The sequence below is a fragment of the Amphiura filiformis genome, chromosome 14, assembly GCF_039555335.1.
Source record: "Amphiura filiformis chromosome 14, Afil_fr2py, whole genome shotgun sequence".
NCBI classification, from domain to species: domain Eukaryota; kingdom Metazoa; phylum Echinodermata; class Ophiuroidea; order Amphilepidida; family Amphiuridae; genus Amphiura; species Amphiura filiformis.
In genome coordinates this window covers 66,061,156-66,205,334 of record NC_092641.1, presented here as the reverse complement: position 1 = coordinate 66,205,334, position 144,179 = coordinate 66,061,156, and the positions used below count along the sequence as shown (strand labels likewise).

Below are 144,179 nucleotides of genomic sequence, written 5' to 3'. Positions count from 1 at the left end.
TAACAGGCTTGCGTAGACTACGGCTACAGAAGACTGATTTCGAGAAATGCAAATTTTACTGAAGCCTGGGCCTAATCCTACAAGCCTGGCCCACGGGCTAAACGAAGCCTCGAGGCTATGTTAGCCGTGCTTCGGGAAATACGTTTTCAGTTAAGCCTGGTCTTACGACCTCTTAAGCCTTGAGGCTAGACAAGCCAATTGCTAAGCCACCCGTCGAGAAATTCGCCCTTTGAGTATTTACTAACTGCCCATGATGTGTCTAGCAAAAAACAATGTGTGTGGTGTTTTCAACACCACACACATATTTTACCCTCGAAACTTACGGCAAAATGAGTATCAACCAAGCTAATCACCTGGATTAGGAGCTACCTGACAGATCGTTCCATCAAAGTTGTCAAATCTGGCCAGTCATCAAGTACTTCCTCCATCAATGCATCAGTTCCCTAGGGTTCAATATTGGACCCACTTGTTCTCTGTCTTCATTGATGACATGGGTGATGGGTGTGAAAACCAACTTTACCTCTACGCAGATGATTCCACCTTGTTTTGTGAGATTAGATCTAGAGACAACCTTGAAGCTGTTACTGCTAGCTTGAAAGGAGACTTCTGGGCAGACAGACGGAGGGTGACCTTCGAGCAATCGAAATGTAAGGCAATGACATTATCAATAAAGAGGAATCCAACCAAGCTAGATCTTCTGTTTAGTACCACCAAACTGGAGCCAAAACTCTAGGATTCCTAGACTCTATCAAGAGGAAGGCCCTTCGATTCTTAGGCGTGAGCGGACAGGAAGCAAGTACAGAGCTGAACATCACATCTCTCCATCAAAGACGTCAAGTGGCTGCAGCCACAGTCCTCTACAAAATGCACACCAGTTTTTGCCCACCAGAGCTGAATGCACTGTATCCAATGCCATTTGTAGTCAGGAGAGCTACCCGCTCTAGCCTGTCCCTGCCTTGCCATTCTCTCACAGTACTAGTTTCTAGAACCATGTCTGCTGGCAGGACCTTCATCCACACTGCAGTTCACGTGTGGAATAGCCTACCAGATGGAGTAGTCTGAGATATATCTGACAACGGCGCTCCGTCCTTCAAGAGCAAAGTGCATATTATACACTGCATAAGCATCTTATTTCACACGCCTCATGCTTTACTTCCCCTTCACTCTTGTTGTTCCTAAGCTGCTGTGAACTACTGATTGGCCCACGTGGTTGTATTTTATAGTGCCTTAGGTGCCTATATAAGTTCTTGATCTGCGTCACTCATCATGGGCTATAATTTGTTCACTCTGGCATTTTATCAAAAATGGTACTACAATTAACCAAGGTATATGTTGCATTTTAGATCCGCAATACATGATACTAGAATATATGATAAATGGCAATCTCAAGACTCTGCTCCGGGAAAGTAGAACTATTGGAGATGGCACCTATGGCAACCTCTTTGCTGGTAGTAAATCTTTTACACCAACACAACTGATAGGCTTCGCGCACCAGGTCGCTAACGGGATGGCTTTTCTAGCACGGCAAAAGGTGAATGTTGTTTAAAATGAATTTCAAACTTTGAAATTTCAAAGTTGGTTCAATCTTTTAGCAGAACAGAATTTGTCACTGCGGGCTTACGAACTCGTACCTTCATGTACCATTGGGCTATTCCATTAAAATTCACACTACCCCTATGAAAGATTTGGCTAAAGTCTGCCACAGAGGGAGTATGAATTTTCAATAGAATAGACAGTTGGGTAACTTCTATTTGAAATGCTCACTCTAGTTGTGAAAGATGTAAGTACAGCCATATTATATTACACAGAAGGTATGGCTTTCAAAATAATTAACCCTGACCAAATACATTTGAAAAACAAAATTCTCCCCCTGTGGAAGATATTTCCAAAATTGTCCACAGGGGTAGTGTGGAATTCAACTGGAATAGCCCATTTTATAGCCAACTGCACATATTGATGTTGTTAAACAAAAAGAGAAAAGGCGGGATGGGAATAAGATCATGATTGATTACTTCAAAACCGACAACGTATAAATGTGTGTATTTGTTTTTATTGATCAGTGCATCCACCGAGATCTCGCAGCTCGTAATGTTCTTTTGAATGAGACATTTGAATGCAAAGTGTCTGACTTTGGTTTGGCTGAAGACGTCAAGAATGTTGAAGTGTTTCATCGGCAAAATGAGGTGAATCTTTTGGTATATTTTATAAAGTTTACCAACTTTGGTTTTATACGCAATTTCTTAAAAGGGAAACAAGACACAACCCTATGTCAAAAGAGACAGTCGTGTCAAACATGTCAAAAAGACATAATTACAACTACAGCGAATAGCTTAACAGATGCAAATTGCACAAACTGCCTGCAATGTTTTAACATTCAAAATAATAACTAAAAACCCACTTCAATTCTAATGATGCTGTTGAAAAAAGGGTATTGTTTCAGTTGAATGATAAAAGAAGTGGCATTTGGGACTATAGGAAAACATGTCAGGGAAGCGTTATCCGCTTACCAGTTGCCACTGTATCACATGTATGAAATAAATATATGCAATTGGTAGGTCTGGGAGTGGTTTGCACTTGTACAGTGCATAGGGGACCATGACAGGCCCTCTCCGACATTACAAAATCCACCAATCCCTCGGCGGAAGCGCCTCGTTGGCCGCTTCGTGGCCGTGTGCACCCCCCCCCTCAAAGAACTAGAACTAGAACTAGATCTAGGAGTGATAAAATTAAAAGCAGTTTGATGGATGAGTCTTTAGTTTAACCGAGTTTTTGTGACAAATATCCCGGGCAAATATCAACGGGTGAACCCCGGGGGTGAACAAGTGTGTGATTGAACAATTTGAAACGAAATAAACCGCTTATCAGCAAGTGGATTCAAATTGATATTCTTAAGTAAAACGGATGTGCAGATCCAATTTTGTGCTGGCTATGATGGGCAATAATTTGATTAAATTTCGTTCATGTTATATTTCGCAAAACTTAAATTATTCTAGTGTCGTCTTCCATTACGTTGGATGGCAATCGAGTCCATCCTTGGTGATGTGCACACTACAGAGAGTGACGTGTGGTCTTTTGGTGTTTTGCTGTGGGAGATTGTTACTCTTGGTAAAAGAACTTTTGTATTATTGAAAAGTAATAGCTTTAAATTAACTTTTTGACGAATTGACTTACCAATAACAAAATACATGGTAAAGAGAGAGAGAGAGAGAGAATGCTTTCTTTCGACACAAATTCTACAAGTTCCAGGTAACGTCTTTTAAACTTAAAAAGGGTCAAGGGACTGATCGTGTACGTTATTCCCATAACTGTATTTCACAAAACCGTTTATCCCTTACTTCTCAAGGATCAAGACCATATCCAAAGTTGAAAGGCGATGCCATTCGCAAACTTCTGAAGAATGGACAGAGAATGCCGCAGCCTAAACACTGCAGTGAACAATTGTACGTATTTTACCTTTTGCCTGTAAAAGTAACAATATAACACCAAGAAAAAAATTGAACAGGCATAACACATTAATTATCTACTGTAGCATTATATTCTATGTATTTTTGCCTTACTGCTACAAGCTCGGTAATTTTGTTCTCTCAAAGCGATGTGCCGCAAAAATAGGGTATCATAATTCCCACTTGTATCCCGACCCTCTTCCGAAGGGTATAGATATAGATAACGCATAATTGCTGGTTCTATAATTGCGTTCACAATTACCAATTCATATGTAATATCACGTCACCTCTAACCATGCTAACTAATTTATAAAAGAATTGCCATAACTTTTAAAATGTCAAACAATAAACGCAGTGATTTATAGTGCGCTACGCACAGGCACAAGACATTGATCCGCAAGCCTCATCACACTTTACAGGTAGCTAAAATTGGGTTATTTGTTTGAATGTGACAGATTTTTATTCCACAAATTGACCTAGAACATGCAGAAAGAGTAGGACATGACGAAAGAAACTTTAAACAATAATAATAACATCGGGTCTACAAGGGGATCACATAATTATTCAAGTTCGAAATGTGGCTAACAGTGGCTTAATGTATACCGAAATGAATGATTAGTTGGAACCCGATTTTTGCAGGACTCCTCCATCGCCGCTATATAATTAGGGTGCACCACTCAGTCCGGAGTAGCGACGTGTCGGACTGGTGCAGTGCATGCCAGATTCGGACTAGCGGCGTGTCGGACTAGCGGAGTGTCGGAATAGCGCCCTGTACCCATTTAATTATAGTAATGTTGTGCAAGTGTAAAAGAGTTTTTTACTTATATTGGCTGAGGTTTTTATTCAAGAAGAGTCTAACCCCCTTCTCATGGAAATCTCTTATCTTTGTGCTCCAGATACAACATCATGTTAGTATCCTGGGAAAAGGAGCCCTCTAAGCGACCATCATTTGAACAGCTGATGAAACTTCTCGAGGAAGTTTTAAAAGGAGAAAATGTAAGAAGTAACAAAATATACAGTGAATGTGCATGCAATATGTATGCTTAGTTGCCATATTTTTGCGAAAGGCTTCAAAAACTCTCCTTTGAGTTATGCATTATACGTGGCGCAATAATTTAGGCATGAGTCATGCCCTTGAACATGCCAGGATATTGCCAAGAACATGCCAAGAACATGCCCTATTTTCGTTAGCAACGGGCATGAATTTTCGCGAATTTGGGAATTTTCGATGGGTTGTTCATGCTCATACATGAATATTCATGCCACTGCATGCTTTTCTTTGTCATGCGTTTAGTCAGAGCCTTGACATGTTCAGGGCATGTTCATGGGTAACTCATGGGCATGAATCGCGATCAATGTCAAATTCTCTCTACTTCCATGCCCATAAATTCCTTATTCTTGGGTAACTCATGGCATGAATCATGGTCAATGTCAAATTTTCTCTACTTCCATGCCCATTAATTCTTTATTCAAGGGTGTAAATTACAATTTTAATGGGTTCAAAATTAACCACCCATGAATCCTTGATAGTAGAATAAAAGAATCAGCATTTCTTGCCATGTTCATGGCATGAACATGCCATGTTCATGGCATGATTTGCATAGCAACCAGTAGCGAATTTTGGGAATATCTGTGAATTTTACCAGAAAATGTACCCAACAACCTTATTTACATTATCAAATGAGCTCAATAGCTCAAAGATGTGGCTTTTACATAATTATGTTAGCACTGAATGATTGGTACAAACACTTTTTATAATATCACAACATTCGTTTATGTAAATCGCTTTTTATAGGACACCCTGTACAAAGAGTAAAGATTTGTTGTATACAGGTACTTTCAAATTTCAAAAATAATATATAAACCATAATTCCTATTCTGTACAATGACTTATTTTCCCAGGGCTACCTGTCATTTGCTAACTTTGAGACCAAGTTGTACGAGGACGTATCTTTACCAGCTCCTAACGAAAAGGTGTAAAAGAGTCGACAGGAACGGGCTAAACGGTCACAAAGAGATAGCGACGTGCAAACGTCTTACCTTAATTATATATTATAGATATAATCATGATAATTGGATAATCTTTGTTAGTCACACTGACTCGAGGTTTTATTGACTCATTTAACTGGGTCAATTTAGACATAGCTTGACGCACCATTATGTGAGTCCAGGCTGGACTCATCTTTGTTAGTGTCACTGACTCTATGTCTAAAATGACCCAGTTAAGTGAGTCAATAAAACATTTTACTGATTCACTTAACTGGGTCATTTTAGACATAGGGCTGGACTCGTGTTTATGAGTCACTGTGACTCGTAATTGGTTTTCAGTGCAACAATCAATTAAAATTAAATCGTAGCATTCTATAGTCTTAACTAGACTGAATTAAAGTAATATGTAATACAGGTTGTAACAAAAAAAATATAATATATATACAATTGCAGAAAATATAGTATAGTATTAGGCAAACATGTCATTTATCAATTGTATTGAATTTTACTATCAATATATATAATTGTTGGTCGATAAGCGAAGAAATGACCAAATGTATAAATAAAGTAATCACAAAACAGCTTGGGCCACTTTCGTGCTTTTATTAAGTTCAATCATGAACTATATCTAGTCGGTGCTGGGAGGGGGGGTGGGGCAACGTGCCCCGGGCGCTACTACTAGGGGCGCCAAATAAACTCACTTAAAATTATGCCGATGCCCTTCCCACACCCCAGCGTCTAAGATATTCTCGGGTGGCGGAGGGGGTAGGGGATTTTGTTTCTTGCCCCGGGCGCTATCAACCCTAGTTACGCCACTGTCTGTGCCGAAATCTTTGACGATAAGCATAAGGCGACGAAAAAAGAAAACCCTGTTCTGCGGGCCCGACCGACCCAGATATTGAACAAATTGGGAGCAAAAAAATCCTGTACAAATGAGTAGGCCTACCGACCCAAATTTCGACAATTTCAGGAACAAATTTTTTTTTACAGATTTTGGTGATTTTTTGGGTCATTTCCAAAAAAAAAAAAAAAAAAAAAAGCCCGACCGACCGACCCGACTTGAAAGGTCCGTCCGCCCGTAGAACAGGTTTTCTTTTTTCGGCGAAATTGGCAACAAGTGGCCCAACTCGGGCGATTAAGTAAAATGGCAGCTAGATAGGGTACAGCGTTTGAACCTGAACTAAAGACACTAAGTAAAGTTTTTCTGCTAGCCAAGATATTACTGATTATACTACATATGACATTTACGCCATGACTCTTTATATTTTTTTCTGAAAATCAAAACTGCAATTGCTAATCTTGAAAGTCGATTTTACGCAATGCAAGCTTGATATGCAAGAAGATGTCAAAAGTGGCCCAAGTAGTTTTTTGGACGATTTAGTTAATTGAACATAGCGTTTTAGCCCGCACTAGTAAAGAAACAAAGAACAGTTTTTCTGTTAGCCATGATGTTACCGTACTTTGCATAACATTGTTGCCAAGATCTCTTCCATTTTTTTTCTGAGAAGTATAATTTTTATTATTACAGTCTGTAGAAACATCATTCTCGATTTCTCTTTCTCTGTTTTTATATTTCCCTTCCCCCTCTCTCTAGCTCTCATGTCCTCACCCCCCCCCTCTATCGCATGCTTGACAACTCTCGACCCTCTCTGTAAACCTCTTTGCTGTGCTCTGTCGGTCTATATTTCACTCGCCATAATCTCAAGAAGGTCCACTCACACATGTAAATAGATAAGTCTGTTGACTGCGATTATTTACCTCAGTATTCTCACAATAATTATGCTATATCGTCACAATTTAATCATCTTGTCCAGCACCCTTTGACAATATTTTTCATTCAGTCGTAAAATTCCGCCCTCTAAAAAAGTATTACCGTTGGTGGTTGGTGTCTTTTCTCGGTCAAGAACAGGCATGGGCGAATCGTTAGCTCTCCTAGTTGACCGAGGTGCTTGTGCAGATCCTGCCCGCCCCACACCACAGATATTGGAGCACACAAATTACATAATAATTATGTTGAATTCTCAAGGGGTTCTTCAAGTTTTCTTTGTGCGGAGATGTGAGCCGGATTATGGCTTTCTTTATAGGGCCTATAGGCCTACCTCATGAAAAATAAATATGTTGCTGTCATCTGACACCAATAATGGTGTAAAATGGATCATTAGACGGCACAAACAGACATCATTAAATGAAAATGTTGGTGTCATGTATAATTTCAGAACTAGGGGTGTCGTTCTGAGTATACTAGTATAATAATAATCCCTTGGGAGGATAAAATTGAGGGGCAATAACGTTTTGTGTCATAGATATTTATATCTAGTTTTCAAAAACTAATAAAATAAATGCTGAATATTTATTCTGTTAGGCCTCAGTCCCCACCACCCCCAAAATGGACATAAAACGTTGTTTTTGTTTATTTTCACCAAAACTCGCTTACCTAAATCCCGGAATATCGGCGCGCTCAAGAGCTCTCAAGCTCTGCCTAAATCCCGGCACAGCAATACCTATACTAGACCATTTTCAGCTTTACAAGTTGGGAAACCAAAAATTCAGAATGTGCAAAGGCCGACAAATCTTTTTGTGCATTCCGAGAAGGGGGGGGGGGGTGAATCAATGGGCTCGTAATTATTGCACAGCCCCTGGGTAAGACCATTCATTTGCTTCCAGCACTGCTTTCTATATGCCTATCTTATGTGACACTCCAAATGATTACCGTTAGCTAACCGGCGTGTTTAGATAGCAAACACCAACCTGTAGTCTTATAGAAGGTTCATGTTTGATATCTAAACATGATAATGAAAACACAAGCTAAACATGCATGGTGTTTAGGATTGGGTGTAGGCCTAAGTGTTTAGGATGTGTTTAGATACAAATGCAATCGTGATAAACCAAAAGGACGGTGTTGATAAGAGAATAGGTTTTAAAATACGAAACCTGAAAAGGTACATAGATCATAATAATATAAACAATTTGGCTAAAAGTCTAGCGTGTTTAAAAATTGTTATACAAGTACGTTTCTGCTCTGATATGGCAATGTCGCCCTCTTGTGACATAAAAGAGTTATTATTATGATACAAATCAAGTGCAACGACAATACCCGGGGTTGCATGTGTATTGCAAATGGGAGTTTAAGTGAATGTCGATGGATGTGTCGCCACATTGCCACCCCACGCCCCCCCCCCAGCATTCGAAATAGGGCCGGTCAGCCGGCCATTGGCCTGTAACTTTTTGGCCTGACCGGTAACTTTTCTGACTGGCATCTAGTTGCCGGTAACTTTTTGAGGTCAAGCCCGGCTGGCCTGTAACCTTTTGAGGCATATTTCGAACACTACCCCCCCCATACACACCCCCCCACACACACACACACACCGTCGCAGCATTTGCATGTAAATTCATAGTCACTTGGGCCAAATCGTTATAAATATTGCCCTTATATAATAATATTGTCACTTTGTGGTTGAACACCTAATAGGCTGCGTAGGCCTACTATGCATACTTTTGTTGTTGTCTATATCCCGGGCCGGGTGCTTGTCTTCACGTTCATATAGCCCTTTAATAGAAGAGTCCCAATGTTTCACCAAAGAATGATAGTCCCAAATGTTTCACCGAATGACCACTCGTCGGCCGAGCCCTTAGTTTTAAACCCGGTTTTATATTGCTATTCGAGTACACCCCCACTGCAACAACTGTGAAGGTATAGGGGTGTTAATTTATAAACACTTAAACACGTAAAAGGGTTAAAAAGGTTAAAGATGAACACAAGATAGTGTTTAAAAAAAGTGTGCTTTTTAACACTATATGTTATGTTAAAAACGTAAACACCTTGCGTATCTTAGGTTTAATTTGATAAATTAACACCCGTATACCTTCATTGTACAAACCTTTAGCCATTTAACTGTTCAAGTCAAGTGTTTATTAAGTGATGCTCTGCTGTGTGCAGTGTTTGCCTATTATGCTGGGTGTCCCTCCCCCGGGATACAATAAGGAAATAGTGTTCCACATTTTGTCACGTATATATTAATCTAGGGTAGTGTGTACAATCTAACCTAAACCATTACTTTTAATGTCCTGGTTTTCATGAGATATGATCCAATTTTATCAATATTATTGTCACAAGTTTCATATACGACATAAAAGGATATAAAACGGCTTTATTTATCATTGAAACCAGTATCAATCTTTCTATATATATGTTGCTGTGTTATTATTTAAGATCGTGTTCCCTTTTGTCTGGGCTTCTCTGTATGGTTTACGTTCGGAAATACATGTATAATATTAAAATATCATTGTATATAAACTTTTGAATAAATTAGTTTGAATAAAAGTTTCTATCGCTGTTTAAACGGATGTCAAATGAACAATATACCCTTTGATCCTGCCATATGCATGATATAGTTTTACACGTAAACATCATGTTGTAACATTAAACGGTAAATCCCCTAATAATCACAGGCCCATTTCCCACGCAAAATAGAAGGAAATAAAATTTTGTTTTTGTATTTTTAGTTTAAATACACAATTATGATATTGACACAACTAAATGGAATGAGCCACCCTCGAATATCTTATCAATAATCATGATAAAATGTACAATAGGCTTACATAGTTTTGTTATTTTACATATGACTTCCCGGTTCATAAAGTATCAAGTTCAGAGTCCAATGATTATATTCTTTATTAATGTTTGACATGATATTTAACACCAGACAGTCTTTGGGTTGCCAGATATTTTCAGTGTATTTTGCGGCGCGACACTTGAAATTTCGCACAAATCGCTAAAATTCCGCCCAAATTCAAACTTAATATCTAAATTAATTACAGAGGGTGTATATCGATTCCATATTTTGATTTTTTGACAGTTGCTCCGGAGCCGGAGAGCCGGGAGGAGGGGCTGGAAAGGGTGGGTGTTGCTATAACCATGGAAAGGTGTAAATTGACACCACCCCATACCACCCCTCCTTTATATAAAATATTTCAGAACCGATGATTCAGATTATATGAATTATATGCAAACACATAGTTTTCAAACACTTCGGCCTATTATTGTTTTGGTACCAAAATGCACTATAAGGTCAAGCATTCAGCGTTTTCGGAAGTTGTCCAAACAGTAGGTAAAGCCTGAAAGTGGCGAAATGACGATCCCGGATGACGATACATGGTCATTTGGAAGTCGTGGGACGTCGAACGGTTATTAAAAGCCGCCCAATTGGGTTGGGCTACTAATTCACAGGTTACAATTGAACTCCGAACCTCTTTTATTATAGCCCTGCCTTAAACTGCCTGACGTTTTTCCTTATACCCTTGTGTGCAGACTACAATTGTCACCGTGCACAAAATATCAGGTATTTTAAATCTTCTACAAAAATCCTCTTTAATTAACCATAATATAACTCCCAAGAATGCCTGTTTCAATACCAAACTTGGTAGTACTGATTGCAACATAATTTAAATGCTGATTTAAAAAATCATAATCAAACTTAAGAATTGTGACATTTTGTATAACTTTTTTGTGCAAATTTATAGCCAATTTGAATGGAGGGTTAAAATCCGGTTGGTTGGTTCTCTATTGCCTATGACAACAATGACAGATTGGTAACAAAAGAGCAACAAGTTCAATGCTATGAGTCAGTTATCTATACACGCTAATAATAGAAACGTTAAAGGCATATTCAGTGATTTGCTTATTTTGAGGATCGTAAATATCATCAAAATTCAGATTATCATTTGGGCAGCTTAAGTGTTATAGATATGCTAACATAGTTTGCAAGTGGTTAAGCCGAACGCCATGTAGGCCTATTAAAGACAAAATGAGAAATTTACATGAATCTGCAATTTTTCTACTGAAGAAGAAAAATAGCAACATATATATTTTTAATGGGGCTTCAACTTGATCAACGTTGATGTTTTCCTCATTTTGTGCCAAATCTTTCATTTCAAAATTTCAACAACAAAAAAAATGACAATTTTAATGATTTGTCCTCCACTTTTAGGCACCTTGTTACATAACTTTTTACACTTTCATTTGGATCACTGAATGGGCCTTTAAGTTCCTTGTTGCGATTGAGGTGATAGACAAAATAACGGAGAGGCTTGGGTTATCGAAATAAAGTTAGGCAGATATAGCAGTCCTATATTATGTGAAAACTTTTGCACCAGTGGTGTTGGACCGTTCTGTGCATGCTTAAGCTATTTAGCTCAAACACACACACAAAATATACCTATGGTTGTTTGAAGGTATAAGCACGATTTTTTAAACGAAAAACTTCAGCAAAATCTGAATGTTTTACTTTTTAGGCAGAGGGCTTAGAGGTATACATGCCCGGGGTATTTTAAATGGTATAAGGGACAGTGTCCTTAGCGTCTGTGGTACTTCAACAGCTGCAGGTTACGGGAGGGGCGAGACAACTGGAATGCTGAGCTAAGCTGACAACACTTTTACAGATAGGAGATCGAGTCCCCCTCCCCACACCGCCCCCTCCTCCTGTGATCCCGCCTCTCCTAAATTCTGACACCCATTGTCTACACTAACATGCCACAGAAATTAATTAAATGGTTGTGCCATTAGAGACTCACGATGACTACTCTGGTCATATTGTTAGGCATAAATAGCATAACAATTAAAGTTTACCTAAGAATTTAACATTCTTCATACATGAAGTAATATATTTATGTCTACTCTATAAATGAAATTTCCACTCCTGTTTTGATGAGAATGATGCTAATTTGAGATCCTTTTAAAATGTTAAAAAATGTGAGAAAATTGCAATGCCTATATCATATGGAAACAGACTCATGGAATCAAGTTCATTTGGTATATCGAGTAGTATATTATTTATTTACTACAAACACAACACATTTTGTACACAGGTCCATGTAAAAGTTTTCCCACACGTTTTATGGGTCAATGGGCATTATGGTGTGTGTATTTTGTGAATTGCTTGGTGTAAATGCAAATAAGTAACGTGCAATAATCAGTGTAACCTGTGTTTGTGCACCCCGTCACGCTACTGTGCATCCTTATGAGTGTAAGGAATATACCGTAAATATTCGCTTTTGTGCCGCTTGTGTTCTTATGGGTAACGTGCATTATACATCGGGTTTGTGCATTATGCTTGGAACACTTGATGACTTGTAAAGTTTAATTACTAATACTTGTTGTAACTTCAGACGTTCAGATTAAAACAAGTAGCTAAATTTTAATCAAATTAACTCGTTTGAAAAGCATTCATTACTTTTGCTCATTAAAATGAACTTGAAATCGACGTGAACAAATGAGCAACTGCAAATTGACGTTCTTTCTTTCTTTCTTTCTTTCTTTCTTTCTTTCTTTCTTTCTTTCTTTCTTTCTTTCTTTCTTTCTGTCTTTCTTTCTTTCTTTCTTTCTTTCTTTACTCTTCTCATCTCCTCTCCTTCTCATCTCTCCTTCTCTCCTCTCCTCTCATCACTGCTATAGGGGGCAAGACAACTCTCAACTTGGTGAAAATTCGACAAAATTGGTTAAGAGCACAAAGGGGAGGGGCTTCTCTTCTCGCTTTTCTTCTCTTCCCTTTCCTTTACTTTCCTTTCCTTTTTCCTTCCTTTCATTTCCTTCTCTTCTCCTCTCCTCTCCTCTTCTCGTGTTTTCTCTTTCTTTTCTTTTCCTTTTCTTTCTTCCCTTCCTTTCCTTTCCTTTCCTTCCCTTTCCGTTCCTTTCCTTTTCCCTTCCTTTCCTTTTGTTCTCTTCTCCTCTCTTACATCTTCTCAGTCTCCTCTCTCGTGTTTTATCTTTCCTTTCCTTTCCATTGCTTTCTTTCCTTTCTTTTCCTTCCCTTTCCTTTCCCCTTTCCTTCCTTTCCTTCTCCTCTCCTATCTTCTCTCATCCTTTTCCTTTCCTTTCCTTTCCTTTCCTTTCCTTTCCTTTCCTTTCCTTTCCCTTTTCCCTCTGTTTCCTTTCCTTTCTTTTCCGTTCCTTTCCTTTCCTTCTCTTCTCCTCTCCTATTTTCTCTCCTCTTCTCGTGTTTTCTCTTTCCTTTCATTCGGTTTGCTTTCTTTTCCCTTTCTCTCGTTTCCTTTCTTTCCTTTCCTTTCCTCCCCTTTCCTTTCCTTTCTTTTCTTTTCCTTTCCTTTATTTTTTCTTCTTATGTATTTCTTTCTTTTCTCACAACACATTTTCTTAGAAAATAATGCTTTCAAAAATGTTTCATGCACAACGTGCCAATCCGTTTTCGACAGATTATAACTCTTGAATAAACGTTAATAATGTTGCAATACATATACATCACTATTCATATTTCCTGAAGGTATAGGAAATCATCACGGTCATTGACATCATACATTCCACCAAAGTTCACCAACTACGCTTCACAATCCATACTCACAAAGTTAGGCAGATTTTACCAGTTTGCCACTTCTTTGTATAAGGAAGTACTTCGCTATATTAAATTTTGGGTACCGAGCAAATATGTCACACCATATTTCTGTGCTTTCCGACTATTTACCTATTGTTTCCTTGTGTATTTCTATGCAATGATCCGTGATCAGTGTCAAGGTAATACGAGACCCGATACCAGACTCTATCTTATCTGAACTTGCAAGCACCAGACTATGAAATACATGTACGCAATTGGGGAAATTTTAAAGGAAGACATTACACATGATACATGTTTCGGTTTTGAAATTTGGTAATGTCTTATGATTAAAGCTATTGAAAATGTGTCTTTATTGCGAAAGAAAACGTATTATATTCTACTTTAGAAACTTAGAATTCCGGGTAAATTTGATATAATAATTGATAAATTTTAAATACAGTGAAACCATTTTGACCACACTCTATAAAATACGGATAACACCTTTTTTTAACACTTCAACACATTTATATCTGTGCATTTCACGTATTTAGAAGTTGTTACTTACGATTAACACTATATAACACGTTTATCGGGTATTTTGAAGTTAAACGAAAATATTAACACCGTAATAATGTGCATATCAGCAATATAAATTAACATATTTAAGCGTTAATAATTAGTGTTAAAATACCACGTGCTTTAGCCTCGTAAGTAACGCTTCATATTCTTTAACGGGTAAAGTACTGACATATACACGTTGAAGTGTTAAAAAAGTGTTCCCGGTATTATTAATACTTGAGTTTAAGGTGTAATTAGAATACTGCTGTCAGTTATTCTGTTCACGTTACCCCCCGGCGTTACCCTGAATGTCGACTGGTGTAGTTTTGCATAAGCAAAACAACAACAGCAAGCACTGAGTACAAAACAAAGACAACAACAACAAAAGCTCAATAAATACTTTAAATGATTTTCAATATTATTATCATTTATATCATCATGATCAGAATAACTATAATTGTTGATAATTATTATTATTGTTAATCATTATTAGTATTGTTGTTATTGTTTGTGTTGACGTTGTCCAAAGCTTTTAATTAACCAATAAATAATTTTTTATTAATATAAGCACTGAATTTGAAATTAAACATCAAAATGTATGTAAAAATATAAATAATGGTCCCTTTAAAAAAAACTGTTTACGATCTCTCAACCACCCACGCTGTTTAAGGAAGTCAACATTATATTAATCTTTGAATGTAAATCTCGTGCTTGATTAATGAAGTAAACCGTCCAGGGTTCAAACTTTACTTGAATAATAAGACTATTATCAAGAGTTTTATTTATTCTTTCTCCCGGGTTCAAGTCTATACTTTGTGTAAACTTGACAATGGTGGAAGTAATAGGGATTTCCCCTGTACAAGTTTTGTTTCATTCAATAAATACACAAGGAAATACCAATACCAACCAGGGATCGTATGCCATGTTTAAATTTGCAATATTTTTTTTGATAGTTCGTTTGAACTTGTTAAAGTTCGTGCCGGTTCGACAGGTTTGAAGGAAATTCCTTAAAGGGGCCTTCTGAAAAGAGTCTGATGCAAAAACAAGTTATGAACTGGCTTTGTAGTACAGCTGTTAACCTGAAGCATTGTGCATTTTGTGATAAAACTGCAAGAGTTTCCACACGGGAAGTACATACTGCAGTTACTGTCTGTTTTCCTGTACACAATACACAATGCTCTTACCATTGACGCGTAACCTCTTAATATGTTAGAAATATGGGTAATTGCCTAGTTAACGTCGCTGTGTGAAAAATAACCAGCCAATATTAAAAGTACTCTTCTAAAATTCTAGAAAACATAGTTTTGTAACATGTCCTAAATTTTTAGCTTATTTAGATGTTTGGAAATATTCGCACTTTGGTGTTTTAGTGTATGTTATAGGTAATAGTACATTGCCTAGTTAACGTCGCTGTGTGAAAAATAACCGGCCAATATTCAAAGTACTCTTCTGAAATTCTAGAAAATATAGTTTTGTAACATGTCTTAAATTTTTAGCTAATTTAGGTGTTTGGAAATATTCGCACTTTGGTGTTTTAGGAAGGATATGTAAACGACAGATAACACCAAAAAATATGACGAAATTAAACTGAGCTCAAAAAGAAACTTATAATTTTTTACAACTTGTGAATCACAAGGTTATATCTTAAAATACTGCCAATCAAAATGAACCAAAATTACACACAGGATTACCTTACTATTCTACTCAAAACACATGTCAGTAACCAAGCAGTTGTCCAACTGACACAACAGCAAAATGCACTGTCATGGGACAGCTTCCTGGACTTCCTTCACTTTCACAGCCCAACAAAAATCTGTGAGAATGCACACAAGATCCTTGCACAGATGATAAAACGGTGCTGCTTTCTGCTTTTTATACACTTTTTTCATGAAACAGGGCTGGGCTGTGAATGTGGTCCAGGAAGCTGTCCCATGTCAGTGCATTTACTGTTGTGTCAGTTGGATAACTGCTTGGTTACTGACATGTGTTAAGAGTAGAGGACTGAAGTAAATATCTGTGCGTAATTTTGGTTCAATTTGATGTACAGGATTTCAAGATATGACCTTGTGAAAAATTATAAGTTTCTTTTTGAGCTCAGTTTATTTCCAAACCGTGTTACGGCCCACAGCCATTATGTTTCTCATTTTCAAGAATGTGGTTAACAATATGCACAGTATTGTCTCATTTCGTGAACAAAGGCCACACAGTTATTGTTACCTTGCGTTTGCTTTATAATCGTTCACCCAACTGAAACTATAATACCAGCTCATTGCTCATAACAGACACATATGTGTGTGGATTTAACCAGAGAAGATCTGATGTAACATAGTTGAGCTGTTTTCAATGAGTGTTATCTTGGTTTAATAGCCTTTAATGGGGCCTTTTATGGTGCAGTCAGAGGATGTTTAAAGACATTCCCATAACCCAATGGGGTTTCTGGCTTTTGTACACATGTGGTACAGTTGACCATACCTTGCACTGGGATTCATGTGTGCAAATATCTGGTGTTTTCATCCTTTTATTTAACATTCAAAGCATTGAGAATTAATGCAGTAGGACAATATGAATGTTTCCTGTAAGAAAGTTATAAGTCTCAATTACTAGCTCGTTGGCTGCGGTTTTAAAATTAATGGGGACTTTGCCTTTAAAATGAGGTTATATTGATCAAATTTCCCAATCATAGTGCATTGTAGGAATGCATTTAAGCCTCCTCTGTGGAGCAGTGGCGTAGCCAGTTGGAGCCGGTCGGGGTGTAGGGGGTGTGTGTGTGTGGAGAGAAGTAGTTGCCCAGAGAAATTTAAATATTCAGGGATAAAACGGGGACGGCAAAAAATAAAGTGTCTTTAAAATGACTGAAAATGGGGTAATAAATTGATAAATAATGGGAACGCCAATTTGGCTTTGCCCGACAGTAAAAGGCTGGCTACGCCCCTGACGTGGAGCACATACAAGTTAATGCTTGATATCTAACACATACCTAATCCCCCCCAATATTTTGCCGGACGCCTGTATATGGGTTTCTGATCACGCGCACATTTGTACCATAAACTTGTTATGTCGCCAAAAGTTGCTGAATTCACTACAAAAAAATGTATACTTCAAGACATTTTTGCACAAATGAAACAAAAGAGCCCATGAAGCTATACTATACGTTATACGTGTACGCCAGAACAGGTCTAGGCTAAATGGAAATGAGCACGTGGAGCAGTGGCGTAGCCAGTTGGAGCCGGTCGGTGGGGGTGGGGTGTGTGGGGGGTGGGTGTGTGTGTGTGTGGGGGGTGTGGAGAGAAGTAGTTGCTCAGAGAAATTTAAATATTCAGGGATAAAACGGGGACGGCAAAAAATAAAGTGTCTTTAAAATGACTGAAAATGGGGTAAAAAATTGACAAATAATGGGAACGCCAATTTGGCTTTGAGCACATACACGTTAAAGCTTGATATCTAACACAGACCTAATCCCCCAATATTTTACACCCCCCAATGTTGACGCCTGTATATGGGTTTCTGATCACGCGCACATTTGTACCATAAACTTATTATGTCGTTAAAGTTGCTGAATTCACTACAAAAATGTATACTTCAAGACATTTTTTCCAACCCCCTCCCCCCAATCTCCCCAATATCAACAAAAAATCTACGCCACTGAGCGTTGTAGGCCTATGTATAATAGTTGGACAAATGGGACAACCATAATGTGTTAGTTGTGTGAACAAACAAAAATCAGACATAAAAAACAATCAAAATAACACAATTCTTTTTTGTATTTTAGTTTTTAATTCACATACATGGATTACTACATCTTTTCAAAAAAATCTTAAATCTAGTCACAATCTATCTTTTTTTTATAATCATAGTCAACAGGCCTAGTTAGTTAGTACTTAATTATGGCAATACTATATATGTAAGTTACATGGTACTATTTACCCAGATAACATGGCGATATTAATCCGATGGTGGCCCGATATATGTTTAATAATGGCACAATATTATTTGTTCATGAGCCCAAGATTGGTCCAAGATTGGGCTTGGGCCCAATATTGGGCCTATATTGGACCGATTTAGGCTGCCACTGTGATGCCAATATGAAGATTACCGATGGTCAGCCAAGATTGGCCCAATATGGGCGGCAAAATAATGCCGATGCCAAGATTGGTGTTCGAAAACCAATGTTGGGCCAATATATGCATGTTATCTGGATAATTTACTAAAAATTGCCTTAAAACGATTTCTGTTATATATTTATATTTACATTCCTTTCCAGCCAATTTATACGGCATTCTTTTCTATACTGGTCATTGATTTAAATATCTTACAAGAACTGCCTATTTTTTAATGCAATATATATTCTACATGTTACGCCGGTTAATGGCCTCTAAATTACCTATATGGTTAATTTCTTATATTCTAAACTTAAAGGCCCATTCATTGATTTGCTCATCCGGACGATCGTAAAAATTATTAAAATTCAGATTTTGGTACCTTTATCACTGTCATAGATGTGCTAAACAAAAAGACATTTTACATGAATCTGTTATACTGACAGTACTAGCTACATGTATGAATGGGGCTTCGACTTCACCAATACTACAGTTTTCTTTTTCAAATTTTTCATTTATGCAATTTTAATGACTTATTCGTCATTTTTAAGCAATTTATAAACAATTTTGATTTGTTTGTACTTGCGTTGGGATCACTAAATGGGTATTTTAGTTTCAAATGGTGCACAAATGAAACAAAAGAGCCCATGAAGCCCAGAACAGGTCTAGGGTAAATGGAAATGAGAGCGTTTTCGACAAGAACTCGTTTTGCTCAAAGCCAGTTTATTGTTGTTAAATTATCTACAATTCAATAGTACCAAAAACTTTTGGTAAACATAAATCTTGACATATTCGTATAAAAAGCGCATGTTCTTTTTACATCGCATAGGGCCTATATTGACAGCTGATACCGACGCTTATTTCAAATCCTGCTGAAGTAATACTTTGCAATTTAACTATAATATTGGATTTAACTTATCTAATATCTACTCATTTCATTGAACGTTTTGATAGAGCGTTTGTATATACATGTAAATCTAATCTGAAAACCTAATCTGAAAACCAAACCTATTTGTTTTTTATTTTTAATTAAGTTGTACATTTTATTGTAGCCTAAGATGTAGTATAAGTTGTACTTTTAAGATCATTCATTGTAAAACGCTTTGTTCATACTTATATAAATTCCGTTTATTGTATTGTATTGTATTGTATTGTATTGTATTGTATTGTATTGTATTGTATTGTATTGTATTGTATTGTATTGTCGTTTTATAGCCGGCTCCAGTCGACTCTTCTACACTTTTTCGTTCGGAGCTGGTAAGGAGACGTCCTCGTATAACTTGGTCTCAAAGTTAGCCAACGACAGATAACCCTGCATGGGAAAACAGACCATCGATCAGTATTGGGAATCATGATTTATGCTTTTTTTATATCATTTAGAAAGTAAAGTTTGTTTTCGAACTATCTCGCATCCAATGTATCTCTTTTATTTCACTTATCAGTACTACTTAATTGAAATTGAAAGTATATCTCAAACAGGTCTATTGTATGTACATTGTGTATATCGAAGTCATAGTTAATTATGCGTAATATGATTTGCATGTGAGCTTTTAAATGAATGTTAAGAAATGTATCTGCATTTATTTATTAAAGAGATTGTGGACTATCAAGAAATGCATTAATTAAAAGTGATGTAACTTCTTAAATATCCATTAAATATATAAAAGCACATATTGTTGAAAAGTCCCCGAGAATTAGTCAAGGAATCTAAATATAAACGTAGATTTGGTGTAAACACCCAGAGAAAATCACACACACAAACCGCAATTTTGCCTTGTTTTTTATAAACACACTATAAAGGAAAAAAAAATCTCAAATTTGATTTTTAATGTGTTTTTTGTAACCTAGACGCTACATTCCAGGAAGCTTTTAAATCTTTTTGGATATTGAATTTTATTGTTTTAATTATTTACCAAATAAGGCCAAAAGTTGTTACAATTTTTAGTCCCAAATTGGCCTTATTTGGTCAATAATTTTAAAAAGCCAATATCCTAAAAGATGTTGATCCTTACATTCTGTCCCTCTAAGATTTCGTCGAGAAGTTTCATCAGATGTTCAAATGATGGTCGCTTAGAGGGCTCCTTTTCCCAACACGCCAACATGATGTTATATCTGGAGTAAGAAAAAGAATTAAGAGTACATTCTTGGGTTATTGTGGATTAGGTTACACAATCCACAATACATTGTATATTTTTTTCTGATGACAACTATTTTTAGAGGTTCTCATTACGTCATGTACGTCTACCAATCAAGATTTCGATGTATCCCATCAATCCTGGTCTGATTTTGATAGATGAAACATTCGCAAAAGGTTAACAGAAATGTTTAAATGTCAGGTTATATAAATGATATAAAACATTTTGCAAAATTTGATGCAAAGATTTTCAATACTGTTGTTACTATATATAAAAAAAACACTAGTACACTACGTACAATTGTTCACTGCAGTGTTTAGGCTGTGGCATTCTCTGTCCATTCTTCAGAAGTTTGCGAATGGCATCGCCTTTCAGCTTTGGATATGGTCTTGATCCTTAAGAAATACATGTGTGTAAAGTTGTGGATATAATGTTACAACAAAATCATTTAACCCTCTCTTAATTGGAAAATAAGTTAACTACCACCATGACCACTCAATATTGAATGGATGGGGGTGTTTTTGTGTTTTATTCTGAATTACAGTTATTTCGGATATTAAACAAATGAGCTAAGTAAAGCAAGTAGAACACTCTTTATACGCATATTTATACGATATATATCTGGTCAATTTGTACGAAATGGTTCTAAAGTTACAGGACCAAGAGTCGCGGAGCAAAGTCAGTAAAGTTGAATCAACGTTGAACTTTTCAAGAATTCGTGTAAACAGTGGGAACCTATTTATATGTCAGCGATAATAATTAATATTAGCCAAAAAAAAACCCAGACATATCAATCTTTACCAAGCGTAACAATCTCCCACAGCAATACACCAAAAGACCACACGTCACTTTCTGTAGTGTGCACATCACCAAGGATGGACTCGATTGCCATCCAACGTAATGGAAGACGACACTGAAATGAGATCACGAAACGAATACCAATGCAAAAGCAGATTAAAAATGGCATTTTAAATCAAATTATTATCTTTAAGTTGAAAACTGAAAGTAAGTCTATAGAACACAAAATAGTCAATATACCGTAAAACCCCGTCTACAAGCATATATAGTGTTTTTTGTAAAAGCTTAATTCGAAGCAAGCGTTATTATACTAATATAATTGATCGGTCTTAAAATAATACTTGTTTGTATATGCTTGGATTTTAATTTATTTGCTCAAACTCCATAATGGCGACTGGATTAACGGAGCTTTCATCAGAAGCACACTATATGCTTGTAGACGGGGTTTTACGGTACCAAATTATTAATATACCAAATAAGATTCACCTCATTTTGTCTACGATACACATCGCCATTCATGACGTCTTCAGCCAGACCAAAGTCAGATATTTTGCATTCGAATGATTCATTCAAGAGAACATTACGAGCTGCGAGATCTCGGTGAATGCACTGGAAGATGATAATGCAAATGTTATGTCATCGGGTGTCATCGGTTGCAAAGTAATGAAAACAAAAATCTTATTCACATATTCCTTTTTAAAAATCATAAATTATGAATAATTAAGTCCAAACAAAATCCATTTTTAATGTGGAAAAGGAAGAGATAAATCATTTTTTCCATTGGCATAAAATGCGTTGACGCTTGAGAAATGTTTTGAAAAATAACTATTAAATTTGCATCAAAGAGGTATCAAAATGAGCAGAAATAAATTCTGCTTTCAACGCATTTTACAGATTTGTAATAAAATAGCCCCTTTTGAAAAATGGCCATTATTTAAGAGGGGTTAGTTACTTTTTTTGAGATGTTTATTTAATTTCCATTATGATATTTCTTAAACTGTACATTTTAATTATTATTAAACTTTTACCTTTTGCCGTGCTAGAAAAGCCATCCCGTTAGCGACCTGGTGCGCAAAGCCTATCAATTGTGTTGGTGTAAAGGATTTACTACCAGCAAAGAGGTTGCCATAGGTGCCATCTCCAATAGTTCTACTTTCACGAAGCAGAGTCTTGAGGTTGCCATTTTTCATATATTCTAATATCATGTATAGTGGATCTAAATGTGCAGGAGACATAATTGATAATAACGACATTATGATAGCACTCATTATGATTGTTAGGAAATGATTAGGTTTGAGTTCAAGTAAGTACATCCAGAATCTGTTATTCAACACATATACTATAATAGCAAAGACACAGTGAAAGCAAAATATAAAAATTGATCTAGGTATGTAATTAATTTATTGGAAAACTTCTAGATGGAAACACGAGGATTTAAACGGGCAAAAAGTATAAATGAAGAGAAAGAATGAAAACAATATAGGAAATTCATACCTTCATCCATGCATCCACCAAGCAGTTGGATAACATTTCGGTTCTTTTGATTTACGAGAGCTGGCATAAGTGATTTCATCAAATTGAATTCCTTCACTAACTGCTGTTTGGCTTCATCATTAGCATTATCTTTATTAGGATAGAAAGTATCTATTGATATTAATGCAAATGTCAAATACTGACTTCATCACTGTAATTAGCACATTACACCGTTAGATTTATTGATCTTTATATCGTGTCAATAAAATACTCACCTTTCAGTGTCTTAACAGCAACCTTGGTCTCCCTTTCTCTCGACACTATTCCCGTAGCCATACCTAACAGAACTTGCCCAAATTCTCCATGACCAAGTTCGTTTTGAATGTGCAAATTTTCTCGCGGAAATACAAATTCGTTTAATAAATAATTGACATATGGTTCCTCTACCTGTTTATTCAAATCAGTCTCTGAAAATAATTGATGAATAATTATGATCTTATTAGACGCTACGTAAAACGAGTACGAAAAAAAGATGACGATTAAAGTATAAATATAGAGGCGCAATATGTGTTGCGATAGAAAACTTCGCTTCTCACCCTGCGAATGAGCAAACATAAATAAATAAATAAACATATTTTGAATTTATATAGGGACTTTTTCCAGATATTAGAGATTTTTTTAAAAGCGCTTTAAAAAGCGCTGTAATGTCGCTGTCATCGTGAATCATCACAATCAGATCGCATCAACTAGGCCCATTGCAGCCGATCCCGGTGCAAACCTATCTGTACAGCTCCCCAAATTTCATTAAGGAAGTTTTGATAACCAAACAACTAATCACCGATTTTTTAAAAACAAGGCAAGGGATCAACCGCTGCACCAACTGGCTCTCCCTTATAAGAACACAAAAAGTATAAGAGCAGAAAGACTATACCACTTGATTATTGCTGTTAACGATACTTTTCTTTCCGACATGTTTACCAAAGACGGACACAAAGAGAGAAACATATATTTCTGCTGGATATGATTATTAAACCCACCGCGCTTTTTACCTACCTATAAATGCAGAATTATCTGTACCTCCATGGTGTCTTGTTTCCTTTAATGAAGCCAATTCGGTATCTGTAATGCGCATTCTTACAAAAAGAAGAAAATTGTAGATGTTTATGTTGTTTTGTTGAGTTGAAATTGAACGTTGAATTAACACATGTTTTGAACAGCAATTTACAGATTTAGAAACTATTAATTAAGTAACTCACTTTCTTGATCCAGTAGCCTGGTCATGGTCTGTAGAGGGTAATAAATCATAACAAGTATAAAGGTAATAATAATAATAATAATAATGTTAATAATAATAATAATAATAGTAATAATAATAATAATAATAATAATAATAATAATAATAATAATAATAATAATAATAGTTATTGTTGTAAAATTTTATTCATACCTCTAGACCTCTCACTGCGTTGCTTGCGTAAGAGCAAAACAAGCACGACGATTATAACAAGAAGTATAACAATAATTACACCTGTCGTACTACCAATAATAACTCCGAGGTTACTTGAGTGTGGTATTGGCAAACCTAAAATGGATGAAATAAAAATAGTAATAATAAAAAAATAAAACTTCTCACCATGAATAGGTTTGTAGGATCTACATTGGCTTTGAATGGCAAAAAACTGTAAATGTATAAAATGACTATGATTGCTTAGGGAACAAACCAAAAGATCGATGACGTCCTATAAACGAAACTAGTTTCGTGTGGGAAGGAGGGGGTAAAAATACCCGATTACGTATGTACAAAAACATCGGTCAGAAGAATGTTTCATTATTATTATTTATGTCCGAATTTTCAACATTTCATTATTACGTTTCTGGCAGGGAGGGAGGGGGTCGGCTGAGAAACGAAACTAGCTAAAGTCTGCACAAAAAGTAACTCAGCTGTTATAAATACGCCTATAGATTCAGAACTAATAATTGTTTTCACAATATTTCAACATAAAAAGAAGGATGATTTATTTACGCACATTTTGATACCCCATTTGTCCAATTTTGTTCAATATTAAAAATACAGTCTTGTTTTGAAAGAAAAATACCCCAATTTAAAAGTTGCGGTTATTTGTATTGAATTGAAGTAAGCGCGAAGATAATGGCGGGCTTTACGTGTTTACAGTACTGGCATTATAACCATTGATCGCTGTAAACTCCAACTTTTAAATTCGGGTATTTTTCTGTAAAAGCACTACTGTGTTGTTAATATTGAACGACAATTGACGAATGGGGTATCAAACTGTGTGTAAATAAATCATCCTTCTCGCTCTATAGGCGTATTTATAACAGCTGAGTTACTTTTTGTGCAGACTTTAGTTTACAGGACGTCATCGATCTTTTGGTTTGTTCCTTTACCATCTGTTGTTTTTTGTGTTGTTGCTCCTTCTTTGTTTATTCCGTATTTGTTCTCGCTGAGAATCAAAATTTCATATTTCGTGTTTGAAGTCAATCCTGTCAAAATATGCTGAGTTATTCCTTCGGTCACTTTGATTGGGTCATCTGTAAATTCTCCCTGTGGGTATGTCCGATAATCAATAAGAAACCACTGTGCGACCCTGCCAGGATCTCCCGCTTCCCATTGGACTGATAGCGATGTGGTTGTTACATCTGTGATGACAACAGATGTTGGTGGATTTGGAACGTCTGATGAAGAAATTGGAACAGATAACAATATTCAGAATTCAGAAGTTAGGCACGTTTATTTTGATTGGCATTCAGAGATATTCTACGTTGCTTTAGATGATCTAAATGACCGTTTGAAAAACAATCTACCGTGCAGGTTTTTGTAAGAATGACTATTCTTGATGATTTATTGGCTTTATTTTTTTGCTTCTTTAAGCATTTTTGAGGAAAAATAAAGGCTATAAGAATGAATGGGATATGGCAGTTTGGCACTGCAGAAACGTGGAAAACAAATGTAGAGCATAATAAATATATAATTCTTACAACCAGTAATTCCTTGAACAAGTTCTCCATCAATGCTCTTGCCAATGTCATTCACACTAAACACTCGTATGTCATACAGTGTGTCCTCACTTAATCCAGTAACTTCATATTGCGTAACTACATTCTTTACTTCGGTTTCTCCTTCCCAATTTCCCGGCTGATTATTATTGTACATACGAAAATCTACGATGAACCATTGGTAAAGGTCTTCTCCACCAGAATAGCCAGCGTTCCAATTGATCGACAACGAAGTCAGTGTAGATGCGGTTATGGTCAAATTTGTTACCGAACCAGGCACAGCTATGATTAGTATGAATTAATGGAGTATAAATTAAAAGCAGATGTAGATTATAAACATCAATGGTTTTTATATTGCGTTGTAAATGAATGCAAAGACGTTTTCATGAAGAGGTGCTATATTTAACCTGCGTTGGAACTAATACATGTCTGACGTTGGACTATGGAACAACGTTACAGAATAGGCCAGGTGGACCCAGCCCATATGACCCACATTGCATCTGAATGATATGAGAGTATTATCAAGGGGTCAACAATACAAGAGCCACAATGTAAGGGGGAATATCCCCGTAGAATATCATGTTCTCTCATTTTAGATGAGATGCCAAAGAAAAAATTTCCGCATCAAATGGACTCAGCATATCACCAACGATCCATAACAACGTAACAGAAGCACCACTATCATTGGAAAGCGCCGCTTAAAGTGGTTTGGCCATCTGCTGAGAATGCATGAGTGTCGCATCGCAGGAACACTCATGGAAAGAGGAGACCTGGTCACCCTAGGAAAACTTGAAAAAAAAATATTAAAAGGACTTGGATTTACTTGGCACCAGGTAGTCTGGGGAAGATACATACGTTGCTACCAAGGACGGGCCATATGGAAGTTTCTCCTACGTCAAGCAGCGGGTGCAAACATGCATGATGCTGTCTGGTAGGTAGGTAGGAAAAGTGGCAGGCAGCGAAATGGCTAAAATGTCTTTACTGCAGCGCAAAAGAGTCGATAACATCGCAAAATAACATCTTTTGTTATTATGAAGCAAAAGTACAGGTTTATAGTTAATATTTTTGATTCACAAGTTTTTGGGATAGCAATATGAACGGAATCTTACTTGGGCCAGTCAGGTAAATAATAAATATATCCGGCCCACCAATAGAGTTGATAGATTCACAGCTGTAATTCCCATAATCACTTTCCGCTACATTTTCAATCAGAAGTTGACTGAGAAAGAGTGTTCCATGAACTCCGTCGTCTTCTTTGATTGTTTCATAAATAGTCATTTTATCGGTGTCATTTGAAATTGCCTCTCCTTTTGATTTTTCCATGAAACTTGAGGATTTGGAAGACCATTTGTTAAACAATCCATCATTATATTTCCCCCAGGATTAACACCACGTTGGTTATTTTTCTTATCAATGACTGGCGAATCTGTAAAACAATAATGTAGAATAAGATATGATTATAGTGTAAATCGCTGGGTCAGTGGATAGCCGTGTCATGGTCAACCATTTTGAACATTTCGCCGGAGGTTTCTCGTGTTTTAATTTTATTTGTTTGTGGTTTTTAAACTTTTTAAATTAGTCAGTAACAATTTAATGTATTGCTTCCAAGCTTGTAAACTAGCTGAAAATGTGTGCATCTACTTATATTAATAAATCCGTTAATTACTCAATTTTGCACACGTCTATAATTGTTAATATTGATGAACTTTAATGATATTGACACATACGTACGGTTTTTGTGGAGGAGTTAGGCAAAATGTTGTGTACACAAAATCTTTAATTGTCCTTTTTTTTTCAAAAATTGGAGTATTAATTGTTGTAGCTTGTATGCAGTTGCTTTGTAATACTTACAATGTACAGGAATGGGAAGACCTTCTTCTGTTGTACCATCAGGTGATATTCCGTTACTTGCTTTGCAATCATAGAAACCCGCATCGTCTCTTGAAATTGGATTAAACTGTAGGACGTTAGTTCCATCACCAATGTCGTTAGGTAAGTCATCTTTAAACCACTCGAATTGATTAGGATCAGGATTACCATCGGCGCCACATGACAATGTTAGTGATGTGCCTTCTAGAATAGGATCCGCAGACGATTTGGTGATGACTACCATTTCTGGAGGATCTATTTAAGGACACATTATTTCTTTGATCATAATACAAAAATAGTTATAACTTGAAAGTGAACTCTAACATTTTACTGTTCAAGATTTGAAATCATGGTACATTCATGGGAACATATTTGACGGTACATGAAATATTGTCATGTTATATTTCTGAAACAGATCAACACTTGGTATAGTATGGAGGCCAATATCAATCGAAAATATTCTGTAGTAGAGTCTAAGTCACTTATGTAGTTCATTCAAGTTATTATAGTATGATTGTCATTGGTATGTGATTTAGGCTTTATAATTATATTAAACACAAGTTTCTTTTGGAATATCAATAACACTACCACCATCAGCATCATCAACAACAACAACAACAACAACAACAACAACAACAACAACAACAACAACAACAGAAAACACATTGGGTTCCCAACCCCAATTTGAAAACCTGGCTCTGAGGATTAAAAAAGCATATAATTATAGGTTAATGAACGCGTATTACTTGTTGGGAGAGAAATTGGACAAAATAATGCAATACACGCGCCCCAAACACTGCGAGTAGTACGCGGAGTGCATTATACAAAATCAATGAACTCCGCGTACTTTTCTAACCGCTTTTTTTTTGATTGGCTGCTTTGATATAAAAGTGCATGAAAATAACAACAACATTGTGGCTCTTACGAGCTGAGCTAATTATATCATAAAATTCTGACGGACTCCATTATATTGAAGTTTTCGTCAAAAGATACAAATCAAACGGAATTACTCTAAAAACTAGCCTTAAATACACGAACCCCTTGTGCCGTGGCTAATATGTAAATGAGATTTAAAAAAAATTCGAATGAAACTTACAGAGCACATTAAGAGAACACACATCACTACATGTATCAGTACAACGTGTTAAGTTTTCACTGCAACATTTGAAGACCAAATTCCCATAATCTTCTCTCTTGATTACACGTGTCGTATAATCAAGGGTGCTGCTGGTACCATAGTAATCGGATGTAGTGTTGGCCTGTTGGTGAGTGCTGTCTTTCTTGGTATTGCCTTCATACCATACAAGAGTCGTTGCCGGGTTGCTACTACTTGAGGTACAGCTAAGGGTTGTTTGCTGTCCGACTTCAACTGGTAGACATTGCGTAATATTAACTCTTTGGGGACAAACTGCCAGGAAAATCAATAAGGCAATAAATAAATGAATCAACAAATGAATTAGTAGTTCATTCATTCAACTGCTTAAACAGTTAATACAATACAATTAAAATCCGTATTAATGTGTACATACACTTAACATCAATAGTAGTTTCATCGGCTGGATATGATGGTCCTGCAAGTGTCCCGTGTTGTACTTCACATCTGATTGTATTCCTATTATCACTCCTTGTTGGTGTCAGCAATAATGAATCACGTATGTCATAACGGTCTCCGTTTGGAATATTATCTCCTTCACCACTTTCTATCACGACGTCATTTTTATACCAAGTGATGGATCCATCGTCTGAAAAAGCCTCTGCAGCATTGCATGATATGTCACTAGACGCCATATTTTCAGTAAGATCGGAGCCTCCCGTAATTGAAGGTGTATCTGGCGGACCTGTATCAAGGAAGAACACATCACATATTATTGAAATAATTGTGTGCAATACACATGGTATATACAAAATAAAATCTTGAAAAAACAATGGAAGTGATACACAAAAGTGGACTGTGCATAATGACAGCCTAACAGTGTAGAGACCCGGACAAAGAGGCCACATAGTAATGTTTAGTGTTCCATGCAATATTATGACAAAGGTTCAAATGGTGTTAATGGTAATCTACACACTCTGTTTTAAACTGTACGCGACTGCCAATTAAAGTGAAGTGATCGAAGATGATAGTGGAAATTGAAGTTGTATAATTTTTGTTATAGTCTGAAGATGTATGTGTTTTGCTTTCAATCTACTACTGAATAAACTTCATATTATGCCACACGACAATTCAAATTCCACGAATAAAATGAGACGTTGCATCGTGCTATCTTGTAGGTGAAATGCATCATTATATATCAACATTAAGGAAAAAAGAGCTGTTTCAAAAATAACGTTACCGTATACGTCCAAAGTAAGTTGTTTTGTTATTGTGACAGCTCCTGACACATCAATACTGGCTTCGCATTGTAATGTTTGTTTATGGTCTCCTCGGATTGGTGTAAATTTAAGGCTTCCAAATGTGTTAGTCAATTCTCCGTCTGCTTCACGTCGTATCGTTCCAGATGGCGCTTCATTTCCTCGTTGCCAAGTTATTTCTGACTCTGGTCTCGTTCCCATTACATCACAATGGAATGTGTGTTCTACACCTTCTCTCACAGCACCACTTGGCAAGGCATTGTATGGGTTAGAGTCGTACAGGTTGACGCTTGCGTCCATGGGAGGTACTGTTAAATAGAAAGCGGGCTCCAACGAATGTGGTATTTTTAATGTGTTTCCAGCGATCATTCAATGTATACATAATGTGAAAGCCTTTCACCTATAATTTGCTTAAAATCAGATTTCTTTTGAAAAAAAAGTTACGAATATAAAAATGTTTGCTGCATCAATTTTGCAATTCTCGTTTTTGTATATAAGTGATATATGCATGGCATAGGATTTGTTTCTGAGAATCGGTTCTCCTTTCAAAATTTGAAAAAAATGATTGGCCAAAATATAGAAAAATTGCACTTGTTTAGCTTTTCACCTATAACTCAAAAACCATGAACATGGTAAAACTTAGGGCCTACTTAATTTTAATTTAAGAAGAAGAAAAGAGAAAAAGAAAAAAGATCTTTTTTTTATAGAAAAAATAGACACATTGAACCACAAACGGACGAACGTAAATCTCCATTATGCAAGTTTAATCAACCAGTACGGTGCGAAAGTCTACCGAAAATTGCAGAATTTATCCTACTACCATGTTTACATCCGAGATCACATCTTTTTGTTTTCTTAATGTGATTTTCTGCAAATGATAAGTAAAAGATGTAGCTGTAGCTTTCACTTATGTAATTACTGAGTGGTAGTTGAAAACACATTTTAAAATATCACCACCTCTCTTGAAACTTTTTATGGGACACCCTGTATGTATAATATTAGCAGTCATGTTAAGATGATATTTGTAATTTGATAATGGAGGCACAAGTTTAACAAGATTGTAAAATATCTATCCACCAAGGGCAGTTACGTAGTGCGGTCAAAATTACCAAGGGGCATACTGCAGTTACTGTCCGTTTTCCTATACACAATACACAGTGCTCTTTCCATTGACGCGTGACCTCTACAAATAGTCCCACGTTAAAACTATGGGGATATGACTAGTTAACGTCGCTGTGTGAAAAATAACCGGCCAATATTAAAAGTACTCTTCTAAAGTTCTAGAAAATATAGTTTTTAACATGTCCTAAATTTTTAGCTAATTTAGATGTTTGGAAATATTAGTACTTTGGTGTTTTAGTTAATGTTATAGGTAATAGTACATTGCCTAGTTAACGTCGCTGTGTGAAAAATAACCGGCCAATATTAAAAGTACTCTTCTAAAATTCTAGACAATATAGTTTTGTAACATGTCCTAAATTTTTAGCTAATTTAGGTGTTTGGAGAGGGTCGTACTTTTGTATTTTAGGAAGGATATGTAAACGACAGATAACACCAAAAATATGAAGAAATTATTTCAAACCGTGTTAAGTCAACAATCATTATGTTGCTCATTTTCAAGAATGCTGGTTTACAAAAAGCACGCCATCCTTCCTCATTTCGTGAACAAAAGTACACATACCATTGTTTCCTTTCGTTTCCTTTATAATCGGTTACCCAACTGAAGCTCAATACAAACTTTATTGCGATATCGCACATGAAAACAGTCACATGTGCACAGCCAGAGAAGATCCGATTTAATCAGTTGAGCTGTTTCAATGAGTGTTATCTTGGTTTAATAGCTTTTAATTTTTGTTAAGTCCTGCAAAGGTCGAGATGAATTCTACTGTAGACATGACTGCATCATGGAGCATAATTATACGTGAATGCAAAATTATAATTTCCCCCGCCCAACTTTCACAATGACTCCACCGCGACAAATGCGGGCGAAGCGCATAATTGGGAATTTTATGCTGAGATTGGCCAAAAAGGTTTTAGAAAAAAATGCTTTTATTTTTAGTTCTTTATCTTTTTTGTTAATGTTACCTTTAACATCGAGAGTAATGTATGTATTGATGCCGGTTGGTAAAGCATGGTTGGTTGCGTTACATGTGATACTCGCTTGATGATGATCCCATAATGCTTCATAATCGTAGATGCTGGTACTGTCAAAGAGTCTGTTGTCGCCACTATTCGGGTCGTTTGTAATAGGAGGCGTGGGATCTATCAGCGTGTCTCCTACCGTCCATTTCATATCAGCACCAGGTTTGCTACCTTTCGATACACATGTAAACGGGTTCTGCGTTCCAGCAATGACGCCAACTACTTCTCCTTCAGAAAATTCTTCATTAACTCGATTGATCTTTATTTCCTTCGGCGACACTTGGAAAGAAAGTAATGAAAAGAAAATATGATTTAGTAATGTAGGGGGAGAGGAACATTTCCGAATGGTCTCCAAATTTTCTCGATTAATTCTTGCCACAAAACATCCATTTTAACGTTTCAAAAATTATTGCCTTTGTTACATTATGGGTCTCGATTGTTCATTGTGTCCTTTTTTCTTTGCTGATCAACCAAATAAGCACATCTTGCCTGCCAACATTAGATGAATAATATGCATCTATAATACTTTCACACTTTTACTGGATATACAACAGTTTCAATCGTCTTTTGACCTTTTAAAGTCATATAAACATATCAAAAAAAGTAACTAACCCCCTTAAATAATGGCCATTATTCAAAAACGGGATATTGTATTACAAATCTGTACAATGCGTTGGAAGCAGAATTTATTTCTGCGCATTTTGACATCTCATTTGATACGATAGCCTAGAAAACAATAAAACACCGGTCAGTTTAATGTAGTGAGGTCCAGATTTGAAAGTTGCACTTACAACAACACAAAAACACTTAGATATCATTACACACATTGTCATTTTCAGTTTTAAACTCATGTGATTTAATGATTTTTACAAATGTCTCTTGTAACTGTTGTTGTAATGGTCACTTTCATATCAGTTAATATCGGGTGTGGCTTCCTTCTGCCAAGCACCTCCGCCTCATACTGTTTACAAGACGTCTGATGCGTCCCTGGTCTATTGCTGCCCATTCCCGTCTCAGAATTTGATCAAGTCCAATGAAAGTTGTTGTTGGCTTGATCCTCTTGTCTTCCCGGTACTTTAAATATCCCCACAAATGCTCCAAGGGGTTCAGGTCTGGAGATTTGGCAGGCCATAACATCCGATCGATGCCTTCTTGCCGAAACTGGTTGGTTATCCTAACCCTATGTGGAGTTGCATTATCGTCCATCAAGATGAAGTCGCTTGTAACCTTGGCATGTTCAAAAGGTGAGATGTTACGAAGATGATCAGCCTAACCTGATCTAACTTAACCGTTTAAATGGACAACTTGGTGGGGCATTTAAAAATGTGTTAACTCTTCATGTTTCAACTAGGGATTAAGTGAATATTAACCAACGATAAGAATAATGACAATTGATATTGATTTTCCCGACAATTTGACCCCCAAATGCACGAAACAAAACGAACATTCCCATGAGAGCCGAGCAGATTTCCTTCCATTATATACTGAATACATATCAATAGAATTTACTGCAACTTTCAAATCTTGGGTTACATTGATTTAAATGTACGCTGCGGCGACAATATTTAGACAATTGCTACAAATGAGGTGTTAAAATACGCAGAAATAATTCTGCTTCCAATGCATTTTACAGATTTGTAATACAATTGCCCGATGTTGAATTATGACCATTATTTAAGGGGGGGTCAGTTACTTATTTTGATATGTTTATATCAATGAACATCAAATATAACCCTTTCAGTGTTAGTTAGTATTAACGTTTAGTTAATGGCACCCCTTTATTTTGGGCATTTATTTCCATATAACAAGTATTTATATTGTGACACGGTGACCTGAGATATAAAATAAGTCCCAAAAGTTGTGTTATCTATGATAATTATGTAAAACAATATAAAAATAATTTGTTTATTTGGTCACCACTTTTTTGAAATTTTGAGCATAGAGTAGGCATTTTAGATTTCACCAGCTATCTAAATGACTTGGTCAATACATTATACAAACATATGCCTAGACACCAATATCGCTACCATTGGCATGATTATATCTGATTTTACTCAAATTCACTACTTTGGCCTCCATTTTGAGATCGGGACCATAGGGCAGCTACTTAATATTTTTTAAACTAGCAAAATAACCACCATCGGCCCTAGAATACCGTGCAAGTAGTTTAGACTACTATTAGTCATTTTGGCCGCCATTTTGAAAATCTGGGTATAGGACAGCCATTTTGGCCTTTTATAAACTATGTCAACAAACACATAACTACAGTACCAATGGCCCGTGAACGCAGTTCAAATAACTTCAAAATAAAATGTTGGCGGCCATTTCAAATTTATCCAACTAAGTCATGATTTGATGTCCACAAACATAGACCTAGACATTCAAAACATGGCCATCGGCCTGAGAAAGCCGTTAAAATTAGTTTGCCTAAAATTCACCATTTTGGCGGCCCTTTTGAATTGTGGAACATAACCTAGCTATCTAAACGACTTTGTCATATCCACAAACATATAAATACGAGGGTAATTCAAAAAGTTCTACCTCCATCCTCATATCTCAGCTTCTGCATAGAGTCGCCCTTCCATATTTTTATATTTTTATGATTGTAACCTATCTAGCCTGTTCTTATATCTTTTTCCATTTTATCTATGCGAAGTAAAAAATTAAACCAGGGTTCGGCGTCACGGAAATGGAGAAAATCTACATAGAAGACATAAGTAGATCAAATTGAAGTGACTAAAATGAGCTCAATGAACGGATCTACGATTTGCTTTGGTCATTTGGGCGTAAACACGTACGTTTTTTTTATGACGGATAAAAAATCTGGAGTGGGTGGTACCCTCTTCGTAGTTCTTAAATGTTAAAGGCAACACTTTGAAGTGAGTTCTAAAGTATAGATGCTAGGACACCCATCTTTAGTCAACTTATGTTATATACATGCGCGTATGGGGGGGGCTTTGGTGGTGCTCTTTAAAAAAAAAGGTCAAAACTTACTATCTCTTCAAGACTTTTTAGATATGTGTCCCAACAACATACATGCAAAATTTGGTAGGAATCATTATGGTTGCTGAGAAAATCACATTGATATATGCTAATTAGGTAGCAATTTTGTATTTTGAATATTAAAAAACACGTTTATTCAACACCAACATTTAAACTGGTTATTAGCACTATTTATATGCAATAAATATATTAAACTACTCAGAAATGAATTTTTATCCAATATTCCTAAAATATCGCCCATTGAAAACAATACCATGAAAAACATTACCATAAATAATCACTCAATAATCACAGTGCTCAATACCAATTATAACTAGGTGAAGCCAATTTAATCAATTGTTTTCGCAAATAGCACCTTACTTCATATTTTTGAGTGTTGCCCCTCCCCTTAAAGAAGCTAGCAATTACAAAACTAAAGTTATAAGAGCGAATTTTATTGAACGACCCCCGTAGCCACCAAAATCACCACCATCGGCCTTAAAATACATTTTTAGTAAATTTGACCATCATTGTAGGAGCACCCCAGAAAAAGCACATCGGACAAATTTTATTAAAAATTGGTCGGCGTGAACGTATTCTACCCTAATTTTAAGCCTGACTATGAAACTCAGCAAATCTTGGCTTGAAGCTACATGTGCTGTAGGAGACCAAGTTGGACATTGTAATGTTCACGGAAGGTCGTGCGATGCATCGTGTGCTTGTTATATGTAGCAAGAACACGATGTAGTGTCCAGGTTTCTTTACAATCGCAAATTTCCAATTTGCGAGTGTTCTGTTTTTGGTCAGTTCTTCTTTCTTTCTTTCTTTCTTTCTTCTGTCAAACTTTTAACGAGCCATCGTAGCCATATGCCTTCGGCCAATGTGGCCATATTTGGTCACAAGGACCATTGGGTGGGGGCACAAATGTTACATGACCAACTCGGGGTCAAAGGTCATCCAAAGGTCATTATGGCCAAAATGAGATTTTCACTAAAAATGCTTCTTCTTCCACAAATTACATAACACAATGTCGTCACTTGCATACCTGTATTGCCTTTAGCCAGTGTCTAAAAGTTGTACAAAGAATTGGGGTCAAAGGTCATTAAGGGGGTAAAATCTTACAATTGCAATATCTCAACATCCGTAAGGGGTATGGGTCTCAAACTCGGTGACAACAAATCTCATGACCAGAGGAACATTTTACAGGGGTCAGGTCAAAGGTCATGCAGAGGTCAAATTTTAGAAATGCATTTTCTGTACATCTGTAAGGGGTGCGGGACTCAAACTCTGTGACAACAAACTTAATGACCAGGGGAATATTTTGGAACACTTTGCAGGGGTCAGGTCAAAGGTTATCTAAGGTCAAATCTTATAATTTCCTTTTCTGGATATCTGTAAGGGGTATGGGGCTCAAACTCAGTGACAACAAATCTCATGACCAGGGGAACATTTTGCAGGGGTCAGGTCAAAGGTCATGCAGAGGCCAAAGTTTAGAAATGCATTTTTTGGACATCTGTAAGGGGTACGAGGCCCAAACTCGGTGACAACAAACTTAATGATCAGGGGGAATATGTTGGAACACTTTGCAGGGGTCAGGTCAAATGTTACCTGGGGTCAAATCTTATACCATAATTTCACTTTCTGTAAGGGGTATGGGGCTCAATTTCGGTGACAACAAACCTCTGGAAACATTAAGGTCAAAGGTCAGGTCAAAAGGTCATTAAAGGGTTTAATACATGCCTTGCGATTGTCTGCGCTCTGTGAGCGCAAATTGTCTCTAGTTATTATTTGATTTTTAAAGAACTTGACTTATCTGCAGCTACAAAGATATGGAAGAAGTTAATAATACAGTTATTCAAATCAGATATATTATGATTAAATTATTCTCCATGTTGGAGAAATAGGGTCACTTTCCTTTCCAAGGACGTGTTTCAAGGCAGCGATTTCACAATCAAAATCTTAAATCAAGAACATGTTAACCTACAGTTATAGCTGTATGTAGTGTATTCTTTTTATAATTACGAAGTAGACTTACCCGTCACCGTAACGGAAAAATTTCGCGCTGGACTTCCACCAGGTGGTGTTGGTACATAGCTGCCATAGCACCAATATTGCGATTCATCATCGAGAGAAATGCTCTTTATAATGAGATCACTTTCTACAGTTGCTCGATCAAAAGTCATTTCATATTCCTCGATAGGAAAATCAGGCATGTTAACAGGTCCATTAGTAGTTGTAGTATCCCAGTAAGCAATTATGGGTCCCCACCAATCACCTCTGCGCCAAGTGAACGAAACTAAATTAGACCCTTCAACTGGAAGAATACACGATAAAGTCACTCTGCTGCCTTCAATCGCCGAAAGTTTGGTCATGTCACCTTAAAAATAATGATAATAAAGTTTTCCAATGGTGCACTAATACTATAGAACTCTTTGCCATTGTACATTAGAAACTCTCAAAAAACACATATTTATATACGATTATATGCCCCCGCCTCGGAGGGGTTCTTGGATTCTGGCTGGGTAACCATTCATTCATTCATTCATTCATCATTTATTTCCATATCAAATAAATACATAATTACTTACATCAAAATCAGATATTATTAAATTATAAAAATACATCTATATTAGAAACAATAACTTAATTACAACAATTAACAAGACAAGTCCAATTGGCTGACGATACTACTTTACTTGTCAGAAATGAAACATCAGTTGTGAAAGCATTGGAAGCAATTGAAAAATTTAGTGATTCTGCGGGAATTAGGCTTAACAAAAACAAAACAGAAGGTATTTGGTTGGGAGACAGTCCCCTAACATTCCTCAAACAACTATCTCGTGGTCAACACAACCTATTAAAAGTCTAGGTATGTATTTTGGAAAAGATATTGAGAAATGTCATAAATTGATATGGTCTGAAAAATTAAAGAAAATGGAACTTGATTTGAACGGATGGAAAGCCAGAAAACTATCATATTATGGTAAAATATCAGTTGTCAAGACTTTTGGTGTTTCACAACTACTATATTGTGCATATTCGATACATGTACCAGATTATGTGATAAAAGAAGCAAACAAAATGCTCTTTCAATTTATTTGGGGTTCAAAGAGGGAAAAAGTCAAAAGAACAACGATAACGGGATACATGGAATATGGTGGCTTGAAAATGATAGACCTGTAAAGCCAAATAAGAGCTCTAAAAATTAAATGGATTTCAAGATTACTTTGCGAAAATGATCATGGTATTTGGATAAAAATAGCAAAATTTTGGTTTAATCAAATAGGAGGCCTAGATGTTGTACTTAATTTGGAATGTAAGTCCTCTAATGTATCGGAAGTAACAAAAGAAAACATTCCCAAGTTCTACACAGAGGTACTAAAATCTTATGTTGAAAAAAAAGAATGCTGATGCCTCTTTACACGAAGCAAGAGTACTTCATGATCAAATAATCTGGTACAATAATGACATAAAATTTAGAAATAAGTTGCTTATGTTTAAGAAGTGGAAAGATGCTGGTATAATGTACTTAATGTGATATTGTAATCAATAATCGTTTTATAACTCTTTTTGAGCTAAGACAAATAGTTCGGTGTCCAAATGATGTTTTTAACTTGCATACATTACTGACAGCAATACCAAAAGAATGGAAAACGTTAATTTTAAATAATCATGTAGATTTCAACAAAACAAAGGGCAATGATCGATTATTTCAAGTTGGGAAAACCAAACTACACATTTCAAAGCTATCCACAAAACAAATATATAAACTTTTAATGCCATCAGAATGCGACCCAATTTGCGTTAAATATTGGCAAGATCACTTCAATTGTAATACAAGTAAATCATCTTGGAGAGAAATCTTCACTTTTAAAATAAAAAATAGAATTCGAAACAAATTTGGACACTTTCAATATAACCTTTTATATAACCTAATACCGTGTAAGAAAAACCTATTGAAATGGAAGATTAGTAATTCGGACGAATGCTGTTTCTGCAATTGTCGTGAGGACTATGAACACTTTTTCATATCATGCAGGAAAAATACATCATTTTGGATTTTCTTTAAAGAATGCGTGTTAATTACAACACACACACATTTGAACGTGTCTCTAGAACATATTATTTATGGTTGGAACAAGAAAGACTCACATTTTGATTTTGTAAACCTGCTCTTAATTATAGCATCGTTTTCAGTTTACAAGGCCAAAATAAGATATAGTGAAACCAATATATTTACTCCTATACCAATGCTCTTTATTAATGAAGTAGGAAGATTGAATGAAATAACAACAAATGCAGAAAATGTGCCAACAATTATAAAAGAAAATCAAAATGTCTGGGATGAACTTAAGGTTCATTTGAATATACTGTAATAAGTTATACATAATGTTTTGATAATGTTAATTTACATGTCGTGGCTTTCGAGCCGCAATATTGTGGAATAGCAAGTTTTTGAGCTTGATATATAAACTAAATAAAATAAAGGCGTTTCGCCAACCTCACTGAGGTATAAAGAAGAAAAAAACAAGACATGTTATGGAGGAGAAGGCTGGAAGGCCAAATAGGCCTGTAAAATGCCTTCCCCTATAGGGGATCCTCGATCCGTTTTTTAATAGCTAGACTAGCCCCTAGTATCGAGAATCTCACTAGGGGTATCAAATTTAAAAAAAAGTCTGTTTAGGGATATCATATTCCAAAAGTCCCCTCTAGTCCCGCTCGGGATATCAAATTCACCTCTTCTAGTCTCGAAAGGGTTTTGCAGTCAATTTTCAGTCAACTTTAATATTAGACATTTTTGGATAAAATGGGGTGGGAGTGGGGGAGTCACAAAACACCAAATTTTCAACCAACATATCTCAGTCACTTCACTTTTCAGCTGGGTTAAACAGATAAAAGAGACTCTAGCAATTACTGCTAACCTGGCTGTCAAAATATACAACATACCAAAATAAGAAAAACATTCTACACTACAAGTCATCAGCAAGTTTAGGAGCACAAATGACAAAAGAACTGTCGCCAAATAAGTTGCTAGATCATGGTTCCTCAAGAACATGAAGATCGGCTGATCCAGTGCGCCCAGGTATATAAATGTGCAGAAGATCGGCGATATATGACGGTGCAAGTCCGTTTTGTGATTTGAAAACAAAAGTGAGGATCTTAAATTCAAAGCGTTGTTCAACAGGCAGCCAGTGCAAGTCAATTAGAATTGGAGTGATGTGTGAACGTTTCTTTGTGAGAGTGATGAGGCGAGCGGCAGTATTTTGAACCAATTGCAGACGACGAAGTTGTGATTGTGGAAGACCGTACAAAAGAGAATTACATGTTTCCAAGCGAGATATTACAAGAAAATGAACAATGAGTTGAGTTGCTTCTGTTGTGAGATATTTGCGTATCTTGCCAATGTTACGAATTTGATGGTAGGCGGCTTTGAGAGTGGACGCAACTTGCAGTTTATGAGACATGGCAGAGTCAACAGTAGACTTCGGTTGTATATATAAATGCGCATATATAAATGCGCACGTGACCAGATGACCAGCGCCATATTTGCATTACATCACTGCCAATCACTGAAATGGCGATCATTGAAGGAGTGGCTACAGTTGTGACCTTGTTTCGTGGCTAGCACTGGCAAGGAACATTGGCTGGAGGTTCGATGCTATAAATTTGCAAGGATAAATCATGGATATCAAAGGATCATGATTATTGCACAGCACCCCCATGTGACAAACATAACTAATGTTTATTTATTTATTTTATTTATTTATTTATTTATTTATTTATTTATTCGACGAAAACGAAAACCCTGTTCTATTTTGAACAAATTGGGAAACAAATTTTTCCTGTACAAATGAATGCCGACCCCAAATTTCGGAAATTTCAGGACAATTGTTTTTTTTTGTATTTTCTCAAATTGAAATTTATTTACAGATTTTTGTGATTTTTTGGGTTATTTAAATTTTTTTTTTAAATACCATACCGCCCGACCGCCCCTACTTGAAAGGTCCGTTCGCCCGTAGAACAGGGTTTCTCTCTTTCTCGCCTTACTTATAATTTTTACAACGTATAAGTGACGGAAGGTGGGGCATAACGGAACACTTAACTTTGAGGATGCTCTGTGACGTCACCATAAGTAATATGACTGTAAAAAGTATATGTTCAGTTGAAGATTGTATTTACCTTTAATATACCAGTAACCAATATAACTTGAATCTTACAATTTTTTATAAAAATGAAGAAATATTAAAAAAAAAAAAATCCGTTTTGCCCCACTATCGGGGCAAAACGGAACCCCCCTATGGGGCAAAACGGCACCCTGGGTGCAAACTTATATCAGTTGTTCCATCAGTAGGCCCTAGGCCTAGTTATATGTAGGCCTATATTCAGTTACAATATTAAGTGGGCCTACCATCTCTGTGGAGTGAGTGGTTAACTTCTTATAGGCCTTGTAGGCCTATAATATGTATGACCAATATTTGATTAGAAAGAAATATTCAGTAGGCCTACCATCTCTGTGGAGTAAGTGGTTAACTTTTAATCATTAATTCTATCTGTAGGTCTAGTTATATGTCTATGTTTCAGCGAAGTGTTTACCATGTTCGAGTAGGCCCCTAGATAACGCCTACATTTCCTTGAGTGAAGACAACTTATGTCCAATTGGGGCAAAACGGAATCCATCTGTGGGACAAAACGCCCGGGGCAAAACGGAACCCTGTTCCGTTATGCCCCACACCTAGGGTTCCGTTTTGCCCCATACCCGATTTTTTAGAAATAGGTTGCATACATAATACATCGTAGCATATAGGCCATGCACTTAATACAGCTCATGGCTAGTACCTTCGTGTTTACAATATACACAATTATTTGGGAATCTGATATTAATGAAGTAAAATTTCAGCGCATTAAACATCTACATATCTTACACCAGACGGGTAGTAATTTTTTGACTCGATCTTGCTCGAATGTCAGTGGATTGTTTCAGATAAAATTTTTGTTATAAATCCTCGTAACCATACTTGTGTTCCTCAATATAATTTGCATAGGCGGCAGTATTGCCAAGGCCTATTTTTCCAGGTGGTTCCGTTTTGCCCCGGGGGTCCGTTATGCCCCACCTTCCCCTATATTTCATTGCTTAAGCATTGGAGAAATAGGTAACCTTGAAAATAGGGACTCAAATTTTATGATTTTTCTTATAACTTTAATACTGTTAGGTGTACGACCCCCATGTTTGTTTTATTGTATTTGAGCCCGATCGGACAAAGTTTGAAATTTGAACCCTCTGTGATGACCTTTGACCTCGGTTGACCTCAATTTTATTTCAGGCATGTATTCCCCTCGTATCAAGGATTCCACCTACCAAGTTTGGGACTGATCGGACACAGTTTGAAATTTGACCCCTCCATACTGACCTTTGACCACGGTTGACCTCAATTGTATCTCGGGTATATATTCCCCTCGTATCAAGGATTCCACCCACCAAGTTTGAGCCCGATCGGAAAATGTTTGAAATTTGACCTCTCCGTAATGACCTTTGACCTCGCTTGACCTCAATTTTATTTCGGGCATATATTCACCTCGTATCAAGGATTCCACCCACCAAATTTGAGCCCGATCGGACAAAGTTTGAAATTTGACCCCTCCGTAATGACCTTTGACCTTGGCTGACCTCGATTTTATTTCGGGCATGTAATCCCCTCGTATCAAGGATTCCACCCACCAAGTTTGAGCCCGATCGGACAAAGTTTGAAATTTGACCTCTCCGTAATAACCTTTGACCTCGCTTGACCTCAATTTTATTTCGGGCATATATTCCCCTCGTATCATGGATTCCACCCACCAAATTTGAGCCCGATCGGACAAAGTTTGAAATTTGACCCCTCCGTAATGACCTTTGACCTTGGTTGACCTCGATTTTATTTCGGGCATGTAATCCCCTCGTATCAAGGATTCCACCCACCAAGTTTGAGCCCGATCGGACAAAGTTTGAAATTTGACCCCTCCGTAATGACCTTTGACCTTGGTTGACCTCGATTTTATTTCGGGCATGTAATCCCCTCGTATCAAGGATTCCACCCACCAAGTTTGAGCCCGATCGGACAAAGTTTGACATTTGACCCCTCCGTAATGACCTTTGACCTTGGTTGACTTCGATTTTATTTCGGGCATGTAATCCCCTCGTATCAAGGATTCCACCCACCAAGTTTGAGCCCGATCGGACAAAGTTTGAAATTTGACCCTTCCGTAATGACCTTTGACCTCGCTTGACCTCAATTTTATTTCGGGCATATATTCCCCTCGTATCAAGGATTCCACTCACCAAATTTGAGCCCGATCGGACAAAGTTTTGAATTTGACCTCTCCGTAATGACCTTTGACGTCGCTTGACCTCAATTTTATTTCGGGCATATATTCCCCTCGTATCAAGGATTCCACCCACCAAATTTGAGCCCGATCGGACAAAGTTTGAAATTTGACCCCTCCGTAATGACTTTTGACCTCGCTTGACCTCAATTTTATTTCGGGCATATATTCCCCTCAAGGATTCCACTCACCAAATTTGAGCCCGATCGGACAAAGTTTTGAATTTGACCTCTCCGTAATGACCTTTGACCACGCTTGACCTCAATTTTGTTTCGGGCATATATTCCCCTCGTATCAAGGATTCCACCCACCAAATTTGAGCCCGATCGGACAAAGTTTGAAATTTGACCCTCCGTAATGACTTTTGACCTCGCTTGACCTCAATTTTATTTCTTGCATATATTCCCCTCGTATCAAGGATTCCACCCACCAAATTTGAGCCCGATCGGACAAAGTTAGTGACGTATTATGTTGCTTAAGCTTTCCAGGAAGCTTTCCCTTTAAGCTTTCCAGGAAGCTTTCCCTTTAAAGGGAATTTTATCAAACACCCCAACAGAAAGAATTTCTTGCCAATTTATCACCACGCATGCTCAATACGACAACCTGGTTGTTTATTAATTGTATTGAGCATGTCCCTTATGGTACACCGTAGTAACCTCAAACACCCTTATCGAAGAAAAATGTCGATATCAATTTGCCCATGACTATCACTGACGTGTCACTGGCCTCAATGGTCATGTGCAATTCAGCCTCTACACAGCAAACAAAAGTCATAGAACGTCTAAAATATACAAAAACTCTGAAAATACTAAAATTTCACGTTTATTATATTACACATTATCATCGTTTGAATATTTGTTTTGACGTACGTTTCATAAATATTTAAATGAAGGTAAATGTAATTTACTATATTCAGGCTTTCCCCATGTCCCCACGTTCGATTCAGAAGTAAACACTAATAGCTCGCGCCTACCGGCGCGAGCAATAAATATTATTTGTCCCCCCCCCCTTCCCCCAAAACCACCCTCCCCCTTTTACACTAATAAATTAATTGTTTTTGCTAACTTTCCCCTTCCGTGTAAAGTAAAACTTTATAAGCCGGTTGAATCAAACTGAACAAAATTGACGTATACAATTACAATATAATACCATGACAATAATGTGTATGACGGATCTAACTTACTAGCTGAATAAACCTCAAAGCATGGATCACATACGTGATTGTACGTCAAATTGTCATATGTGACTGGACGCGGCGTATGAGCGTGATGTACAGTATACGAGTCTTCCAGCCGGGATGATTAGATCATGTACAGTCATCTACGTGTTTATACTCTAAATTGTACGTCAAAGGTTGACAAAGGGTGTACAGATTACCGATTTAGCATGGGGACACAAAAGGTGTTTAAAACACATTTTGAATTTGTTTTCTTGTCCATTTGCGAGCGAATGAGTAAGTTAGAGTTGAGAAGGTCGGGCGGGGAAATCTAGCCTATTAGTTTGAGAGGGTCATTATGCCGAAAAGGGCTAAAGTTATAGTTTCCTCAATTTACGTTATAATTAGAGTTAAAATTAGGGTCAGAGTTATGTTCATTGGCGGCACTACAGGGGGGATACTTATCTGGACTCCCAAATAAATAAATCCATGACCCCTTCCTTCCGAAGAAAATGACAGCCCCTAAGTTCCCTACGTGCAAACATTATCAAATAACATCATCGGCAGCTACCCAGTTCTGACCTTAATGCCAGTAAGAATCACATTTCGTCATCAATATGGCCAATTGCCACGCCCATTTAGCACGGAAATAATGAAATATAACTTTTTAAATCAGCTATATCTAGCTTTTCCGTCATAATTTTTTTTTTCCGTAATGGAAAATCCAAATAAAGAGTTTATGTTTCGGGTCAAATTATTTTGCCCTTTGCAATCAATGCCACTATTTTGCAAAGCCAATTTTCCTTGTAACCTGTCATTTTCGCCTATACTTTTGCGTGTGGAATTTGTGCACATCCGGGTACCTTACATCGTTCAACACGGTATGGCGACTTGTAGATGTCACGTGCGCATTTATATATGCGCATTTATATATATACCCGAAGTCCACTGGTCAAAGATGACACCCAGATTCCGTGCATCACAAGATGGTGTAATTTGCGATTCTCCGATGACAATGTTACTAATCTTATGCTAATGATGGATTTAGATTTCTGATGTTTTGAGCCGATGATGAGAAATTCGGTTTTGGTATAATTGAGTTTAAGAAAGTTTACACGCATCCACATTCTAATTTCCTCGATGCAAACTTCAATGCGAGCAATACTTTGAGAAGATTCAGATGGTTTAAAAGCAAAATAAATCTGGGTGTCATCTGCGTAAAGATGGAATTGCAGATTGTGCCTTCTGACTATGTCACCAATTGGACGAGTGTAAATTGTAAACCACTGCGGCCCCAACACCGATCCCTGCGGTAAGCCGAATTCCAGTGTGCATGGCTCCGACATGGAGTTGCCGATGACAACACGCTGAGAACGGTTGCTGAGGTATGATTTAGCCCAGGATCACGCAGTGCCACTCAAGCCAATATAATCATCCAGCCTTTTCAAAAGAATTTCTGAGTCAACAGTGTCAAATGCTGCAGATAAGAGCACTAGATATCCCCACTGTTCATTGCACTCAAAATATCACTCTGGACGCGTAACAAAGCAGTCTCAACACTATGACGTTTCTTGTAAGCAGATTGATAGCATTCTTGGAGCTGGTTTCTTTCCTGAAAATCGGATAATTTTGCTGAGACAACTCTTTCAATGAGTTTGGAAATCCAAGGCAAATTAGACACGGGCCGATAATTTTTCAGATCATCTTGATAGAGACCCGACTTTTTAAGGAGAGGTCTAATCAGCTGTTCTTGATTTTTCACGCCCTACTTATCTATTGTAGTTGACAATTACAATAGATTCTGTTTATGTTATTTGTTCTTCATGTTGTGTTTTTACTGTTATAAATGTCTTAGGGGAATACATATCTTACTTGTGCTATCTGTAAACAATCAATCCGCACTCACTGTTCTAGTCTCAGTCAAAAATGATCTTTCCAACCATCTGACTAAAAATAACTGGCACTGTAAAACTTGCATGGGATCAGCTCTCCCATTCAATCACATAATTGACAATGACGAATTTATCTACGAACTAAATAATTTTTATCAGACCCAGCCAATTAACTTTACTAAACTCCAGTCGCTAAAAACAAACCCATTTGACTTAAATGATGATATTAAAGACGCTAATGAACTCAATAAAAATTATGATTTTCCTAAAACTAACGATAAATGTCACTATCACTTAAGCGATTCCTTTAACGAACTCACGAAAAATATTAATTCAGAACTAAGTATAATTCATTTTAATTCACGTAGCTTAAATACAAACCTAGACTCCATAACTGATTACCTAAAAACACTAAATCATACGTTTTCAATTAGCTTTCAGCGAATCTTGGCTTTCTGATAACAATACTGCGCCTGCCCTTATCAACATCGAAGGTTACACCATTATTCATGATGACATAAGTGATAGACGGGGAGGCGGGGTTGCGTTATACGTCCTAAAAACGAAACGATCTAAACATACCCTCCAGTTCAGATTACGAATCAATATTCATCGAAGTTGAAACTAAAACTAAAAAGAACATTGTTGGTGTAATTTATAGGGCCCCTGAGAGTAATCTATACCCATTCATTGACAACCTACCTAGATGTATTGATCTCGTCTCTAAAGAACGCAAACCATCTTATATATGTGGCGATTTTAATCTTGATTTACTAAAATTAGCATCCCACAGTCCAACTAGAGAGTTTCTTAATTCGTTTTACGTTGGCTCGTTTTACCCATTAATTGATAAACCAACCCGTGTAACAACTAAATCAGCAACCCTAATTGATAACATTTTTACTAATGTCCTTGATAGTAAAATCACTCCTGGCATCCTATACAATGATATCACTGATCATTTCCCAGTCTTTCAAATACTAAATAATAATAATAATAAACATAATCAAGCTACAAAAGCCAATGCTAGTTATCGTACTACACGTAAAATGCACAAAGCTAATATCTCATCTCTAGGCTCCGAACTAAACCAAACTAAATGGGACGATGTATTAAATTGCAACTCTGCTAATGATTCCTATAACCAATTCATTACAAAATTCTCTAATTTATATGATAAACACCTACCCAAAGTAAATAAAAAGATAAATAAACGAAAAGAGACTAAACCATGGATCACTGCTAGTCCATACAGGACCAACGCAATATTTAGTACTAATAATCAACGCCGTCAGGCGTTGGTCCTTATAGATTGGAGCTCTACCCCCAGCAGCGCAATCGAATTACCATAAGCAGTGATCTGAACCAACCCAGTTAATGACAACGTAATAACTCCAAATATGGTTGGTAACCCCGCCCATCATTTAACCGCATCTGTTATGTAACTGGGATGAGTACGCTAGTCATCTCAATCGATTGATTTTGAGATTGCATGGATCAAAACACTTCACACTTTTAAAGTAGCTTGGTTTACCAGTGTAGGCCTAAATCGTGATATCATATTGATTTATTTTGTAAAATCAGTGCAGTCATTTATATATTAGTCTGGTTCTATTTTGGAAATGTGCTTATATAAGCATCAAGCGGCAAGTTGGAACTCCGTGACCCTCACAAAAGACCCAAAAGACCCTCAAACACCCTACATACTCATAGTCATATATAGGAGGCAAAAATTAAACATGCTCCATATTCACTTAAAACATGTCAAATTATTTGTCTGGGTCTAAGGATCACAGTGTAACATATTTGCACTCAGGACACAGTTGCCAAGTTTTGAGGCTCGACAGGTCCAAGGTCAATTTGCATGCTAGGGATGAAAAATTAAAAGTTACTCCGATTTTCGACAAATGGTTGCAAACTGACATTCTTCAAGTTCAAGGGATTCTTAGATTAATCACTCAATCGTTGCATCATTCAACCAACCAATAAAGTATTCAACAAACAATCAAGAAAACAATCAGAATTATTTAATGAATTGATTGATTAATCATTTAATTGATATGGTCATCCTATCAATCAATATAATATAATAATAGAATCACAATAACTTATTAGATTGATATGAATTAATAGTCAGTCAAGCATTAAACTACTCAACAAGCATCAATTGATAATCATTCGTTTGATCAATCGATCAATTATGATTATTAACAAATTACATTGTAGTCTCGTAATTAATGTACCGTATCTTGGTGTTAAAATATCAATCAATTAAGTAATCGAGTCAAGCAACCACTCAATTTATAATCAGTCTCTCAATTGGTAGGTCTTCATGTCTTACACTAGGATCCACAACATGCTCATCTAATGAGGGCACAATTCTTTACCCCAATACATTTGTATATTCATTGAATGACCTTTGAAAATTTGGGTACAAAAACTCATACTCTGCAACTTGAGGTCAAATTTGCACTATTGAGTATTTAATTGAGGTTATTGAACTTTGTCATTGGGATGAAAATCATGGTATTATACCCCTTAAAGTAAATAAATAGGTGAAACCCAAAGTTTTTATGAAGCGTGTGTCCTCCAATTTTATATTTTCTTAAACATGTTAAACGAATTCAGTATCGAAGTTACGTAATGTTACTATGTCAACGGGATCACGCGCTAGAGTAATGAACCACGATCGAAATGATCACCACATAAAGTATATGGCACTCGAAGGCATACTAAAGTAGCGTGATCCGGTAACCAAGAGAATTACGTAACCACTTCGATGCTGAATAGGCCAACTATCACAATTAATAGAGGTTGTGCATATGACGTATCATACCGTAAATATGGTGGACTCCTCAAATCCATTCAACAAAAGCATGATTGCAATCTACCGAAACAGTTCGTCTCACGCACATAACAAATGCACTACGAACAAATAGGTTGAATGACAACATTTGATCGAATGGACTGCACTGCACTGCCCAATTATTACGGTGAAGAACATCGGTTCAAATCCTTTGTTTGTAGCCAATCAATAATTTCAAGCACAACCTCTACAAAAATAGTAACGAATCGTGGTTAACCAGGACAATATTAAATGTAGTGATGACAAAAGGAACTGATTGTGTGCTACCTACAGGTCAGTGAACTGAGGGTAAAACCGAGTATTATAATAGCATTAACACATATGCAACTGAAGAGGTTTAATAATCAATTTTGTTACGCAATACTGGTGTCAATCCCAAGCTAGAAGCTAGTGTTCTGGTAGTAGGTAGGCAAGCCACACCTACTGACAGCTATTGATGATATTCAGTCGATCGGATTGGCTGAATATCATTAGTAGCTGTCAGTAGGCGTGGTTAATCAGTTTGACATTTCCCCCGACTTTCCGGGAAGGATTTGTCGAATGTAGAAGGACCCACGCCTGACGGCGTGGACTATCGTACTAAATGGAGCGTGGTCCTCCTTGAAGGACTAATCACTGCCGGTATCATAAAATCAATAAAAACCAGAAATAAACTTTATAAAACCTTTCTAAATGACCCAAGTGAAAAAAATAAAATAAATTATGTCTCCTATAGAAATAAATTAACTCACATAATTAGGATCTCATGCAAAAGCCACTACTCAACCAAATTTAACATGTATGAAAATAATATTAAAAGCACTTGGCAAACCATTAATGATATTCTAGGTAAATCCAAAAAGGTGGCAGGCCCTACTTATTTCACTGACAACACCACTAAAATAACTGACCCTAAAATTATAGCTTCTAAATTCAATAAGTGTTTTGCTGAAATTGGCCCAAAGCTTGCGAGCGAAATCCATTCTCCTTGCAGCTTTTCTGATTTTTTAAAAGTACCTTTTGACAAATCTATTTTCTTTAACCCAACATCTCCAAAGGAAATCCTTGACATCATTGACAAATTTAGGAATGGTAAGAGCTCGGGTTTTGATGATATCAGCCCCTCTGTTGTTAAACAAATTGCTCCCTTCATCTCTAAACCACTTGCCCATATCTTTAACCTCTCCCTGTCCACGGGTATTTTCCCCTCTGCCTTGAAAACTGCCAAAGTTATTCCTTCAAAATAGATGACCCTCATACTTTTTCCAATTACCGCCCCATCTCGCTCCTCCCTTGCTTCTCAAAAATCCTTGAACGCCTTATCTACAATAGGCTTGATAATTTTCTCTCACATCATAATATTCTTCGTTCCAATCAATATGGCTTCAGGAAACATCACTCCACTGATCTGGCTCTCCTTGACATTTATAACAAAATTTCCTCTGCCCTTTCCAATGGCCACCACACTATCGGGATGTTCCTTGATCTATCCAAGGCATTCGACACCATCAATCATGACATTCTTCTCACTAAACTTTATCACTATGGTATCCGCGGAACCCCCTTTGCGCTACTCTCCAACTATCTGAGTGACATGCAACAGTTTACTTCCTTTAATTCTCATTCTTCTGATCTACTCCCAGTGTCTTGCGGCGTCCCTCAAGGCTCAATACTCGGCCCTCTGCTCTTTCTATTATATGTTAATGACATCCCACATTCCTCAGACCAACTCTCCTTTGTCCTCTTTGCCGACGATACCAATATTTTTCTATCCCACCCTCACCTAGGTACTCTAACAAACACTTTCAATAAAGAGATCAGATCACCCATGTTTCCAACTGGTTCAAAGCAAATAAACTTTCCCTAAACGTCAGTAAAACCAATTATATCCATTTTTCAAAACGAAGAAAGAAAACCAGATCATCCACCTTAAATATCAAAATTGACGGCACAACCATCAACCCTACTGATAGTACCAAATTCCTTGGAGTCATAATTGACAAGAATCTTAATTGGAAAAATCACATCATCAAGATCACCAATCAGATTTCAAGAAGTATTGGTATTCTCAAAAGACTCTGTCACTCACTTCCATCAGATATCCTTTTCACACTTTATAATACCCTGATTCTCCCCTATATATCATATAGCAATATTGCCTGGGCTATCACGACCCATACTTTTGATTATAATCACTGCCCTTGGACCTCAAATAATTCAATCAAACTAGATAAGTTATTTAAATTACAAAAAAGAGCCCTTCGTATTTGCACTAATTCAGAATTTTCCTTCCACACTAAAAATATTTTTCATAATCTAAATACCCTAAACATTTTTGACATCAAACGCTTCAAACAGCAATCTTCATGCATCGCTTCCTCAATAATAACCTCCCCAATTCATTTGCCAATTTCTTTTATAAAAATAAAGACTTCCATAAATATAATACTAAACTGAGCTCAAAAAGAAACTTATAATTTTTCACAAGGTCATGTCTTGAAATCCTGTCCATCAAATTGAACCAAAATTACACACAGATTTACTTCAATACTCTACTCTTAACACATGTCAGTAACCAAGCAGTTATCCAACTGACACAGCAGCAAAATGCACTGACATGGAACAGCTTCCTGGAACACATTTACAGCCCAGCCCTGTTTCATGAAAAAAATGTATGAAAAGCAGAAAGCAGCACCGTTTTATCATCTTTGCAAGGATCTTGTGTGCATTCTCACAGATTTTTTGTCCTGGGTGCCAAATGTTGGGCTGTGAAAGTGAAGGAAGTCCAGGAAGCTGTCCCATGACAGTGCATTAGAGAGCTACCCATGCTTTGTTTACAGGGCCTACGTGCATTCACATCATGCATGTAGGCCTGTGGATTGCACGTGCATTCTACCGACCTGCTTTACTAATAGCACTTCCTACGTCTTCCATCAAATGTATTCCTCCCTTTGACTTTGTTTATACCAGTACTTACTCACCCCATCCCCGCCCCCGCCCACCCATGTATCGTTTGTATTGTCCTGTCCTGTCCTGTCCTCATCAGTCAAAATAAATTTTCATATCTAACCTATGGTGGGGCTAATCTAAAAGCTCCTCGGAGTTTATTTAGCCTCTCCTTCACATATACCCCTTCACTTTACAATTCGTGTTGCTCAAATTGATATTTAATTGTTTTTACTTAAATTAACCAGCTTGTCAAATCAGATGTTGTTATAGCTTGTTAAGGATACGATACATGATTTACCGACAAGTGACTCATTTCGGAATGCGATCATGAATTTTGAAGAAAAAAAAAGTTTCCACAGGCTTCGTTGGGACTCGAACCATCGATTCTAAACTTCCTTCGATTACGCGTCTAGCGCTTTACCGCTCGGCCACCGTGGCAGTTGAGCGATGGAGTGTAATGATAAAAGATAAATCTTATAATGCCATCTTTAGCCTTTTGTTTACTAAAAAAAGACGCGTTTTGTAAAGATAGATTAGCCGTTTTATGCATAAATAGCACCAACGTTTGGGAAAGGTTTCAAACAAATAATAAAGACACTGATGTGATGATGAAATTGCGTAAGTCGGGAATTATCTGCGTCGCAATGTTTTGTTTTGGTTTTAGGAATTTGACCTTACAATTTACGACTTCATGACATTATCATTCGAAATCAACAAAAGATATTTCAACACTATATATCCTCATTCTTTCTCTAGAATGTTTTGTACATGTATGTGAAATAGCTTCAACAATGGCTCGCTGCATAATGGTAAAAATAGCCTTGACTCAAAAAAGGTCGAGAGGTACCATATTTACGGATTCAGGCTAAATTTAAAATTGATATAAAACGTTAGTTTTTTGATCGATTACAAAAATTAATTTTTGTCGTATAAAGAAATTGTATCTGGCGTGAATTACGCTACATTTTGTATTCCTGGGGCTCTTTGACTCCTTCAAATAATTTTTTTAATGATAGAGTGAATCCCCTGGCCCTCTATAATTACGCACAAAAGATCGACCCCCTTAAATCAGATGTGTTATTATTTGAAGAGCTTGAATCCAGGCCGTGATGGGTCCACAATCCGTGTTTCTCGTTGACCGTGTGAAACAGTCGATATTGTTTTGTCTAGTTTGACATTACATGTAGCAATATTGTGTTGCTCCATCAACATGCCGTATTTTCCACATCAATACTGCCTTTGTTCTCATTTGATAACCTGTGTCCTCACACAGTATTCACCATGGAGCTATTATAAAGTGTTGTTGTTGTTCATCCATCCACTGTTTACTTTGTGCTTTGCTGCTTGTGGTTTCACGACCCACTTACCGCACGAGTAATTCAGAGTCACGTGTTTGTGGATTTGGCATGGTCTGGAACCAGGCTCTTTATCTAATCAGTTGTTGATATTATTAATTTATTGTGATACTCACATCTGTAACTAGTATTTCTTAATATTTAAGTGATACTCATATGACTTGTGTATTATATTATTATTGTTAATATCAATGTAAACACCATGATTGGTATTTCTACACTTAGTATTTCTACAACCCCCATTGTCATTTCCATTATATCAGTATTTATTATATTTAATGTATTATTTTTTCACTTGTATCATTTTTTCATTATTATTATTGTGTTATTATTACTATTATAAATAGTTTTGACAATGAGGGAGTCTGTGTTGATTTAAAAACATATATAATGTGCAATACATGTAACATTTATATCATTTAATTATGTATGTGAAGATTTAATATGTGAAAATAAAATAATCTGAATCTGAATCTGAATCTAACATGCGCCTCCTTCAAAACAGCAGGGACAGAGCCAGACTGCAGTGAAGTGTTAATCAAGTGGGTGAGAGCTGGAAGGAAGATGTCAATACCTCCTCTTTAACAATCCATATCGGGACAGCGTCCAATGAACAAGACTTGCTTGGAGAGTTCATAATTAGTTTCCTTACTTTGTCCTCTGTCGTCAAGGTAAAATGATCCAAACATATATTCGTTGATACATCTATGCAGGTAGAGGTAACAGTTGGAGGAAACAAATCGCGAATGGTTTTGATTTTCTTTATGAAATAGTCCGAGAACCTGTTTGCAAGAGCTTCATCAGAAGACGATTTTGGAAGAGGTGGGTCTTTGCTTCGATGAAGAAGTTTATCAAATGTCTTGAACATCTGCTTTTGATCGTTGGCAGATTCATTTATCAGCGCGGAGTAAAAGTTGATCTTGGCATTACGCATGAGACCGATGACAAACTGCTGCTGTTCAGAATACAGTTGCCTATCAATCTCCAGCTTCGAACGACGCCATTTCTTCTCCAGCTGTCGCCTCTTGTGCTTTGCCTCGCGTATCTTGTCATAATACCACGGGGAGAAAGGTCTAATTATGACAGTGCGAGTTTTAGCAGGCGCATGCATATTGAACGATGTCAGTGAGAGATTTGTTGTATTGATCAACCAGATGAGACATATCAGTGATCTCGGACAGGTTGGTTGAAAAAGCCGAGCTGCAGAAGTCAGAACAGAAGTCAGTGATGTTGATAGCCTTCAAGTGGCGGGTGGTGATAATCTTTTTCAGTGTAGGAAGGCGATTCATGTTCAATTTACAAGCAAGCACAAAGTGATCAGAAAATCTTTCTTTAACATTGGTATGAGCAAGAATAGATTCACCCTCTCTTGAGATCACTAGGTCCAACATGTGGCTCAGATAGTGAGTTGGTTCAGTAACATGCTGCAACAATTCATAAGAGGAAAGAACATCAACAAATTGAATTGTTTCAGGATCGTCAGGCACATCCATGTGGATATTGAAATCGCCTGTGATGATGAGGCTTGATTTATGAAGAACATACACATCCATTCAAGTATGGAAATCATTGATGAAGTCATTAAGGTTACGCTAAATTTCTATGGTTCTCGTCCTAATTTGGGCTGTACGTAGCCACCTAAACCAATTTTTTCTCCAGAAAATAAACATCGTAGACCTAAAATCATAGGTCATCTCGGAGCTAACATTCTAAGCATTATTATTAATTATGATTTATTAATCTAGCTCATACACAAATGTACTTTGTCAGTGTTTCAATTTTGTTCACGTCACGTGAGCATGAAGATTTTTGTGACAGAGGCCATAATTTAGTGATGCATGCCCCGATTTTGCTTTTAATTTGGCTACAGATAATAAACAGTTCAATAAAATAATGGCACTATTCAGCCTGTATAAAGCTTATTGTTGATTTTATTTTATAAGCTTAAGCATTGACAAAATTTGCATGGAATCTGGTACCACTTGTGGTCATTTTTTGTAACAATAATATTGTTTTTGTGTATGATATTATCGCCAGAATTTTTAGCTACATTATTTCTATGATACCTTACCATAACATATGTGGTATGCTAGTGTTACTAGGATTCACCAAAAATGAAATATCTGGGCGTTTAGGCACACTCCGCTGTCATTTTGTGACGGTTTTCAATTAGCGAGTTACGGCCACTCCATAAAATACACACAAAAAAAATCGCTCTTTCATCAACATCTTTCATTCTGTTGATGTCAAAATGGACATGACGATTAATGAATAGCGTTACATGCTAATCAGTAACTTACTTCTTACCAATTTGGTCCAAAGATGTCAAAATTTCAAATTATTTATCCTCCGGACACTTGATTTGAATTCAGCATTTCAGCGTGTTGATTTCTGAAGAGGTCACAAGGTCACTCACGTTGTGTGCCCTGTGACAACTCGTATCTAGTACCAACTCGGCCTTATTTCAATTTGACCCGCTATCGGCGCTATGTCAAACAACTGTGTCCAATTTTCTTTGCCATTTTCTTCCTCTCCCGCACTCTCCTTCAGTCCCTCTTGCTTTCCCTCTCTATTTCTCTCTCTCTCTTTCTCTCAGAAAATATATAATTAATCCATAGGGCCTACAATATGAAATCTAATAGGGCTAAATAGTATACGTAAATAAAAAATAAATAGGCCTAAAACCAATCTTTAAAAAAATATTAAGGGGCTGGCATTTTCTTCGGGGGGGGGGTCCCAAATATACGGGGGGGGGTCGTAAATTTTTGGAAAGAAAAATAGGGGGGTCATAAAATTTTTAATGACCAAATGTAGAGAATCTGAGTCACAAGATGATTACAGATAGTGTGTTTATTTAATTTAAAAGGACCGATTTCAATGCAATTTTAGCCTGTTAAGGGGTAAGGTGTATCGGTGATGGCCGGGAAGGGGGGGGGGGCGCAATTTTATTGGCGCTGACTTTTTGTAAATTTGGGACCCCCTTCCAAAGAAAACTTCACAGCCCCCTAAATACATGAAAGTAATGCATGAAAAAAAAACCCATGAAAACTAGGCCTAATAGGCCTATACCTAATGGGTTGTGAAATAGGCCTAATATGGAGAAAAATTTTAATGGCCTTTGCACATTGCAAAAAATACCCCCCCCCCCCCGCATGGCAAAAAAACCATGCAATTTTTAGTAGGCCGAGAGGGCAGTGGCGCGGGATTCAGGAATAGCGCGACCATCGGGAGGGTGTCTGAGGGGGGATGTGAGCCTCGAAAACAGGGGGGGGGGGTACCAGTGCAGGGCCTCAAATTGCAAAACCTGTGTCTTGATGACCTACTATCAAAATGATTTTGCTGGAACAAATTCGCACGAATGGAGCAAAAAGTTTTAATGATATTAAAAATGGACCTAAATACTCGGCGCTTATATAGGCCTACTGGCTTGTCAATCCCAGTCCAACAATTAAGGGGGTGAGACCCCTCAACTTTTTGGATTGTTACAAAATTCAGAGATGCACAGACAGACCCCAAAAAATCCTGAACTTGCAAATCGTAGCGAGCGTAGCGAGTGGAGCTATCGCCCAGTACGGCCGGGGGGGGTTCGGGGCCCGCTCAAGGGCCCTGGTGGGGGTAAGCCAGATGGTTTCTGCACATTTCGCACCACAGGAAAGGACATTTCAGAGGCTATTAAAAAAGAACATTTCAAGGCTCCTGGCTTGTTCATACACTTTTAATAACAAGTGCTTATATACTTCTTCCAGAAAACATGCTTTAAAGTTACGAGTTTCCTATACTTTTATGCACAAGAGACACTCTTAAAAAATTGTTTTTGGTTTTATTACATGACCAATATGGCTGATGTTGAAGCAGAAAAATAAGGCAATAATTAAACATTTTTTGTGCTTGGTATCCACTGCTTCCCCACCCCACCACACCTACCGGCACCCCATCCTGGGCTTTCACGTTCAGTAAACATTTTAGCAGATTTAGCACCCCAAAAGAGACCATTTTTGACATAAAAACCGGAGTGTTTTAGACTTTTTTGAAAAGTTTTTTTGACCTAATATAATATTAAACATGGCCTACATGACTGAAATTGATAGTATAGGCCTATAATGCGCAATATAAAAACAATGATTGTCCCCCCAATCGGGATGTGGGAGGGGCCCACATGGGGTACTTATGCATGAAGAATACATGGTATGATATATAAGAGTAATTTGTAAAATTCGGTATGTTAAACATACAGCGTGTCGCTACAAATTGGGATTTGAATAGTACGCCTATATCCCAAGGGAAATACATACACACACTCACTCACCCCCACCCAACCTACCCCACCCCGACGGCCACACAAAGCGAAATTATACAGCTAAAAGGTCCACATCAAACCTTTGACCCAAGTTTGCTTCCATTTAGACTTAAACATGACTTGATCTTAGAGTATACATGGTATACATAGGCCTATACGACATCAGTCCATGCAGCAGCATCTCAAACGTCATCGTTCATTAATACACATTGCATACTTCTTACTAGGGTAATATTCATTGAGGAAAAAGAGATGAGTTTTTGAACGCAAAACCCGACAGCAATCAGTGGCATGCTGGTCCGATAATGGACTAAAATTCATCAATTTTGGCATGAAAATGTGTTCTCAATAATATAAAACTTTGATTTGGCCACAATGCCAAAAAAATGAGTACCATTATCTAGCCGAGGCATCCAGTCAGGGTTCTAAGGAAGTTTCATTTTAAAATTCGAGATTTTCTCAGATCCGGAAATTTGATATATATAATGCGCAATATAAAACAATAATTCATCATTATTTGACCCTCCTCTTCGGGTATGTGGGAGGAGGCCCACACCGGGGGGGGGGGGTAATAATGTACATGCAGAATACACTGTATGATAAGAGTAATTTGTTGGGAAAATGACACCAAAAATTGCTCCCCCCGCCCGCCAAAAAATCGCTTGCCCCCCTCTCGGCCCGCCAAAAATCATTGCCCCCCCCATTGCACATGCCAAATTTTTGGGATGTCAATTTACCAACTTTAAATGGTCTTTATACATGTTGCGAGCGCAGCGTGAAGGAAAATTTGCATTAAGCTTTTCCGTACGGTTTTCCTAAGCATTGTTTTATGTGCCAAAATTCACTTGCCCCTCCTCTCGGCCTGCCAAAAATTGCTTCCCATCCCTTTCGGCTCGCCAAAATTTCTTGTCCCCCACCCCTAATTTTACCCTCCCCCAGGGCTCATAATTATTGCACAGCCTTTAGATGTCCCCATTTTCTCTGCTAAAACAAACAAAATAAACATGAAACACCCACCCCAACGAACTAACTAAACAGAGCGCTACAAACAAATACATCTTGAAACGCAAGCCCGTCGGCCGTTCGTGCTATATAAAACATGAATGTGATAGGCCTACCGAAACGATTCTGTCAATCAAACTCCAGCACAGCCCGTTATTGGCCAGGATTTTAGTGTGAGGAATAGGCCGAAAAGACAAATTTTATCCCAATTTGTAAATTTCTTATCTCATTTTTAGTCATTTTAAGGCCCGGTTTTAAGGACTCTTTGCTGTTCCCATGTATTCCTTAAAATTATCTGTGGGGATGATCCCCACCGACTCCCCTGGGTGCCCCACTCCCACCCAACCAATCACAGGCCTCAAAAAATATTGACCGGGCCGGTCGGTTTTTTTCTGGCTGCATTACAATAGGGCAGTGTCTTTTAGGCCGAATGCGTCTTGGGTCGAGCTTGCAACTGATGATCAGTATAATTGCATGAGGCTGACATCTTTATAGTATGTTTTATAGAGATAATTGTGTTGCGCATGACAGGTGACAAGCTATTGCCTGTCAATCAAATTTGTTACCAAGCATCGGTAAACAAATTTAACAATAGCAGCTGACTGAAGGTGACAAAATAAGCTAAAATGGTCATTTTTACACTTTTTTTAATTTTTTTTTTAATTTCACATGATTGATATGCATGTTTTCTTACGTGTAAGATGATAATATGTTTTTTGAGTTGACAAAGCCATAACAGATTTTGTTTAACCTTAAATGAACAGCCTGTGCTTTTCTTCTGTGGCCGATAAATAATAACAAGGCGCAGCGATTGTGAGATATCTGAAATTCACAGTGAATTGATTCAAAAGATTTAAATTGGTCAAATTTGTGAATAGCGATGTTCATGTTTGATCTAAACAGAAGACCCACTCCCCCACCACGTTTGGACACGCGGGGAATATGGGTGAATGTGTAACCATCAGGAGTGAAATCCGCAGTGGAATCATCAGGTTTTAGCCAAGTTTCTGTAATGGCAACCAAGTCAAATTTGTGATCTAATATGGAGTCCACTAAAACAGACGATTTGCTTCCAACCGACTGCGCATTTATAACACCGAGATTCACAGATGGCATGGTCCAGGGTTAGGGTTAACTTCCCCTGAAATGAGTAGTTGCAGCTGAAATGTAGCTGTACAGTTTTGGTAAAAGTGAATGTGGGAACCAAGATATTTATTATGAACAAAGTTGCCATTTCCACTATAGTATTTCACTTGATGTATAACAGCTCCATGTTGATGTTCAGTGATGCATGGGCATAGTATGACTAAAGTCAATAAAGTACTCAACTTTAGTGGATCCAACATTGTGCAATCAATAGAAATCAAGTTACAAACAAGAAGATTTGGTATTGATCCAATATGAAGTAGAAGATTAAGAATTGATCCCCAACATAAAGTAGTCAGCAGTGACTGTAGTAAAAATGTCCACACTGTAGTGTAGTTAAATACAGGTGACCTAGATGAAATTTGATTTTCTGTAATATATTTGATGATAATTATGCAATAGCAGTTCATGATGTCCAATGTGGCCAGTGATGTTAACAATTCTGTCTGTTAAAGATTTGCTCCAAAACTCGACCTAGAAAAGGTCTAAAAGTTCAAGTAAAGTGGGAGCCCATCTAAGCGGCAGCCTGTTAAGGCGCACAACATAAGAGGCCCTTTGTTCAAAACTATTGTACGGGACCCTATGTAGCCACTATGTGGCCTCTCTACTATGTATATTATATTAAAATAGATATCCACGAAAAAAGCCTGTTCCCAAAATTTCAGCTGATCATCCGATTTTGCGTTTGTGAGTTTTGTATGAATATGTGTATTATACTGTGTTGTAATTTCGTTCTGTTAACCAGAACGTAACCCAATTTTGACGAAATTTTTGCTAAGCGATTTAATCTAAACTAGAGGGCCTTATATTTCTACACAAATACGGCTATACCCGCATGTTATCGGTGTACCCAAACTTACAGTCCTTATTTGCTGAGGACTTAAAATAAAGAAATTTAAAAAAGTCGCCAATTGGGCGGAAAATGTATAAAAAGTGAAAGTCCAAGTCACAAGCTTTAATTTAATGTAGGTTAGCACTTAAAATAAAGAAATTGTAAAACGTCCCTTCCCAGGGGATTCGTATTTCTTACTCTCCATAATTATGTTGCTGTTGTCAGTCTCTCTTATTCACAGTGAGGTTATGCAATATGATTAGGGAAAACTATTCAGAGGGAGTATGTAAATTAAATGGAACAGCCATTTCAGAGGGAGTATGTAAATTAAACGGAACAGCCTATTTTGGGGCCATTTCAGAGGGAGTATGTAAATTAAATGGAACAGCCAATGGGTATGTACTTTAACTGGAACAGCCTTAACGCTTCACGCTGGTATTTTCAATTATTTTATATTATATTATAATACGGATCTGTCTAGTCTGTTTAGTCTTACGTGTGGGGAAGGGTGGGTGTGTAGGTGTTAGTAACAATATAATTCTCAGGTGCTATCTGTGTACCAATTCTGAGCCCGGAAGCTGCTTTATTAGATGAGAAATGGCCGGCCCTTTGTTGTAATATTTGGGGCCCTGGGGCCCATAACATTTGGCTTATGAGGCCCATATACATATGTTGAAGTATAAATCTCAAGTGCTATCAGTAGACTCAAGCTGGGCACTGTAGCTGCTTTATTTACTGAGTAACGACCGGCCCTATGTTTTAGCGTTTGGGGCCCTGGGGCCCATTTTATGTGATATATGGGGCTCATATGTACATATAACAATGTAATTATCAGATGCAATCTATGTACAAACTGTAAGCCCTAAAGCTGCTTTATATGATGAGAAACGGCCGGCCCTTTGTTTTAACATCTGGGGCCCTGGGGCCCATAATATTTGACTTATGAGGCTCGTGTACATATGTTGAAGTACAATTTTGTAGTTCTATCAGTAGACTTAAGCTGGGCATTGTAGCTGCTTTATTTACTGAGTAACGGCCGACCCTATGTTAGGCCCATATTGTGTGACTCATGGGGTTCATATATACATATAACAATATAATGCTGAAGACTATTATAGTGTACCAAGTCTGAACCATGTAGCTGCTTTATTTGCTGAGAAACAGCCGGCCCTTTGTTTTAACATTTTGGCCTCTGGGGGCCCTAGCCTTGAACAACTAGGGCCAAAATGGGCAAAAAGGCACATCCACAATTTAGGGCTCATACACGTGCCACATATGAGCCCTAGTGTCCTTGTAGCTTTAGAGCTAGCCTTGTCAATCTGTTGCCCCTTATTTTAATATTAGGGGCCCTGGGGACCATAATATATAACATATGGGGCTCATTTCTACTTGTATTTATAAAGTACCCATAAGGCTCTCCGTGTACCAACTCAGGGCCCTCAGGCCGCTTCATCTGATGAGAAACAGCATGGTTTGATTTTTTACATTTGGGCCCCTGGGGCCCGTGACCTTTGACCTCTGGGGTCGAGATGGGCAAAATGCACATCTACGGCGTAGGGCTAATAAGTGTACCACATATGGGTCCTGGGGCCCTCGTAGTTTTAGCGCTAGCCTTGACAGAATGATGTGTTTGATAGAAGAAGGAGGAGGAGGAGGAGAAGGAGAAGGAGAAGGAGAAGAAACCACAGGATGGGAAGATACCCTGCATGTACGTAAATATTAAATAGCCAGAGGTTTCCAGTGGTATAAAAATCGCTACTTTTTATGAGAAAAGTGCGGGGGGAGGTGAGGCTTTGGATCACGAAATGCTCCTCTAAAACATCACTTTTGCAACAATGCAAGAATTGCAGGCATACTGCACATAAAGCACATTAGAGTATTTAGTGCCCCGGGTTTCTGTGCTTATAGTCCAATAAATTCCCGTAACAATCGTGCAAATCATTTTAAATTTGCCGTATTTGGCAGAGATACAGTACTTATACCGCCTATCATTATAGGATATGGAGGTATTTCAACAGCACCCTTATTTGGTGGGAAAAGGTCGTTGAACCTATACACAGAGGGCAAATTAAAAAAAGTATAGTTTGACCTATCTACGATAGACCGGTTGTGGAGTTATGAGCAAAAATGTAACGTTGTGACGTCATAGGTCTAATTTTGGCACCACATGGAAAAAAATTGAAAAATGCCCCGATTTTGTTGAAAATGGTCCTAAATTATTGTTATTTCCATGATAAATAAAAAAAATAATAGTTTGTTCTATATATGTGGGATGTTTCGTTACCTTACTAACACATCAAAATCGACAATACCTATTGAGTCGCATTAGTTCTATATTGAATAAAAAGCACCCAAGATACACTCCTCAAAAGAATTAAAGGATCTGTTGAATATAATCAACTTTTTGAAAACATTGGATATGATGATGATATTATTGATAATGTGCTTGATATTTCATTATATCACTAGCTGTAGACAAAATTCACTCATTACAAATGTCCTCCATCACCCACATCGTGAGGGGGAGGGTGGAAAATGGAGGCCAAATTTTCGATTTTGAAGCCATTTTTCAAACGTCACTACGGTCAAGGTCAAATCACATATTGGGGTGGGGTGTATATGTGACGTGTGCGTGTGGATCTATACGTTACATTAGTGGGTATAATATGCCCTCAATGTATCCCTGGGGGTGGGGGAAGTCATTAATGTAACCGTACAAAAGATGAACACCAGGCCCTCTTCGTTTCTCTGAGAGTAGGGGCCTTTTAAATTGTACAGAAAGACAGAACATATAGAAAATTTATTTAGGCATTACGTTGAACTATTAAAGGAGCTCAATTATGATCCCTATACTCAGATATGTGAAGACGGGGCCGGGAGAATATCTTTTATGAGGTTGCATTAATGACTTTCCCCACCCCCGGGGATACATCGAGGGCAAGGTACACCCACCAATGTGACAAAGCACATACACAAACCCATCGCAATATATGGCTTGACCTTGACCGTGGTGACGTTTTGAAAATGGCTTCAAAATCGAAATTTTAGCCTCCATTTTCCCCCTCCCCTCAAGATGTGGGTAATAGTGGGTATTTTGTGAGACACAGATTACTCTTCACGGTAATAAAGGTCAAAACTTAATATCTCTTCAAGACTTTTTAGATATGTGTCCCAACAACATACATGCAAAATTTGGTAGGAATCATTATGGTTGCTGAGAAAATCGCATTGATATATGCTAATTAGGTAGCAATTTTGCATTTTGAATATTAAAAAACATGATTATTCAATAACAACATTTAAACTGGTTATTAGCACTATTTATATGCAATAAATATATTAAACTACTCATAAATGAATTTTTATCCAATATTCCTAAAATATCGCCCATTGAAAACAATACCATGAAAAACATTACCATGAATAATCACTCAATAATCACAGTGCTCAATAGTGTTGCCCCTCCCCTTAAAGAAGCTAGCAATTACAAAACTAAAGTTATAAGAGCGAATTTTATTGAACGACCCCCGTAGCCACCAAAATCACCACCATCGGCCTTAAAATACATTTTTAGTAAATTTGACCATCATTGTAGGAGCACCCCAGAAAAAGCACATCGGACATATTTTATTAAAAATTGGTCGGCGGGAACGTGTTCTACGCAAAATTTCATTTTTTAGAAACTGTTCCAAACATAAGTGAATAATATTTTCCAACCGCGAGCGAAAGAGAGCTCAGCAAATGGAACTCAGCAAATCCTGGCTTAAAGCCACATGTACTGTGGGAGACAACGTTGAACATTGTAATGTTCACGGAAGGTCGTGCGATGCCATTGACTCAACAGTGTATTCTTGCTAATAGCAAGAATACGATGTAGTGTCAATTTTCTTTATTAATCTTTTTTTTTAAAGAACTTGACTTATCTGCAGCTACGAAGAGATGGAAGAAGTTAATATTAAAGTTATTCAAATCAGATATATTATGATGAAATTGTTCTCCCTGTTGGAGAAACGTGGTCACTTTCCTTTCCAACCGCGCCTAAGACGTGTTTCAAGGCAGCGATTCCGGAATAAAAATCTTAAATCAAGAACATGTTAACCTACAATTATAGCTGTATGTAGTGTATTCGTTTTATAATTACGGAGTAGACTTACCCGTCACCGTAACGGAAAAATTTCGCGCTGGACTTCCACCAGGTGGCAATGGTATATAGTTGGTTATACACAAATATTGCGATTCATCATCGAGAGAAATGCTCTTTATAATGAGATCACTTTCTACAGTTGCTCGATCAAAAGTCATTTCATATTCCTCGATAGGAAAATCAGGCATGTTAACAGGTCCATTAGTAGTTGTAGTATCCCAGTAAGCAATTATGGGTCCCCACCAATCACCTCTGCGCCAAGTGAACGAAACTAAGGTAGACCCCTCAACTGGAAGAGTACACGACAAAGTCACTCTGGTGCCTTCAACTCTTTGCCATTGTACATTAGAAACTCTCAAAAAATACATATTTATATAAAATTATATGACCCCGCCTCGGAGGGGTTCTTGGATTCTGGCTGGGTAACCATGCTCGATCTGTTTTTCAATAGCTAGACCTGCCCTAGTATCGAGAATCTCACTAGGGGTATCAAAATAAAAATAAAACCCTCGCTTTAGGGATATCATATTCCAAAAGTCCCTTCTAGTCCCGCTCGGGATATCAAATTCACCTCTTCTAGTCTCCAAATGAGGTTTCAAAATTTCTGATTAAGGTTGCAGTCATTTTTCAGTCAACTTTAATATTTGACATTTGTGGCTAAAATGGGGGTGGGGAGTCACAAAACACCAAATTTTCAACCAACATATCTCAGTCACTTCACTTTCAGCCGGGTTAAACAGATAAAAGAGACTCTAGCAATTACTGCTAAGCTGGCTGTCACCTTTGTTCAAAACTGTTGCACCGGACCCTATGTAGCCACTATGTGGCCTATCTACTATATGTTACATGTATTAAAATAGATATCCAAGAAAAAAGCTTGTTCCAAAAATTTCAGCTGATTCCGATTTTGCGTTTGTGAGTTTTGTATGATTATATGTATTACACTGTGTTGTAATTTCGTTCTGTTAACCAGAACGTAAGCCAAGGGTGAGGCTGTGGATCACGAAATGGTCCTCTAAAGCATCACCTTTTCAAATAATACAAGAATTGGAGGCAAACGGGCATACAACTGCACAAAAAGCACATTAGAGTATTGAGTGCCCCGGGCTTCTGTGCTTATAGTCCAATAAAGTCCCGTAACACTCGGGGAAATCATTATACATTTGCCGCATTTGGCTTATCATTATAGGATATGGAGGTATTTCAACAGCACCCTTATTTGGTGGGAAAAGGTCGTTGAACCTATACACAGAGGTCAAGTTCAAAAAAGTATAGTTTGACCTATCTACGATGTACGGTTGTGGAGTTATGAGGAAATATGTAACGTTGTGACGTCATGTTTAGTTTAGGCACCACATGTAGCAAAATTGAAAAATGCCCCCATTTTGTGTAAAATGGTCCTAAATTATTGTTATTTCCATGATAAATAATAGTTTGTCCTATGTCCAAAATCGACAATACCTATTGAGTCGCATGAGTTCTATATTGAATCAATATGACCTTAACAAATTGTTGTGTTACCTGGATAAAAAAAGCACCCAAGATGGTTAAAACTCTCCTTTTTCCGATTTTATTTTCGCCCCCAGCAGGGACAAAATTGGTCACAATGTTACTCTTTTACCCATAACTCCATAGCCGTACATCATAGATAGGTCAAAGTATACTTTTTCTGAATTCTTATTACCAGTGGATCACGATCGTGTAAGTTTTGAACAGGTAGTTCTGAACTTGACCCTCTGCGCCAATTTCAATGACCTTTTTCTACTTGAACGAGGGTACTGTTAAATTGCCTCCATAGCCTAGATTAATTAGCGCCATAAGTACTATTTATCTGCCAAATATGGCAACTTTAACTTGATTTGCACGATTGTAGTACATGTAAACTGAAATCAATTGCACTATTATAACATATAAGTCCTTTGATGGATTTTGAACACGGGGTAAGTAGGGCCAGTGTACAAATAGAATACGTTTGTTGCCGCGCAAATAGTGTCATTTCGTTGTTTTCAGCGAGCCAAATTGGTAGGCAAAAGATTCGATACAATTACCGAATAGATAGGGTGCAACTTTCTAGACTTGAGTCCAGGTCTTGTTTACGGCGTTTAGGGTTAGGGTTTAGGGTTAGGGTAGGGCAGTCTTGTAATAAGACTAGTAAAGTTGCACCCTATTTGGTAATCGCTGCATGTATGGCCAGAGGCGGGGACGACTACGAGGCAGACAGTGACGGCTCTTTTAGCGGGCTTAAATAACCGGACTGGTTATCCACCAACTCTCATACGCCCGAATAGCAACACGGATGCAGTTGAGCGTTATATTTATTTCGAACATCAAGAATTATATACTTACCTAGACTGTAATGAAGCAGTGCAATTTGTATCAGAAGCTTCGTCAGTGCCATTTTATTATACTTGTTCCGACTCGGTCGTCTGCTTAAACATTTTAATTTTCATGCATATAAGCCTAAAGATGTGCAGACACTATTCATGGTAATTATGACAACCTACACATATTTCGTAAGAGCTGATTAGAAATAAATGCAGATTAATCAAAACTAGAGCGGTTCTCGGCTTTCGCGGTTTTCGACATACGCGGTTTGTGAGTAAGTTTGTTTGGGTGATGGGAAGGTATATGGGTGAAAACTACATGTGGTCGTGTTTATTATCATGTTCTGATCAAAAATCTGTGTTGGCCACGGCCGTTTTTAGCGTCCACTTTTATCGAAAACAACGAAAACTGAGGGGGTAAACTATTAGTCTCGTATATACGTTTGTGGAGTGTCAGACGCCTACACAGCGAATGCCCACAGTTACTGATGAGTACGTTGAAGATATGGACACGTAATACATATTACGCTTTAAGCTTACTGAAAGTTAAGTTTTTAAGCTTCCTTACAATCCCATTAGATCAAGTTTATATAATAGTTAAAGTGTCCAATACCTTCAATTTAACAATAATTTTGACTCTAAGCTAAAGCAATTAATGTAAGTTTAATTGAATCTATTCATGAAGACCCGGTCAGTGGCCACCCGTCTGTTGGACGGGCAGTTTAGAACGTAGACGGGTGGAAAAATTCGGTCTTTTTTTCACCAAAACATAAACTGTGACGGTGAATCTGAACATACCGGTACGCTATTTTAGCCTATTTAACATCGTAAAGAAGTACGACACAGCAAAATGTAGAATTTACTCCAGATTTTAGGCCCCGTAAAAATAAGTTACGTAGCTGGTTAAAATAGGCTAAAACTTATCGCGTATTGTTGCGTACATAATTGGTCTTTCGTAGGAGCTTAATGATGAAATCGGAACATACAGGTATGTTATTTCAGTATCGTAAAGTACTACGGAACCCAGTACAGAACAAGACATTAGACAGTGGAGAATTTTGGCCCGTAGAGCATTTTAGTTACATTTGTCACACGGACCAAATTGGTTCTCCGGAAGGGTGCGACGATGATATCGGAACCATACCGATACACTTTTTCAGCATCGCAAAGAACTACGGGCAAAATGGAAAATCTAAAATTTATCGAGATTTTAGGCCTCGCAGAAAATTGTGTAATGTAGCTGGTAAAAACAAGCGAAAACTCTTTGCGTATTGTTACGTAACTTACGCATGTGACAAAACCAATATTAGTCTTTCGTAAGAACTTGATGTTGAAATTGGAATATAACGGTATGTTATTTTAGCATTGTTAAGTACTACGGAACCCGGTACGTAAAATTATATGTAATGTAGAATTTTATCGGAAATTTGGGCCCGTACAGCATTTAGTTACGTAGCTGGTTGAAAAAAGCTTCGGAAGAGTGCGACGATGATATCGGAACATACCGATACACTATTTCAGCATCGTAAAGAACTACGGAAGGACAAAATGTAAATATTGGGTTTCGTAAAACATTTTCGTAAAAAATGTAGATGTATAGTTTACATGTACATGTACTACTGTAGTACAGTATAGTGCGTGTATTATCCCTACATGTCATATCATTTCTGCAAAGCATATGGACTGTGACACTGTTATGCTCGCACAAATTATTATCATTAGCATCTGTTTTACTTGTAAATAAAGCGAGGATGATTATTAACTGTTTTTATGTTCCAATATTCTGACTAAAATACGCTATACCGTATGGTATGATTCGCATTTTGTGCAGTGAAGTAGTGATGGTGTACGGACATAAGTTGTCTATTATTAAGCTTAAGGAGTGTGAACGGTAATTCTTGGATAGCATTTTTATCTAAAGCTTCAGGTTTACTTGAAAAAATTAATAAAAGATAATTGGGAGTGTTTTTGTGGGTCTATCCTAGTGATCAAAATGGGTTATTTTAACCTTCGAAAGGATATTTCGTCGCCATTATCGGCGACCGATTACATTCGGTAACTATGTAGGGTTGGGCGGTATGAGAATTTTGAGTCAACAGTACCGCTATACTTTTGTGTGCTAATTGGTATCGGTAGTTTACCATTATAACTCTTTGTATCGCCCTACACCACTTAAACGAAATAAGACTCCTTAAGTCAAAACTGAGGGCGCTCTAGATAAAAGTGGACATCACGCATAGGCGGCGAACGGCCGTGTGGCGCAGTTTGGACGATCACTGGGGAAATGGGTGGGGGGAGGGTAATGAAGGAAAATGAACAAAAATGGACAGGAAAAGGAGACAGAGCCCCATGTACTAAAAATACTTTTATTTGTTTGTTTTTTTAAATGTGTCACAACTGCAGCAATTTTTGGTTGAACAGGGTGTCCCAGAAAAAAAATACCGGTTGAATAAATTTGGTCGAGAATAAGGCATCAGAATCCGAAAATTTAATAATCAGCGTGAATCCCATTTTATTATGCATCTTATATGCTAATTTTAAATGATTCGATTGACTGACTGCGAAAAATTAGCGATTACATAACATACCTTAATTCACTTCATTCCAAGTTTGAAAGAAGATCATTCAACGCAATGCGCACTAGTGGTTAACTCAGTTAACTGTCAATGGGCTTCATATTTTGTTCGGTGAAATCCTCTTCGTTCTTTTTTAAACAATCTGCTTCTTGCAAAACATTTAATGAGGTTTTGTTCAAATTAAAAAACAAACAAACAAACAAACAAACAAAAAACCTGCACGATATTGAAAATGAAAGCTTGCGTGTAAGATGATGCTCGGTACGTTAATGTTGATATAATTATTGCATAAAAGGTTATTGCATAAAGAATTCCAGCTGGCTAAAAATTATCTCTCACACACGTTAATGTTTTTGGAATATTTCCGAGAAATTTTAATGCAAAGTTTAAACCTTTGAAAACCTCAACATGGTATCAATATTCATAGGTAAAGCTGTAAACACTTGATTAATGTCATTGTAGGCTCAAATGTTCTTTTGAAAGTTAAAATATAACATATTCTCACAGCATAAAGAATTAAAGCTGAGAAGCTTCCAATTGCAAAAAAACAAAGTTTTCTCGGACAAACTGTTGTTCATCTTCAGTGAAAGCATGAATAACATAACACCATCGGTTTATAAAATAGATAATGAATATTAAATTTAATGAGATACGCAAACTTTGCCTGTCGTTTCTCAGAAAATAGAGCAGCTACTGTGCTCTGAGTTGGTATACTGTTAGCATTGCTACCTAAATTATTAGCATTGTCCTTATAATAACGGGGGACCGCCTTGATAAGTAAATGATAGCAAACCAGTGAAAAATACCCCAAAAATCAGTCAGTGGAGCTCCGTCCGTACATGTCAATAGCGTCATTATCGATTGGATTAGTCGACGGTAGCGGGCAATTCGATCGCCCATTGGGTTAATACTATCACGTGGTAAGAAATTTGCATTGGACAATCGATTACTATAATGGTTTAGTACTGGATATTTCGGTTTAATCTTCACTAAGCGGGTTTATGGCTGAAAAGGTCACGGTGAATTTGCCGTGTACAAAACTGCACTATGAGGTCTTAGGTCAAATATTATAGGCCCAGGGCCCAAATGATTAAACAAAGGGACGACCGTTTCTCAGCAAACAGGGATTATAAGTTTGTGTATACCTGATAACATGCAGTATAACGTGTTCAAATATAAGGCCCTGTAGTACTCTTTATGCTTCAAGTCAATATCCTGGTCAAATGTGACATCAGAATTGTCATCTTTACTTTTGATTGCAGTGGCGAGTTTGTGTACATCGGTATGTTTGCTACATTGTCAGCATGTTTTACTGTACACACTGGTTTTGAAATGTCACTGTCACTTCTTTCAACATACTCTTTGAGCATATTTATGTGAGAAAGAATGAGCAGTTTACCAACCCAAAGTGTTACAATTAAACATGACAACAAATATCCCGACCGGCACACAACCCAACTTGAAAAGAAAACAAGGGAATGTGCCGGCATGGGAATCGAACCCACGACCTTCCGATCTCTAGTCGGACGCCTTATCCATTAGGCTACCAGCTCCCACTGATAAACGGTGGTTAAAGCTGGGTCTAACGCATCAGTAATGATCTCCTTCACTTTTGTACTTGCGTAATATTTGTGTGTATAGTGCAGGATTAATTATGCAAATTGACTGGCTCACAGGTACCTTTCTTTTAAGGCACATAAACTTTAAAACCAATATCTAAATTCCCAGCCATGATTTTACATTACATTATGCAATACAATGGTCACATTATGTAGATTAGATATGATTGAACGGGATTCCCCCAGGTTTTTATACACAAACTCTTACATGAATACTTGAAACGGGGTTCCAATCTCTCATATATCCCATGAAAATTGTTTCAAATTATAAACACTCAAATTCAATTACTCAGGGCACATCACAATTGCGAGAAGTGCTCAGTTCTTGAGGTCTTTATCCTCACTAAGCCTTACTCGGAGTACATGAAGAGTGAGATTGATAGGAATACTGGTAAATAGTGCCTCCTCCACATCGTGCGAATTAAGTATCTGATCTTCTGCAAGGGCTATGCATTTTAGGGGGGTCTGACATCATGCAGGGGAAATACAAATGCTTGGTTTTCTGACAGATAATTAATTCATTTTGAGCATCAACACAGCCTTAAAATTGCATGAAAACGTCACCATTGGTCCATGAAAATGGGAAAATATTCGGGTCTGTCATTGACCCCCTCTGAAACTGAAACAAAATGCAAATGTCCTTATGTTTTTGCTTCTACTCATTTATGACTAGTTAGTTATTAACACTATGTAAAAGTAGTGTCATAGCTTGTTTAGTTGCTGTATATATAAGTGACCTTTATTACTAATCTAGCTCAACATGCAATGAGGTCGCGAAATTTTTGGCAAAAAAGGAATTTGAATTTGTTTATTGCGACCTTGGGAAGCACGAAAGGTTTCCATGACCAATGGTAGAACAATATCCAAGAGGTTGAGGATATACCCAGTCTGTTTTAACTTAGCATGAAATTTGGCTGCCATCTTGGACCACGGTTGTTTAATGGCATGTAAAACGGGGCCACTTTTAAGAAAAGTTGAACAATGATGGCGCTATTTATCTTAAATTTTGTTTGCATCTTTACAAGGGGTAAACACTTGTATAATGGTATTACAGCATCAGCAAAAAGACTAACATTTGGCAAGGAAACTCTTTTTATTGCTCATATCTTCGGAACTGGTTGTTCAATTTCAATGGGGGTTTCTGGAAAATCCAGCTTTGTAAATGCTTTTTACTATCCTATAAGAAACTGAAAATTTAATATATATTACCGTGTTCCGACTGATTTTGCTTGATCGCATCACATATAATGTTTTATTAGAAAATTAAATAAAGCATCACATCAAACAACCGTGGGACTCAATACTCAAGTACATCTTTTACAGTGGCCCTTAGATCTATTTTGATGATCATGTTTCAATACACATACAAGCACCTAAGAAGTTTTAGAAGTATACTATGACATATGGACTCATTGTGTCATTTCATCTTCATTGTTTCAAAGGTAGTCATATGGAGTTGGGTCATGTTGGTTCACATGGTTAGCCGGTTTGATGCATTACCTATTTTTTTGTTGTGCACATTATGTTAAGGGCTGGGGTATGAACGTTTGGACAGTATTTATTGTGGGACATGAGAGCACATCAGACATATCGAATTGCATTCTGAATACGAAGAATGTCATTCTGATATCAAATAATTTTGATTTTTGAAATTCGCAATTTAATACACATTTTATGGCAAATCATTAAAATTGATATTTTTGATATTTAACAGTACTTGAAGTAAACTTTATAAATCTGATGATTTATGCTTAAAGTTTATGTAGGTGGGATGAAAAGCCGACGATCAATTGAAAATTTTGATTTAATCGACAGTTTTATTCAAGACATAAATCCAACTTTTGAGAAAATTGCAAATGAGAATAAAACATGCTATGTGATGGGAGATTTTAATATAGATTTATTGAAAGAAGACACTTGTAGGCCTACACGTGATTATATCAATATGTGTTTTCCTATTCATTCATCCCTACAATTTTTAAGCCAACCAGAATAACAAATGAAACCGCAACAATAATTGACAATATCTTAACTAACAATCAAGATGTGGTCAATTCAGCTATTCTTATAACGGACATAAGTGACCATTTCCCCACTGTTTTAGTTTCGAAATTCAATCAAAAAACTAATCACAAGAAACAGTCAAGTACAACTTATAAGAGAATATTCAGTGACGGAAATATTAGATTGTTTAAACATAAACTGTCTCAAGTGAAATGGCATGAAGAATTTGACGGTATTGATGTAAATGATGATTATGACAAATGTATTAATATTTTTAAAAACTTATATGATGAGTGTCTTCCTCTTATGAAATACACTCCAAATAGGAGGAAGGATCCATTGTCCCCATGGATAACAAAAGGATTATTAAAGAGTATAAATGTTAAAAACAAACTGTATAAAGAATACAAGAGGTGTCCTAATGAGAGAAAGTTCACCAAATTTAAAGAATACAGAAATAAATTGCATACCTTGGTAAGGAAATCTAAGAGAAATTATTATGATGATAAGTTTCTGAAGGCGAAAGACAATATTAAAAAAACTTGGACAACTATTAATAGTATACTAGGTCGAAAAAAAGGTCTCTAAAGTTCAGTCATGCTTCAAAAACTGCTCAAACGATATAACGACTGACCCCAAAACCATAGCTAATAAATTTAATGATTTTTTTGTTAATATTGGACCAGAACTTGCGTCTGATATAAAACATGATGGTAACCATTTCTATGAATATCTAGAGAATCCAAAACAAAACAGCGTATACTTACCTCCTGTACTAGAGGAAGAAATTATCAAAATCATCAACCAATTTGATCAATCAAAAAGTCCTGGCTATGATGACATTGGAAATTTTATTATAAAGAAGGTTGCAAAGGAAGTTAGTATACCTCTTGCTATGATTATGAACTTATCAATAACGACTGGTATAGTCCCTGATCATTTAAATATTGCAAAGGTAATACCCATTTATAAAAAAGAAGACCCAGAATTATATTCAAATTATCGACCTGTGTTAATTCTTCCGTGTTTTTCCAAAATTTTGGAAAGAGTTATTTTTAATAGATGTGTCAATTATATGGATAAAAACAATATACTTAATGACAAACAATTTGGTTTTAGAAAAAAACATTCAACTGGTATGGCTATTACTGAACTTGTTGACAAAATAAACAGCGCAGTAGAAAGCTCCATCCAAAACTACAGTTGGTATTTATCTAGATTTGTCAAAAGCATTTGACACGATAGACCATCATATATTACTTTATAAGCTGGAACATTATGGCTTCAGAGGAATTGTACTTGATTGGTTTAGAAGCTATTTGTCAAATAGGAAACAATTTGTTAATTACAACGCTCATAGCTCCGAACTCAAACAAGTAAGGTGCGGTGTTCCTCAAGGGTCAATATTGGGGCCATTGTTATTTATCTTGTACATCAATGATATTATTTATACTTCATCAATTTTGGATTTCGTACTTTTTGCGGACGACACTACTATCCTTTTTTCACATAAAAATATTAACTCCAAAGTAAATCTGATCAATTCCGAATTAAGGGAAGTTACAAATTGGTTTCGAGCTAATAAGCTCTCGCTGAATGCGAGCAAAACAAACTATATGGTACTTGGAACTCAACACCAAACAAATAGACTATTTGAAGCACTAAATATTGAACTGGATGGAACAAGCTTAACAAGAGTAAATAAAACCAAATTTCTGAAATTGATGAAAACTTAACATGGAAGGACCAAATAGGGGGAGTTTCAATGACAATATCCAGAAATATTGGAATTATTAATAAACTGAAACATTTTGTACCAAGACATGTATTGTATACCCTTTATTGTAAACTATGGCATTATAGCGTGGTCGTCCTGTTTTAGCCTGATCGGTTTTTGAAAAGGCAAAAACGCAAAAATGGTTTTTTTGAGGAAAATTGTGTGTTATTTTGTAAAATGAAGAAATGAAAGTGACGGTTATCAATGAGGTTAATAACTTTGTATCTGTAATATGTCTAGCATTGTGAAAAATCTAAACATTTTGCTTTGGACCTCGGAATATCCCTCGGGGCTGCATCCCTCGTTTCCAACAGGCAAGATTTTTCACAACGCCCTCCAAATAACCAATGCGCAGTTATTAACCTCTAAATTGCAATAATGATAACAATTATTAGTATATTATATTAATAGATATCTTACTGTTAACTCTGATATCTATACTTTCCCCTTTGGCTATATATTGTGTAGCTAGGTTGCACGTAAAACGTCGATTATCTTTGTTAATGTCAGCAGTTGCTATGGTGAAATTGGTAGATCCAGCCAGTAAACCATGCTCATACGTCATAATATAACCTGGAGGTTGATAGGCTTCACATAGGTAATCTACGTCGGTATTCGGGGGATAGATCCATGATGCAATGGCATTCTGGTTATTACATGATGGTTCATTCATGGCCCAAGACATACCTACAACTCCATCACCTTGTTCAAGATCGTAAGCCACATATTCACATTTTAGTTTAACTGGTCTGCCATGTAAAATATAATTACCTCCTTCAGAAGTCACAGAACTGTTGATTACCTGTGAACCTAGTAGAAAGAATTTTATCTGTAATTACAACCAATTGAGCTAATGGGCACTTGCAATATAAAATAGAAGAAGAAATGAAAAATGTTTCAATCAGAGATAGCAGTAAACATGAGTAAAAATCAAAAACTAGTAGTTAAGACTAGTAGGGTGTCCCAGTAGTCATGCTACTATTTTTAACGTTCGTTACAATTATTGTAAGTATGCATCAGAAACTATATATATAAACTCCTCAACAAAAGTTTGGAAAGTTTTTTCAAGCATTTTTATTTCAGATTATTTGTGCTATGTTCATATTGTGTTGCATATCAATGGATAGCTACTTTATTCTCCTTTACAACGACAATACATTTTAAACAATCACCTTTTTCACGGCTGAGTACACGTCTTGTGAATGTAGTGGGGTCTCAAACAGAATGTGCCAAATTGACCACTATTCTGTGCTCTAACAACACCAGTCAGTAACCTCATTAGCGGGTGGAAAAACCATAGGCAGCCACAACAGCTAGTCTGGTCACAAGTTGCTGTGGGATGGCATTCCATTATTCAACCAGGATTCGTCGCAAGTCATTCAATGTGGTTGCATTGGTTACTCTGCCACGCACAGCACGACCAAGCTGGTCCCACAAGTGTTCAATCGGGTTGAGGTCTGGGCTGATGGCAGACCATTCCATTCTCTCTACTCTCTTATTCTGTAGGTAGTCGCTGACTACCCTGGCTCTGTGGGGGCGATCGTTGTCATCTTGGAAGATGCATTAGGTCCCAGATTGTAAAGATATGGGATTGCAGCTGGCTGTACAGAATAATGGTGAATTTAGCACAATCTGTTTGAGACCCCACTACATTCACAAGACGTGTACTCAGGCGTGGTTGTAAAGAGGAATAAAGTAGCTATACATTGATATGCAACACGACATGAACATGTTACAAATAATCTGTGCTATAGATGCTTGAAAAAACTTTCCAAACTTTTGTTGAGGAGTTTAGTTATATTTAAATAGAACAATCATTTACAATTCCTTTGATATCAAACTTGATTCTTTATTGCTAAATGCCAGACTATTAAAAATGTACCTCATATTCAAGATATCATATTGGGCTGTACCATGAGTAAGTTAATTTGATATTTGTTTACATTTTAAAGCTATTTCATCAAAGATGGGAACCCCCTCTCATGTAATCCAGTTGAATCACAATAACAAGATCATTGATTAATTGATTGAATAAAATTGATGTTGCGATAAGTTAGAGATTTGATGATTTGTTAGTCATTTATTATTTATGAAGTTATGAAATGGTATCGCGACTTTTGTGACACCCTGCATTAGGTACACTGGCTAACCGTCTATATGCTAATAGACTAGTTATCTATAGTTTGACCTAGACTAAATTGGAACATAAATTTATTTTGTTGTAAGTATCTCCATAAGACCTCCCCAACAACAACAAAAAAGTGGTGGAAAATGCTAATTTGCATAAACAAAAATACGTATGCATGGCTCAAATGTCAAAGTTGGTTGAATCCGGGTAAAAACCATACCAATGTATTTCTCTCATCATTAGGATTTAGAAAAAAAGTATATTACAAACTAGCTTGGAATTTGCATAACATTTGTTGGTATCTTTCCTGTTGACAGATATCCTTGTCTGATATTATTTGGCAAGGAGATTTAATATATACCTGGAGAGGAATTAGATTACGTAACACGTTGATCCCTTGTGTCAAATTGATTTGCCGACAGGCTATTAATAAAAGTGGTACAAAAGGGTTCCACCATCAAATTGGTAACTGGCCCGCCATGCCCGATAGCATATTAACTCTTACCTGTCAATTAGTGACGTGTAGAAGGTTATGTGTAACTTAACGCACCAATTGAGAAAGTGATACCATTGTTTTCACGTATCCTAATGGTGTGTTTGTGCGGGTGTCAGACCTATAAAGCATGCTTTAGCTGTCGATGTACACTTCTTTACCACCCACCTGACTTTAGGGGCTTCATTTAAACAGAGCCGGTGTTATTAGAAGTATGATACACTAAAAGACCGTACGCATAGAGCATAATATAACAATGATAACGTCACGTGACATACCTAATTGTATTTTTCAATTATACTTACGTGCTATCGATTGTAAGGTAAAATACAAAAATACGCTTGCTGCAACTCGTTTGTTCGTGAGGAATATTGGTCTGCACAATTTGATGCTACGAAGCGTTTGTTTGGGTGTCGTGTCGTGAGACGTTTTAAGGAAAAACATGTTTCTTTTTAACATGTTCTCTGTCAAACACGCATAACACTATACAACATTAAAACCGGTCGGTGGTTTATACAAATAAACAGCTGTTTATGCGTTCAATGATCTCAACCGGTCGTTTCTACTTCCTCCGTGATCCAACATGAATGACATACTATAATGTGTACCATTATGATGGCCAAAAATGCAAAATCACACAAGTTTAAAAAATATTCTAGCAATATATTTGTCACAAAAATAAATATTTACAAATACCTTTTTACAAACTTTAGTCTTTTGGTTTTCCCTAAGTTGATGAACTACGACGACGTTCCGCCAACTTTATGGAAAGGTTTTGACATTGGCAGTGACACCATGTTTTTGCATGAACTTAGGAGCAACATTCAAATATTATATTAAAAAAATGGAAATCAAGAAGAGTAGAAAACAAAAACCGCAACCCTTAAAAAGCGTTGACAACGCGTAGTTTCAATGGAGGAGCGCTGCCTGAAACATGTTAATTTATTTTGTTTTGCAACACAGATCCTGGAAGGAACCCTCTTACAGAAGCCACTTTCTGGGTGTCCAAGAAAAAATGACCGGGTGAATAAATTTGGACATAAGCCGAGAAATAGGCATAAGAATCCAAACATTTAAAATCCAGTGTGTAGCCCATCTTAATACATCTTATATGCTACTTGTACTTGTATCGGTTGAATGATTGCGAAGAAATGAGTAACGTCAATTCCCCGGTCAATTCACTTCATTCCAAGTTTGAAAGAAAGATCATTCAAGTACAACACAATGCGCACTAGTGGTTAACTGTCAATGGGCTTTATATTTTGTTCGGTGAATCCTTTTCTTTTTATTTAAACAACCTGTTTCTTGCAAACATTTAATTAGGTTTTGTTCAAATTTGAAAAACTGCACAATATTGAAAATGAAAGCTTGCATGTAAGATGATGCTCAGTACTTGTAAAACCTTTTTGCGTTAATGTTGATATAATTAGTGGTATAAAGAATTATTGCATAAAGAATTCCGGCTGGCTAAAAAAGTTTCTCGCACACATTAATATTAACGTTTTTGAAATAGAATGGCAATCGTCTTTTAAACTTCAACATAATGTTGCATGGTATCAAAAATAACGTAAAGCTGTAAGCACTTGATCAATGTCATTCTTGGCTCAAGTGGAAAATGAAAATATAACATATTTGCACAACATAAAAAAAATCAAAAATGGGAAGCTTCCAATTGCAGAAATCAAAGTTTTCTCGGACAAGCTGTTTGTCATCTTCAGTGAAAGCATGAATAACAAAAACACCGGTGGAATATAAAATAGATATTGGGGACTAAATTTAATGAGATACACAAACTTTAGGAAGGGGTGGGCGAGTATCAAAAAGCGCCTGTTGATCGAACTTGGAATGAACTGCATTGATGCGCACATTATGTAATCGTTATTTTTCTTCGCAACCAGTCAAACGAATCAAATAAAATTTGCGTATATGATGCACGATAATATGAGCTACGTGCTACATATTAAATTTTTTGATTCCAATGTCTATTTCTCGACTTATGTCCAAATTCATTCACCCGGTATTTTCTTCTGGGACACCCTGTATGAGCACCACAGGCCAAAATTATGGAGACAATAAATCAAAAGCAAAAATCGATATTGTATGAAATGACCTTTGACCTAGATGGAATAGTGTGGAACATTTAAAAGTTTGAATTTGTGCCATGGAAGTATAATGAATCTCAAAAACACATTTTTGGCCTTATATGTTTGTAAATACACTATAGAGACCTAATTTGTAAACATTATTTAAGCATCCCTAATACTAACCCAAAACCCAAACTTTAGAATTCGTGATAACGCCTACATAAAGGTAGAATGGGGAAGCATACTCGAATATGAAAGTGACGTAAATACCCTTGCCTACTGGAGTACGAAACAAGGGGTCTATCGGTGGGGATTTTTGTCGAAAAGAGGGAGTCAATAGTTTACAAGAAAAAAATGCAATTGATTCTTTGCTGAAAATATATATTTTTTCATGATTTCTCAAATAAAAACCACGTCGACGTGCTTGTATTTTGGGACAACTAAGTGTTAGCTCTGAAGGTGTTATTAACTAACGCTACTTTTACACGAGCGTTGTATGTGTATATTTGGGACAACTAAATGTTACTTGCATAACGTTTCTTAACTAACACTTATTGTCAGGTCCGGATTTACCATTGGGCCAGGTGGGCCCGGGCCCACCAAGCTTGCACTGCGCATCCGAAAAATGCCCAAAATTTTGCGCGCTTCGTGTGCACTAGCTAGCCCTTTATATAGCAATTTTATGTCATTTTGTGGTTTAAATAGTCTTTTTTTATATTAATTGTAAAATCTGAACAATATATGCTCGTCTTCATCTAAATTCAATTTAAAGCTTGCGCCGCCACTGTCGATAGTATACGTATACTTGGCCACTTGAGAGCAAAATCTGCACATCATACCTTTCTCACGGTGACTGGGGGGGGGGGGGTACAGGGCGTTAGTCCCATACGCCGCTAGTCCGACACTCCGATAGTCCGACACGCCGCTAGTCCGAATCTGAAATGTACTGCACCAGTCCGACACGCCGCTAGTCCGAATCTAAAATACACTCTGCCAGTCCGACACGCCGCTAGTCTGAAAATGAAAACCACTGCGCTAGTCCGAAATTGAAAACCACTGCGCTAATCCGAATCTGGAAAACACCTTTTCTGTCGACACTGCGCTAGTCCAAATCTAAAAAACACTGCGGTAGTCCGTATTTTAATTAGTCCGAATTTTAATTACACTGCGCTAGTCTAATATTCGGACTAACGCAGTGTTTTCCATATTCGGACTAGCGGCGTGTCGGACTGAAAACTGTGTTTTCAGATTCGGACTAGCGGCGTGTCGGACTGTTGCAGTGGTTTTCATTTTCGGACTAGCGCCATGCTTTTCATTTACGGACTGACGCACCTCTAAGTATAGGGAATTTGTGTTGTCGAACTAGCGGCGTGTTGGACTAACGGCGTGTCGGACTAGCGGCGTGTCGAACTAGCGGCGTGTCGGACTGAGCGGTGCACCCCCTCTGGGGGTCCTGCAAATTATGGCTTCACCCAGAGCCCTAAAAAGGGTAAATCCGGCCCTGCTTCCCGCCCTGCTTATTGTACTCAAGCGTTGTATGTATTTGTTTTATTTTGGGACAATTATGTGTTATATTTGACACACGTTGTAAGTAGTTGAAAAAATGGGACAACTATATGTGTTAGTTGTGTAAACAACATGAACAAACACAAATCGGACACATAAATAAGCATAACACTACATTTGTAATTTCAGTTTTTAATTCATATCCATGTATTATTACATCTTTCCAAAAAGATCTATTTAGTTCACAGTGTATTCTGAGTATAATGATGAGCGAAAGACAATGGATGAGCAGGTAAAGAGCGAGAAACAGAGAAGTTTACAGACTATTAAAGAGGTGACACAGGGAGGTCGATTATTCGGGGAGAGGGGGGGGGGAGCGAAGAGAAGGGAGAGGGGAAAATCAGATAGAGGGGAGAGAGAGAGAGAGGGGGGGGAGGGGAGCGAAGAGAAAGGGGGAGGCGGAGAGGGAGAGAGAAGCTGGGGAAAGACATATAGAAAGAGAAATAGAGAGCGAGAAAGAAATTATCTCTATTTGTTCCTTAAAAGCCTACATTATGTAGTTTAAGTAACTATAATATTACAAGACTATATCATGATATAAGTTACATTACATACCATTTTGATTGATTCTATTTAATTTACTCTAAAATTGCATTAAAACGATTTCTGTTATATATTTATTGAGATATTTACATTCTTTTCCAGCTAATTTATATTTGTTTCTATACTGATCATTGATTTAGATATTTTACTAGAACTGCTTATTTTTTAATTCAATGTATTTTACTGTTACGCCGTTTAATGGCCTATAATCACCTATATGGTTCTTATTCTAAACTTCATAGTTTCTAATGGTGCACAAATGAAACAAAAGAACCCATGAAGCTATACTATACGTCATACGTCAGAACAGGTCTAGGGTAAATGGTAAATGAGCACGTTTTTGCCCAGCACTCGTTGTACTCAAAGACATTTTATTGTTGTAAAATTATTTACAATTCATTGGTACCAAAATGCTTTAAACGTTTGGTAAACCTAAATCTTGAAATATTCGTATGAAAAGCGCATATTCTTTTTACACCGTAATTACAGCTGACACCGACGCCCCTTTCAAATGCTGCTGAATTTCGGCGTACTAATGCTCCCGGCTAATGCTTTGTAATTTAACTAAAATATTGGATTTGTGCTTATCTAATATCTACTCATTTAGATCTAAATATCTTTTTGCTAAACACTCAGTGATCGCACTACAGTCTGTCCACTTAGAAGTACAAACCAAATCTGTGGCATCGGGGGTCGATGCTTTGCGTCACACGCGAGCGCGACGCGACGCGTAAAGAGCGTGGTGTACAAATCACGCAGCAGTTGGCGCGCCAAAGAAGCATTGCGCTGAAATAATTATTTTCATACTTCAGTTTCCGAGGTCTATTTACTTTGTACTTCTATGTGGACAGACTATACTAGTATTATATTGACAGTGAACGTTTTATATATATTTTTAAATAACACGATAGAGCGTTTGTACGTCGCTATCTTTTTGTAGTCGTTAAGCTGGCTCCAGTCGACTCTTCTACACTTTTTCGTTGGGAGCTGGTAAAGAGACGTCCTCATACAACTTTGTCTCAAAGTCAGCCAATGACAGGTAGCCCTGCATGGGAAAACAGACCATTGATCAGTTTTGGGAATCGTAGGTTATGCTTTATATGTTGTTTAGAAAGTAAAGTTTGTTTCGAACTATGTCGCATCCAATGCATCTCTTTTATTTCAATTATCAGTACTAGTTAATTGAAATTGAAAGTATCTCAAACAGGTTCAAAAAGTCCATTGTATGTATATCGAAGGCTTCGAAGCCATAGTTAATTATGCGTAATAAGATTTGCATGTGAGCTTTTAAATGAATGTTATGAAATGTATCTGCTTTTATTTATTAAAGGGATTGTGGACTATTAGAAATGCATTAATTAAAAGTGATGTAACTTCTTTTAAATATATAAAAGTACATATTCTTGGAAAGTCCCCGGGAATTAGTCAGTCAAGGAATCTAAATATAAACACAATTTTGCCTCAATTGTTTTTGTTTTTATAAACACACTATAGAAAAATGAAAATTCTCAAATTTGACTTTTAAAGGTTTTTTTTGTAACCTAGGCGCTACATTCCAGGAAGCGTGTTACATTTTTTTTGTGATGTTGACTTTAATTGTTTTAATTATTTACAAAATAAGGCCAAAAGTTATTTTACAATATTTAGTCGCAAATTGGCCTTATTTAATAATGCCAATATCAAAAGAGATTTTCATACTTACATTCTGCCCCTCTAAGATTTCATCGAGAAGTTTCATCAGCTGTTCAAATGACGGTCGCTGAGAGGGTTCCTTTTCCCAACACGCCAACATGATGTTATATCTGGAGCAAGAAAAAGAATTAAGAGTACATTATTGGGTTATTGCGGATTAGGTTACACAATCCACAATACATTGTATAATTTTTTTCTGATGACAACTATTTTTAGAGTTTCTCATCAATCAAGATTTCGATGTATCCCATCAATCTTGGCCTGATTTTGATAGATGAAACATTCGCAAAAGGTTAACAGAAATGTTTAAATGTCAGGTTATATGATATAAAACATTGTGTAAAACTTGATGCAAAGATTTTTAATACTGTTGTTACTATATATAAAAACACTAGTACACTACGTACAATTGTTCACTGCAGTGTTTAGGCCGCGGCATTCTCTGTCCATTCTTCAGAAGTTTCCGAATATCATCGCCTTTCAACTTTGGATATGGTCTTGAGCCTTAAGAAATACATGTGTGTAAAGTTATAGAAATAATGTTATAACAAAATCATTTAACCCTCTCTTAATTGGAAAATAAGTTAACTACCACTCAATATTGAATGAATGGGGTGTTTTTGTGTTTTATTCTGAATTACAGTTATTTCGGATATTAAACAAAATGAGCTAAGTAAAGCAAGTAGAACACTCTTTATACGCAGTGAGGCCTATATATCGGGTCAATTGGTACGAAATGGTTCTAAAGTTACAGGACCAAGAGTCGCGGAGCAAAGTCAGTAAAGTTGAATCAACGTTGAACTTTTGAAGAATTCGTGTAAACAGTGGGAACCTATTTATGTGTCAGCGATAATATTAGCAAAAAAGAAAAGAAAAGAAAAAGTAAAAAGAAAAAAAAAAGTACAGACATATCAATCTTTACCAAGCGTAACAATCTCCCACAGCAATACACCAAAAGACCACACGTCACTTTCTGTAGTGTGCACATCACCGAGGACTGACTCGATTGCCATCCAACGTATTGGCAGACGACACAGACGACACTGAAATGAGATCATAAATGAATACAAAATTAATGTAAAACCCGATCAAAAATGCCACTGACATTATGAATCAAATGTTTAAGTTTTTCTAAGATGGAAACTGAAGGTATAACATACAAAGTAGTTTAATATAATTAAACATTTCAGAATTAATATATCCAAATAAGATTCACCTCATTTTGCCGACGATACACCTCCCCATTCATGACGTCTTCGGCCAAACCAAAGTCAGACACTTTGCATTCGAATGATTCATTCAAAAGAACATTTCGAGCTGCGAGATCTCGATGAATGCACTGAAAGATAATGCAAATGTTATGCCATCAGTTACAAAGTAAGTAATAACAACAAAAATCTTATTCACATATTCCTTTTTAAGAATCGTGAATATTAATAATTTAGTCCAAACTGACGAACGAACAAACAAAATCCATTTTTAAATTGGAAAAGGAAATAAATAAGTTTTTTCATTGGCCTTAAAATGCGTTGACGCTTGAGAAATGTTTTGAAAAATAACCATTAAAAGTGTATCAACAGACCAAAAAATGTTTGTATTTAATTTTCATTGTATGTTTTTATTATTATACATGTTATAAAACTTTTACCCTTTGCCGTGATAGAAAAGCCATCCCGTTAGCGACCTGGTGCGCAAATCCCATCAGTTGTGTTGGTGTAAAAGATTTACTACCAGCAAAGAGGTTGCCATAGGTGCCATCTCCAATAGTTCTACTTTCACGGAGCAAAGTCTTGAGGTTGCCATTTTTCATATATTCTAGTATCACGTATAGAGGATCTAAATTTACAGCACATAATATTTATTGTTAAATAATGACATTTACATCCATCATGTTTGAGTTACAGTACAGCCGGAATGTGTCTAACAAACGTAGATATGGTAAAAAGAACATACGCAATTTGACCTACGTATTATAGGCCTAAGTTAATAATAGGAAGAACACCGGACAGAAACAATTGGATATAATTATTATAAACAGCAAAAATTATAAAGAGGATATTATGATCAAAACAACACCATGAGGATAAGATATCAATACCTTCACCCATGCATCCACCAAGCAGTCGAATCACATTTCGGTTCTTTTGTTTTACGAGTGCTGGCATAAGTGATTTCATCTGATTGAATTCCTTCACTAACTGCTGTTTGGCTTCATCATTGGCATTGTCTTTAGAAGGATATAAAAATATATAATGTTATTAATAAACAATTAAAATTAGACTTCGTCACTATAATTAACAAACATTTCAATAATTAGGCCATTTTAAACATAACTGATATTTATAGCATTCGTGGGAATGAGTCACAGATAGAAATGTAGTCAATACAATGTAATCAAAGACTCACGTTTAAGCGTCTTAACAGCAACCTTAGTTTCCCTTTCTCCCGACACTATTCCCGTAGCCATGCCTAGTAGTACTCTCCCGAATTCCCCATGACCAAGTTCGTTTTGAATGTGCAAATTTTCTCTCGGAAATATGAATTGTTTTAATAGATAATTGACATATGGTTCCTTTACCCGATCATTCAAATCCAAATCCGTCTCTGAAAATAAAAGAAAAAAATCTTGAAATTTCTCTTCAAACATTTTCTGATAATTTTATTCTCAACCTTCATGTAAAATTTAAAGTCAATCGGGTGAGTGGTTATCACTGGTTATGTGTAAAATAATGTTTGCAATGTTTAATTGACGTAAAACAACACATGTAAATAAAGTCAAAATTTGCAAATGATATTGATAAAAACCTTATTTCTGTCAACGGCAACAATTGTTACCATCAAAGAATAAAAAAAATCTGCAACAGCCATACATGTCTGATTATGTCAAATAAAAAGCCACTGAAGGCTAAAAGAATGCAAAAGTTTGAAACGAGTTCTTCTGTTATGTGTCTATACATAAAAGTCACAGAAGTAGGGTCCAGTAAAAATGTTTGAGACTTATTTTACTGCTAGATGCATAGTCATTCTGCAAACGATTTTAACCTACCTACAAATCCAGAATTGACTGCACTATGTGCTTTGTTTTCGATCGACGACGCTATTTCTGTATCTGTAAGGTGAAATCTAAGATAAAAAAATAAAGATAAAAATAATTTTATACAACCAGTTGTTGTTCAAGAATTTACCACCCTGAGGTTGATGTCTTTATGTTGTTTTTGGTTGGAAGTAAAATTTCTGAAATCGAAATAAGTTGTTAAAATATTTAAAAATATGTTTTGAACAGTATTATGAGTGTTAGAAACTATTTTATCAACATGATCAAGTAACTCACTTCGTTGATCCAGTATCCAGTTCATGATCTGTAAATAGATAATGATGATGATGATAATAATAATAATAATAATAATAATAATAATAATAATAATAATAATAATAATAATAATAATAATAATAATAATAATAATAATAATAATAACAATAATAATAATAACAACAACAACAACAAATTAATGAAAAATATAATTATGACAATAGTCGCGGAGCAGCAAGGACAACATGCTGTTGCTTTAATACTTAAATGACTGAATGGTTCAAATATACACATAACATTCCCGGAAATTAATATTTGTTGTGGTAAATATAATGTAAATAACTTCTTACGCAATACAACAAGTTTGAAAATGGTGACATTATTATATTTCCAATGCCCCATTAGGTCGAGAAAGTGTAGAGTGGATGTCGCGTACCTCGTTTTTGAGATTTAGATTTTTTTATTTAGATTTATCTAACCTTTTTTCATGTTTAAAGTAAAAAAGTGGGTCATACCTATAGATTTCCCCTGAGATCTCCCATTACGTTGCTTACGTAAGAGGTAAGCGAGTGCGACGATTATAGCAAAAAGTATAACAATAATTACACCCATCGTACTACCAATTATAGCTCCGATGTTACTTGGTTTTGGAAAGTCTGTTGGTGGAGAATCGCCTAAAATGCAAGAAAAAGATAATACTAAAATATAAGAATGATGACGACGATGATTATGATAGTGTGGATGATGATGATGATGATGATGATGATGATGATGATGATGATGATGATGATGATGATGATGATGATGATGATGATGTCGATGAAGATGAGTACAATGATGTCGATGATGACGATAATGATAATGTTGAAGATGGCATTATTCTAAAATATAAAATACAGTCCGTAACCATGATAAAAATACCACGAAGGTGATGATGTTGTTGTTGTTGATGATGATGATGATGATGATGAACTTTACTGTTTCATACTCAGGGATCATTAATGAAGAGCTTTGTTTCAAAACCCCTTACACACCCAATTTTGAGAACACATAAAAAAATCATCAAAAAAATCACTGATATAAGGGGGTTTTCAACAAAAGCAGTTTTTGGCGGGATGCTCATTCTACCCAAGCATCCCGCCAGAAACTGCTTTTGTTGAAAACTCCCTTATATCAGTGATTTTTTGATGATTTTTTGACGTGTTCTCAAAATTGGGCAAGTGGATGTAAGGGGTTTTGAAACAAAGCTCTTCATTTTCTGCAAGTAAGAGCCCGATCAGAGCAACTTCAAATTTGATTTTACCTTTGACCTCGGATGACCTTTGCGGTTTCATACTCCTGAAGTGTCAGGAATCATTTTCTGCAAGTTACAGCTCGATTGGAACAACTTTAAATTTGACCTGACCTTTGAGCTCGGACTATTGCACTCCACACGATTGCAATATTCAATTTTCCACTGCAATCACGGGGAGCTACCATGGCAGCGATAACAAACGCGGACGAATAGCGCGCAATGAACACCTCGACACGGCAAATATTATGTGCGTGGGTTGTTTCTAAAATATATTATAGTTGTGATATTTTTACAAATTTAGAATGTGTTATTGGTTCAATATAAAGAATTTTTTCATTCGATGAATGATAAAAGCTATAAACTGCTCCATTCAATTCAACTCGGCAAAGCGTCGTCGAATGGTACAGTCAATATTTCACCTCATGAAAATATTCTTACCATTCGATATCTGTATACTATATAGATTAATTATCATTTCATACTCACTTGTAGCTTTACTTGCATCCCCGCAAACTGATTCTACACAGTACGTTGCCTGAACTTCAACAACTCCATCGGGTACGTTTAGCTTATCTTGATTCTCAAAGATACAAGTCCAATTATACCAAATCATGTCTCCTTGATGAAGTTGTAATTGCAGACAGTGAGACTCATCGCTGTATTCCGGCAAGTTGCCGACTGAAAGCGTCTGTGCTTTTTGCACATATTCCATTGTTACACCTGTAGAATAAGATCATAACTCCGAAGCTTTTTTATTCATTACTTAAAGTTAAGTTTATTCCGTGTCATTCGATTCAACGAATTTAGCATGCTTAACTTAATAAGGCTAAGACCTTCGACTTTTACGAGGGGTATCATTACTTCAATCAACTTTCTGTTGCTAACTTTTATTAACGTTCTTACGAATCGACCATAACATTAAAAAGTAGTTGTTGGTAAATATAGGTGGAACAGATATATTACGGAATTGCTCCGTGCAAGTCACAGGGTCTTGGCTAAATTTAGTTGGCATAAAAATTAGTTCGGATTAACAATGGACTATTATGCTGCCTTAAACTTTATTATTGTAATCCTTACCCAATTCCTTTGGAGAAACGGCTGTAAAAAAGAAGACGATTACAGAATGACAAAATTAGTAGAAAAAGAAATATCCATTGTTGCGTAGTAACGTTACAGGGAGACGAGAGGGCAGGACAATTTAAGGGGATACTACACCCCTGCCCAGTTTTGTGCCTATTTTTGCATTTTTCTCAAAAAATATAGCGCATTGGTGACAAGTAAGATATGTATATTATAGGGGCAAAGACTACAACTACTGCACTGGAAATTTTATTTCAGCACAGACAACAGTTGTGGAGTTACAGTAAAAAAGAGGAAAACCAATATTTGATCAATAAATCAATAACTACTTGCCTTGAGTTGCTGAATTTTCAGTGCAGTAGTTGTAGTCTTTGCCCCTATAATATACATATCTTACCTGTCACCAATGCGCTATAATTTTTGAGAAAAATGTAAAAATAGGCACAAAATTGGCCAGGGGTGTAGTATCCCCTTAAATCAATTCAACAACAGCTTCAAAAATGAAAATTGACAGTTTCGAAACTTACACTACCTTTATGTTCATTGGAAGAACAAATAGAACGGCTGAAGAAATTCAAACAGTAGAACGAAGAAATGTTAAAATATATATCAGATATATACAAAACGACTGACGATTACTTACGTAATGTAATTCCTCTTGCGCGAGGTGACTCCTGGCTAGTGTTATTTCCGATTATGTTTCCACTAATCACTCTGATATAATATGCGATTCCAGATGTCAGACCATTGATCTGATACTTGTAATCGACGTCAGAGGTTTCTTTCACTGTACCAGAATATAATTCTTCCTCGTTTTCCTCGTCCTTATAGTACTTGATGATAAACCACTGATTAACCCCTCCGTTATGACCCCTGGTCCATCTTACTGTTAAGGTGGTAGTTTTAGATTCGCCTGTGACTATTCTGACATCATTTGGGGAAATGGCTTAGCTGGTAAAAGGGGAGAGAATAAAAGGAATTCACTGGTATATCGTCACTGGTTTCTACGATATAAAGAGGCGGATAAGTGATATAGACGTTCATTTTCAGAAATCACAAGAGTTTGTACATAGGGATTTTAAGGTATGGCGATTACTACAAAAACCTTTGCTTTACAGGGGTAAAATTACAAAATTGCTCAGATTGTGTTAACCAGAGTGGTTTCAACACAATAACTGAACTAAAGGGCTTGGGTAATATCGTAATATAAGTTACGCATAGTTTTACCCGGGTTAATATCAAGAACGCCATCCCCATCTGTGAACAGAGGCAATTGTCGCTCCAATATTACACACCATTGAGAAAGGAATCGGTTATTACACAGACAAAGGTAAACCTTTAAAAGCAAGGTGTCATTGTACAGCAACACACTGAATACTTTTTCATCGTCATTCTATTTGTGGACATTGTACATATTTTCATGTTATTTGGAGGTATTTTGACAAACTAACTGTCGGGATTTTTATTCAACTTTTGATAGACAAATCCAGAGATTAAAACTTACGTTTCTTAGCTTTCGATAGCAGGGTATGCCATCTTGATCACAGGTGCTTTCCAAGTTCCTTTTGTCGGGAGTTGTCCCAATATCTCGCGAAGTTTTATTACTTTTTAAATGAGTTACAATACAAAGTACCAAACAAAGCCCCTTTCAGTTAACCTAATACAGATATATATTTATATATTTCAATGTTTTAACTCACCAAGTCCCGTAAGGTTAATAGTGTGAACATCGTATCCAATGAAGTTACTTGCATTACAGACGTACACGCCATAATCATCTCGTGACACTTGACGTATATTCAGAAGCGACATTTTTAAAGTGCCATTTATCTGACCAGAGCCAAGTGTTGTTTCTATGATACTTATTTTCCACCAGAGTTGATAGGTATACCTTCAGACGTGTACCACTTAAGGGTAGGCTCTGGATGCCCGATGCCGATGCACTCAAGACTAGCATCCTTTCCTTCATCAATCGAATGAATAGTTTTTTCGGTAGTTATTTCTGGTGAATCTATGATTACAAATACATGTACAAATAAGTATAAGTATTATGCGTGCAAGCATGCCAAATTACTAGTAATTACAGATGAATTGGATTATCTTCCGAGCACGCTTCACAGAATTTTCCATTTGGCCGCCGGGAAAGTAATCATAAAATCCACTTTTTCGACTTGGTATTTTACTAAGCCTGTTCTTTTCTAAGTTTACACACATGACGGACTTAATTGTATTCTTCATTTCAATCTAATTTATTTTCATTTAACTTTATCGCAATTCGATTACAACGTTTTAAACGGAAAGACGAACTTACAATACACAATAACGTCAACTTCGTTCGATTGCACGTTTTCAGGAACTCCGTTTTCCGCTTCACATTTGTACACGCTTGCCTGCTCCTTATTGATGCTTTCTAGTATAAGTTGGTTGCTATTGGTATTAGGTAGAGGCATATCATTTTGAAACCAATAAAATGTGTTCGGAGATGGCTTTCCTCCTGATGTACATGTTAATACCAGTCGTTCCCCTTCTTGCACTGGATCTTCAATAGACTTAGTCAAAATCACATTCTCTGGGGGATCTAAATTCAACAACTTATTAAAAACTGATCAATGTAGTTCTTGGATGACAACATTTATTTTTTGCAATATTTAAGATTAAATTGCACATTATTATAAAGGAGGATATTTTGTATACCTACAGTGAACTGTTACCATGGCAACCGGGGAAACCCCTTCATTCCCTATTCCATTGGTAGCCTTGCATTTATACTGGCCTTCGTCGTTCCGATTGATATTTGCAAATTGTAGTACGTTTCCATCGTTCCCAACTTCAGCTTCGCCTTTGAGCCAAACAAAATGGTCTGGTACAGGGTTGGCATCCGCAGTACAGCGTAGAGTAACCGGGGTATTTTCTACCACTGGATTTGGAGGCGATTGATTAATGAAGACATTACGGGGAGAATCTATAAACAGAGACAAATTAAAACAATTAAAAACAAGCAAAGAAACAATAAAATAACTTTGATACTCTTGTTCTACACTTTCGCTTTCAATCCAAAAATATCATGAAACGTAAGAAATATTTATCATAAAAATGCTACAGGCAAGTGAGTCCGCCAGTGAGAATCAATGTTTAAAATTGCTTTTTATTTTCTTCAAAACTGAAATTAATATATAGATTTTTAAAGTTAAAGAAGTTAGAAATAACATAACATGTTGATAATTTATTTCAATTTATCATCAGGCTTTTAGGAATGGGTATTGCAGTTATTTCATTATTATTATTTTTTGTCGTATTTGATCTAATATTGAAAGACAAGCTAATGTATTGTTTCAAACATTTCGAATAACGTCAATTTCCAGCTTCGAAACGACACAATACACTCTCAACTAAATATGACTACAGTACGTACATTTGACATAAATGGTCTGGACCACGCTCCTCTCTTCTCCCGGCTGTAGGGTTTCATGAAGTACGTCACATTTAAGACGACCACCGTTATGATCTTTGGTTGGATTGAATGTAATGTTACTTATGATGTCATAGCGACTGCTAGTGGAAGGTTTGTTGAATACATCCTTGTCAGTTATTTCTTGATCGTTGATATACCAATTCAAATCACCGGTAGGAAATCCATTTAGTGCTTTACATTCTAAACGCTCAGATATTCCTTCAGTCATATCATTAACATTTCCTGTCAGAGTAGGTTCCTCAGGTGGTCCTGAACGAAAAAAATCAGAAAATTACGAACATAAAATGTAATATGCAAAGTATTCGGCAAGAGTTTTTTATAAGGTTAAAATCCTTGAGGTTAAAATCTAGGGGCACTCGTCGATTCTGACGAGCCCGAACTCATCCACATTAATTTTTGCGACACTTTGAAAACCTTCAGTCTTGCAATTCAACAACACAGGCAAAGCCATGGATTATGTTGAAGTCAGCATTAGGTATGTCTTACCGACATTGATTACACAATGCCACGGGTCCGCAGAGTAGTGATATTGCTGGCTCGCATTGATTTTCATTTATTTATTTATTTATTTATTTATTTATTTATTTATTTATTTAATCTAATTTGGGGTAACCAATTAATGCATCGGTATTTTCAAATAATAATAATAATAATAATAATAAACCATGCTTATATAGCGCTTTACACCAAAGTCCCTAAGCGCTTAAACAAATTATACATAGACAAAAACATAACAAATAAGAAATAAACATTAGTATGCAATTTTAAATAAATAAGTTTTCAGAGATGTTTTAAACTGATTAACAGTCTGAGAGTTTTTTACATGTAATGGTAAACTGTTCTAAAGTTCAGAGGCAGCAATAGAAAATGAGCGATGACCATACTGAGTAGAAAATGATGAGCTAGTTAGACGAAATTGTGTTGACGATCGAAGACTACGTGGAGGCGTGTAATGCTGTATGAGTTCTTGAAGATAGACAGGTGCAAGACCATTGATACATTTATAAGTGAGGAGGAGAACTTTGTATATAATGCGGTATTTCACAGGTAGCCAATGTAAATCATGAATGATTGGAGTAATGTGATCACGTTTCTTAGTAAGCGAAATTATTCGTTGGAGTTTGGAGATCTGTGAGTCGGGTAAACCGTAAAGAAGACTATTGCATTGGTCAAGGCGACATGTAATAAAAGCGTGAACAAGCATTTCAGTACAATTTTTATCAAGATATTTTCTGATCTGGCCAATTTTATACAGAGCAAAAGATGCTGAGCGACAAATGTTACTAACAAAAGAATCCATTCTCAGATCATTCTGGACAATTACACCAAGATTGCGAGCATTATTTACAGGTTGGATAAATGAGTCACAGATTTGAACAGGTGGTAAAGGTGAATTATGTCTAAAACGAGATGTGATATGGATTACTTCCGTTTTGTCCTCATTTAGTTTTAAATCGTTCATGTTTGACCAAGTTTTAATGTCGTTTATACATCTTTCAAGCTTTGGAAGATGATATGAACGTTCACATTCATCGAGCACAATATATATTTGAGTGTCATCGGCATAAATCATTTTACTGAAGCCATGAGCATTAATGACATCCTCCAGAGGGGCTGTGTACATGTTAAATGATAGTGGTCCAATCACAGATCCTTGCGGAACACCCTCTTTTGGCACATGAGCTTTAGAAATAGTGTTATTGATAGAAACAAATTGTGAGCGGTTGTTGAAGTATGATGAAAACCAGTTTAATACAGATCCAGTAATACCATATCTCTGGGTAAGGCGGTCAATAAAAATATCATGGTTGATAGTGTCAAATGCAGCAGAGTAATCTAGAAGTATTAAAACAGCTTCCTTTCATTTGTCTACTGCCAACAACAAGTCATTATATACACGAAGTAGCGATGTCTCAATACTGTGATCAGATCTATAGGCCGACTGCATTTTACCGCGAAGATTTTGTGAAGTGAGATACTTATGTATTTGTGAAGAACATGCACGTTCAATAGTTTTAGCGAGGAATTTGAGATTGGCCACAGGACGATAATTTTTCAGAGTTTCACAGTCTAAGCTTGGTTGTTTGATGAGTGGTGTGATGAGTGCAGATTTTAAAACATCAGGAAATTGACCTTGCTGGAATGATAAGTTGATGTTTTTTGTGATGATAGGAACAAGCTCATTTAAACATTTTTTAAGGAGCCATGTTGGTATTGGATCCAGCGTGCATGAAGAAGATGGTGATTTCATGATGATTTCCTTTACCGATTCCTCAGACACCATGGCTAATTCAGAAAGTGTCGAAGTGCAAGAATAGGTTGTTTGAACACTTAAATGTGATGGTGGTGATTCTTCCAAATTGGCTTTAATACATTGAATTTTTTTCTGCAAAAAAGCTGGAGAATCTTTCAACGAAAGGGTCATTAGGAATTTCTGATGGCAAAACTTTAGATGTTTTTGGTTTGCTTAATTTCTCAACTTGTTGAAACAGTTGCTTTGAATTGCAGTTTTCAAACTGCATCTTATGGTAATCAAGTTTAGCTTGATTGATCATTTCATGGTATTGATTGCTGAGTTCTTTGAAGCATTGCTTGTCAATTTCTAATTTAGAAGAGAGCCAGCGACGTTCAAGGCGACGGAGTTTTTGTTCCAAGTCACGGAGTTGCTCATCACACCATGGTGCATTTGGACGACATTTGACCGTGCGAGTAATAAGTGGAGCATGTTTGTCTTTGAGTTTGAGTAACACATTTTCATATTGAGCAATTCGTCGTCCGTATTCCATAGTGGCGTATAGTGGGGCGCCGCGAATAAACAACTTTTCGAGAAAATCGGGTTTGAAGAAATGCCAATTTAAAATCGAGTTGTGTAAATCAGACATTCATTATATTTTGTAAATGATGTGAAATTTCTGTAGTAAACTAAATAGATGTTATTGTTATATATTTTTCAAAAGAAATAAATACATACTATTGCTGGCAAACTGACAATAAAACTATACGTCACTATGGAAAACGAACAAAACGCAATACCCTAACCTTACGTTAACCGTACGCCACCTCGGTCGCCGTGTAATCCCTATGGCGTTACTTTTCGTCGTTCGTATTCCATAGTGGCGTATAGGTCCGATACGCGTACGCCACTATGACATACGATGTTTTTCATTTTGCCGATATTTCATAATTATAAAATGTGTATAAAAAGTGGCGTATGGTCGATACGCCACTATGGAATACAAAAATGTCACTTTGTAACTATACGCCACATTTAATTAATTCATTACTAATTAATTAGCTAATTATGACTGATGAGACTTAGAAAAAATGAAAGAGAACATCATTAAAAACATATGTGCCAATTTTCAAAAAAAATGACCAAAAATCACTATACGCCACTATGGAATACAGCCGACGAATTAGCTTATAAACATAATTAGCAAATAAACATATGATGGTATAAGGGGGTGTCTATAAAACTAAGACCTAAGATCTAAGACCCCATTTATCATGTACACATTATTAGGGTCTATAAAACTAAGATCTAAGACCCAAAAACTAAGACCCCAAAACTAAGACCCAAAAACTAAGACCCAAAAACTAAGACCCAAAACCTAAGACCCAAAAACTAAGACCCAAAAACTAAGACCCCAAAACTAAGACCCAAAAACTAAGACCCAAAACCTAAGACACAAAAACTAAGACCCAAAAACTAAGACCCTAAAACTAAGACCCAAAACCTAAGACCCAAAAACTAAGACCCAAAAACTAAGACCCAAAAACTAAGACCCCAAAACTAAGACCCCAAAACTAAGACCCCAAAACTAAAACCCTAAAACTAAGACCCGATTGGATTGGAGATAAATTATTGCGATAGCGATATTCACTGTGCTCGGCAGTATATTGATATGTGGTGTTCTGTCTTCTATTATGCTGAGTGCACTGTGCGGCATGTGCAGAACATAGATAGTGAAGCACTATCTATGGGCAGAATGATGGCATCCGAGTCTTGAGTCTCCAACTGTCTGATCAGAGCTATTGTGGGCATATTATTACTGTGTAGCTAAACTATTGCGATGAAATAAATCTATTATCTTTTGGGCTCAACTTTTGGGCCATTTACAACTGTGTTCCACTTTGTAATTTGTGTGTAGGTGCTTTAAAATGTCAACCTACATGTATTTAATGGAAAAAGCAAACAAACAGGAAACAAACTACATTACAGAACCTGGGGTTCCCCCCCCCCCCCCTTCCTCCCCGCTGGGTCTGATTAGGAGTGGAATCATATAGTAGTGTCGCATCGTCTTGTGTGGATGGGCATATGAAGCTTCCTTGGTCAGGGGACAAAATGATTTGAATATTAACTTTTCACAATGGTTCTGATGACATAGCTGGACATTTTCCTGGTGTGCACGATCGTCACTTTGGTGACATTATAAATGTATTATTCAAAACGTTTCAATAGCATTTCAGGTTATGAAAAGGTGATGAAAACGATCGTTCGGGAAAAAACCTGTCTTTTGAATATTACCGTATTCAAACATTTTTTTCTCTTTTTAAAATAAAACACGATATTTAAACGTAAAACGTTTTGTGTTTGCTTGGAACGACATAGTAATCTACACAAGAAATGTCTTTAAAAAGACAACGCCATGGCTGAAGATCATGTTTCATAATTTTGCATTGCAAGCACTTCGAATGCTAGTAAATTTGAATGTTTGGCACAACTAACCGGGTACGAAATATTGGCATTTATTGGTAAGTACTACCAACTAGGACATACTAGGAAATACTAGGAAATACTAGGAAATACTCAAAATTTTCATGTCGAAAGCTGAATTGGAAAATGTGTGCTAAATAGGTCTACATTTAATTCATTTAATCCAACAAGAATGTTTGCTGCTTAAGGGATTTCATATCAACCAAGTTTCATGACAATCCAACTATCTATTATCAGTAACTGTTAACCTTGATATGACCTTGATGGTTTTGACGCAATTTGGCTCATTCTTGTATTATGGGGTCCAATGGTGTCCGGTTATGACCGACACATAATTTGCCCTGAATTTTGAAAACTGTAACAGGTATGTGGCCTATTTGTAATTTTTTATACAAAACAAGTGGGTTATTACTAAAAACTTTCAAAAAAGAAATTGTTAACAGCTATTTTTAATTTTTATTACATGTAAGGTCTCGAAAATCATGGACACCACTTGTGACAAAAAAGATCATCTACATCTGGTTGCCTGTTAGTTTCATTTATATATGACCATTGCTTATTTTTTTTGGTCTTATTGAGTGAATAGGATGTATACTAAAATTGTATTATGAAAGAAATGTTAGCGACAAAACATCTGTTAACAAAGACAGCGCTTACGCAAAGTACATATTTTGGTGTCCGCGTTATGCGCGACGTTATGACCGACATGTAAAAATGCAAATGTGCTATATTTTTTTGAAAATGGGGTAATTTGTAAACAACAAATACTTCAAATGATATATTATGACATGTTTAAATATATGACTGACAAATGGAAATTGCAAAATAAGTTGAATTAAAGTTAAAGCTGGATATTGTACGACAAACTGGACACCGAGTTATGACCGACACATGAAAATGAATAATATGTCATAATTTTTAAAAATTGGGTATCTGATAAACAATGAATACTTAAAACAACAGTGTGATATGTTTAGATAAATTTGCAGGTCAAATACACTTTTCAAAGTATGACATAATTACAGATAGCTTGTTATTGTCAGTCATAACTGGACACCAAATATTTTGGTGTCCAGTTATGCGCGACACCACTGGGCACCTTAAATTCTCTCATGTGCACAAAATTGATGTTATAGAAAGTCATCCACTTATCTATTATGCCACACTTGTGCTGGCCCCACATAAAAATGGCAACTTTTAATCTAAACTGACAGAAATTGTACAAAACAGGCCCAATAATTAACTTTTGGGTCAATTTTTGACCATGTATTTTGACCAAAATGCAAATATGCTGTTTTGAAGGTTACAGCAACTTCTTATAATGTTATTTTATTTTAACATTATAAAAGCTCCTAAACCACATTTAACTTACAACTTTTTAGCCATTTTGGCATTTATATTTTTTGTTTAGCAGGGGTTAAAACATGTTTGGTGTCCGGTTATGCGCGACATTTTAGAGTGATTTCTCCACAGTTATGTGCTTCGTACAGATTTCTGGGCAATCATCGCTGAAAATATTTTGCAGATTTTGAAAGAGTATATAATTCCACTCAATTTAAGCTAACTTTTGACATTAATATTCAATTTTGAAAATTTGACTGTATGTCACACCATTGGACCCCATAATACAAGAATGAGCCGCTTAGGGCCTAATTGTGATTACATGCACCACGTTTTATGAAAATCAGACTATCGATGCTCAGTTGACATCAAATGTGCTTGACTCACTTTGAACATTCTGACAATCCAACACAATAATATACTTAGTCGACCTCAGATGATCTTTAACAATTTTGGGCAGAATTGTTATCCACAATCTGACAATCTATACTCAATTCACCTCGGATGACTATGACCTGACCTTCAACATTTTCCGCTTACTAACCCACCATGTCCATAACAATGTAACTCCTTCGAATTCCTCTCAAATCTTTTATTCATATAAACTCCAAATTTCTGTCCTTTTACCTTTTCTGTGTTTTACCATTCATCAATATTTAGTATAAAATCCATTAAAAGCATGGTAATCAATTTTAGATATATTTATTCGCAATGTATAGTTTACTGGTAGTTACAATCACATTAATTAAAAAGACTGATTACTCAAACCCAGGGATTCCCGGTTGCTCTACATGTACCAAAAATGTATAAAACCAAAGCCACTATCTACCCCAATTACTGGTATCCCCCTCCCCACCCCCCACCCCCGACGACTAATGTCACTCCCAACATCAATTAGTGTTGGTAGTAGGCACCTGCACTATTTATATACACAGCTCTGGTCAGATCAAGGAATATTGTTGAATTAGTGGTCACACTTTACTTATCAGTAGTCTGGATCAGCAGGGGTGCAATTGTATCCTTTTTCATAGAGCAAAATTGTTCAAAATGTTTAATATCGAATGGTTCCTACAAACCTTATTTGTGAACGGATTTTAATCGTTGACAAAACAAAATGTATGTTTAATATATTAATTATTTCATTAATAGCAGTTTCCTAAGTTTCTATCCATAAATAACCACAGAGCATTATCTGTTTACAAAATAAGTGTTTATTTTCAATTAGCCATCTTATCAGTATTAGCTGATAGGAGGCCAAATCCAGACCTTGTTCATTGTTATAGTCACAAAAAATACTTTGTCTGGTAGTCCTGGCAACCCAGTCTGCATGTGGCTCAGTTGTAAACATACACAACAGAAACCGGCTGTGAAGGAGCCTATTTGCACGTAAACAACTTTCTAGTATAATAAAATCCGTTTTTGTACCGGCCAGCCACAGCTGGCCGGTACTTATTAATTGGCTCAAGTTTGTTGTTGTTTCTAATTTTCTATTAGATAGTGTATGAACAAAACAGAAAATATTGTCAAAAAATGATCGAGTTGTCAAGGCAAATAGAAATACCAAAATTGGTGTGTAAAGACAACAGATGTTTTGTGTTGATTTTGCAATATTAAGGGCTGGGGTATGAACGTTTGGACAGTATTTATTTTGGGACATTAGAGCACATCAGACATATCGAATTGCATTCTGAAAACGAAGAATGTCATTTTGATATCTGCGGATTTCGCTGAAAGAGTGGGGAACCTCACACTACATGAAGGTGAAATCATGGTGTCGTACGATGTTACCGGACTGTTTACTAACACTCCAGTTCCGGATGCCCTCCGCGTTATCAGGAGGAGATTGGAGGAAGACGTCACCCTCCCTGATCGCACTACACTGTCTGTTGATGATGTTATGGAACTTCTTACGTTTTGCGCCACCTCCACATACATGATGGGATTGGGCAAAATCTACCAACAAAGAGAAGGTTTCGCGATGGGATCTCCGGTCTCGCCGCTCGCATCCAACATTTTCATGGAATGGTTTGAGGTCCGCGCACTAGATACTGCTCCCCACGTACCATCCTTCTGGGCCCGTTACGTCGATGATACTTTCGTTGTAATTCGCGAGGAATATATCGACGAATTCACCACCCACATCAACAATATTTCGCCCACCATCAAGTTCACTATGGAACGGGAGGAAAACCATCAGCTTCCTATGCTCGACACCCTTATTCACAGAAAGGACACTGGCTCTACTAAAATTACCATCTACCGCAAGCCCACACACACCGACCAGTATCTGCTCATGGATTCGCACCACCCACTTCAACATAAGTTGGGGGTCATTAGAACATTGGTTCATAGAGCAGAGTCTTTAGTCACAGAAGAAGAGGATAAAGTCCTGGAGTTGGAAAAGATCCAGAAAGCGCTAGGTGTGTGTGGCTACAAACGGTCACATTTCGCAGTTGCAAATACACACAATCCTCCTAACCGTCAACCTTCAACTACTGCTGTTTCCAAGGGTTCCATCACCCTTCCCTATGTTAGGGGAGCGTCTGAAGGACTTCGCCGCATTCTGTGCAAACGCGGTATACAAGTGCATTTTAAGCCAAGAAATACTCTTCGGCAATTCCTAGTATCACCAAAGGACAAAATCAACAAGACTGAAAAGTGCCATACTGTGTACAATATCCAGTGCCAGAATTGCAATGCTGCTTATATCGGCGAGACCAAGCGTCCCCTAGGCATCAGAGCTTCGGAGCATAGGCGGGAGCCCTCCCCTGTAGCGGAACACGCCAAGAAAACCGGTCACTCTATTCCTACAACGGATGCTAAAATCCTGGATACAGACCCTTCATGGGTGGGCAGAGGAGTCCGGGAAGCGGCTCACATCAGACAGAGCAGGAGTAGCTTGAACAGGGACGGCGGCCGGTACTACCTACCAGCAGTTTACACCTCGCTATTGAGACGTCCTGCACCGTCTGACGGTGCTGAGTCTCAATAGCACACCCAACAGCGCCCCCACGTGTTTATTGGGGCTGAAGAAAGTCTAGCGAATTGCAGACAGAAAGCTACCAAAAGGTGAGCTAATTTAGCTGTTTGAGAATAAAGATCTGTTCAATATTGATATCAAATAATTTTGATTTTTTGAAATTCGCAATTTAATACACATTTTATGGCAAATCATTAAAAATTGATATTTAACAGTACTTGAAGTAAACTTTATAAATCTGATGATTTATACTTAAAGTGTATGTAGGTGGGATGAAAAGCCGACGATCAATTGAAAATTTTGACCTTTCGTATAGAAGATATGGATTTTTTCCCAAAACACCAAAAAAAATTAGGTCTTTTTGGGAAAAAATCCATATCTTCAATATGAAAGGTAAAAATTTTCAATTGACCGTCGGCTTTTCCTCCCTACACTTTAAGAATATATCATTAGATTTATATAATTTACTTCGAGGACTGTTATATATCAAAAATTTGAAAAATATCAAATTTTTATAATTTGTCATAAAATCTGTATTATATTATGATTTTCAAAAAATGACAATTATTTGATATCAGAAAGACATGCTTCGTATTCAGAATGCAATTCGATAGGTCTGAGGTGCTCTCATGTCCCACAAAAAATAATACTGTCGAAAAGCAATAAACGCTCATTTTAGATCCCTTAAGGTAAAATCAGTAGTATTTTAAGAACTTTCTTTCTAAATTGAAAATTTGGCAAATTCGCTGGTCCTCTTACCATGCACATTGACCTTATTAGAGTATAAAGCACAGGGGACAATATAATACTCAGTACAAGTTCAAATATCTGTGATGTGTCAGTGTGTGGTCAATGGTCATAGTGCTTTTCAAGCAGGGTCAAGGTTATCTAGCAGCAATCTTGCTATAAGCATAAGTTTATGAAACTGTTTTGATGTCATATACACATCTATTCCAGAAAACTTACACATGAAAATTAATTGGCAATTGGTGGGAGAGAATAATTGGCAGGACAATTGGTTCTACATTTAGGAGTTTCACAGGATAATAATTAGATGTTAGGATAGAAGAGGGTGTAATGTTATGCCCTTAATCAAAAGTCTGCTGCATGATAAACAATTACCTTCTTTTGGATAAGTTGATTAACTTCATATATTTTGGTATAATAATGATGACATAAATCAGAAAATGGAGCTCTAGTGCAGATGTAACGAATTATGTTCCTACGTATATCACTAGTCTTTAACCATGCTAACAAAATTAATGCAATAGCTTTGGGTTTCAGTATGTGTAGGCCTATAATATATTTGTTGTTTATATAGTCCAAAAAAAATTATTCTTGATATAGTGTTTAATATTCTGTGTGTTTAAATTTTCAAAACCAGATTGTTATGAATTAATCTATACTAAAAGATGCGAATGTTGTTTGCTTTTACAAATTTCATTTGTGCAATCACAATTATACTCATCGACAGTTTTGACGTAAGTATAGTGTGAAAGAAGAATACAAAACAGGGTGTAACATAAACTATTGGGAAAATCGCTAATGAATTAGGTTCCGAAATTCGTAAGGATGTAGAAGGGATCACATCACATTTGGTACCAAATGATCACATTTGGTGCCAAATGTTTGGAATTTATTTCATCTTATTTCAAATGTATCTAACAACGTAAAGACTGATTTTGAGAGAATAGCAACAAATGGAATTTGGCTCAAAATACAACCATAATCTTTACACTTAAACATTATTTTTACTGTACATTTATATTTTAAAAACGAAATCTTATGTTACTCATTGTAATTCATCCTTTTGCCGGTACATCCCTTTTTAAAGGGATTTTTATTGAGTATGATAAGTCATGCATTGGCAACATGAAGGAAATACCTATTACCAACTTGGTAAAATGCATACTTGTAGCCCAATCTTGTACATCATAGCATCCAGTTTGGGTTTGTAGTTTCGAAATGTTGCAAATAAACATTAGTTCTTTCAAATATGAAACGCTAAAACACAAATCTAGAACAAACACTCATTATATTTAGGAAGATATAGCAAACTTTCCATGATAGAGATTGGACCCAAGACAAATTAAGTACACCCAAACTAAGTGTTAATTCAGAATTAAGCCATGGCTGAAAAAAAAACCTTTATTGGGATAATGTTGCGTGATTGAATTTTGGTGTGAAACATGTATGAGAAGATTTCTCCTTCCTCTTTTAAATTTTGGTCTCTTTTCCTCCTTTGCTGCCTTCCTTATTGTCCCTGTCTTCTGTATTTTTGTTGTCCCATTCGCCCTCTCCCCGCTGCAATATGATACTGATCTTGGGAGTAGCTATCATTGCGGGCCCCAGTCATAGGGTTTACCCTTGCCCCGGGCCCTTGCCCCACTGATTTCGCTAAACTGCGATCATCCTGATAAAGCAATCCACCAAAAATATTGATTTATCCTGCCTTCATAGTGATCCCTGGGCCTCAAGGAAGAACAGATGTGTTTTCAACTGATTGAGTGTCCTATGTTAAAGAAGAAATAAAACAAACAGACAAAACAAATTCAAATTCAAATTGTGTCTCACCATACCCACATGTGTTTTGTCTCCATTCTGGCCATAATAATTGCTAACCAAAGTGACCATAACATTACATCATGCACAACCAATGTCCCTGACCCTTCCCTGTAAAAATTGCATGTGGTATAACCTTGTACATTAAACAATAAGCATGTGCACTACATATAGCAGCACAGATATGGCTGTTCCTCCATATGCATGAATCAGAATTTATTCTCCATATGTGTGTCTGGCTGTTTCAACAACATTTATAGATACTGTATATAAACTGCTCAAATAAAGAAAGTCCGCAGTCATGTAACCCGTCCTACACCAAAACCTGATCGTGTTATGAACATTTAATTGATAAAGTCGTGTGCAGAATCTTGTTAGCTCCAACTTGATACCAAATTTGCCACCAAAAACTCTAAATTCAGAGAGATTGAGACCAGTATATGAAATTTGGTGCATTTTCAAAAGTTGCAAATTAAATATGGACCACGCGGAGCTGTAGAGGTGAATGGCACAGCGCGACCATTGACATAGCCCGAAACAACCGCTAGGTCATATCGATCGCATCGTGCCCTAGTATTCATCAGTAAAGCACTGTAGCAATCCATGCGTTTTAAATTAACAATTGAATAAAGCGCGCACTTGGGATAGTCGACATGGGTTCATCGTGGGCAAACAAGCTTGACCACATTGCCACGCTAAGCAATTTCGACCGCGTTAATCGTTTTGATTTGCAACTTTTGAAAAGGCACCAAATGCCATAAACTGGTATCAGTCTTTGTCACTTTTGAGTGTTTGGTATCAAATTTGGTATCAAATTAGAGCTAACAAGATTTTGCACACAATCGTATCAATCAAATTTTCGTAACAAGATCAGGTTTTGGTGTAGGACGGGTTACATGACTGCGGACTTTCTTTATTTGAGCAGTTTATTTTGATATTTTGTTTATTAACCCTAACCCTACCCGTGGTTTTTTGCAATCGGAAGGGACAGAAGAAACGAAAAAGGAGAGAAGATGAAGAGAAAAGTCACTTGGCATCCCCGAGATTCGAACCTCGGACCCCTCGCATGCCACCCAGAAGATCCCCAGCATGTAGCCACATAGGTGATGTTGGCCCGGCCAACGATTCCCTGGGCATATATGACTTCGTCTGATTGCGTCATCAAGTCCCGTGGAATGCATGCACGCAGAGTGGTTTTAATAGTGAGTTTTAGTGAGTCCTAGTTGGGTTAGGGTTAAGGAGGCATACGCTTAGGAAAAACACGCATATTAATATAAAACTGATAATAAGAGCATGCTGATTATGTCAGGTCTTAGTTGTTAGGTCTTAGTTGTTAGGTCTTAGTTGTCAGGTCTTAGTTGTCAGGTCTTAGTTGTCAGGTCTTAGTTGTTAGGTCTTAGTTGTCAGGTCTTAGTTGTAGGTCTTAGGTCTTAGTTGTCAGGTCTTAGTTGTCAGGTCTTAGTTGTTAGGTCTTAGTTGTCAGGTCTTAGTTGTTAGGTCTTAGTTGTCAGGTCTTAGTTGTTAGGTCTTAGTTGTTAGGTCTTAGTTGTTAGGTCTTAGTTGTCAGGTCTTAGTTGTCAGGTCTTAGTTGTCAGGTCTTAGTTGTTAGGTCTTAGTTGTTAGGTCTTAGTTGTCAGGTCTTAGTTGTCAGGTCTGAGTTGTCAGGTCTTAGTTGTCAGGTCTTAGTTGTCAGGTCTTAGTTGTCAGGTCTTAGTTGTCAGGTCTTAGTTGTTAGGTCTTAGTTGTTAGGTCTTAGTTGTCAGGTCTTAGTTGTTAGGTCTTAGTTGTCAGGTCTTAGTTGTCAGGTCTTAGTTGTTAGGTCTTAGTTGTCAGGTCTTAGTTGTTAGGTCTTAGTTGTCAGGTCTTAGTTGTCAGGTCTTAGTTGTCAGGTCTTAGTTGTTAGGTCTTAGTTGTTAGGTCTTAGTTGTTAGGTCTTAGTTGTTAGGTCTTAGTTGTCAGGTCTTAGTTGTCAGGTCTTAGTTGTTAGGTCTTAGTTGTTAGGTCTTAGTTGTCAGGTCTTAGTTGTCAGGTCTTAGTTGTCAGGTCTTAGTTGTTAGGTCTTAGTTGTTAGGTCTTAGTTGTTAGGTCTTAGTTGTTAGGTCTTAGTTGTTAGGTCTTAGTTGTCAGGTCTTAGTTGTCAGGTCTTAGTTGTTAGGTCTTAGTTGTCAGGTCTTAGTTGTTAGGTCTTAGTTGTTAGGTCTTAGTTGTTAGGTCTTAGTTGTCAGGTCTTAGTTGTCAGGTCTTAGTTGTCAGGTCTTAGTTGTTAGGTCTTAGTTGTTAGGTCTTAGTTGTCAGGTCTTAGTTGTTAGGTCTTAGTTGTCAGGTCTTAGTTGTCAGGTCTTAGTTGTTAGGTCTTAGTTGTCAGGTCTTAGTTGTTAGGTCTTAGTTGTTAGGTCTTAGTTGTCAGGTCTTAGTTGTCAGGTCTTAGTTGTTAGGTCTTAGTTGTCAGGTCTTAGTTGTTAGGTCTTAGTTGTTAGGTCTTAGTTGTCAGGTCTTAGTTGTTAGGTCTTAGTTGTCAGGTCTTAGTTGTTAGGTCTTAGTTGTTAGGTCTTAGTTGTTAGGTCTTAGTTGTCAGGTCTTAGTTGTCAGGTCTTAGTTGTCAGGTCTTAGTTGTTAGGTCTTAGTTGTTAGGTCTTAGTTGTTAGGTCTTAGTTGTTAGGTCTTAGTTGTCAGGTCTTAGTTGTCAGGTCTTAGTTGTTAGGTCTTAGTTGTTAGGTCTTAGTTGTTAGGTCTTAGTTGTCAGGTCTTAGTTGTCAGGTCTTAGTTGTCAGGTCTTAGTTGTTAGGTCTTAGTTGTTAGGTCTTAGTTGTCAGGTCTTAGTTGTTAGGTCTTAGTTGTCAGGTCTTAGTTGTCAGGTCTTAGTTGTTAGGTCTTAGTTGTCAGGTCTTAGTTGTTAGGTCTTAGTTGTTAGGTCTTAGTTGTCAGGTCTTAGTTGTTAGGTCTTAGTTGTCAGGTCTTAGTTGTCAGGTCTTAGTTGTTAGGTCTTAGTTGTCAGGTCTTAGTTGTTGGGTCTTAGGTCTTAGTTGTCAGGTCTTAGTTGTTAGGTCTTAGTTGTCAGGTCTTAGTTGTTAGGTCTTAGTTGTTAGGTCTTAGTTGTTAGGTCTTAGTTGTCAGGTCTTAGTTGTCAGGTCTTAGTTGTCAGGTCTTAGTTGTTAGGTCTTAGTTGTTAGGTCTTAGTTGTTAGGTCTTAGTTGTCAGGTCTTAGTTGTCAGGTCTTAGTTGCCAGGTCTTAGTTGTTAGGTCTTAGTTGTCAGGTCTTAGTTGTTAGTTCTTAGTTGTTAGGTCTTAGTTGTTAGGTCTTAGTTGTCAGGTCTTAGTTGTCAGGTCTTAGTTGTCAGGTCTTAGTTGTTAGGTCTTAGTTGTTAGGTCTTAGTTGTTGTCTTAGGTTGTCAGGTCTTAGTTGTCAGGTCTTAGTTGTTAGGTCTTAGTTGTTAGGTCTTAGTTGTCAGGTCTTAGTTGTTAGGTCTTAGTTGTCAGGTCTTAGTTGTCAGGTCTTAGTTGTTAGGTCTTAGTTGTTAGGTCTTAGTTGTCAGGTCTTAGTTGTCAGGTCTTAGTTGTTAGGTCTTAGTTGTTAGGTCTTAGTTGTTAGGTCTTAGTTGTCAGGTCTTAGTTGTTAGGTCTTAGTTGTCAGGTCTTAGTTGTTAGGTCTTAGTTGTTAGGTCTTAGTTGTTAGGTCTTAGTTTTCAAGTCTTAGTTTTTAGGTCTTAGTTTTCAGGTCTTAGTTTTTCGGTCTTTAGTTTTTAGGTCTTAGTTTTTAGGTCTTAGTTTTTTGGTCTTAGTTTTTATGTTTAAGTTTTCAAGTCTTAGTTTTTGGGTCTTGGTTTTCAGTTCTTAGGTCTTAGTTTTATAGACACCCGGTATAACTTATTAAGGCTTACCATAGACTTGTATTAGTATCGATCTTATCACAGGCTGTAGAGATTCTGATGTATCAATATTGGTTTTACACTTTAAATTGATACCATGATGGCTGTCGTTGGGCTGAGGTATTGTCAGAGTTTGTGACGAATCTACTAATGAATTTCCTGCTGTAGGTGCAATTGGTAGACCTATTACAAAGTCATCATTCATTGGTTCCCAGTCAAAATTTGCTGCAGGGCGTGTCTGCTCCACTTCACAGGTAAATGTGTGACTTTGTCCTTGGTTTATTCTTACATTGCTTCCTTCGTTGTGACGTCCCAATGAATCGGATATAAAAATCTTATCATTTGTTGGAGGAACTATAAAAAGAAAATCTTAATTTATTATCACTAAGCATTTTACAACCAGATATTTTATATTCTTATACAGTTGAAATTAATTGATCTGGTTCTTACATGTATGCAACCGGAAGCGAATTATTCATACCTAAGATATTTACAATACACTAAAAAAGCAAATCCTCACTATGTAAACCCGTCGTAAAATTTTAACCCGATAATGACAATTACATTGACACCGTCGTGTGTAGAATCTTGTTAGCTACAATATTTGACTACTGACTTGACATTTAGTATGGAATATTTTTTCGTAAAATTCCAAGACTGGTCTGGAAGGGGTCTGCATAAACCACACGGGCTAAATATAAATTTGGGTGTGTCGGAAAACGGTGTAAAATAATTGTTTAAAAAACGTGCTTTTGATGAGTTTACATTGTGGTGCTCATTATGCAGCGAATTTGTCTAAAATGGCGGATATAGGGAGGCTGAATTTGACCTTTGGGGGGGGGGGGCACAATTTCAGACTTTAAGCAACATTGCTCTTAAAAGTGGTCAAATGCTATAAGCTTACGGTACAAAACAACTGCACGGATTTTTTGTTGTCCAATGAACTCACGCTGTGTCTTTGTGTACAGTAAGTTTATACCATTTGACCCCAGGGGCCATTCAAACTTTCTGAGTGCGTACCACTTTTCAGATCCATATGCAGACCCCTTCCAGGCTAGTCTTGGAATTTTGCGAAAAAATATTCCATACTAAATGACAAGTGTGTATATGTGCTACCAAAAGCTCTAAATTGACAATGATTGGTGCCAGCATATGAATTAGGGAAATGGACACCATTGATTGGCAAAAAGAACGGTTGCTTGGCAAGTTAATTATCAAGACATTAATTTGTCATTTTTCTATCATCCGTGTCTCTCTGTCTGTAACTCACTCACTCACTTTCCCATTTACCTTTAACGTCAAGGAAGACATGTGTGCTTGCTAGATCGCTGGGATCCTCTGGTATATATGCATCGCATTCAACTTTGTCGTTATGGTTCTCACTAAATAATGGCTGAACAATAAGAACACTGACACAGTCCGTAAGTCTCTCGTCTTCACTATTTGGTGAGTTGATTTGGTTGTCAGGATTCTGCTCAATATTCTCTAATCTCCATATAAATGAGGCTGCAGGTCGAACTCCAATTGATGAACAATTAAAAGCATAACTGGTAGCTTCTAGGACTTCGATAGAATCACCGGTGTTAGGGTTTTTGGATGGTAACGATAGTGAAGTTGACGTCGGTGTAACTTTCAAATAAAATAAGCAATACGTATTAAAATGAATGAATCTCCAGATGCTGGATGTAAGATAATCACCACCTCACCTGTGACGTTTACTTAAAGGCCCATTCAGTGATTTGCTAATCCCGACGCTTCAGATTTTGGTACCTTTGTCATTGGTATAAATGTGTTAACATATAGCCTGCTAGTGGTTCAGCCGTATATTTTCGACAAAAATTAGGAATTAACATGAATCTGTAGTTTATACACTGACAGTATAAAAATTAGCTACAGATACTCATATGTGATGCGATCAAGCAAAATCAGTCGGAACTCGGAAATATTGATTTTGAGATATAGCCAAACAAAGGGAATATTTCCTTTTGTTTCATATTGTTTTGGAAACTCTTTAATTGCTCGTTTCTTTGGTTCAATTTCAATGGGGTTTTCTGCAAATTGCAGCTTTGTAAATGCTTTTTACTATCATATAAGAAACTGAAAATTTAATATTTCCGAGTTCCGACTGATTTTGCTTGATCGCATCACATATTTGAACGGGGCTTCAACTTCTTCAATACTGCTGTTTTCTTTTTTTTCATTTCAAAAATACCAAATGACAATTTGAATGACTTATCCTTCACTTTGAATCAATTTATAAACAAGTTTAATTTTTTTACACTTTCGCTGGGATCACTGAATGGGTCTTTAAAATATGCATATGCTTACCTAAAACATCAATTGCAATATGTCCTTGTACCGGGAATCCTTCAGCATTAACATTACACCAAAAAACTCCAATATCGTCAACGGCTATTGCTGTTATTGTAAGACTTGTGGAACCTTGATTTGAGTTTCCAGCTGGCATACTCATAACGTAGTCGCCTGGATTCCCATAGCTATCGTTGTAAGTGATTTCACCACCACTTTGAGTGATTCGATAAGTTGCAATTTGTGATGAGCCAGTGAAGTTAGGGCCTTTACTCCATGATATTGAATTGACTTCTTTTCCATTCAGATTAGCATAACTGCATGTCAATCGCTGTTCTAAACCTTTTTTAGTTGGGTTGGTATTTGCTGTCACTGATACAGTGTGCTGACCATTAACTCCACCTATACAGGTAATGTTTGTAAAATAGGACTTTGTGTAAAGGTAATAGATCATTAAAGTATCATTCTGTACTATACCATTTATAAATAGAGACCTTGCGAAATGAAGTTAGAAACCACAAACTTTAACGTCTAGAGGATTATAGAGGATTATGTATTCAAAACCACTCTGCCATTAAAGCCGCTTGAAGTTAAAGTTAACGCAAGAATCTATAGTGTGCCGTAAATTATGATGAAATACGTCATAATTAAGAACAATAGTTTGCATATTTCCACATAGATTACATAATTACCACTTAATAGACCAATTATTGGAAATCTAATTTGGTTTGGGTAAAAAACATGCTACATGTTGCTGAAAATTATCAAAATAATTTTTGTTCCAAACGTCACACTTTATATATAATTTTGTGTGTGCTCAAGGCGTACACCAAATCAGCTTGCGGAACCAAGTTTTTAGCTTGACTTCAAAAGGGGATTAAGTTCCCGTAAAATGGTCTGGTTTTACTTGAGCCAGCAGTATACGATACTTCTGGAAGAGTAAAGCAGGTGCATAACATTTTTATATATAACATGTCATAGGTTGTGTCTGGTAAGAGAGGGGGTAGGGAGAGTGAGGGCATTGGAAGTGGACAGGGAGGTGTTTTGCTGGTAGCCAGGGGGGGGGGCTCCCCCGTGGGACATCTTGTCTTCATTCTTGGTCCTTCCCTTTTGGATGCTGGCCGCCGTGATATTTTACGCTTTTAGGCCTTTTCTGCCATTTTAAGCCCATTTTTGTACAAACGTTTCCCTTTGAGAATCGGCCCACGCCCTCCTAACAGAAAAACCCTGACAAAATCACTGTGGAGGGGGAAACAGGAGTGCGAGTGGGTAATTATAGGAGGGTCAAGTTTGAGATAGCGAGTACAGATAGAGGGGAGAAGGAGGGAAAAATAAGGAGAATGTAGGGAAGGGGAACACCGGGGGGGGGGGGTCACTCCCATTGTGGCCTGTACACCATCCGCGATAATGAAAACGCGTAAAAAGGGTCGTTTTTCGTGGGTAGGCACGATACGCGCGTATCGCGTTTAGGGTGTCAGAAACATGAAAAATTGGAAAAAAAGGTAGCAAAATTGCAATTTCTAAATACGCGGAAATGAAATTTAGGGTATGAAATTTGATGTTGTTACGAGTCGTACTTACTGAAGGCCAAAATCACCTTTTACCCGAACTCACACGAATGCACAACACAAATACACTATTTGTTTAAGCTAACAAAATCTAAGTCTTTAATTGAAAACAGAGTATGATTGGTACATATAATAACAATATCCACTAAAATCACACAATCATTTTTATTATATCGGTACTTAACCAGCGGTCTTCTTGTTGGTGATTCTAGAGTTCTTGCAATGTTCTGGACGACTGATGTAATATATCCTTATTCACTTGTCCTGCGAAAATCAGCGAAGTCCATAGTACACTTGCATTTATAAATCCTTGTGTATAAAATCCTCATACGAAAATGATGATGCTTCCTCCAATCTCCTTTGCGCTGCTATCTCCACAAATATATCTCCTTGCGCTGCTTTCTCCACAAATATATGGTGTTTCTTTCACCAATCACTCTTTTTCCAGGGAACAGGTTTCTTTAACACAGCTCCGCTGTTTTTTGACAGATGCGTGGCCTTCACAAACCCAGCAAACTCCAGCAATTTGACAGAATAACTTTTAATCCTTTGATGAGGAAGAGCACTTTTGTGTTTTCGCTGTCTTCTTCGTTGCTGTATTAAAATTAGCTCAATTATTGGCTACATAAACTGGTTAAAATGTACTTCTTTTTTGAAGCACGAAGACCATCACACACATGTGGAATATTTCAATCTCCCATGGCATTCTGTAAAGTCCCAACAAAAGCCTCCAGCTTTTTATATCAGTACTCATGCAAAAAAAACCATCAGCTATTAATAAACCATTACTTCAATCACATTTTCACAACATTGCAGCAATCTTGGGATTTCCCAAGATTAATTATACACATTCACCTTTCACATTACATCACTTCCTGGGGGGTTTTCCTGATGGTGCAATAATGAACTGGGGATTTCCAAGTTCCAAACATAGCTCTGACTTTGTTTACAATAATTTGGGGGAATTCCAAAGTGACTTTCCACACCATTATCTTGCAATTACAAGGGGCTTTCCCATCTCATGAAATACTTTCAGCCCGGGACTTTCAGCTTGTAAACAAAGTTAAATAATTAAATTAAATCAAATTACTCAGGGCACATCACAATGTTAGGAATGAAACCCTTGTTTAGGGTGTCGTTTTAGCCAAGGGTTAAATCCTTGTTTAGGGTGCTTTTCAAAAGTTGATTATCGCGGATGGTGCACAGGCCACAATGGGAGTGACCCCCCGGAGGGAAACAGGAGGGGAAGGGGGAGAGAGATTCAGAAGGAGGGGAAAGAAATAAAGAATATGTATTTCATTAGGCTTTGCGAAGTAAATTGGAATATGAAATTGACAAAGCTGACGAGCCTTTATTAAATAATATTATATATATAGGTCAATAACTATCGTAAGAATATTAATTGAAACGTATAGGGCCTAGCTAGTTTCAAAATAATATGATAACGAGATTAACGCTGGGTCCCGACATAATCCATGTTGAGTGGTATCGCGAGTTCATTCATGTTTACTCAAACGAAGCTCTTAAGGGGGTTCGAAACGATGTTTCTGGAAAACAGAAACTGAATTTAGAACCATTTGAATAGATTGAATAAGTTAAGCTAAATACACTGAGCAAAATAGTTTTTGTTTGAAGGAAATCGGACATACAGTTGTCAAGATATACATGTTTTTAGTTTCTTTGTATTCTATTGTTGATGAAGTTAATGAGGAAAATTGGCATAATGTGCTCATGGCTATTCATGTTTGCCAATATTATACCAATATCTTATGAATAAACCTTCATACTACTTTTATTTTATATGATTTTGACATGAAACTTTGCCAATGTGTTTCTATGGCCTAAAACATTAACATGTGATTTTCCCGCCCATCTAATTTGTATATTTGCATAATTAATTAGCATTATACTTAAAGCTAATTAATTATGCAAATATGCAAATTAGATGGGCGGGAAAATCACATGTTAAAGGTTTTGGTCATAGAGACACATTTGCAAAGTTTCAGGTCAAAATTCTTAAAGGTAAAAGTAGTATGAAGGTTTATTCATAAAATATTGGGAAAATATTGGCAAAAATTAATATTAATGAGCACATTTTGCCAATTTTCCTCATTAACTTCATCAATATATTGGCAAAAACAATAGAATACAAAGAATCTTTCAACAGCAATATCTCAAAAACCGTTTGTCCGATTTGGCTCAAATTTTGGAATTAAGATTATTTTGCATATCTCTCTGCAACAAGTCTATTTTAATCTCAATCAGAGCAACTTGATTTTGCCTTTCGTACCACCTTAAGGTAGAGTCTTTTGTCTTGAAGTTGGACTAATAACCAAGGAGTTTATATAGGAAGGAGAGGAAATAGATTATGTAACGCTTATTGTTCCTTTGTGCCAATTGGAGTTCCCGACACGCTATTCATCGAGAGGTACCTTTTGTTCGAGACAAAGGGCTTCCGCCATTAAATCGGTAACTGACCTGACCAGCGTATTAACGCTATAATAGGCAGGCTACTGTCAATAAGTGATGAAACGAAAGTCACGTAAAAGCGCCTATACGAACGAGAGTCACCTTTTGTACTAGTCCATCCCAAGGGTGTGCGTGAGTTTACACAAAACAGAGGTTCACCTACAATACAAACCTATTGCAGCGCCCAAATTGGTTTGGGCGCTCATTTGATTATACTCAGTGAACACGCTTTGCTCTACCATTTCGCTACGGACAGTTTAGCAGCATAGGCAAAGTGTGCGCTCTGTGTGGCGGATATAAGAATCTACACTTTACGGGGGAATAATACCCTGATTTTCATCAGTACCCCTCTTCTTTTTTTTTTTTTTTTCAAATTTATAAAGTACATAAATATGTTCATCACCTCATGTCATGAACTTATAAAATATATCTACATACAAAGTGTTTTAAACCATTTTAGTAAGTCATTTTAGCCCTATATATTTTTTTTTACTGTATCCTAGTAACTGAGTGTGTTTCATAACAAACCATAATTTATTCTATTGAACATGTCCAAGTAGAATACATGAATAGAATACATTAAATCCTTTGTTATACTATCTATAGAAATGTACTCACTGATTATAACACTGAATAAATTAAATCCGCCTAATCTCCTCCACATTGACAATTTAATACTACGCCATGTATGTATCTTCTATAATGTGTTGTTAGGAAAAGAGATTAAAAAAGGCTATAAGGTCATCAAAGGTCAGGTTATAGGTCAATTGGTTTAGGTCAAATTCAGGCATCAATTTTGAATACATGTGATAGTCTGTGATACCATACATGTCATAATGAGGCATCAATTTTGATATTTTGTCTGTTACTGGATATATAATGGAAATGTGTGAGGTAGATAATAAAATACCTTGGGATGTAAATGGTGAGTACAATTTAGATTGCCTAGTTGAGATGGATTGGGCAAATAAATATAAAATAGTTACCAAAATCACAAAAATGAAGCTTACGGAAAACTACCTAATATGGTGGTGTAGGTGACAAAAATACAATCTTTTTCAACATTGCTGTAGCGTGGTTGTGGTAACCTGTTACCTATGGCTTAATTAAGTTTCAGTGAAATAGTGTCGCAAGTTCAAAATACAAAATATAGCTCAACATTGAAAATAGAAGCATTTAAACCGGTTCGTTTTTTGATAGCTGTGGAGCACCAAGTGCATGAAGTCCTAAAAGAAATCAGGGACCACTTATTCCCATTTTACATATCAACATCATTTCCCTAATGTGCTAGCAACACATATCCAAAATTTTAACGAAATCCGTTGATAGTAAGCTTTCCAAAATGAAGTGAATTTAAAACATCAGTGATGTACCACTTTTTGGCTTATACCATTAGAAGTATGTACGCGTCATTGATACTGATGCCACCAATTGAACGAGAAGATTTGCCCCTTCATTTTGCATACCACTTTGTCCAATTTCTTTTTCTCATTTCTTCACAAAATGCAAAAAAATGCAAAAAAAAATGTAATGGGTGTAGTACCCCCTTAAGTAAGTTGTCTACATTGTTTGCCAATAGGTCTACATAATTATAAGGATTTGAAGTAATTATGATATCACTCCTACTGTAGTATTTTTAAGGACATTAGCCGCGGTCCACATCGTGTTTCATTATGTATAGGCCTACCATAGTATTTTACATGAGCATCGCGTATATAGGAGTCTACCCTGGACCTCAAATGTGATATATTTGCTGATAACTCGAGAAGCATATAGCCATACTATTTCTGAATCAGTCAATAAAGCAAAGCAAATCATACTTATAGGCCTATAATACTATATTAAATATAATTGCGGACCAACCGATACAGCTCGATACGCCCAATGTATGAATAAAAGCACCTAACAATAAAGTCGCCCAATTGAACAGTTGTAGGTGTCCTGGTTGTTGGCATATTAGAAGCTAAAAAATCAGTGTTTCAGAGAACAAATTTCACAATGAAAGTAGTAGGACCCTATAGATCTTCTTCCCTCTTTCTTTCCCTTTTCTCTTCCCCTTCCCCTTTTCTCTTCTCCCTTCCCTTTTTTCTTCCCTCTTTTTTCTTTTCTTCTTTCCCCTTTTTCTTCCCTCTTTTTTCTCTTCTTTCCCCTTTCTCTTCCCTCTTTTTCTCTCCTTCTCTCCTTTTCCCCTTTCCCAATTTTTTGCTCTTCTTCCCAGTTTTTTTTTTGTGCCCGGGCGGGCAGCTTGCCCCCCCCGGCCACCCCACTGGTTACGCCACTGAGTTTAAGCGACAAGACGCTGTTGTTGCAGTAACCAACCATACGTTCGCGTTGGAGTAAATTTGAGCAAGAAATCCAATCGATAATTCTGAAGTTGCCGTTCCAGTTAAAGTAACTTCATTCCGCAAAGTCTCTATAAATGCTGCACTGCAGTGCTATCATTATTGTGCAACAGACAAGAGCTCTAGCCGACATTTCGTTTATAGTGCAAAAGGGTGAGAGACCCATGTTTATTGTTCAACATACATACAAATTAACTGATTCTATTAATGTGAAAAAACATGTTGTTTTATTCATACAGTATAAAGTTGAACATTTATCTACATTCTTTATTTTACAGACCACCTACGTGCGAAAATTTAACATTCGCTTTTGCCAGTTGTTATGTAGGCTTCATGAAATGAAGATCTCATACTGTAGAGTGGTGCACAGACATCATATGATGATGAAATCGCAGGTGGAAACTTTAAAGTACCCTTAACAAACACAAACATTTTCTTAAAACGTTTATTCAAAACGATTCTTGCATTTAAATGTCGGGTTATATAGAGATTATGACCACGTTTTTTACAACGGCATTGTAAAATATTTTGGGCAAACATTTTTGCAAAATATATAGTCAACAGTTATAACATTCTGTTAGAAATGTTTGGATCACGTTTTTAAAAATGTTTTATGAATGTTATTAAAACGTTTTTATACACTTTAGGGGGCTGTCCTTTTCTTCGGAATGGGGGGTCATAGATATGTTGGAGTCATAGAATTTTTATACCAAAATTAGGGTCATAATTTTTTACCCCAAAAGACGGGGGATAGACTTCTCCGTAATCCACTTGCTAGTTGTGCATAATCTGGCTATTACATTTAAGCTTAAAACTCTGATTCAATTATTTGTGCACAATTGATAGATTTCCACATCTGATCTTTTTAGTCACCCTACTCCCTCTGTTTGTTAGCCCTTCCAAGTGGACTACTGACTTTGACTTGCGGTTAACATTTTTAACAATGGACTCTATGGAGAGTTAGGCCAATTTCTGGCCTAACTAAAATGATGAAATGCATCTTTAAATTAATCTGGCTTGTGATTGGTCGCCCAGATCTCGTTATCGTTTAAAAATTTCCGACACGTACCGTTACCATCGAATCCAATGAAAAGTGTACACGGCATGTTCAGGACCATAACTTAAAAGTATTAATCAATTGGCATTCGTTTTTGTATTATGTTTATTCGCCTTGATCATACGCTTCGCGCCATATAATTTATAATAAGACTCCCTTCTGTGAAAAACTTAGACACAGAGACCCCAAAACATGCTATTTTTACCAATTTTTTCAAAATATTTCTTAAAGTATTTTTAAAAACATCTAAATCAGTTATGAAAAGAAGTCATTGGATTGAATCTAAATTGATTTCCTGAAAGGTGTGTATATTCAAAGATTGCCTGTTCAATTTTTCACATATTTGTACATAATTATGAATTTTTGTGATAATTTTTTGAGTGGTATTTTTTTACATTACCTACGAATACAATTTTTCATAGCACTAGATATATCTTTAAAAATGGAAATCACTAATAAATGCGCAATTGATACAAGCTTTGATATGTCCAATACTGAAATGCATTGCATTCGGACACCTTTATTATTGTGTTTAGCTGCCAGAAATTCTAAATGGCACAAAGGTAGGTTTGGTAAAAAATATGCATTACCTCCGAATACATGTTAAAAGCTGTGCCATTTCCACAAAGTGAGAGAATAGTAAACAATAGTTAAGCAATAGGTGCAGGGTAATACACTCTTTATTTCTACCAAGTTTCAATAACCTGCGTTTAAATATTTCTGAGATGTCAACAATAAAAGCAAGTATTCGCAGGTAAATTTCGGTAACCGAATGTTACCTACGAATACACTTTGACATCATGACAGTATTGTGAAACACCGCCATTCATGCCAATGCCCATATTGGTACATAACGAAGGCCTGTATGTTTGCTATCAAATCATATGGCAATGAAAGTTGCGAATTCACATACATGCCCACCATGCAAAACTGAATACGGCTTAATTGGTGAAAAATATGTACTGAAATAGACGACGGTCTGCTCATTTGAAAGAAAAATCAGATTCAAAGAAGATTAGAAGGGATAAATACTTGGATTTGTCAACTGTCATGTGTGCTTCATTTTAAATGTTTACCGATCTTCTGGTTTCTTAGTAATTTGTGTCCAAATTGATTTATTCGAAGGTAACTTTTGACGTTTTCGCTAAGGTTACCTACGAATACCGTGGAAAAACGACTGTTCTCATTGTCTCATGATCTAGACAACACATTGATGGACCCTGGTATAAAGCTAATTGTAGTTGCCCTCAAACGAAAGGCCACAAGACGTAACTGACTCCAAGATGGACTTCACAAGTCTGCAATAACGGTTTAAAGCGATTTGTGTGCAATTAAGCAAATTAAAGTCACTTTAGTGCCTTTGTTTCTTACTTCAATCCTCTTTCAACCGTTGTGAACCGACATTATTAATACATGATAGGGTCTAAAGTATCAATAAACGCACATAAAGAAAATAATACATTCAAAGTGCTTTATAAAATGAAGTTTTGATTGCGATATCCACCAAAGGTCTAATTCTTACCTACAAATACTGAAATGTTACTTACGAATACAGCATAATACATGACATGTGTAATGAAGTGTCCCTACCAATGGAAATTAATTGTCAAACACTTTAAGCGGTACCCCAGGACACTATTATTACCCATATACGGATTCATTCAACAATTATTTATTATGTAAAATTGCTGATTAACTACTTGTATATCAAAATGAAGTGGTCAAAATCTTGCTAAAAGCATCAAAAAATTTTGATCTAAGGTAATAGCATTTATTCATTTGGACGTACCATCTGAAAGGGATCTAAAACTACCATTTTATTAATTCATTACCATAATAGCAAAATTTAAACCTATAAACTCAATATAGATATTGTTAAATCGCATGTTACCTACGAATACCCAGGTTTCTTCACCTTTTCATTGTATAAAGCGTTAGGTGTATGCGTATAATTCCTAATATTCTTGAAAACATATATCAAACTCGTTCTTATACAATGTGTAAATTGATTTATACTCATTTGATAAATAAAATACAGAAACTGACCTAAACTTCATTTTCAAAAATAAGCTAGCATAAATTGACTAAGATCATATTGATCGCGTTATAAAAATAAAAACAAATATTTTCTGGTTGAGTTAGCATTTTCCTGACACCCTGTGGTCTACATTACACGAAAAAGCGTTAATGGGAATATTCCAATTTTTTTAGGTTGATTAGTATTGCGATAGTGAAAGCATCCTAGTGGTATTCGTAGGTAACATTGGGTTTTGATATCACATTTACTATCACACGTCCTGGATTTATTTTTCAAGATTAGTAATGGCACTTTTGGTTCCTATAAGGCCAATATGTCATCAATCAATGGGCAAAAGGAAAAAATTGTGGAGACATTTTTATTTCGGACTTTTATTTTTGGCCCGTGGACACTTTTGGTTGGATTCGACCAGATACACATCTATCTATGGAATGCGGCGCTTTTGTGCTGGCGCGAAAGTTGGCGAATGAACGTACGCATCTAGCGCGTATTGTACCACCATGCTTAGTCTTGTGGTTAGATTTGATTGATAAACAAGTATGATTGACAGTGTGTTTTAGAGAACGAAGTCTCGGTGTAAAGTTCTGCTTCTAAGTGAAAGTCCATAGTCGATTTTTAACCCGTGATAAACTGGCAGATTCTAAAATTAGAATTGGACAGTATTGAAGAGCCATTATAGTTATGACATTATGATATGATGCATTCAATAATATAAGCCTACGTATACTTTACTTTTACTGTCACAAATATAATTATTATATAAACTTTTTCTTAACCATTTTATACTAGTATTTTGATGTAATAAATATCAGTATAATTTCGAGTTCAACTGAATGCGTTCATCATGATTAATAACATATTTTTATTTATCAAAAATCGACTATGACATAGTCTAGGGGGGGTTGTAAAATTATTAAGAGCTGGTGACTCAAAAGCATTTTTTTAAATTATAATAAAAATGGAGGATAAATATTTAGTTATGTAATACTAAATTTGCGCGCGCTCCACGCACGTTCTTTACACTTATGATCAAAATGTACGTGTTTTTTTAGCCTTGCAATAGAAGTTCATGCACGCTCCACGTTTAAATTCCAACAATGAATAGTGTGGGCGGAAGGGGAGTGGGTGGGCGCATAAAAATTAGCCCGCGATAGGGGGGGGTCATAAAATTGACTCCGGTCACCGACATATTCATGACCCCCTCTTCCAAAGAAAATGACATCCCCCATATATAACCCGACATTTAAACCTTTTCTGTACAAACGTTGGGTGTTTGTTGGGGTATTGATAAAAATGAGGCGTATCTGCAAATAAGATGGAGCCGTCCCTACATGCTGTAAGTTATGTGTAATGAAGTTGTTCAGCGCATAGTGACCTTAGTTTTATGCGCTTTATAAATGCATTTTATTATTATTATTATTATTATCATTATGCTATCTTAAAGGCATCGGGTGTTTGGAAAGCTGTGAGAGCCTTCATCAAGGAATTTCATTCTTTACTTTTGCGGGGAGGTGAGAACGTTTGAGAGCTGCAATGCCCTGCAGGGTGATATCCAGAAGCGAGAGCCATGACCTCTAGTGACTGGCGCGGCGTTAGATAATTACTTCAGTGGGATGTCCTTTCAAACTGATGTTGATTTTCGACGTATACATTGTAGAGTTCATATTGAAGCTCACTCAGCAGGAGTAACTCTTTATCTGCAGCCATAGGGGCTAGCAACACATCTGACAATGTTTCGCGTAACTTGACCGACTTTGCAGATGTTCCTTTGTGTATAGAGAATGTTTGTTTAATACTGTAGCTGATGAATAGTCAGTAATATGCCTCGCGTATAGGTCTTGTACGTAGCCTTAATTGTAGTTGAAGCTGCGTTGGATGAAGGTGAGCACGATCAGAATTTACTTTTTTTGGTATTGACATATCTGCATGGTTAATTGTTGAAGCTTAGCTCCATGTCTACGTGAAAAACAAGATATTAGAGAGCTTGCGATTTTCCAAACATAGACGCAGGACATACGTTTTTACGTACGTTAACACGTACGTTTTTACTTAGCTATGTATTGCAGTGAGGCCACATACTTTACCAACGCTCGTGTTGTGGCGCTATGTCCTATTGTCAGTCATCTGGTGATTTGTTTTGCATGAGATCAGCCCGGGGTAGTCGGTGGGGTCAGGGATCAATACAGGGATCTTAATCCTCTCTACGTCATACATAAATTCGCCCAGTCTCATTTCCCTAATATTAAATTTAAAAAAAAATGGAATTTCAGTTCGGCACAGGTGGGCCTCGAACCCACGCCGTTGCTACATACAGAATACAGAAGTCCAGCGCACTAATCCACTGGACCACATGACAGTTCGGTAGCCATATTGAATTTTAAACATATAGGTTATAGGCAACTCCAACATTGATCGGGTATAGACCACTTGACATGTGACGTCATTGCACGGCAGTATGCGCGCGAATTATGACAATTTCCATTGTTATTTACCCTGCAGTGTGCGTACGCATCGTAGTTTGCTCAGGGCACGTGCATTTCAAATCGCCCACCATATTTCATATAGTACAAGAAAGCCATTGAACAGTGTAGCGGTTTGTTTGAGCATATCGTCAGACGAGTCCCTCGCCTTTGTTGATAAACAATGATTTCATATTAGCATAATGACAGTGCTCATCAGTTAATAGCCACTTGGTGAATAGATGGGCATTATCAGCTATCAAAGAGATGTCTTATGCAGCTGCCAATCACGATAGAGGCTTGAAAACATTTTGTTATAAACCCAAAAGTGATATAAGGACACAACTGTGCATGTTGGTACTTGATTGTTTGGATTCGTATATGTTGAAAATCCCTTGTAGTATTTTATGTGTAGTGTATATTGTTTATAAATTATACAGCTTTTCAATTTTGGGCATTAATGCTCTGTTGCACTGTTTTCATCAACCTATTTTATCGTAGTGCATTTCTTATGTGTATATAATATCTGAGCCAAAATTTCATCGCCCTCCCCCCACCCAACTTAAGACCTGAAAAAAAATGCTTGCCCCCCCCCTTTTGACCTGCCAACCAATCTTTGACCCCCCCCCCCCCACCCCTATAATACTGCACCACCTCGGGGATACACAAAGTTATTGCACCACCCCTCAGCTGTACAAAAAACACATGATATTTTGACTATAACATTTGTAGAGAAACACTCGTTCTCTACGTTTCCTTTACCTAGACTCGAGGTAAAATCAGCCTATTTCCACGTGGAACCATGGTGGAACGTACGTTTCAATGCTACGTTGAGTCCAAAATGTCAAATCGCAAGCTAATTTTTTATACGCAAAGTATCACACACATTTCAATAGACAATCTCTGCGTATGAATATTGCGTTTAAATTTAGTCCATTTTTAACACATCGATGTACCTTTATTATAATGATTTGTTATAAACAAAAAGGATCATAATAATAATTAGACTTTCCTTCGTATGTTCATTATCTTTGACTGTCTTTAACATATTGTAAAATGGACAAATTTTGTGCATTTTCAACGATGTATCTACGTCGATTTCGCACGTGGAATATCTTCAAAAATAGCTAAATACGTGACCTCGCTTCGATACAGGAGAGTGGTTTTGAATAGATCAACGTACGTCCGATACCTACGTTTGGAAATCGCAAGCTCTCTATTTGGCAAATGATACTTCATCAAGTACTTATACACTAACTTGTGAAACACCCGTGTTGGATTCGTTTTTACACAGCCGTTGACTACGGCTGTGTCTTGTTTCTTACAGGATCTTCTTTCTTTACACAGCCGTGACGTTAGTCACGGCTCGGCTGTGTCTTTTTTCTTACAGGTTCTTTACACAGCCGTGACGTTAGTCACGACGGTGTCTATTTCTTACAGGTTCTTCTTTGTCGTCACGGCTGTGTTTTTTTTCTTACAGGTTCTTCTTTCTTTCTTTCTGCCGACCATTACATTTGCTCTAGCACTGACATACTTACACCGATTTTGACTTAACTTGGTCACTATCATCACTGACCATGCCCCTACATGTCACGTGAAATTTGTGGGGTCAAAGGTCACGTAGGGGTCACAGGGGTCAAAAACGTGATTTCAACTCAAAATGCTACTTCTCCCACAAATTACGTAGGACAGTAACGCCACTTGCACACATGCACTGTTATTACCCAGTGTTTATAAATCATACACAGATTTAAGGTCAAAGGTCATTAAGGGGTCACTTCCGGTATAAAACCAAATTCCTTCAAAAATTTTTATTAGCTACAAAAAACATAGGAGAGGGACAATATGTGCACACATGAATTATGTTTATCTAATCTATTTGTGGTATTTTTTTATTTGGGGTCAAAGGTCATTAAGGGGTCACTTCCGGTATAAAACGAAATACCTTCAAAATGCTACTTCTCCCACAAATTACGTAGGACGGTGACCCAACTTGCACACATGCATTGTTATTACCCAGTATCTATGAATCATACACAGATTTGAGTTCAAAGGTCATTAAGGGGTCACTTCCGGTATAATACCAAATTCCTTCAAAAAAATTTATAAGCTAAGAAAAACATAGGAGAGTGACGGTATGTGCACATATTAATTATGTTAACCTAATGTATATGTGGTATTTTTTTATTTGGGGTCAAAGGTCATTAAGGGGTCACTTCCGGTATAAAACGAAATACCTTCAAAATGCTACTTCTCCCACAAATTACATAGGACGGTGACACAACTTGCACACATGCATTGCTATTGCCCAGTGTCTATGAATCATACACAGATTTGAGGTCAAAGGTCAATAAGGGGTCTCTTCCGGTATAAAACCAAATTCCTTCAAAAAATTTTATTAGCTAAGAAAAACATAGGAGAGTGACGGTATGTGCACACATGAATTATGTTTACCTAATGTATTTGTGATATTTTTGTATTAGGGGTCAAAGGTCATTAAGCGATCACTTCCGGTCCAAGACAAAAAAATTCAAAATGTCCCTTCTGTCGCAAATAACATGGCAGAGGGATACTATGTGCACACATGCATTGACATAAGGCTATGCCTGTGGGGTTTTCGTAGATTTTGGGGTCAAAGGTCATTAAGGACTCACAACACGGCTGTGTTCGTGGTCTTAGACCACAGCTAAGTCTAGTTCTTCTTTCTGCCGACCATTACATTTGCTCTAGCACTCACATGCTTACACCGATTTGGACCTAACTTGATCACAACCATCATTGACCATGCCCCTACATGTCACATGAAAGGGGTAAAAAACGTGATTATAACTCAAAATGTGTCTTCTCCCACAGATTACGTAGGACAGTGACGCCACTTGTACACATGTATTGCTATTACCCAGTGTCTATGGGGTCCTCACAGATTTTGGGTCAATGGTCATTAAGGGGTCATTTCCGGTATAAAACGAAAAACTTTGTATTTGCTAAGGAAAACATGGGCCAGTAACGATATGTTCATAAATGAATTGTGGTTATCCAATGTATATGTGGTATTTTTTTAAATTGGGGTCAAAGGTCATTAAGGGGTCACTTCCGGAATAAAACGAAATACCTTTAAAATGCTTCTTCTCCCACAAATTACATAGGAGACTGATACCACTTGCACACATGCATTGTTAATACCCAGTGTCTATGGGGTCCTCACAGATTTTGGGTCAAAGGTCATTAAGGGGTCACTTCCTGTATAAAACGAAAAACCTTCAAACATTTTTATTAGCCAAGAAAAACATAGCATTGTAACGGTATCTTTATACATGAATTGTTATTACCCAGTGTATGCGTGGTAATTTTTTTTATTTGGGGTCAAAGGTTATTAAGGGGTCACTTCCGGTCTAAAACGAAATTCCTGCAAAATGCCTCACAAATAACATATACCAGAGTGATGATGCCAGTGCACATATGCATTGACATTCGCAAATGCCAATGGGGTGTTCAGAGATTTTGGGGTCAAAGGTCATTAAGGGTCACACAACGGCTGTGTTCGTGGTCTTAGACCACGGTTATGTACATGTCTAGTTGTTTTTGATTCTTGATATTACAAACAAAATATTGTGCAGAGTTGTCTGTGGGAAACGTTGCCAACGGCTTTAGTAAAGTCGAAAATGCAATAGAAACGGTACGATTTAGGGGCAAAAAAAAAACATTTTGAAAATAAACTCTAATAACTCATAATCATTTGATATGAGACACTAAACAATATACCATAATTATATTTAGGATAATGCAGGATAAAGCAAAACAAAGTAATATAAAGATCTAGCTTTCGAAAGTCTACATATGATATTTAAAGCATCATAAAATAAATTTAAAAAATCTTTCGAGATGCTTACTTCAATTCCCAATAATTTCCCTCGTAATAAAAAAAAAAGCCAGGCTTTGAAAATCATATAAAAATATTTTGTATATGATTATTTCGGATACTCATAATTTCCCTTATAATACAATGAAAACAAAATAAATATATTTACAAAACCTAATAAAACAAAGTCAAACATAAGAATAACTTTTTTAGATGCTTAGAACTCGAGAAAACAGTTTTTCTTGAAGTTGTCGGGAGGTGACAGTTTGTGAAAGCAAAAATAATGGTTTTAAAAAGGGGCTTAAATTCCTAAAATTTTAAGGAATTTGTTGATTCCTTTTATAGGGTCTAAATTTGTTTGAGCCCCCCTCATGTCTATAAGACAAAAATAACCAACGCTATAAAATAAATCTAATGAAACTTGTGGGGTCAAAGGTCACGCAGGGGTCATAGATAGAGGTCAAAAACGTGATTTAAACTAAAAACGCATCTTCTCCCACAACTTACGTAGGACAGCAACGCCACTAGCACACATGCATTGTTATTACCCAGTGTCTATGTGGTGTACACAGATTTGGGGTCAAAGGTCATTAAGGGGTCACTTCCGGTATAAAACGAAATACCTTCAAAAAATTTTATTAGCTAAACAAAACATAGGACAGTAACGGTATGTTCACACATTAATTGTGGTTACCCAGTGTATATGTGGGGTTTTTTTGGGTCAAAGATCATTAAGGGGTCACTTCCGGTATAAAACGAAATACCTTTTAAATGCATCTTCTCCCACAAATTACGTAGGACAGTGACGCCACTTGCACACATGCATTGTCATTATTCTTTCTTCTTCTTGCCTTAGCCAGTATCACGGCTAAGGCTTTCTTTTTACCGCGTTCTTTCTTCTTCTTCTTTACACAGCCGTGACATTAGTCATGGCTGTGTCTTTTTTCTTACAGGATCTTCTTTCTTCTTCTGCCGACCATTACATTTGCTCTAGCATTTACATGCATGCATCGATTTTGACCTAACTTGGTCACTATCATCACTGACCATGCCTCTACATGTCATATGAAATTCGTGGGGTCAAAGGTCACGTGGGGGTCACAGGGGTCAAAAATGTGATTTCAACTCAAAATGCTACTTCTCCCACAAATTTCACAGGACAGTAACGCTACTTGCACACATGCATTGTTATTACCCAGTGTCTATAAATCATACACAGATTTGAGGTCAAAGGTCATTAAGGGGTCACTTCCGGTAAAAAACCAAATTTTGTTAGCTAAGAAAAACATAGGAGAGTGACGGTATGTGCACATATGAATTATGTTAACCTAATGTATATGTGGTATTTTTTGTTTGAGGTCAAAGGTCATTACGGGGTCACTTCCGGTATAAAATGAAATACCTTCAAAATACTACTTCTCCCACAAATTACATAGGACGGTGACGCAACTTGCACACATGCATTGCTATTACCCAGTGTCTATGAATCATACACATATTTGAGGTCAAAGGTCATTAAGGAGTCACTTCCGGTATAAAACCAAATTCCTTCAAAAAATTTTATAAGCTAAGAAAAACATAGCAGAGTGACGGTATGTGCACACATGAATTATGTTTACCTTATGTATATGTGGTATTTTTTGTTTGAGGTGAAAGGTCATTAAGGGGTCACTTCCGGTCTGAAACGAAAAACTTTCAAAATGCCCCTTCTGCCACAAGTAACATAGCAAAGTGGTGCCACGTGCACCCATGCATTGACATTAGCCAATGTCTATGTGCTTTTTCATATATTTCGGGGTCAAAGGTCATTAGGGGTCACAACACGGCTGTTTCTTCTTCTTCTGTCAACATCATAATCAATCATCGTAGCCACACGCTTTCAGCCATGTTGATCATAGTTGGTCATTAGGACCATTGGGTGGTGCCACAAATGTCACATGATAATTTCCGGTCAAAGGTCATCCACATCCGGCCAATGGCCAAAAACGTGATTTTCACTAAAAATGCTTCTCCTTCAACATATTACATAGCACCGTGACGTCACTTGCACACATGCATTATCTATAGCCAGTGTCTAAAGGTTATACACAGAATTGGGATCAAAGGTCATTAAGGGGTCACTTCCGGTCAAAAACTAAAAATGTTCAACATTTTTTTTAGCCAGATAAATCATAGCAGAGTACCGATATGTTCACACATGACTTGTTATTACATTGCAAATATATGGTATTTTTTCATTTGAGATCAAAGGTCATCATATTACATAGCACGGTGACACCACTTGCACACATACATCATCTATGGCCAGTGTCTAAAAGCTATACACAGAATTGGGATCAAAGGTCATTAAGGGGTCACTTCCGAAACATCACTGGCCACGTGATGCACAACGTATCGTATATCTTGTTACACAGCCGTGACGTTAGTCAAACACATTTAAAATGCATCTTCTCCCACAAATTATACGTAGGACAATGACGCCACTTGTACACATGCATTGTTATTACATAGTGTCAATATGGTGTACACAGATTTGAGGTCAAAGGTCATTAAGATGTCATTTCCGGTATAAATCCAAATTTCTTCAAAAAATTTTATTAGCTAAGAAACACATAGGACAGTAACGGTGTGTTCACAAATGAATTGTGGTTACCCAGTGTATTTGTGGGTGTTTTTTCAAAGGTCATTAAGGGATCTAAAATGAGCGTTTATTGCTTTTCGACAGTATTTTGGGGGGGACATGAGAGCACCTCAGACCTATCGAATTGCATTCTGAATACGAAGCATGTCTTTCTGATATCAAATAATTTTCATTTTTGAAAATCACAATATAATACAAATTTTATGACATTATTATAAAAATTTGATATTTTTCAAATTTTTGATATATAACAGTCCTCGAAGTAAATTATATAAATCTAATGATATATTCTAAAAGTGTATGTAGCAGGAGGAAAAGCCGACGGTCAATTGAAAATTTTGACCTTTCATATTGAAGATATGGATTTTTTCCCAAAAGACCTAATTTTTTTTTTGGTGTTTTGGGAAAAATCCATATCTTCAATACGAAAGGTCAAAATTTTCAATTGATCGTCGGCTTTTCATCCCACCTACATACACTTTAAGTATAAATCATCAGATTTATAAAGTTTACTTCAAGTACTGTTAAATATCAAAAATATCAATTTTAATGATTTGCCATAAAATGTGTATTAAATTGCGAATTTCAAAAATCTAAATTATTTGATATCAGAATGACATTCTTCGTATTCATAATGCAGTTCGATATGTCTGATGTGCTCTAATGTCCCAAAATAAATAGTGTCCAAACGTTCATACCCCAGCCCTTAAGGGGTCACGTCCAGTATAAATCGAAATATCTTTAAAATGCATCTTCTCCCACAAATTACGTAGGACAGTGACACCACTTGCACACATGCATTATTATTCCCCAGTGTAAATGTGGTGTACACAGATTTGGGGTCAAAGGTCATTAAGGGGTTACTTCCGGTATAAATCGAAATATCTTCAAAAAATTTTATTAGCTAAGAAAAACATAGGAGAGTGATGGTATGTTCACACATGAATTGTGTTTACCCAATATATATATGGTATTTTTTTATTTGGGGTCAAAGGTCATTAAGGGGTCATTTCCGGTATAAAACGAAATACCTTTAAAATGCATCTTCTCCCACAAATTACGTAGGACAGTGATGCCACTTACACACATGCATTGTTATTACCCAGTGTCTATGGGGTGTACACAGATTTTGGGTCAAAGGTCATAAAGGGGTCACTTCCGGTATAAAACGAAAAACTTTCAAAATATTTTATTTGCTAAGAAAACAAATATTCAAACGATGATAATGTGTAATATAATAAACGTGAAATTTTAGTATTTTCAGAGTTTTTGTATATTTTAGACGTTCTATGGCTTTTGTTTGCTGCGTAGAGGCTGAATTGCAAATGCGTACTCTGACTATTGAGGTTAGTGACCCGTCGGTGATAGTCATGGGCAAATTGATATCGACATTTTTCTTACTGCTGATTGGTTATTCACATTTTGGACTCTTCGATTAATAGAATACCATTTAGATATAGGGGTGTTTGAGGTTGCTACGGTATACTATTAGGGACATGCATACTTAAACATTAACCAATGATCCTAGAGAGCCATGTGCAGTCGTGTGATATGTCACACTTTTCCTCTGATCATCAGGAACAAACGGACAGTTGTCGCATTTCTGTAGGGTCATTGGTTAAAGAGATATAGACACTTTTTGTACTTTTGTGCACTTAACCCTCTATCTTTTTAACCAATAACCATAGAGAGTCGTGCGATATGTCAAACTATTCCTCTGGTCTTAAGGAACAAAAAAGTCAGTGGACGCATGTAGAATCATTGGTTAATGAGATATAGTCACCTTTTCTTACTTTGTGCACTTAACCCTAGATCTTTTTAACCAAATATCCTAGAGAGTCGTGCAATATGTCGAACTTTACCTCTGGTCATAAAGAACAAAAAAGTCAGTATATCTGTAGGATCATTGGTTAATGAGATATAGTCCCTTTTATTAATTTTGTGCACTTAACCCTCTATCTGTTTAACCAAATATCCTAGAGAGTCGTGCTATAATGTCGAACTTTTCCTCTGGTCATAAGGAACAAAAAAGTCAGCGGTCGCGTGTCTGTACGATCATTGATTAATGTGATATAGTCACTTATTGTACTTTGTGCACTTAACCCTCTATCTTTTTAACCAAATATCCCACAGAGTCGTTCGATATGTCAAACTTTTTCTCTGGTCATAAGGAACAATAAAGTCAGCGGTCATATATCTGTAGGTTCATTTGGTTAATGAGATATAGTCACTTTTTTTTTTTAATTTTGTACACTTAACCATCTAGTTTTTTATCCAAATATTCTGGAGAGTTGTGCTATATGTCAAACTTTTCCTCATGTCATAAGGAACAAAAAAGTCGACGGTCACATATCTTTAAGATCATTGGTTAAGGGACCGTTCACAAACCACGGTTGTTTGATATAGAGTTGGCTTCATTATCAACTAAATGCAAACTATAGATGGCGCTATTTATCCTAAATCATATTTCTTTATTTGCAAGGGGTAGGTGATTAATATTGACATTAAAACAGCTGGAATAGGTGAAACAAGCAACAAGGAAATTTTATAAACATATTTTATCAAACAATAAAAGAAGTTGTTTGTATTAAAAGCTTGAAAGAATAATTTCCAGTAACTAAATAGCGCCACCAATTTTGTCATTAATAGAAGCCTTGCATGTGACGTATCATCCCGTAAATATGACGGACTACTCAAATGCATTCAACAAAAGCATGATTGCAATCTACCGTGACAGTTCGTCTCACACACATGACCCTGCACTACGATCAAATAGGTTGATGACAACATTTGATTGAATGGACTGCACTCCGCCATAACTACGGTGAAGGACACCGGCTCAAATCCTTTGTTTGGAGCCAATCGATAATTTAATGCAGGGCCTCTATAAATATATTTTATATCCGAAAAAGCTATAAAAATGCTATAACAGTGAATAATTTTGTAAAAGAGTGAAAATTAAAGTTGAGAATGACTCAAAAGCATCTGTATACATTAGCATGATATCACATTTAGCTGTTCAGGCTTAAAATTTGGGGCGGTACATGATGTAATAAATGATCCCATCAAATAACCATGAAACGCTTGTTAGGGGGGACCTGAGGCAAAAAGATTTCATCGCGACAATTTTTCGGCCCCCCCCCCTCCCTTTTCAGACCTCAAAAATTTCAGCCCTCCCCCCTTTTTAACATGAAAATCATGGATTAACCCCATAGAAAAGCATTATTAACTCAATTTTCCCATGAATATTTGTGGTCATTTTTTTCAGGGCCCCCCTTAGGAGGTTCAAAACTTGTAAGGGCCCCCGCCCCATTTTGTATCAGGCTCCCTAACAAGTGTTTGTGAACGGTCCCTAATGAGATATAGTCACTTTTTTCCTCTTTGTGCACCTAACTCTCTATCTTTTTAACCAAATATCCCAATATGTCGAACTTTTCCTCTGGTACGTTGAACACGGACCGCTGAGTGCACCAAATTCGCGTAACTTTGGAGTAAGCTACTAGTTTAGTAAGTTGGGGAGTATTTCGCATTTTGAGACTTCCAAATCGGCGTAAGTTACTAGACTAGTAAGTTCTATTGTTATGTACTCGGCAACTTACTCTTCATCTTTTGCGGAGTAAGTTGGCGAGTATCTCAGAATTTCGTGACTTCCAAATGTGCGTAAGTTACTAAACTAGTAAAGTTACGCCGCAGCTATTGTTATTTACTCGGCAACGTACTCTTCATCGTTGGAGGAGTAAGTTGGCGAGTAAGCAAATTAATTCATAGATAGAGGAGAAAATCATTGATATTGATGAGATTTTGAAAGTAAATAATAAGATATTTTGCATTAGAGTGTATTCTGCGTGTGGAGCGTCTCGTATGCGGCACCGCAAACATTTCGTATAGGCCTACGGACGGAACACTTATTCTGGAAGGGAGAACAAGACAATATAGAAGGGGGTGATCATCGATAATTAGTATAACCGCTCTTCAACCAACCAATCAATCAATCAATCAATCAATCAATCAATCAATCAATCAATCATTATTCATTCCCTGTGACGTGTCACATAATATAGTGATTAGCGAATGCATGTTGGATTCCATTTGTATCTTCAGTAGATAGCATAATTATAGTAGGCCTACCATTTAAATTTCACAATAGAGTCAAAGTCCCATTACTTTATGCGTTTATTTTATGCTTTACAAATTTATGACAAGGGACCGTTCACAAACACTTGTTAGGGGGGCCTGATGCAAACAATTTCATTGCGAAAATTTTTCGGGGCCCCTTTTGAGATCTCAAAATTTCAGGGCCCCCTTTTTGACATGAAAACTATGGGTCAACCCCATAAAAAGCATATAAACTCAATTTTCCCAGGAAAAATTTTTTTTTAGCCCCCCCCCCAGGAGGGTCAAAATATTTAAGGGCCCCTTTTTGCATCAGGCCCCCTAACAAGTGTTTGTGAACGGTCCCCAATTGTACTCTATATATACTACACTGAGTAATAATTCGAATCTATGCAATATTTTCATATCTGGGGAAACATGTTTTCAAAACTCAAGATATCTTCTATCTCTAATATAGGCCTACATATAAATTATCTTATTTCAGGATCTCCCCAAGCTTCAGGAATTAGGAATAATTGCAAGTTTTGTGCCAAATAAATATTCCCTTCACACGGCTGGATACAATCACAGAAATAAATTCTTTCCTCATAATAATCTCTTCTGATAACGGCAGATCCATATGCTATATCCCAATCCGACTGGCCCTGGATGGGATTTATTTTAAGTATATTTCCTGACCCTTGAGGAATTATATGCCCGTCTATCCTGTTGTTTATTCCATTCCCGGTTCGCCTGGTTGCAGGGCTGCAAAATTACACACTATCAAATAACGCTATATACCCTTCCCCATCTTACCCCTGGGGCATACCATCTTGTTAATGTTTGAATATAGTAGGCCCACGATTGTCAGATATTTTGCCCAAATTGAAAACAATTTTGCAACATTGTTACCAAATATCATTTTTTTTAAACTTGCGCTTTTTGTGATGTTTTAGAAAAATACAAACTTTCATACTTTCAGAAATTGGGGAGCCATTATTATACAAGAAGCCCCAAAATGAGACCCATATTTTGCGGCTTATTATCTATGACATAGGCGGTCATTTGAACTGAGCACCAAAGTAGTCTTTGCGGGAGGTTGGTTTGCTAACCCCCCCCAAGAAAATTCCAACCCCCTAAAACCAACCTCACAAAGAAAATGTTAACACCCTAAAACCAACCCCTAAAAATTTCACCCCTTACCCCCAGTTTAAAATTGAAAATGGCCCTGTAAACACACAATTTTACCCTTATTTGGGCAAAATAAATGAATTTTGGCATAGAAAACAAAAAAATATCACCTTAATTTTGGGCGAAAATGGTGTAGGCTTACAATTGAAATGAGCAATTATCACAATAACACATACCCACCATTTTTTTTCTATCCCCTCCTACAACTGACCCTGATACGCGACTGAACACGTAAACTACTTTGACCCCGAAAGGATTTGTACAAAAACTACACTGCTGAGTCCCCCACCCCCGGCGTGTTACCCCTTCTGTCATGGTGTGACAAAATAGATATCATAATCATAAACCTATAGGCCTACTACTACAAAGCACGCTAAATACACTGATATGGTATTTTGTTTGTACCGGGGTATTTAGTGACATAACACTGCCTATTGTTGAAATTAAATAACAATTGACCGCGTGGTTAAAAACGTGATATTAAAGGTGCTGATTGTGATTTACTGCTCCATTAATGAAGATACTAAAGAAGTAGTTACTCGCCAGATACGCTTCAGCCTAAAAAGTCCTAAAAATACTAGTCTAGTAAGATACGCGGCAGTTGCAGAGTAGTTACTAAAGAAGTAAGCTACTAAACTAGTAAGTTACGCGGATTTGGTGCACTCAGCGGGGACTGATTGGCGCGAGGTTCATATTTGTGCGTAGATATTATGGCGGTTAGAGAGATTAGTCTATAATTAGCTGATGACAACACGTTGCACATCTTAAATATGGGAACTACCAGCGCCTTCTTCAACGAAGACAGAACATATCTTTGGTTGAGAGATGCTTGAGACTGATGCAAATTCCTTGATCAGTCTGGATTTTTTGCTTGGGTGCTCAATTTCCAAAATATGAACATGTTTCCAAATTAAATTTGTTTACATGCAATAAGTGGACTTTATCCAGCAAACACAAAAATGTTATAAACGTGTTATAATGGTGTTTTGGTTTTGGTCAAAACGTAACTATTAAATGTCTGGTTATTAAGGTCATGAAAATGTTTGTAAACGTTTTGTATGGAAAAACACAACAAGATAATTTTTTAAATGTTGTCAAAATATTAGTGGAAAAGTTTGTAAGGCACATATTTTTTCGAATACTTTGTTAATACTTATTATAGGAAAGAAAAAGAGCAAGGTATACCAACCTTGATGTGGGGAATCAAGTAAAATACAGCCTAGACAGTACGCGGGGGGGCAAAACAGCAAATGTAGGTATAAGAAGTACATTTGTAGGCAAAGTTCGATAGCTACAAATTACCAGTTCCTATGCCCACAGAAGTGCTAAACCTGCAAAAACAACAAGGATCAACAGTGCACTAGAACGAGTGAAAATCACTGTGCATATAAACAGACACGATAAACCAAGCAATCAGTGTAGACACAAAAACAGGCAAAGTTCGATGACACTGGAAGTGATGAAAATCACTGCATATAGCAGACAAACAAATCCAAACAGACAAAAAAAACGACGTTTCGAGCAGATAACCTGCTCTTCTTCAGGGACAGAAAACAAAATATGAAAGCAAACAATGAGAACTACATGCTGTAGTTTAAATTGAACATTTGTGGGAACATTTTCACATTTCAACTGTAAAGTAGATATTTTTGTCGATTTCTTTTGGTGGAGAGAGGGGACGGGTATGGCAAATATATTGCACAATAGAACAGAAAAAACCTAGTTTTTCGGCGAAAAACCAGGTCGAGAAACCTGGTTTATCAAAAACTATGACAATCGAATTCGAAAAGCCTCGTTTTCGACTGAAAAACCAAGTTTATCGGCAAAAAAAAACCAACAACGGGTTTCTCGGCCGATAAACTTGGTTTTTCAAAAACTATGGCAATCGAATTCAAAAAACCTGCTGTTTCGATTGAAAAACCAGGTTTATCAAAACAAAATATGACAATCGAATTAAAAAAACAAATTTATCGGTGAAAAAAAACCCGACGTTTCGAGCAGATAACCTGCTCTTCTTCAGGGACAGACAACAAAATATAAAAGCAAACAACAAGAACTACATGCTGTAGTTTAAATTGGACATTAGTGGGAACATTTCGATTCGATTGAAAAACCAGGCTTATTAAAAAACCCAAAAACAAACAAACAATGACAATCGAATTGAAAAACCAAGTTTATCGGCGAAAAACCAGGTTTCTCGGTCGGTAAACCTGGTTTATCAAAAACTATGACAATTTCGATTGAAAAATAAGGTTTATACAAAAAAATGACACTCGTATTGAACAACCAAAGTTTATCGGCCAAAAACCAGAGGTTTCTCTGCCGATAAACTTGGTTTATCGAAAACTATGACAATCAAATTCGAAAAACTATGACAATCGAATTGAAAATCCAAGTTTATCGGCGAAAAACCAGGTTTCTCGGTCGATAAACCTGGTATATCAAAAATTATGACAATCAAATTCGAAAAACCTGGTTTTTCGATTGAAAATCGAGGTTTATCAAAAAAAGAACTATGACAATGGAATTGAAAAAACCAAGTTTATCAGCGAAACACCAGTTTTCTCGGTCGATAAACTTGGTTTATCAAAAACTATGACAATCAAATAAAGAAAAACCAGGTTTATCAAATCGAAAAACCAAGTTTATCGATTCGATTGTCATATCTGTATATATATATTTTGATAAACCTGGTTTATCAGCCGAAAAACCAAGTTAATCAAAAAACTCTGACAATCGAATTGATAAACCTGGTTTTTCGATTTCGATTATCGACTAAAAAACAAGGTATTTCTGTTTTACTGTGCAACATGCTTGCCATATAGTCTGGCGGGGTTTTCGCACCAACATCCCCCCTTCCTGGCTACGGGTTAAATTGATGATGTCTTCGTTGTTGATCAGGGTGTCATTTACATTCACATTGGTGTGTATAAGGGCTTGTTGACGATCAAATCAATTTTGTGGCAGCCAATGTTATGAAAGACAAAACATGGTGGTAGCCAATGTAGAAAAAAAAACCGACTTCTGACTAAACGTATTGTTCGAAAGAGAAAGCTGAAACTACTAAGAATATGACTGTGAATCGGGTTTCTATTATACAAATACAACATGTTTTGAGGGGAAGTAGATGATTTGACTACTTCCCTCCGCTGACGCGTCGGGAAGTAGTCAAATCATCCAACACTTCGGGACCAGTAGTTTTGACTACTTCCCCGAAATTAAACATGTTGTATAATGTATTTGTTTTACTATACCTCATAAATATTTTCATTATCACGGTAAAATCGTAAGTCAAAACACACACCAGTCAACCACACCGGCATGGTAATGATAAGCTTAATATTTTGCTTACCTGATTTTATTGCAGGATTTCTGTTCAATCAATATTTACATTTTGACCTATATTATTCAGGTTTTCTTTTTAACTTTCCATAAATAACATTTTGCTTCATAAAACGTCATATTCGCGTGTTATTATCCATCGGTAATCTCGGCAAAATAACTGCAGCAGACGCCATTATCACGATAAACGCATCTGCAGAATCGCCGTTGTGTAGCATAATGCTACGTCCGAAGGAACGGTGACGCGCGGGGTCGAGACACCGTGTGGTAGTAGGGGTGCGGAAGTTTTTACTACTTCCCCGCGCCGCGTGCGAGTAATTGCACGGGCGCGGGGAAGTAGTCAAAATACCGTACTCGGACGCTACCATTATTAACCAATAAGATGTCTGGATTACCTATTAAATATTTATGAGGTATAGTAATACAGAATTTTATATGAAAAAAACACCCGATCAATTGAGTGCAGTACATACCATTGGTTTCCCAGACCAGTATAAAGAGTGATATTAACAACCATACATAGTGATGCCTTGCTATACACGACGTATTCAGATATGTCCCTATCATGGTGACCAATATAATCTTTACGATACCGTTTTCGCACCAAATCGTACCAGCATTTCATCATCTATGACTAAAAGAACACATTGCCATAAATATTTGAAGCTCATAATATAGTATGTAACACATGGCGCATACAACTATTGGTGTTTTTTGTTTAATAGAGACATAAAATTCGATCTGTCAGTATATGCCATTTATACTAATTCATGTCGTAAGCAGGAAGTAGATAAGCAAATTATGTCGTACCCGGGATATGGTCGTACTACCAAACGGTCTTGAACATAATTCATAATGTGTTATTTACTCCACAGCGACGCCCTCAATTTTTCTTGAATGTCAAATTTTTGCATGATTGTAATGCCCAGTGGTGAACTAAAATACAACGTGAAAGACTAAACCTGAACTGCTTTAATTACAGTAAAATTAAGGTTTTATATTAAAACCGGAGATCTCCGGTTTTATTCAGCATTAACCGATAGACTGCTTGCTAACACATCTCGTGAATGTCAGCTCATTTGTACACACGCATCATTGAATCAGTGACGTATAAATTGTGTACATATCGCTATTCTCCGTACGTCTTGACGTATAACCTGTGTGCATATCGCTATTCGTCTTACGTCTTGTTTGTACATCCCAGATGCGTGATGCTCTCCGCAAAAATACATGTAATACATTCGACGAGCTAATACAGGCATCGCAGGGGCTGGAATGAACTCGCTTCGTTTTACGTGATTTGTTTGGCTCGAAATTAAAAGGAGACAATGTGATCAGTGAAAACTAACATAATAGTCACTGAATAGATTAATCAGGTTTGTAGATATACATTAAGGAAAATTTTCATTGAAACAAAACCAAATAATTTACTCACTATTGACGGTTTCGCCTATCATGGTCGACAGGCATCATCAGAATGATGCTGGATGATCCTTACTTCCGGTAGGACGAATCCCGACTGTAGAGGGTGTATTTACAGCCAGGAGAGGATCATACACGTGGCTCAGGTAGTGGGCCCCCTCGTCTCTGTTCATGACGTTGGTTCCTCTTCTCCTGATCCATATTGATTCTTTGACATGTCTTGCATTAGTATCACACTCCTTGCATAGAACTTTAGCATTGTCCCAATTGATAACATGGTTTTGTTGTACTGCATGGTCTGTTATAGCTGACTTAGACTTTTCACTATTAGATTGTTTACGGGTTTGCCGGGTGTAATTAGCTTTGGTTTTTGACACCCTGTCCGTTTCTTTTCGGTGCTCTTTTAGGCGTGTCTCAAATTTCCGTCCAGTTTCACCAACATAGGAGTGATTGCAGTTAGCGCATGGTATTTCATAAACGCAATCAGTAGTGTTGAGAGGATCTATTTTGTCTTTGGGATGAACTAGCATCTTGCGGAGCGTAGTGTTGGGCTTCATGGCAGTGGCTATTCCGTGCTTCCGGAAGATCCGATTGGCTTTTTCAGCGAGTCCCTCCACGTACGGGATCACCACAAAACCCTTAGTGGGATTACTAGTACTGTCTTTCTTGATGTTAGGCTTGCTCTGTTTGTTAGCCATTTTGTCTTTCACTTTCTTAAATGACCAACCGGGGTAGCCACAGCGCCCGAGCGCCTGCCTGATCTTTTCTTCTTCTAGTTTCTTATCCTCGTCTTCCGTTACTACGTTGTCCATCCTGTCTAATAGAGTACGAATTACACCCAGTTTGTGGTGTATGGGATGGTGGGAGTCAAAATTGAGGTATTGGTCAGTATGGGTGACCTTTCTATAGACTAATAACTTGACCGAGCCATCTGGTTTTTTGACAATAAGAGTGTCCAAAAATGGTATAGTGCCTTCATGTTCTTTCTCATAAGTAAATTTAATGCTATCCGTGGGATCGCTCTGGTTTAGGTGACTGGTGAGATTATCAACCTGATCTTCCTTTACTATTTCCAATATGTCATCGACATATCTTTTCCAGAGTCGAGGTCTACAATCCAGCGGGGCTGTGGCTAAGGCATGTTGTTCAAGAAATTCCGAATATAAATTGGCCACCACCGGGGAAACCCCCATAGCAGCACCGAACCGCTGTTTGTAAATTTTCCCGCGGAACAAAAAGTACGTAGTGGTGAGGATAAACCGCAGCAATACCATCACATCAGTAGCTGAGAGCAGGGTTCTTTCTTTCAAGGTATTATCATTTGAGACACGCCTAAAAGAGCACCGAAAAGAAACGGACAGGGTGTCAAAAACCAAAGCTAATTACACCCGGCAAACCCGTAAACAATCTAATAGTGAGCAGTCTAAGTCAGCTATAACAGACCATGCAGTACAACAAAACCATGTTATCAATTGGGACAATGCTAAAGTTCTATGCAAGGAGTGTGATACTAATGCAAGACATGTCAAAGAATCAATATGGATCAGGAGATGAGGAACCAACGTCATGAACAGAGACGAGGGGGCCCACTACCTGAGTCACGTGTATGATCCTCTCCTGGCTGTAAATACACCCTCTACAGTCGGGATTCGTCCTACCGGAAGTAAGGATCATCCAGCATCATTCTGATGATGCCTGTCGACCATGATAGGCGAAACCGTCAATAGTGAGTAAATTATTTGGTTTTGTTTCAATGAAAATTTTCCTTAATAACATAATAGTCCATTCTTTATGAAAATTCTATCCAGGCAAGTAAAGGTTTCACTTGGAACTAATTGGGACATGATTGATATTACTACAATGTATGAGGCCTCCTTCACACCATAATGTACTACAGATTAATACTCTCCCTGTGGGTGACTTATTAGGAAAATTGGTAAATGGTTCTCAACGTTTCACGTATCATTTTCAAATTTTCCTTGAGGTAACTCAAATTTCAATAGATTTGTGGTTATAATTTAACCAAATATGTTTAGAACAAGAAAAATCTCTTAGGTACGAAAGTCAGAAACAACTTTTCTTTCATGATTTTTTTAAAAACAAATATAATGTTGAAATAAGTAATAAAAAGCATATAGTAGGAGCGTATCACCTGTGGAAGAGGTGATGCATGTTTTACGTCATCGTTTAAAAAAAAAAAATGGCGAAAAACGACGAACAATTGGTCGTTTCTTTCCATTTCTATGATACTGTAAAAAACCAAATAGCTGATGAGTTAGCTCAATATATATATTCTTATATTATGGGCAGTGATGAGCTTAAAGAAGTTGATGAATTCAAGCTGCTTAGAGTTACTTTCAGTAAGGACCTTTCCTTTGACTCTCATATTAGTAATGTCGCTAATAAGATTTCCAAACTCTCTGGTTTCATTATTAGATGTACCAGAAATATGACTTCTGATGCTTTACTTAATCTTTACCAATCTCTTATTTTGCCTCACATTGTTTATTGTGTTTGTGTCTGGTCTCCATTTCAAAGGAATCATATTGATAGGTTAGAAAAAATCCAGAGGAAAATCAATCGTACTTTGTTCTACAAAGATTTTCCTGAAGTTGATTTTGATGATCGTCCATCTTATTCCGAGACGCTTGTAGACCTTAAATTGATTAAGCTTGTGGATGTTTATAAGATTAGTCTTTGGATTTAAAAAATCAATGAATTTGGGCCTGCTTCTTTTAGTTCTCTGGTTCAAAGAAGTATTTTGGATAATTCTAGGCTATTGCACCAAACTGCCAAATCTTCTTCTTTCTTTAATTCTATGTTTGTTTCACTTCCACGTCTTTGGAATGGAATTTCCTCTGAATTACATCATGTTAACAGCCTTGTCGTATTTAAGTCTGAATGTAAATCGTTTTACTTGAATATGCGGGTCAAATGAAAACGCGGGCCTGCCCTAGGCAAACAGCCTGGCCCAGGCGGGTCCTGGCCTAGCCTGGCATATTTGTTTAACCAATCACATGACAAGATTTAATCAAGAATCTACCTTATCATAGTACAGTTATTCTGCACAGCAACATGATTCGACCTTTGCAGTACTTAAACCTGGTTAACAGGAAATTACTCCATCAAATTCAATCGATAAAGTCCAGCCCATCATCCACATTGAATGGTGGACTGCACTTATGCCCAAATATGGCACTTGCCAATCATAATCACCCACTTGAAATCCCCTGGCTTGCTCCTCTGACCAAAGTTATGGACAGATATGGGAGTTGTTTTTGCTGTTATTTGTCACTTACATATCAGGGAGGTACGGACATTTGCAGATGCCCCACCTACTCGGTTTTTAGCCTACATGTAATATATACATTATTCTTGAGTGACATCAAGCACAAAAAATATCCGTCAATTGGTTTAGCTTTAATGCCCTTCGGAAGAGAGCTGTCCACAAGTGAGTGATAGTCACTAAAAGTTGCATTCGATTTACACATGGAATGTGCAGGCCATGCTTGTACTTCCTTACTAAAACAGCAAAGTGCGAATATTTCCAAACATCTAAATTAGCTAAAATTTTAGGACATGTTACAAAACTATAGAGAGTACAAAATATATCAGAGGGTCATTTTTCACACAATGACGTTAACAAGGCAATGCCCTATACCTATAACATAACGCGTCTTAGGTGAGAGCACTGTGTATTGTGTATAGGAAAATGTACAGTAACTACAGTATGTTCGGTATATAATCAAATATTGACTGCTTTATTTTCAGTGCATGGTTAAAAATTATAATTTTAACCATGTCCCTGAAGGCAGTCAATATTTGTATACAATACAGGGTGTCCCAGAAAAAATTACAGAGTGAATAAAATTGAACGTAAGTCGAGAAATAGACATCAGAATCAAAAAAATAAAAATGTATCTTATTGTGCATCACATACGAACATTTTATTTGATTCAGTTGACTGGTTGCGAAGAAATTGACGATTACATAATGCGCACATCAATGTAGTTCATTCCAAGTTTGAATAACAGGTGCTTTTTCATACTGACTCACCACTCAGGTTTGTGTGTCTCATTAAATTTAGTCCACATTACCTATTTTGTAATTCGACGGCGTTGTGTTTTTCATGCTTTCACTGAAGATAAATAACAGTTTCTCCGAGAAAACTTCGATTTCTGCATTTTGAAGCTTTCCAACTTTAATTCTTTAGGTTGTGCAAATAATAATATGTTACATTTTAACTTTCCGAAGAACATTTGAGCCAAGAATGACAATGATCAAGTGCTTACAGTTTTACGTGTGATATTTGATACCATGCAACATTGATGTTTTGCATTACAATTTCTTGGAAATATTCCATAACATTGATGTGTTTGAGGAATTTTTTAAGCCAGCTGGAATTCTTTATACAATAATTCTTTATGAAACATTTATATCAACATTAACGAAAAAAGATATTTACAAGAGCATCATCTTACATCTGTACATGCAAAGGTTTCATTTTCAATATCGTGCAGGTTTTCAAATTTGAACAAAACCTAATTAGATGTTTTGAAAGGAACAGATTATTTAAAAAGAACGAAAAGGATTTCACCGAACAAAATATGAAGCCAAATTATTGACAGTGCTAACCAATAGTGCGCATTGTGTTGAATGATCTTTCTTTCAAACTTGGAATGAAGTGAATTGAGACATGCGTTATGTAATCGCTCATTTATTCGCAATCAGTTAACCGATTCCAGTAAAATTAGCATATAAGATGCAGAATAAGATGGGCTACACGCTTGATTTTTAGATTTTTG

General features: G+C 36.8%; 3 protein-coding genes and 1 non-coding gene across 4 annotated transcripts; all 4 read right to left on the bottom strand.

The window, feature by feature from the left end:
• Positions 1–18,119: 18,119 nt before the first annotated feature.
• Positions 18,120–33,401, bottom strand: LOC140169589 (uncharacterized). The gene is given in 21 exon segments (XM_072192854.1): positions 18,120–19,723; positions 20,424–20,523; positions 20,845–20,941; positions 21,348–21,459; positions 21,831–21,953; positions 22,373–22,560; positions 22,839–22,988; positions 23,093–23,284; positions 23,871–23,950; positions 24,074–24,101; positions 24,265–24,399; positions 25,224–25,511; positions 25,815–26,114; positions 26,942–27,111; positions 27,114–27,258; positions 27,684–27,956; positions 28,798–29,109; positions 29,231–29,539; positions 30,035–30,361; positions 32,139–32,474; positions 33,158–33,401. Coding segments are annotated over 21 exon segments (3,987 nt in total). The 3' UTR covers positions 18,120–19,645.
• Positions 33,402–71,535: 38,134 nt separating this feature from the next.
• On the bottom strand, positions 71,536–71,609 carry Trnas-aga (transfer RNA serine (anticodon AGA)). The gene has a single exon. It is a non-coding gene; the product is annotated as a tRNA-Ser (tRNA).
• Positions 71,610–81,843: 10,234 nt separating this feature from the next.
• On the bottom strand, positions 81,844–138,557 carry LOC140169588 (uncharacterized). The gene is made up of 22 exons (XM_072192853.1): positions 138,426–138,557; positions 110,913–111,296; positions 109,875–110,213; positions 108,597–108,938; positions 93,059–93,367; positions 92,345–92,608; positions 91,958–92,224; positions 91,511–91,657; positions 90,290–90,592; positions 89,644–89,664; positions 89,053–89,286; positions 87,788–87,946; positions 87,294–87,321; positions 87,009–87,085; positions 86,369–86,566; positions 86,061–86,189; positions 85,611–85,798; positions 85,178–85,301; positions 84,885–84,995; positions 84,370–84,466; positions 83,973–84,072; positions 81,844–83,315 (listed from the first exon to the last, which is right to left on the bottom strand). Exons 1-22 carry the CDS (start codon positions 138,517–138,519, stop codon positions 83,238–83,240), a joined length of 3,993 nt encoding a protein of 1,330 aa, XP_072048954.1. The 5' UTR covers positions 138,520–138,557; the 3' UTR covers positions 81,844–83,237.
• Positions 138,558–138,580: 23 nt separating this feature from the next.
• Positions 138,581–140,567, bottom strand: LOC140169587 (uncharacterized). The gene is made up of 2 exons (XM_072192851.1): positions 139,599–140,567; positions 138,581–138,586 (listed from the first exon to the last, which is right to left on the bottom strand). Exons 1-2 carry the CDS (start codon positions 140,565–140,567, stop codon positions 138,581–138,583), a joined length of 975 nt encoding a protein of 324 aa, XP_072048952.1.
• Between the last annotated feature and the right edge of the window lie 3,612 nt (positions 140,568–144,179).

What these genes read in the sequence shown, in the direction of transcription:
- LOC140169587 (XM_072192851.1), bottom strand. Translation starts at nt 140,567, where the DNA reads ATGGGGGTTTCCCCGGTGGTGGCCAATTTATATTCGGAATTTCTTGAA.
- LOC140169588 (XM_072192853.1), bottom strand. Translation starts at nt 138,519, where the DNA reads ATGATAGGGACATATCTGAATACGTCGTGTATAGCAAGGCATCACTAT. An exon ending in ACTGGTCTGGGAAACCAATG is followed by an intron (nt 111,297 to 138,425) that starts GTATGTACTGCA and finishes TTACCTGTATAG; the next exon opens with GTGGAGTTAATGGTCAGCAC. An exon ending in CTTTTCTATCACGGCAAAGG is followed by an intron (nt 85,302 to 85,610) that starts GTAAAAGTTTTA and finishes ATTATCTTTCAG; the next exon opens with TGCATTCATCGAGATCTCGC.